The following is a 144179-nucleotide window of genomic DNA, read 5'->3' on the forward strand; positions in this document are numbered from 1 at the left end:
GTCCCTTTCCCTCCCTTGACCCTCCGCTTCCAGTGCTCTGCACCCCGACAGCCAGGCAAGTTCCCACCTGCAGTCACAGAAGCAAGTGGTGCCCCGAAACTGGCCAGCCTGTATGACCAGGCCTGCCCAGCCTGAGAGCCCGCTGCGTGCAGGGCCTCTAGCTGCCCACCACCACCACCCGTAAGGTCTCATCGGATGCTGCTTGCAGCCAAGGCTCCCTGTCCTCCCTGATCACCGTGGCCCACACAGAGCCTGGCTCTCCGAATTTACAAAACCAAGCAACGACTTGGTTTAGGAAATAAACCTAGCCAACCTGGTAATGGACCTTAAAAGTTCTCCCCTTTTAACCCCCCATTCTAATAAGAATTGGAGTGGAGATTAATTGGAGCGTTCTTTTGCACTGATGACACCTGTCAAACAACCAGACACATGGGTTTTGCTAAATTCTTTTATTTTTGTTTAAATTTTCACTTCAATTTTAATTCTTGAAGAACAGCCTTGACAACATATATCGCACTCATTATAAGAAGCAAAGGGTTATATCAAAAATTATTAGTATAGAATCACAGGAAATCTGGTTTGGAACCAGAAAAAAATACAAAACAGATATAGATACATAGACACAGGACAATTTTTTATAATTATTTGGAAAATGTTATTTTCCCCTAATTCTTGTTTCCTTTTTTATGTGCATACGATGTTTAAATTTTACAAAAAATGAAAATAAAGACTAGTATCTTACAAAATGAATAACAATGTTTGGGGTGTGTGTGTGTGTGTGTGTGTGTGTGTTTCTACATAGGATCCAGTCCACTTCCATGTGTTGTTTTCTGTACAGAATATATCCACATCCGTCCACAATAAATCCTGGAAGGTCCATTAGTCTCCTTCTGTTTTATTAAAATTCTCATGGTCCTCTCTTCCAAAGATTGTTTTCTTTTTCTCACCAGACACAAGGTCCTTTTTCTTTCCTTTCCAATGTGTTCACAGATCTGATCCTAAAAGAGTCTCTTTTCCTCCTGGATTGTAGCTGGGGTTGCATTTCTGTCGGGGGGGCTGCTCCTGCCTTCCCGGCCCTCCTCCCCCTGCCCAGCCTGCCCAGCACTCTGCATCCTGCACCAGCTGCCCGGTGTCCCCCAGGCTTTGGAGTCCACGGCCCCCCCGCGGCCGGTCCTCTGAGTCTCTAAGAAGGCGGGGGCAGGTGGGAAGTGCCCAAGGTCTAGGAACACTGGATGGACATGTAAGGCCAGTTGAAGCTGCTCCCAGACAGTAACATATCGCGGATGAGAGTTTCGATGGGGGTTTTACCTACCAAACGGACGAAGAACAGCTGCTCGATGACCGAGGAGGACACGGTGCGCAGCGAGGGCAGGCGCAGCAGCAGCTTGCCGAAGCGGCTGGGCTGGTTAGGGTACTGGCTCCGCACGTACTCCTCCAGCGCGCACTGGGACTTCTCCTGCAGGCTCTCGATGTGCGCGGCGTCCGACAGGCCGCAGGCGTCTGCCGGGCGGCCGCGGGGGGAGAGACAAGGGCAGTGGGCACATGGTTAGGTCAGGGGCAGCGGAGGCACCGACGGCAAGCCATTAAAATCATCTTTTTTGAGGAGAAAAAAAGAAATAGAAGGAAAAAATAAAAGAAACCCACCCCATCCATGCTTCCTCACTCCTTCTCGACCAGCCCCCAACACAGATAAAATCCATCAGCCCCCCGCCAAGCCTAGGGGAGCTGGAGAGAGAGGCACACACGTGCGGAGGCAGCAAGCTCTCTAGTCCCTTTGTTTTTCCTGTTTCACCTTTGGATTAAATAATGGACGATGCTGGAGCCATGTTTGCTGTGCGTAGCAACCTGTCCTCTGCCTGCAGGGGAGCATCCTTCCACTGGGCTCATTAAAGGGAGGGCGTTTGCCCCATTTCCCCCCGATTTGGGGGTGTTCAGGAGCCCTGAAGAAATATGCAGCCTGAGGGCAGTTCCTCAGGGCTTCTTGGAGACCCCCTCTCAACAAATGACCCCAACCAGAAACCTCAAGGAGAACCTAGCGTGTGTAGCGAACGGACACACAGGAGCGGGTGAGGAATCACGGGCTGGCAGTGCCTGGAATCAGAGCAAACCCATGCTTTAGCAATAGAGGATTTGAGATCCGCTATCCATGCAAGCGAGAGCTCTGCAGCAAATCCTCGGTGAGACTGTACACTTCTATCTGTGCCTTAGATCAAGTAATTGAAAATTGGTCACATCTCTGTAAGCTGTATAATAATCAGGAAGAATATGCTCAGTTACTCCAGGCTGTAGAAAGGAGACATCTTCAGTGATCAGACACAAAGCTGGGCTAGAGGCAGCTACTGCTGCTGCTGCTTCAAAACTGGAAGGTGGGGAGTTAAGGGGGGATTTGGGGAGCTAGGCTTCCTTTACAGGACCAAGGGGGAAAAGGCACCTACACACAATGACAGCATCTCAAAACCTGTGTGTTTATCTCCCATCCACCAAGGCTCCTCTTGGTCTCCTAAAAATATTTCAAGACAGCAGTTGATACTGTATCAGCTAGCTAGAAGCCAGCAAATGAAGGGGACGGTGGACTCAGTGGAATGAAGTGAAGGCTTCCTCCCCTAGTTCAAACACCTATGTTGTTTCTTATATTAATAATAAATATTTTAAAAACTGGAAGATCACAGAGGAGCCCTTAGCCAGTCAGGAGGTTGACTAGAGATCAAAGGCAGAGTTTGCTAATATATAGATCTGGAAAGAAATTCATGCATGGCAATGCCCCTAAAAGGACGTTATATATTTGTGAATGGGCAAGTGTGACCCTATGAAGACATAGCCGGTGATTCAAAGTGAAACCTGTGTCAGCTGAGTTTCTGAGCTTTATGTCTTTATATTTCAAGAACTGGGGTTTACAAAGCATTCTAACACCTTCATCTATAAGGCTATGGCCTTGAGCAAAAATACAAATAAAACTAGTGATAATTCAAGAACTTCTGAGGCAAGTGTCCTTTGACCTCAGACCCAGACTGAGTTCCTTTCAGATGTCTAATTACTCCAGCCAGCTGCTTGGGTGCATCTACACCAGCCTGACTTGGGAAATCAGTCAGGTTTTATGGCTAGCAGGGCGAGGGCAGGAGCACTTTGGGGCTTTGCTCCTTAGAGAGGGGACCCTGAGGTCTGCCCTTGGCCCCGCTTGCTAACCTGGCTCTGCTGAATGGCCACCATGCAGACTCATATTTACATATATCTTGCTTTACATGCATTATCTGCCCATTATGCCACGGGATCCCTTTCAGCCTCAGACAATGCAAAATGAAAAGGACCCACTGATACCCCAGCAGATTTTTTGAAGACCCATATGGTATCCCCTCAGGTCCGTAAAACATTTATCTGATATTTACAATGAGGGCCCCCAGACTGCAGGGTCACTACCCGTCTCCCAGCTAGGCCACTCCAAGGGAGAGAAGCCTAGGAGAGCCGTGCTTGGGCCCTGTGCTGGCTGCTTAGAAATCTTCCCTCCTTTGAAGGCAGAATGCCTGTAGCTGGCCGGACTGCCAGGTGCCAGCAGGCAAGCCCCATGGCCTCCCTCCAGCAGGAGCCCTAGTTCGGGCCTGGCTACCCAGTGTAGATAGTCATTCTCATGCCGGATATTCCTGCAACAGGATTCCCCCAACTGTGGACAGACCGTATGAACTCTTAGATGGATTGGGTGGTTGTGGTAGCAAGGCTAGGTGAGCAGGGGCTGTAATGTAGTCCATATTTATACTCCATGAGTTATATATACCCCAGATAAGAAAGCAGTCAGAATGTGCAAAATCCATGTCTCGCTTTTTATATGGTAGTGTCAATGTGGGAAACCTCAATATTTCTTCTACAGTATATGGAAAAGAAATTATGTAAATAAATAACCATTACTGTTCAGGCCCTCCCGGCTTAGCCTTTGTAGTGCAGAGAATGTATTTCATGTTGTGCATTCAGAAGAGTTTAGTGTTCAGGAAATATAGATGTAATCAGCTGCCATAACTAGAAATCAAAGTTATTATTGTACTGAAAATGGATTTATTGTATTTATGTTAACTAGATGGCTTCTTTCAGGGAAGGTCTCATTTATTTGAGGGAATATTTAGGTGTATGAATTAATGAATTAAAAAAAAAAGTAAATTCAGGTCATGACCTAGTCTTTGGATGCTGTCCAGAATATTAAGGATTAAGCATACCATCCGGAGGCCAAATGTGAAAACCACCACAGGGAACCCCCGTGCCAGCTTCAAATACTTAACCGGAGCAAACCTCATTGGACAATATGTCTAAAACTGTCTTTTCCATCATTCAAAGTTTGCTCAAAAGTTGGATGACTTTGAGAAGGCTTCCCATGAATTCCCTTCTGGCTGGCAATCAAAACAAGTTTAGTCAAAAGTGGAAATGTGTTGTAAGAAAGAGGGGGGTGAATTACTACTGACAGCTCTATTTCCATTTTCTGATATTCTGCTTGCAATTTTTCCAACAAAATAATGTTATTGTTCACTTCTCGGCCTCCCTTGCACCTTGAAGGCTTGGATGAAGAAACTTCTTTGGGGAAACTTTTTTTTTTTTTTAAAGAAACACTTTTCATAGGAATGTTTTAGGATGAAAAGTTGAAAGAAAAGCTAAATAATTCCACAGTCTTCTCTGCAGCCTGCACAGTCCTTGCCTCTCTCTGGGAAAGGGCAGGAGATCAGAAAAGTCAAGGGGGTTCAAAGAACCTTAGGGAAGACAAGGAAAAGGGAGGGGAGACCTTTCTTGAGAAGACCTCTGTCCAGCTCCAAGTCACATTTCTGCTTCAAGACACCTCTCACTGGATGAGATTTTAAAACCCCAGCTTCCCTGACACTGGCTTGCTTCCTGATTAATTTGGCTAAAGAGCTGTGTAGTGGAGAGCCAGCCAGGCCCCAGGCCTGCCAGAGCTAAAGCAGCCTGGTCATGGCTTCCCAGGCTCTTTGTCACTTTTGAAAAACACGTTTCTATCAAGAAGACTTATTAAGATAAAATGCATTCAAACACTGAGGAGGCTATTCAATAAATCTTCCATTTGTTTTAAGGTTCTCACTTTATCGTCTTGCAAAGAATAACTCCCTCTCCCACTAGCAGACCTGTATATGCACTGAAAGTAAAAGGGGGGCAGTCCAAGTCCACGGCTCTGGCCACCCTGCATACAAATGAGATGCTCTTGTCTAAATAAATTATCTGCTGTTCAGATCGATATTAATACTACATTTGCTACATTACAATATTGTGCAAATTTAAGAGTCATTTTAATACAATGTAAATACGATTCTTCACGCATGAAAGCCAAGAAATATTGATAGATTATACCACTGCTTAGTGTTCAACAAGGCCTTGGGAAAGGGGTTTTGCCATCTCTGCTCAAGAATGGTTTTAATTTGGCACTTGAGTGTCCTGGTTCTAGGCTAGATTTATTAGGATAGTTTATTTGTTCTCTGAATGAAGGAATTAAAAACAATAGTGACAATAATGGAGGTAAAACTGCAGCTAACCCTACTCACAGTGGGTAAGGCCGAGGCCCAGTCTGAGCAGCTCTGTTCCCCACCAGCGTCCCTTCTGGCTTTGTTTATATTTCCCCCATTACCTGCTGTCCCGGGTGTTTATATGTTTCCCTCTTGCAGGTTACAATAATAAAAAAGGCGGGCAGTGTTCTCAGAGGCTCAGACCAGAGCCTTCAAAGGCAACGTTAATGCACTTTCCTGGAAGTTAATTTGAACCATCTATCATAAGAGAAATTGTTAACATGCATGTTACCACCGCCTACATTTAATTTGATATTTTTAAGGCGCTCTGTTAAATTTCCGATGTTCGGGTGTTTTGCACGGCGGTGAGATTTATCTCCGGGGCGGAGCCCCGCCGTACTTTCGGATTCTACAGGATTGCTTTTGTTTTTATCTATCTTGTTTAGATCGAATCCGTTTTTTACGACCCTCAATAACCCCAGCAACTGCAAACATGAATGGTTTCCGATAAGGGAAAATCAGGCAGCAATAAAGCGGGATTATTTATGATTTTCTTGTGCGTGTGCCTCTCCTTCCACCTGCGTGTGTGTGCGTGTGCGTGTGCGCGCGCGCGCCTCTGTCGGAGGCCCACCCCGGGAGCGTGCCACGCCGAGGAGAAAGCCGCATTCCCACGTTCTTCCCCGTCTTTCTCCACCCCCAGAAACGATGAGCTCTGGCGCGTGCACACACACACGCACACGCACACACACGCACACCGCACACACGCGCAGCCAGACGGGTCCACAGCACCGCCTCCCCCCCCCAGACATGCACCCGCCGCCGCCAGGGCCCAGGCGGGGGTCCAGGCCGCTAGGCCCGCAGGCCGCCCGCTGCCCGCATCGCGCCGCCTCCTCTCCCGCACCGCCACGCTCCCAAGATGGCAGCGGCGCCGCCGGCCGAGTCCGGGCGCGGGGGCCGCAGGTCCCGGCCAGGCCGCAGGTCCGGCGAGGGCAGGGCCGGGCCGGGCGGGCGCGGGCGGCGCGGGGCGCGCGGAGGCTCGGGCGCGGCCTGCGCTCCCGGCGGCTGCAGCCTCACCTGACGTGAACAGCACGATGGCTTTGAGGCAGCTGTACTCGGCCGAGTCGACGTGCAGCGCCTTGAGCTTCTCCACCTGCTCCTGGAATATGCGGATGTGGTCCATGAAGGCCACGACGCGGTCGGCGGACATGGGCGAGGCGTGCAGGCCGGCGGCGGCCAGCAGCGGCGCCACGTGCAGCGGCATGGAGCACTGGGCCGCGTTGAGCACGAACAGCTCGCTCCAGGTGAGGCGCAGCAGGGACACCTGGTCGGTGATCTGCAGATCCGGGAAGAAGGGGATGTTGCGGGCCCACTCGACGGCGCTGAAGAGCAGGCGCGCGGCCAGCTCGCAGATGTTCTCGATGCCCATGATGTTGTTGGGCTGCATGCATTGGCTGCCGTAGCGCGACGTGGGGTAGGGCTCCGCGCGCAGCAGCAGAGAGATGTAGCCCGACAGGTAACAGTGGCCGTTGAGGGGGTCCCCGTTGGTGAGTGCGTACTGGCCTGGATTGGGTTGGGTTGGAGGCATTCTTCCTCGCTGAACCGCTGACAAAAAGAAAGAGAGAAAAGAGGCAATGTGCATCCAGGGGGCTTGCGAACATCGCCGCGCCGCAAAGCACCCGACACAATGCGGAGGCTCTTCCCGCAGCCACGCTCTCCCCGCGCATTTTCTCTCCAGCTCGCTCTCTCAGTCCGCACCAGGAGGAAATCTGGGGTGAGGCCCTCCTGCTCCGCGGGTCGAAATGCCCAGTCATCGCCAGCGCACCTGGCCACCCCAGCCCTGCCAGAACTAGGCCTGACTTCAGGGCCCCCAGGCCCGGCATGGCCCAGAAAGTACCACCCAACCCCTCCACCACCAAGGAGTAACACCCGCAGATCAATGAAATCCCACTCACCCCTCCAGAGTGAAACAAATCGGGATAGAAAATAAACAGGAGAAACCAGAGAAAGGTTGTGGTTCTAGGCAGATGCCTAGCTGCCTCTTCATTTGCAAGCAAGCAACATTTTGCTCAAAATGTTCCCATATTCTCTAAAAAATGCCATAGAATTATCCTTAAAATAGATACAAGTCACATATGCTACTAACCACTTACAACTTTTCAATAGAAAGCAAGTATCCTGTACCCTCCCTTCTTCCCTCCTCCCCCATCGCCCCACACAAAGTTCTCACTGTTAAAAGCAACAGAAAATTGAAAAATTTCAAGAAAAAGTTGAACTTACAGTAGCCAAACATTATTGAAAAAAGTGGGAAATATAATTAATGTCTGTCCTGCGCCGTGCCACTGCAACCTACAGCCAGCTTTTGCCCAGTGAATGCACGAGCTTGCAACTGCAAAACACTGGATTCATTAACCATCTGAATGCAAAACGTAAGCATGCTTTGAGTTCTTAAAGCTGACCAAAGTTTTTTTTTTTTTTTTTTTTTTTTTTTAAATGTGTATGTTTTACTTCAACAGTGCCAGCGTTTTAAATTGCCATGTAAACAAAGACAACTTTAGGAAAAGTTAGGGCTACTGAACTCTCCCCCCAACAAATTAATATAGATATGTCCATGTACACGTAGCTGTCTTATTTCAGGTTGTGCACTGTTTTCTTAAATTTGCTTTGACTCTATTTTTAATGCAAGCCCCAATGCAATTTCAACTCTTTAAACATAATGGCTAGAATACTTTTTTCTAATTATAGTTTTGAACTTGGCAGTTATTTTTCAATTAAATGAGAGCACAATTCAAAGTTTTGGTTTTTTTTTGTGTGTTTTTTTTTTTTTTTTCCAGATGCCTACAAAATCTCCCTGGAGCTAGAAATGAAGTCGTCATATTTGCCTGCTCTTTGAGATCTGACGGAATTCAATTTCTTTTCCTGTGGCATATAAAATATAATTTTAAAGTCAATTACAAGAAGGAGTAATCTGCATTCTGCAAAATTGACTGGTTCGATAATTTGACTATAAGACATCTTTAATGATTGTCAGGAGATAAACTTTAACTGTAAATGGCTAAATATATTTATAAGAAAAGTGCTGCCTCTCTTGCCACATGAACATGAAGCATATCTAAATACAACATCAAAAGTTGTGTTAAAAGAAACCAAAGCCATACAACACAGGGATTAAATGATGTGGAAGCTCATGCCAGCTGCAGTCTATGCATTATAGCCAAATCAGAAGGATCAGTAAATGCCGTTGTAAATTGTAATTTGTATGCAGTATTTAAGCAGAGGGTGGAGTTTGATGAAGAAATAAAATGAGTACCATGCTTTTTAAAAAAATGACACAACTATGAAAGCACGGTTCAGTCACAAACTTTCCTTTCAAAGTAGAGGGGTGAAAACAAGGCCACAGCTCTGGAGGAGGCGGCCCCAGCTCCGTGAAGAGGAGAGGGAACCAGTGAACAGGCCAGAAGCCCCCCCTTCTCCCCTAATTAGACCTACAAGTGCAATAAATCTCACTCCTCTTTTTCCACGCTAAGCTTCCAAAAGGATGCTGCAGCAAGGAATCTGCTCGGGGTACTCCAGTCCCCAGCCCGCCCCCCATTTTAAATAAAGGGAAGGAAGAGGCAGAGGGGAAAGTGGGGTGCAAAAACACAGAAACAGAACTGTCTGGTGGAAGTAAGCGGCCCTCCCCAGGTTCATGCCAGCACAGCCCCAAGCACCCTCACGCACACGCGGGAAAGACACACAGCGAGCACATCCAAGACAGAGGAAGGAAGGAGGAAGGAAGGAAGGAAGGGGGTTGTAAGCCACAGCTCACGATCCCGGGGACACAATCCCGAGCAGGCAGCGAGAGGGGTGGAGGAGCCGGGAGAGGAGCGCAGGCCGGGAGGGGGAGGCAGCGGCAGCGAGCTGGGGGGGGCCGGGGGAGGCAGGCAGCGGGCACGGGGGAAGCTGGGACGGGCCGGGACTGCGGGAGCCCCAGCCCCGCACAGCAGCCTCCCCCGCGACAGAGAAAGAAAGAGGCCGGGAGGGCGGGCGAAGCTCAGGGAGAGAAGCAGAGAAGAAATATTCACCTTCCCGCCTCATGCCCACTTTGAGGCACTTCTTGAGGCGGCAGTATTGGCACTGGTTGCGGTGGTGCTGGTCGATGGGACAGTTCCTGTTGGCACGGCATGTGTAAGTTAAGTTCCTGCGGACGCTCCTCTTGAAGAAACTTTTGCAGCCCTCGCAGGTGAATTGGCCGTAGTGCTTGCCGCTCGACTTGTCCCCGCACACCACGCACTCGATGTGCTGCTGGCTCTGGCCCGAGCCGGGCGGGCCCTGGCCCTTGTCCCCCGCCGTGCCGGGGGTGGCGGGCGCTCCGGGCTGGCCTGGGGTCTGCGGAGTGTGCGGCGCGCCCGAGCCCGCCTGCTGCTGCTGCTCCCCGGCGCCGCCGCCGCCGCGGGCCGCCTGCGCTGCGGGGTTGGGGCCGCTGGGGTTGCCCCCGGCCACGTCGTCCTGCGGATCTCGCCAGCTGCTAACTACCATTGCCATATCTTTGGGCCCGGGGAGCGCTGGGGGGAGCCGAGCTGCTCGCCGAGGGCCGCGGGGCGCGCGGGCGCGCTGGGAGGGGAAGGGGAAGGGGAAGGGGGGAGGGGGAGGGGGCGGGGGGCCCACCGGGCGCCCCGGGGTCGCGGGAGCCGAGCCCGAGCCGGGCACCGGCCGCTGCCTCCGCCGCCGCCGCCGCCGCCGCCGCCGCTACTGCCTCGGCCGCCCCGCTGCTGCCGCGCGCCCGCCCGCCCGCCCTGCTGGCGTTTTGTTGTGGTTCCTGCTGTTTTCTTTCTCTCTTTTTGCAGCCCCCCCAGGCTCTCAGGCTCCCCCCCCGCAACACCCCTGCTCCCCTCGCCCGCTCCCCCCCGCGCTCCGATCCTGGGGGGGCCGCGCTCTCCTTCCCCCCCTCCCCACCCCCCCAGAGAGCAAGCTCCCTTCTCTCGCTTTTTTCTTCTTCCCCAAGTTGCAAAATCAGAAATGGCACAGGCGGCAGCCGGGAGCGGCGCGGGGCGCAGCGCCGGGGGCGGCGGGCATGGGCCACGGCGCGCGCACACACTCGCCCTCCGCCTCGCCCGCACCCCCGCGCGCACACACACACACTCGCGCACACACACACACACTCGCGCACACACTCGCTCACCCGCGCCAGGCGCCCGCCCGCCCGCCGGCCGCTCCGGCTACGCGCCGAGCGCGGGCTGAGCCGACATAGAGGAAGGACCGCGAGGGCGGCCGCGGCGGGGGGAAGGCGGTCGGGCCGCCGGCGCCGCGCGAGCCGCCGCCTCAGCCGCAGCGGCGAGCGCCGCGGGAGCAGCCCGGGCCCGGGCCGGAGTCCGAGCCGGAGTCGCGGCCGCCGCGGGAGCGCGAGCCCTGGTCGGGGCCGCCCGCGCCGCCGCTGTCCCGGCGGGAGCCCGCGCTGGGCTCGGGGTGGAGGGGAGCGCGGCGAGCCGAGCGCGGCGCGGGGCGCGGCTGGCGGCGGCGATCAGGGCGCGCTGGTGTCGGGGGGCCAGGTCCAGGGCCGGACGCCGCCAGCCATTCAGGAAGGCAGGGCCGGAGAGCGGGGGGCGGCCGGCGAGGAGGAGCCCGCACTTTGCTCTTTTTGTTGTGCCGGTGGCGCCGGGCTCTCGCCGCCTTCTTCTTTCGGGAGGTGACGAGAGGGGAGAAAAAGACGAGATAATTCACGCCGGCGACGAATTCACAGCGAAACAGAAAAAACAAAAATCAGAAGAAAAAGAATTGCAAAAAAAAAAAAAAAAAAAAAAAAGCGAGCGAGAGAGACATCCAAAGTAGGTCGAATAAATAATCCTCTTCTTTCCTTTCTTGCTCCTTCGTCTGCTTCTTCTGCTATAGCACACAGAGCTCGTTAAGGAAACCCTGGAGGTCGCCCAAAAATGTTCTTTTTTTAGGATTTTAAATAAGTGCTCTTCAGCCGGGAACCAACACCCTCCCTCCAAAAAAAAATCATAGATGTATAAAATAACGATAAGAAGACTGCGGCCGGGCGCCTCCGCCTCCTGCCTTTTTTTAAGTTGAGCCCTCTCTCCTCTGCGGGATCGAGCGGAAAGGCCGGGAGGAGGGAGCGGAGCGGAGCGCGCGGGGAACAACTAATAGGGACTGTGAGAGAGAGAAAGGAGCGCGGGAGCGGGGACGGGAGAGCGGGAGGCTGCGAGGAGCAGAGGAGGAGGGGAGAGGGGGAGAGGGAGAGAGACCCCGAAATTGAATGCGTTTAAACGGGAGGACTCGCGGAGCGACGTTTCCGAAAGGGGGATCTGCGCGAATGTCTGTATATAGTGAACTTTGACACTACTATTGAAACTGACACGTTTCTATGGAGATCGCTGCCTTATATGGAGCTCGTGTCAAGGAGCCAGGAGAAGGGCTGCTGGCAACTGATAATCAAAGGCGACTGACTGGTCAGAGCCCCGAATGGGGGGGGGGGGAGAAAATGGGAGGCTAAGGTTAGCCATGCCTCCCGCACGCCATTGGTTGGAGAGCCCCTCCCCCTCCTCTTTTTCTTTCTCCCCCCCCCCCCCCTCTACCTACTGACGGGGATGGTGAGGGGAGGAGAGAAAGTGAGGGAGGGGGTGTGCTTCTGACAAGCGCAATTTACATTGAGATCGCCCTGCGCTGCTATTTACTCTGAGACCTGATTAGTATGGGTCGTCTGTGGTCACACTCACTCACACACACACTCACACACACACACACACACGCTCTCACACTGGAACACCAGAGGGGGGAAGGGATGGCGAGGGGGAGAATGCCTTGCCATGTGCAAATTAGAAGGAAATTATGTTGATTTCTTCTGAAAAGTTTTTAAAATTAGGTTGTATGAGCTTGAAGAGAGTGTCATCGAAAATGTTAGGAATTTTTAAAATGGGAATTTAACTCTCACCGTCTTAATGATTCGTGAAATACACTGGGTTTGGATTGTTTTCTTCTTTCACATAGAAGCAGATTTCAAGAGTGGATTGTGCTTATTTTATATCCTTTTAAGAAACGAGGTAGATAGGGACTCCCTGTTTAGGGCTCCTTAAGTATAACTTGGTTTTAAAGGTTTAATGACGACCAGACACTCGTGGAATTTGCAGCTATTTCCCGAAATCAACCTGAATTCAACGGTTTCTATTGATCCCAGAGTTGATTTTAAAAATAAACTTTACAATCAATTTGATTTTTCTTTCTTCTTTCTTTTCCCCCTCTTTGATATCCTCAGGCTGTCCCAAACTCCAAACGACGCTCCAATAATTTTATTAAGAAAACAGTAGTAAGTCCTCATATTGTTGGGAGAGGGGTGGGGAGGTTAGTGCGGCGGAGCCAGAGTCCCGGAAAGAGGAAAGGGGCGAGTGAACGAGAAGGGGAGAAGATGAGAGAAATGGGGGGAGAGTGGGAGTGGGGGAGGGGGAGAGAGAGAGAGAGAGAGAGAGAGAGAGAGAGAGAGAGAGAGAGAGAGAGAGGGAGGGAGGGAGGGAGGGAGGGAGAGAGAGAGAGATTCCCGAAGGCGATTGGTCGCGGGAGGAGGGGCGGGCGGGAGGAGCGGGTCGGGCCGCGGGGCCTGCGGAAATCGCTGGCTCCGGCTGCCACCTAGCGGACGGGAGCCGCGCCCCGGAGCTGCACAGCCAGGTCCTTCTTCCTCTCCGCAGGCAGCCTGTGCCTTTTCTCCAAATGAAGACAACACTTTGAAAATTCTTTCAATGGATTTTTTTTTTTTTTACTTGAAAGATCGTACTGGGGGAAAATGATACTTCTATTAGTTACATATTCTCCAATCGCACACTCGCACCCCCCCTCGGTTTGGGATCGCTCCCCTAGGCAGGCTCTGGCGGGCGCAGAGCGGCGCGGAGTGACAAAGCCGCCGCCGCTGCCGCCGCCGCCACCGCCGCCGGGGGTGGGACCGCGCTCGCCCGCCCGCCCCTCTACTCGGGAGAGCGTAAAAGTTTGTCTCGGCTCCAGCATCCCGAGCCTCAACAGGCCCTCAGATAAAGGTGGGAGTAAATGGCCACGCTGTATTGACAGAGGTAGGGTGTGCTTTTTAATACCCGTTCTCACTTTAAATTTCACCAGGGAGGGGTTTGGGAAGCGCTGCGCTTTGGGGGTGCGTTTTGCGCTTTCCAGGCTCTCCAGCCTGCAAGTGGGGAGTTGGCGACCGCTTGGTGAGGAACAACTATTTTAAAGAGCAGAATAAAGGCTTTTGCGTGCCTGCCCCACAGCCCCTCCAGCGCGAATGACGGAGAGACAGTCAATGCGCTCTGCGAGCCGCGGCCCATTGTACGCGGCTGGTGGAAAGGAGGCGACGGGGGCCAGCAGGGGCTCCTCGCCCTGTCCCTCTCCCTCTCCCCAAATAAACGCACTCACGTCTCCTGGTCAGTTAAAAGGTGAAACGAACACGACAAAAAAAAAAAAAAAAAAAAGAGAGAGAGAGAGAGAGAACAAGAACCAGCTTTCTCTATATACATTCTAAATTTTACTCCCCATACAGTGCAGAGACAGCAGGCGAGGGCACGAGAGGCAGCGGGCAGAGAGGGAGACAGAGGAGGAATGCGAACGAGGAGAGAGCCGGGCGCGTGGAAGCGGAGGCGAGAGCGAGCGCCAGGGACTCGAGGGTCCGCTGCACGCCGGGTCCTCAGGCCCAGCCGCCCTCGGACCTTGGACTGTGAGTCGTGGGCACCGGAAGCGAGACTCCGCCAAGTCCTGCCCATCAGGCAAGTAACGCAACGATTATTGTTTCTTTTGAACTCGGGGTCGCCGCGCCGGCAGGCCAGGAGGCAGCCCCGGCTCCAGTGGCCTCCGTAGGCCGGGGCCGGGGTCCGGGCGGCCGGGGCGGGACCGGGAGAACTTTCCGCCGGGCCGCTCGGGAGCTGCCCTCACGCGGCCTCCGTCCGGCTGCGCGGAGGCGGGGAGAGCGGGCGCGGCGCCGCCGCGGAGCTGAGGATCTTGCAGCCGAGCGTTAGTCCAAATTCAAAACAGGTCTCCCCCCTGCTCCACCCTCTACCCCCCACCCCCCAACCGAGGGGAAACAGCGACAGGGCCTCCAGAGCAGGGGCGAGGGACGGGGGACAGGGGACCGGCAGATTTTGCGCCCCGCCGCTGCGGAGCTCGAGCCGCGGTGGAGCCGGGGGCAGAGTCGCGCGGGCCCGGCCCTGTGGCCCGCACGCTGCCGGGCTGCGGTCGGGGCCTGGCGAGCTCGGCTCTGGCCGCCCACCTGCGGGCGCCGTTAGTAACGGGATCCCCTAACGTAACACGATCGATGGCTGCCTGTTTGATGTGGGCGATAGTGTCAGCGGATTAAAAGGGACACCAAGCCGCTCTCCCCAGCAGAGAGCCCGCGGCGGCGCGGCGGCGGTGAGAGCGCGCGATCCGCAGCCCCGCAGCCCCGCCAGCCTCCGCGCCCGGAGCTGGAGGGCGGAGGGCCGGGAGGGGGTCACCTCGCGGGGGTGGGGACCGAGGGGGCGTGTGTGAAAGGAAGAGCCTGAATTAAACCTACGACAGCGCTCTCTTCCGCGCAGGGCAGGGGCGCGCGTTTGCGTCAGAGGGCGCGCGGGGCGGGCGCGGGGCGGGCGCGCGGGGGGCGGGGGCAGCCGACTCCGAGCGTCTCCCCCCGGCTTGGTGGGCGCGGGAACGAGGCGGCGGAGCAGGGTTGGCCTCGGTGCGGCCGCGGAGGCTGGGGGCGAGGCTTGGCGCGAGAAGGAGCTGAAACTTGACGGGAGCGGCGGCGCGCACCCGCCCTCACTGCGGGCCCCTCCTGCCAGCCCCGCACTGAACTTCCAAATTTGGAAGAGGCCCTTGGGATCCCGCGTGACCCTAGGGATGCGGAGACGCGCTGCCCCCCTCCCGAAGGAAGGGAGGGAGGGGCACACAGCCCGGGCCCGGGGCCCGGAGGGTGGATGCTGGGGTGGCGGTGCTCGGAGCAGTGCAAACCCTCGGCTTTTCCGAGCAGGGGAACAAATGCACCAACTTTGTCGCGAAACGGGGCAGGAAGAAACCTAAGCTTTTGGAGGAGAGGCGCTGTCCCCTTCGGGGACTCGTTCGGCCCAAGCGGCACTCGGGGCTCAGTTTCTCTTCCCGACCCTGTGCTCCTTGACCCCGTCTTCTCACCCGCGGAGCGCCCCCACCGGTGCTCGCAACCCCACCAGCAAAATGGCTTCCGCCGAGGGTTTGGGGTCCTGGGGACTCCTGGGGGCTCTGGCTTAGTCTCTACGAGGCTTTCATTTGTTACTGGTTCAACCCGGAGCACTGGTCCTAGGGCCTGTGCTCCCTGCGCTCAATCGGGGGATGATGATACTCTTGTTCGGTAGGGCACCTAATAGAAAAGTGGTCATGTTTTGCGGAAGCATGTAGGTCCCCCAATTGTGCAGTTCCACACACGCGTCCAGGCACACAGCTGCCGCAGCAGAAAGCAGAAAACGCAGTTGCAATTTCCCTCCCATCTTTCACCCGTCCTCTCTTCAAATCTGTCTCCCTTTTTGCACAAGTGAGACTTTGAACTGAATCTCTCAGCCTGTGGACTTGGCTGTTGGACCCAGACCGCTGTGGCCCTTTCCTCAGCGCCCTGCTCGAGAACGCCAGCCCTGCGGCCGTGTCTGCTCGGCCCTCTCCAGGGCCTCTCCTGGTGAGGCCGGGTTAGGGACCGGAAAAGCCTCGCGAGGGCCTGGACTCCTGGGCCTCCTTTCTCACGTCTTCCTCTGCCTTATTCTTCCCTGCAGGCCAGTTCAGTGCACAGTCTCCAGTGTGGTCCACCAAAGAAATGAAGAGAAGGAATCCCTCTCTTCCGAGAGAGGAATCAGGCTTATAATGCCCCTTTTGGATTGCTAGAGTCGTGGCCTGCCCTTAATCACCTTATAAAAGACCTTCCACACAACCCTTGATCTCTCCTAGCCAGACAGCCAGTAAACAGTTGTGACCTGGTGGGAGGAGAGAAGCAGAGATCTGTGGCTGCACGTACAGGGTCGACTTGCATTCCAGGCCCCAGAGTCTGGATCTAAGCAGAGGACTAGTCTTCCAACTGAGGACTATCCCCCTCCCCAATATCTTTCTTTTGAAGAATGCTGAACCATTCTTTGCTAATCCTATGACCTCTTTGATATTGGTATTTTGCTTTCCCCAAACTCACTGGGTCATTCATTTTGGCTTTTTGGTAAATTACACTGAACAAAGGTGTCCTTGTAAAAACGTTTTCTAAATCTAGTTCAAGAGCCCTGAGACCCAACAAATGACCAGATATGTGTAGAAAATTCTCTCCCATACCTCTTCCCTACCCTCTAAATCATTAAAAATGGTATTATTCTGTTTAGTGAGACCACAGAACAGAAATAACCCTGTTTTATCAAGCCCATCTGGAGAGATGAACATGCCTGCAATCACTGGGAGAAAGGTCAGTTATTCTGATCTTACTGCAGACCTTTCCCAAAGAGCTTATTTTAAAGGTGCCGAATCAATTAGTCTCCCTTGGCATGAGATTAAGGCTGGGAAGGACGCAGTTGAAGATGTATTTAACATGGTCTTGCATAGATATTTTGAAGAAAAGGGAGGAGAGACCCACTGGAATGCCTGCCTAATGTTTTGAACTTATTAAAAACCAAACAAAAACAAACAAACAAAAGCCTGGCCTATGTCAGAAACTCCCCTCCCAAAAGATTGAACTCAGTCTGTGGCTTCCCAGCAGTAAAAAGTTCTGTTCTTTGACAACATGAAAACAAGGGTGGAAAGGCCAAGTTGGGAGTGGCTTTTGCCTCGCTGCTTGCGCTCAAGCAGTTCACATAGGTGAACCCGGGATCCAGCAGACTCCCATACTCACTGTCACTCTGGTAGCCTGGGTATTTCTTCTTTGACACCCAGAGATAGGTGCTTCACTTTAGAAGAGGTTTAGCTTTCTATCACGAACCGGCCATTTAAAGCGCATGTTTTGGAAGACAGAGATAAGGGAAGCACTTTGGTTTTCTGCTTGGGCCCCAAGTCACAAGGCCCAGGAGTAGCCATGGGAGGATGTCAGGAGAGCGAGTATTGACCTCTGGATGCAGAACGAGCCTTTTATAGGAAGAAGAGTGACAATCATTCCTAGCACATCAGTGAAAGGGGGAGGGCAGATACTTACTTTTTGTAAAAACCAAGTCATAGCTAGCTAAATGCATTTATGCAAAAAAGAAAGAAGCAACTGGAGACTTTTATGTTATAAAACGTATTTTAAATGCCCAACTTGAGTGAAGAAAGACTGCAAGCCTCTTCCCAAAGAAAAGGGGTTGGATTCGGATGAAAAGTTTTGGGTTTGAAATGAGTTTGAGGCTTGTTAAAGTACCCTGACAATACCATCAACTACACTATATAATCATTTTCCTTAATAATTACCTGTCAGAACACAGATTTCTTTTACTACAGGATTAGCCCATCAGAAGTAGATTTGAGTCGGACCTTCATCGATTAAGGACTGCTCAAATATGTCTGAGTTTTTAATGTCACTTTCTTCACTGCCTATAAAATAAACTAGTGGGAAAGTACTGGCTCACAGAGCCAGCAGATCTGTTGGTAACTACCGTCATGCTTCACTTGTATCTACCTATCAGAAAGTTGATCTAAATAATAAACCTAACGTTTCCTTCTAAACTGTCAGTGGAAAGATATGTTTATTACAGTGTCCTCCATCAGTCTCCACTGGCCAGGAGAGAGGGGATTTAGGTAAAGTTTAGATGTGCAAGGATGACTGTAGTACACCCCTGAAACAAACCCCACGGAGCAGTAAATAATTGGGCCCTCTGTTACGCTATGCATATTTCATTTACCCATTTCAGAAGTGGATAATAAACGTAGCCCATCTATGGGAGGAGTTAATGAGGTATTCCAAATGCATGATCTAACAAAACTCCAGGACAGTTCTATGTTTTATTGTTAACCGTTTGCATGAAATCTTCTGAAGCTGAAAAGAAAAAGGAAAGGGCTTTTGTGTCAGTTGATCCTTGGCTAGTCTAGGGCTCAGGTTGGTGTGAAAGGGACAAGGAGGTCACTTGAAATCTCCTTTTATCTACTCTTATTTTCTCTCTGGATCAGCAACTTTGAATAGACATCTTCTAATCGCTCTTAATGGAAAGAAACTATGGGAGCAACGAAACTGCCTTTAGAAGTGAATGCATGTGTGTGGACAGCTAGCTAAGTCTGCGTAGACGACATCTCCACGCACACGTGCTTAGAGCTTTTTGGGGGTGCATGATGTCTATGTAAATGTCTCCCACACATTCGGTGGGCTGTGGATCGGGAGGGTTCTGTCTGCCCTTATACACAGTATGCACACACGCACCCATATCAGGAGTCCCTACCAAGTCTAGGTGATGCTTTCAGCTGGCCCTTCCTTCAGCTTTTTCTTACCCTCGCTCTCGGGATGCTTCTAGAAAAGCAGCAAATAATTGAGAACACGATGGACAGCCTTTTAGTGAAGACATCTTATTTCAACTGGAAGCCACACTGACGGAAGGGTTTCTCTTCAAGGGTAGAGATTGTGTGACAGGTGGGAGGTGATGGGGTGAGACGAGACTATTACTTTCAAGTTCTCCCCAACATTTTTTCTTTTGGGTCTTTCTTGGAATCGATTTGGTTAAAACACAATATGTAAGTGGAAAACAAGAGTCTGACATTAGGCAACTTAAAAGTTTTTCTTACTACAGATTTATATCTCCAAATCTTTGAAGCTGAGCAATTGATTACAATTTGTTTTGAAATTAGAATTATTTTAGTAAAGTCTCATATGCTGACTAAAATACCACCTAAGTTGTCTTCTTTAGGTGTTATATTTACTTCAAAAAGGAGAAACAGCCCTCGGGTGGTTAAGTATGAATGGCTAGCCAGAAAAGGACATTTGATTTCTAGGACTGAAAGCACTGGGCTTTACCTCCTGAGAAGCGCCCCCCCCCCCAAGCCCTATGTTCTTCTAAGTAAAATTCGAATTGCTCCCAGAGCCTGGGACACTTAGCTATAAATTCCTGTCAGGGAATACTTGGTTACCAGGGCTACAGGTCCCCATCTCAACCTGCCAGCCTTCCCACCCCCTGCTGCAGATGCTGAGACCCGCGGCTGTCTGGGCTGGGACCTTGAGCCCCCCCCCCCCCCCCACCAGAGATCACAGTTCCAAAGTTCGAGGTTGGGTGGGAGAGGATTAATCCCTTTTAACTTCTCTCCTTCCCTCCCTCCATTCTGAAAACCTACGGATAGTTTCCCGGGGTTTCCTGGTGAATAGGAGGTAGGAGCCGCCCTGTCCAATAAAGATTAAATTAAGTAGAAGAATCCCAGCCGCTGGATATTTGGAAGCTCCGATGGGACATCAAACCAACGTTTAACACATTTTTTCCACTCACTGTGCACAAATCTTGGACCCGTTGGGCTTAACTTTAGAAAAGAAAGGAGAGAAAAAGATAGGAAAGAAGGAAGGGAAAAAGAAAAAATATAAACCAAAACAAAGAAAAAAGTCACAGAGAAACTCCAGTTTCAAGGGGAGCAAGTGGCCTTGTGCTCAGAGAGGCTGAAGGCAAAAGCTCGGCTTCCTGACCTTTCTAGCCTTTTCTCTCCCTGAACCACTCCAAGAATTGGAGGCCCCTCTTCCAGCTGAGGGCTTGGGATTTTGCTGTTTTGGCTGGTTTTGAACCTTCGTTTATCCTTTAGGGACAGTTTCATGGCCTAGGATCAGAAGGGGTGTGCAGGAGGAGAGGTGCACTCAGAGCCCAGTCACCTCCTCTCTGCTTTTTTTTTTTTTTTTTTTAAACTAAGGTTTTGGTTGCGGGAACTGACCAGTTTCCTTTAGCTACTGCCCAGCAGGAGAAACAATGGCTTTCTCTGTCAGCTGCATTCAGCCTGCTGGACACTGACCTTGAAGCTGAGGCGGGGCCAGACGCTTCCTCCCCTGGGGAACCAGCCCAACCCCAAAATATTGGCCTCTCAGCTCCCACCTGCTCCACTGGTCCCAGGGCACAGTCCGGAGGGGCAAAAGGCAAATCCCTTTGTGGCAATGGCTCCTCCGTGCAAATACAACACTGAATAAATTAACCTCAAACCAGCTAGTTGGGGTGTAGTAGTTTAGCAGGACTAATTGCAGACAATGGAGCTGAAATGACTTTTCCAATTAGCTGCTGGTTGGAGTTTAGTTGGAGGAACTGTCAGCTTCAACGATGGGTAATTGCTTTATTGCTCACAAAACTATCATCTATTTAGAACATATGTGCTAATTACTCTGGATGGGCGTCGAAAAAGAGACCATAAATCTAATAGCACTTAAAAAAGTCTTTGGTGCTTGTAAGCAACCCCAGCCCCTGCGCGGTCTTGGGCCCAGGTTGGCGTGATGGATGGCTGTCTTTCAGAGAGGCGACGGTTTGGACTGGAGGCGGGCTGGGATGCTCTGGTCAAATCGCCTGTGCAGGAGAGGGAGCGACCAGCGCAGGCTGTGCCCAGGCGATAAATCACTGTCGTCAAAACCAGTCCCCTCTTTAGCCCTGCACCTTTTTTTTTTTCTTTTCATTTTTGCAAAAGATTACTTCAGAAATCTTTTAATTGGATTATGCTGGGAAATTAATCTCCTTTAGCCTTGGCTAAATTTGCGGCCACTGTCGGGAGGAGAGCGGAAAAAGCTGTAAGCACGTGTGTGTAGAGATGTGACCCTGTGCAAACTTCGCTAGCTGTCCCCACGCATGTGTGCACTTCTGGGTCACTGCCGCGAGGGCCGCGTCCTCTGGTTCCTTTCCCCCTCGGCCCTCCAGGGTCTCGCAGCTGTGTGCGACAGCCGTGCCCCAAGTCCTGGGGACTGAGGGGGGGTGAGAAAGGAGGGAAGACACATCTGGGCGGAAGGCCGCGGCGGTCCCCGGTGATCCCCTTTGTCTTCAACGCCACGCTTCCGTCCCGGTTCCCTAGCTCCATACGCAGCCTCCCCACGGCACCGCGCCTTCCTCCACACGGGGTTCTGGGGGCCAGGTACCGGGGAAGCGGGGGCTGGACGGCGGGAAGAGGAAGGAGGGTGTGTCGCTGGAGGGCTGCCAGGTAAACTCCTGCTGTGCTCTCTGCCTCCCGCACCCCCAGCCCCCTTCTGTGCAAAAGCCCCGGGTCCGCTCTCGGTGTTTCCCCCACACGCTGTGGAGTCACCTCCCCTGGACAGGTGCAGCGCGTGAGGCCTGGGAGCCAGGGAGGCCCCCACCCCGGCGCGCCCGTTCCCGCAGCGCGGGCGCGGGCCTTCGCAGCCTGGCGCAGGGTCCTCGGCGCGGCCCCGCGCGGCTCGGGCCGCTGGGCAGAGGCTGCCCGCCGGGTCCCCCCGGCCGCGCACCTCGGCGGGGGATGGAACATCTGCCTGAAACGGGATATCTACTTTTGCAGCTCAATTTAGCTCCTAATAGCAGCCCTCCGAGGTGTGGTTAATTGATGGGGATAAAGGCGTAATGACTTGTCGGGGAGACGCCAGTGATCCTTTGATATACTTTTAAAAGAACGCCAACCACCCCAAACCCTGGCGAGTCGCTGCTGGGTGGGAGGGCGGGAGGAGGCCCCGGAGGCAGGAAAAGCCGCCCTCGTGCAGTTTCCTTCTAGGGGCGCCAGGGAGGGGTGAGCCCTGGCTCTCGGGGCCGCGGCCCCTGGGAACCGCCAGGGCGCGCAGCTCCGGCCGCCGGGGTGGTCGCGCGGTGACAGGGAGCCGGGCGCTGCGAGGACCCGGCGAGCTCGGCAGCGCAGGTGACCCGCCCGAGAGGCGGGGAGGAGCCCGGAGCCGGGCGAGCGCCGCCCTTCCCGGGGCTCGGTCATCCCAGCAGCCCTTCCCTCGCGCGGGGCCGGGTGCCCACGGGACTGGTGCCTCCGGCTGCCCTCCCCCCAGCCAGAGCTCCCCCTCGGCCGGGGTGAGCGGAACGGTCAAGTGGCCGAGCTCGGCGGCAACTCGCGGGGTTCCGCTGAAGGGACAGCCTCAGAGGAACCCCAGCGCTAGGACGGACGCAGGCGCTGGTGTGTGTGCGTGCGAGCGTGCGTGTGTGTGAGTGTGTGTGTGTGAGTGTGTGTGTGAGTGAGTGTGTGTGTGTGAGTGTGTGTGAGGGTGTGTGTGAGTGTGTGCGAGCGTGCGTGTGAGTGTGTGCGAGTGTGTGTGTGTGTGTGAGTGTGTGTGAGTGAATGTGTATGTGAGTGTGTGAGGGTGTGTGTGAGTGTGTGTGAGTGTGTGTGTGAGTGAATGTGTGTGTGAGGGTGTGTGTGTGTGTGTGTGTGTGAGGGTGTGTGTGTGTGTGTGCGAGTGTGTGTGTGTGTGTAAGTGTGTGTGTGAGTGTGTGAGGGTGTGTGTGTGAGGGTGTGTGTGTGAGGGTGTGTGTGTGGCCCCGAGCCGCAGAGCCTGAGCCCAGCAGCCCCTGAGCACGTGGCGGTGTTTTGCGGGTCAGCCCAGAGCCCGGGGCAGAGCGTCCTGAGATCTGCAGGGTCGCGCCGCGGGTCAGAGCGGCCTGCGCACCACGCGCGGACTCCCCTTCGGTCCGCCACTGCTGGGCGCCTTCCCCTTTTCTCGCCTGATTTCCCTTTGCTCAGTTCTAGTGTAGTCTCCAGAGGGCCAAAGTGGTGTATTACGCGGCTCAAGCCCCCAACTCAGGGTCACACAAGCACTAAAATGAAAAAAAAAATAAAAAAATCAGATCGCCCTTCCTATTTGCAAAGGGGGCCCCCTCCGGGTACAGGCGGTGGTGTCCCGGGCAGGTTATGCGAGCACCTCGTTTTCGCGTTGAGAGGGGGTCACCTTGATGCTTCCGCCCGGAGCTCCCTCTGGAAACCGGAGGAGGAATGACTCGTCACAGGCCGTATTTACTGTATTGAGAGATCGCAGGTGTTTGGGCGGCTGCCCTTCTCTGCCCTCCTCCCTGGGCCCACATAACAGGGACGAGAGTCCCAAGAAACTTAATCTCCCCAAACCCTCTTGTGGGGAAGGCGCGCGTTGTCACGGGGCGACGCTTTGGGGTCAAGGACTTGAAGAAATGCAATTAAGGGTCCCAGCCCGCAGCGCAGGGCCGCCTCGGGGGCCGTGTCCTTCCACCCTCCCGTCCGACCTCGTCTCGGGTGGTTCTCCCTCTGCGAGGCCGAGGGAGTCCGCACTCACTGCCGCTTAGCCGTGGAGCCCCCGTGACCCCCACGGCCCCAGCCAGGGGGCCCTGCAAGGCCGTGTCAGGGACGGGGTCAGGGACACGGTCCCGGGTCCAGGCCGAGCTCTGCCGAGCGGCTCCGGCTCAGGGGCTCCAGGCCGGGATGCCGTCCGTGACCTGGCGGCAGGTCCCCGAGGCTTTCTGGAGGCCTGCGGTCTTCCAGCCGCCGGGGCCCCGAGGTGCCGGTGGCAGCCCCTGGTCCCCTGAGCGCTGGGATCAGCGTGGTCCCGGGCGCCGCGGGGGGGGGGGGAGTGGCGGGGGAGGGAGTGGCGGGGGGGGCACCGTCCCTTCTGCAGCAGGGGCCCCACTCCCGGGCTTCTCTTCCTGTCCTCACCCCACAGGGGCGCTTTCTCTCCAAAGGACTCTGCGCCCTGCGAATCGGGCTGCCGGGTAAGGGCCCCGGGGCCCCGCCACTCCTTCCCTCGAGGCCCGGGAACCCGACCCCGGGCTGGGTGCGGGCGCGAGCAGCTGCGGGAGGCCAGGCCCACATCTGGGCGCGAGGCCTGGTTCTCCCGGTGGCCTGCGGGCCTCGACGCGCGGGTGGCGCCGGGCGCAGGGAGGGGCCGGGGCGCGGGTGGGCGCGCGGGGACCTGGTCGGACGGCGGGAGCTGTGCTCGGGAGCGGTGCTCGGTGCGCTGAAGGCCGCACCCCGCGAGCGACCGCAGCGGCCAAGGCCCAGGCCTGCGCCGGGGGAGGTTCAAGAAAGGAGCGGGGCGCGACCGGGGGGTGGCGCACGCTCCCCGAACCCCGCGCCCTCGGCCCGGGTCGGCGCTGGCAGTTGACTCCCCTGAGGTCGGCGCCGCAGACCTCTTCGGCAGGGGCCGGGGTGTGTGTGTGTGTGTGTGTGGGGGGGGGGCTCTGCCCGACGCTGTCAGGTTCAGGGACCCGCCGTCGAAGGAGCGACCTTGCTCGGCCGCCCCCTCCCCTCCCGGCGCCGCCCCCGGTCGGCCCAGCCTCGGGCGGCGGGGCGGCTGCGGGCCCAGAGGGGTCGTTGGCCTGGCCTGGGGCGCGGCTGGAAGCCTCAACCCGGGGTTTCTAGTGTAAGGAGGAGCTTGGGCTGGAGAAGCTGGAAAGTCAGTGGGAGGCGACTGTGGCCGGAGGCGGTTTTGAAAACATCCGTCTGCAAAGCGAGAACAGCCCTGGGAAACTGCTGTGTAGTTCATTTAAAAAAGAGTTTGGGAGAAGAGTTTTCCTAGAGATTGTTTTGTAATCTCTCACATGAGAAGGCTGGTATGTGTCTCACCAGCAGCGCGCTGAACCCTATCTGCCTTCAGACAGGGACTGAGCAGCGGAAACACCACCGCCCTCCGGCCAAACTCGTGAGGACTGATTGCGGGGGAACTGCTGCTCCAGATGTTGCACTAGAGGCGCTGCAAGTGTGAGCAGGTAACGTGGAGAAGAGTGACACTGTTAACAGAAAGCATCTAATTAACAATGACTTCATTTGATTGGAAGGATGAAAAAGCCTTTTTAAATCAATCCAGATTCACTGGCCTGAGCTCAGCCAGTTTATGAACATGGAGCCTGACTGGGGTCTGCTTTCTCTCAAAGATGTCATCCTAGGGGTAATGGCGTAGGTGAAGTCATTTGGTTACACTGTGGAAACTTTTATAGTGCCTTCCTTGGGAATTGAATTCAGTGCTTCTTCATTTTATTAGGAACAGACTGACTCCATCAACTGTGCTCTCCCTGTTTAGAGGCAGGACTGCTTGAAGCAATTAGGTTCACCAATTAGCATAGTTTTACTGACCCCAGCAGCAGCACCGCTTCTTAGATTATCCATTTCTTCAAAGTCAGGGAAAAGCTGGAGCACAACATGCTTACCAGGTGTCCAGGTTGGGGAAATAAGCCCACAAGCAGGGTAGCACAGCAGCGCAAAAAGCTTTCTAATAGTCCCCAAGTGTTTGTTTCAGCAAATTCAGGTGGATTTTTCTCCCCTTTTCCGATTCTGGATCCCATAATGACCTCCTTACTTTGATATGGCCTTTAAAGCCTCTCCCCTTTGGTTGTATTTTGGCAGAATGGCTTTTGAGGAGGTGAATTTCCCCCTTTCCTTTCTGCCTGCCGGCGTGCTAATGAGTGGAGAAAGTTTGGAAGGTGTACCTGCAAGACGTTGCTGCCGTCTGTCCACTGCCGCCTCAGTCATTCGGTGGCCAACATCTTAGAAAACGCGTAGGGCCCAGAGCAGGCTGGGAAAGCAGGGGCTTTGCTCTTGCCACTGTCCTGGGTAGTGAAGGGATTGCGTTTACCTCGCTATTTAGTCTCTCTCTCTCCCCTAAAATATACATTCCTCTGTAAGATTTCACTAGATTAAATTGCTGACAGTTCATCAGTAGCAGCAACAGTGTAATATCCCTAACCTTATTAAATCAATAAATACTAGATCCACGCATTGAATTAAAAATGCAGCAGCATGGCCAGGCATTGCAATCCTGTGGCCATGGACCTCAGAATCGAAGATGCCACTCAGAAATTGACTAGTTATTTATTTAACCTTCTTGTTGGGTTTTGGGTCTGTGATTAGATATTCAAGGTTAACATTCCAGGGACAAGTTTTGCTTGTTTATTTCTTTAAAATCCTTTCCTTTCACTAACTCCTCACACTTAACCATGAAAACGATGCGTACATTTAACAGTAGTAATATACTGTGACTTTATAGTTTTTGTCATTAGTTTTCGTCTAGGGAATATAGTTCCATTCAGAATATATTACTCTCATAAGACATACTCAGGTGCATAAATTTCTCCATAAGCACCAATAAGTTTAGATGCATATGTTTTTGTATATGTATAAATAAATATACTCAGTGTGAATGTATGGCTGCACATTGATTATAAGTTTATTTTTAAAAAAGAAACCCCATTTAAATTTATCTTTCAGCACTGTCAACTACAATTAGCCGAAGTGCTATTTATCATTTTAAAACAAGCTATTTATTTATAATCAGATTTGCTTATTGAAGTTTGTTCCTCAAGAGATGAAATTAAAATGCTCAAGTCTCTAAACTTAATACAGTACTTAGGAAGTTACACACATCTTAAGTGCTTACATTTTACATGTAAAAAAAAGAGACAAAACCTCAAATGTGGATTACCAGGAATTGGTCAGTTAAGTTGTAGATTAGTAGGCAAATTTACAGCTAGTCCCTACTGAAAACTGGGACTGTGCTTAACACCTGGAAGTTTAACAGAAAAAGTGATATTACTCTAGCCGGATATTTGTTCATACTGATTAATGATGCTAATTGTTTAAAAACATTCACCCCCTATTGATGCCAGCAAGCGTATAAGGTACTGAATTCTGAAGATACAGTCATTGGGCCTTGGGTTTGCCACACTGTGAAAGAAAAAAAATCTTTACTTGACGAAATAGGCAATCAACTGAAATCTATCCTTCTTAAATAAACGGATTCCTCGGTATTTTCCCAGCGTTGGTGTAAGTTGTTGTCTGTGATGTCCCCCAGGGCTCTTTCCCCTGCTCTCTGATTTGGTATATAAAAGCAGCTCTGAATGATGGATTACTGTGTCATTGCAGCCTGCGAAGGATTAATTTGTTTCATTGATTTCTCTTTAGGCAGATTGCCAGAATTTGCTGCTTCCCACCTTTCCTTAAGACTTCTAGAAGTAATAGACAGTAATAGCCTAAGACAAATCAGCTCCTTCTCGTAAAAGTACAATCATGAAACCAGGAGTCCTCCGAAAGCTATGTCAAACTTTTTATTGGCATACTGGGAGAGCAATTAATAGGCTACTTTATTTGTCTTAGAAATATTTTTAATTGAAAAATTTCCTTGACAGGGTGACTTAAAACACATTATATTAATAGCTCTTAAGTAAACATTTATAATGTTTACCCTATAAAAATTTTCTCTACTTTGTAAGGAACCTGTTTGACTCAGGATTAAAAATGTGTTGTCTGTGTAAATTGACAAATACTTTTCTTTCTATGCCAGGTTTTAGGATCGAATAACGTATCAATGTTACTTTAAGTCAATTTATCTAAAATATTTATAGGATTACTTGACCCAAAGAATTTTCACAAACTTTGGACAAGGGCAGAGAGTATTAGAGCATAGAAATGGAGTTGTGTAATTGTTTAAAGAAAAAAATAACTTTTTTCTAATTAAAAACTTATTATCTGCTCATAATGGAGAATTTTCAAAAGTTAAAAATGACATTTTGCATATTTTCTCTAAGCCTTTTTCCTCCAAGCAATTATATGTTTTTATATATTATATATTTATAAAAATATGTAGGTACCACTTTTTATTCTGCTTTTTTCCAGTTGGTGTAGTAAAATGAAAATTTTCCCATATAATGAAAATGATTATTAAAGTAATTTATATTGACTGGATAATGTTTTAACATATATACTTTAATTAATTATTATTCTACTATTGGAGAATTAGATTTTTAATTTTCCACTATAAACAAAGTTATGATGAATAACATTTTAAATAAATCTTTAATCATCCCTGTGGTTATTTCCTTACGATATATTATTAGAATAGAAATTACTTGGACTGAGGGTATAGACTGTTTTTTTAAGGTTCTTAATATTGATTGCCAAATTGTTTTCCAGGAAGATTTTTCTGCTTTATACCAGTACCGTTTAAAAAATTTCTCTGTGGAGGCAGCATCCTAGTCATGCTACGTGAGCAGATGAAACAGAACAGCAGTCTTTTCCTTGCGTTCTGAGAGCAGTGGTAGTATTTTGCATATACTTAGTCTCTCAGAAGTATTTTCCCAGTGCAGATGTAAAATAGGCTGGTTATACAAATCTATTTGTTTCCCTTCTGTAGTGCTGAAAATTATATTGATTTAATGATCTCAAGTTATACTTTTTATGCAATTAGTTGTGTAGTAAAAACTAATATTGTCATGTGCTAATGTCTTTTTCCCTCTATTGTGCTATGGTAGGAGTCCATGCAATATCAGCAAGTTTATGCTTTTCCTGTGCTTTGCTGAAAGGAAAAAGGAACATCTGTTTCCATTATATATCTGCATCATAATGATAACAATTAAATAGCTATTATGGTAGTATACAGTAAATACAGTTTGCTGAATGACCTATACTTGCTTGTTGGAAAACTTCAGAGATTTCAGAGGCACTTAGTTTTACAGGTAGTTTCATGTAGAGGTTTGCAAAAGCCTTTGCTTACTTCAGGTAAATCATTGCAGTTTCTTTTTGTCTCGGTAGAAAAAAACAAAGAACCTGATGATTGAATACTAGGTTCTCAGATGTTACTCTTGAATATATTTCTCTTAGGCATGTTTAGAGTACATATTATTAATATTTCTCTCAATATTCTTTTTTTTTTTAACATTTAAAAAAATTATTGATTTAAGAGAGAGGAAGGGGGGAGGGAGAGAAACCTTGACTTGTTCCACTTATTTATACACTGATTAGTTGATCCTTGTATGTGTCCTGACCAGGGATTGAACCCACAACCTTTGCGTATTGGGAGGATGCTCTAACCAACTGAACGATCTGGCCAGAGCCTCTCTTAATATTCTTAAATGAGTAAATCATGGTACTAATGATACAGTTTATTTTGTGTTTTGTGCTATTTGTGTACTGTTTGTATTTTACTAAGCTGAAGATTGGGTATATATATGTATATATATATATATATATATATATATACATATAACATATGTGTGTGTGTATATACATACAGCCTATTTCACTCTTTTTCCCCTTATGTTGCGGGGCACAGTAATATTTACCTTTCAGACTCAGCAGGAGAATGTTTGAAACTACACACTATTTCTATTGACCTTTAAAATTCCAGAGAAATGTTTTGGTTAAAGATGTTTTGGTGCTTACTTAAAAAAATGATTATAAAGTATTTAAAACAAAATATCATACGTATAACTCCCTGTACTCCAAACTCAATTTGACAAATAAAATGATACCAGCCCAGTTGAAACTTTTCCTGAAAAGATGATCATCATCCTAAATTTGATGATTATAATCCTTTTTGCCTTGTAAGTACTTTTTTTAGAAATTTGGCATGAGTGACTTGTCCTTTTAAATGACTGGGTATGTTTCTCTGCTTTATTGTCCTTACCTGTGAAGGTGGAGATAGGTCTGCGTGTTTTCTGATGGCCTCCTAGCCACAATTTAAAGAAGTTTTTTATTACCTCTTGTTTTCCGTATGAGACAATAAGACAAAACAAACATAAGGTGGAGGCCCAGAGAAGTTAAGTAACTTGCCCAAAACAGTAGAGTAGATCTCAGAGCTGGGAGTAAAACTCAGTTCTCCTGACTTCCATTCAAGCAGCCTTTTTCTTCAGTTCACATTGTCTTCTTTTGCTTCCTAGCTGACTGACCACTGCTCTAGACTGTGATGAAAGACTCTCCACACCCAGGCTTGTGTGATTTTGTGATTGTGCATGCAGGAAATGTTTGCCTCTTAGAATATCTTTTCTGTGGGTAAAAACATTGGACCCATCTCAGCCTGGAAGTTACTTATAGAAGAACACTGTGCGTCCTGCAGAGCCTGCGGGTCCCTTCTGTGTTTTCTGGACCTTCCTGGAAAGAACGATAGTTTGGGTGTAATGAGGCTTCTGATAGGCACCTTGCCTTACAGTTAATTTTCTGGTCTCTTCATTGTAACTGGACCAGGAAAAGAGAGTTGGGTACAAATGTCCCTTTATGTGTACATGCATCTAAATTTCAATATATTTTGGCAGTCAGGACTTTAACAAATTACTCTTTTTTTTCCTTTTTTTTTTTTTTAATATGGCTTATTCTATGGTCAAATCACAAACCACTTTCTATTTGAAAATGAGTTTGTTTTTTGTTTCTTCTTAGCAGCCAACTTACCAGAGCACTAAAGTGAAAGTAGCACAAATAGAATAATGTAGAAGCACATTTTAAAAATCTCTTTGGAGAAAAACCTGATTCTAAAACTGGCAACTTAGAGTTACATGCGTGTACGTTCTCTTTCAGGTTTTGCACTCTAACAAATTTAATTCATTCTTAAGTGAGATGAGTAAGCTTGACTCATGATATTCACATAGTACCATGCCTCTTCTATGAAAAAATAGCATTATAACTAGATGTGGAGTTATGTATCTTATTGTAAAACCACCTTTTCCGAAATCTGTTGCTTTAAGACCAAAAAGTTGGTTTAATAAATTATTTGCTTCCTTCTGTAAATACATACTTGGAACCTTGTAATAGTAGAATCATTTTTCTTTAGGGCAGATGAAGCTACTAATAGTGGCTTTGCCAGTGCTATAAATATTCTCAGGGTAGTGGTGTTTTAACAAGCAAACCAGATAACGTTTTTTTTTCTGAGTGTTTTAGGTCAGTTATCTTATGTGTTCAGCAGCTTTTAGTAAGAAAATTTCCCTAGCATATTAGGTTGAGGAAGAGAGATCCAATGTAATTAGATACCAGCATTCAGCCTAAATTTTATTTAGCCTAAGTTATTGGTTTATTTGCTCACACTAATATGATTTCTTTCATTTCTATAGAATTTTTATCTGGAGGAAAAGGTGTGTGTGTGTGTAAATATTTCAAAAGGTAATTCTTGTCTAGTTGATAGTTCTGGTGAACATCTGTAATATGTAAAGTAAGGAATTTTCTGCACTGGTTAAATTGCCCCATGTTGCTCTAGCAAGTTTATAAAATTCACAAGAAAAGGTGTGGGTAAAGGAAACTAGCCCCTGACTAACCTGTTTTCCCCCTGGTCACAATATGAATCTGTACCACGGTGGTGAGAATATGGAATCTTAACCACCAAGTCAGCAACACGAAGCCACGATCCCAGTGAGGCACAAGATGTGTAGGCCAGACGCAGTCCACACGTGTTCCCTCGCTCTCTTAGTTATAATAGCTCTCTGTAGCAAGGTTAGGCGGTGTTCACAGAAACAACAGTGTGGTAAAAAGTTATTTTTTTTTTACCATTTAGAATACTAGGATTAAAGGTCATTAAATATCTGCACTTTTTCTACTCCGTTCTTAATGACTTCACTTTAGACCAAATTGAGATTATTTCAAAGCTAACATTGGCTGTATATTTCCTATTGACACAACCATTACATAGTTTCCGGCTGTGACTTCAGAATTTGTCTATGGTAAGAGGCATAGAGTTTTCTTCTGTTAATGTTAGATTTGCATACTTTGAATTCCCAGCTCATTAGGATTATTTCCCGTAATTCTTAGGAGAATTATGTTACTGTTGTGCTTATTGTTGTTGGGGTATAGATGATTACCCCTATTTATTGAGCTCTTATCATGCTTAAGGTATGTGAGGTAGATAAAAGCATAGTCCCTGCCTTCAGGGGGATAATAATTGGTATGGAGTGTTGTTTTTTTTTGGCCAATAATTTAATAGATTATATTTTCTTAATGTAATGTATTTGTGTTATTTATTAATATTAGTATATTAGTACTTTGAGAAAAAAAGAAAATATATTTTGTTTTTGTTACTGTTCTTTACCTTTTGAAAAAAATTCCTAGAATTATAATTCAGGGTCAGTCAAAATGATATTATATTATTTTTAATAAGTACCTTGAATAAATAGAATATGGCTTTTGCTAGCTTTAGATCAGTTTTTTAAAAAATATAAGATGTAAGAATTTTCTTAATACAGTAAGTTATTTTAAATTCAGTATGCCAATCTAATTATTTCTCTGCAAAAAAATTAAAAATAATTGCATACAATGTTTTGTAAAAGCAGACTTTATGTTGCTTATTTAACAAGAAGTAGGTTCATTTTTTTTTTTTTTTTCTTTACAATTCAACCAACAAAGTCTATTTGAATTAAAGTTAGGAATTATATTAAGTATGAAGGCAAAACATATTTTCATAAATACTTAGAAAAACACCTATGATTGGTCTTGACCCCACATTACTTTGATACTAATATTATTGAATTTAATATAGTGTTGAACATGTTTTTACAGTTCACCAAAGAGTAAAAGATGCTCTGTCACAAGAAGTGGGTTGTTGATATATTTTCCAACAGATTTAACCAATGTAGATAGCTGTTTACATAAAAATGTTAACAAAAACACTGCCATTCTCTTTATAATATTTGCAGTCTTCTTGGACTTAATTAGTTTCTTCTATTTTATGTGTAGATGTAGATATAAATTTTAGTTTATATGTACTGTTGCAGTTAGCAGTGGAAATATAATTTGTACCTTTTGTAGAGTGTTTGTATCATATAACAAGGTCCTTTTGAATTTTGGTAACCAACTGGGTTTTGCATTATTTATACATTTCTCAAAATAAGTATATAAATTCCAAAATAAATCCCTTTTCAATTAGTTACACTTTTGAGAGGTATATTTTAAATTCATAAGATTTATATTTAAAAAGAGGCAAAACCCTCCCACAGCACATCAGTAATACCTGGTAGAAGGTTACAGTGGATTATGCCATACTATTAGAGTTAATCTGATGTCAGTCTATGTTGTAAAGGTAGTTTTTTGGACTGGCTAGAGCTTAAGGATCTGAGGAAATAAAGGAGTGGTATTATAAGAACTTTGAAAGTCACATTCTAACTGATGCCTATGACAGAGCCCAAAGTCACCAATATCCTATTTGTATTTCAGTTTCAATATTAATAAGTTTAAATGTGCTTTGAGTTTTGGCAAATGGTTTAAGAATTTTGAAAGCCCTGCATTTTATAGTAAGGAAATAGCCAAAGGCAATATTTTGTTCTCATGTAAGCTTGCCTAGTTATTGTGCTACTCCAGCAAAGTGTATAATTTTGTTAACTAGTGTCACCCCAATAAATTCAATAAAAAGGAAAAAATGAATTTTACCCCCCCTCCTCCTCCCTCCCTCCCTCCCTCCCTCCCTCCCTCCCTCCCTCCCTCCCTCCCTCCCTCCCTCCCTCCCTTCCTTCCTTCCTTCCTTCCTTCCTTCCTTCCTGTTAATCCTCACCCAAGAATAGAGGGAGGGAGGGGAGGAGAGAGAGAGGAGGGCGAAGAGAGAGAGACAGAGAGGGAGATTGTTGTAAGAGAGACACAGCGATTGGTTGCCTCCCCCACGCTTTGACCATGGTCCGGGGATTGAACCTGCAACCCAGGTATATGCCCTTGACCGGGAATCGAACCCGAGACCTTTTGGCCTGAAGACTGACACTCTAACCACTGGGCCACACCAGCCAGACTCTTTCTTTTTTGGGTGAACATTACTTTTTATGTAACTATTAAAACCCTATTACCATCATTGTATGTTAAGCACATCTCATATTATTTAATTTATTCATGTAAAATTTCCATTTTACTGATGAAGAATTTGAGGCTCAAACACTGTTAAGTTTTTTGCTTAAGTCACAGAACTGATGAGTAAGAGAGCAAGGATTTGAACCAAAGTGTGTCACTCCAGAGCCCATTCCTGACCTATGATGATTTCATTTCTCCTTATCAAGTAACATATTACACTACCTTATGATTTCATCATAGGTCAAATTGTGTTCTCACAGGTACATACAAATTCATAGAGCAATACTCTTACAAAACAAAGGAACATCTACATAATTTCATGTTATTCTCATGTTCCAGTATGTATAGGATGATAACATTCTCCAGGTTTTGATTATGTGGTGCTGTATGTGCAAAAGACACGATCTTTATGAGAGGGTTTTTTGGCACTAGGTTGGCTTAGTTATTAGATAACACTTTTGTTACCAGATTGAAAAATTAACAACAAGAAATTTTATTATTTCTGATTTGCAATCTTTCTTCCAAATGTTTTTATCTTTAGTGGCTTTCAGGGGAAAAAATCATGGTTTCCCTTAGTTGGTATATTATTTTGCTAGGGCTGCTGTAACAATAACACAAATGGGGTAGCTTGAGCAACAGAAATTTATTGTCTGGTAGTACAAAAATCAAGGTGTTGGCAAGGTTGATTCCTTTTGAGGGTTGTGAGGGTGAGGATTTATTTCATGCCTCTCTCCTAGCTTGTGGTGATTTGCTGGCGATCTTTGGTGGTCCTGGCTTGTAGATGTATCACCCTGACACCTGCCTTCATCTTCATGTGGTGCCCTCTCTGTGTGTATCTGTCGCTGTGTTCAAATTTCCCGTTTTTAAGGATACCGGTCATAATGGATTAGAGCTCATCCTAATGACCTCATCTTATCTTGACCATTTGCAAAGACCCTATTTCTAAATAAGGTCACATTCACAGTGTTAGGATTTCAACATCTTTTTTGGGGACACAATTCAACCCATCTATTACCTTAGGCACTTTTCCCCTAAGGTAATCCATTTGGAAACACTTTAGTAGTGGTTATTTACATAATTTTGCAGTTCATCAAATCATCAGTATAATTATATGCACATATATCTATAACTGACTCATGTCTGCCTATTTATTTTACAATAGGACTGGTTTTGTTCTAGTATTCTTATAAAAATTGTAGGAAGAACAAAAATGGAGAACTATTCAAGAAGGCCTTCAATAAAAGATGATTGGATATCATACTGTGTGAGGGAAATCATGAGCTATTGGCATTGCATATACAAAATTGGTATCGCTGGTGGTATGAAGAAGTTGGGATACAGGTAGGCATTCAGGGCAAGAGGATGTTGCAGAAGCAAAAAGGACATGAGTGTAGGTCCTGATGTAGCAATGAGTATTTTATGGATAAGATAATGGGTTGTGGTTCTACATGAAGGCTTCGGGGCCAGTTATGCTATCAAGGAATCCTGGCCCTGGCCCTTTAGGGTTAATGCCAGGTTTAGCTAAGTTTCAAGGAATTGCTCTAGGATATTTAAAAAAATATCATGTAAAAAAGTTGAAATATATCAGTAACAAGAAGAAAAACATGACCTGTTACCCCATTACCCAGAGCTAGTCATTATTAATATTTTGGCATCTTGATGTAATTCCTATGCAATTCTTGCCATGATTTTTTATTGAGATTGTTTTGCATAAACAGTTTTCTAAAACACTTTAGAGTCTATATGTTCTCTAAATATATATCTAAGTTTGAGATACATTGGGTAACAGACCTAATGGTCATTAGTGATGAATTGGGTCATCATAATTACATAAGCCATTAGGTCAAACCAGCTTTGCCTCATGCGATTTGGTCCTTGCTGTCAGTCTTGTCCTTCCTCCCATCTTCCCCACTGCTATGAAGATCTTTTCAATTATCAGGTCATTCTCCTGGCTTACCTCCTTTAGTTAGGAAAGGGGTCCAGCTTTTTAGTATAAAAAGACATTTCTGTGATATTTCTTATGCCTTTTTCTTCTCATCTGCTGGTTTCCCAAAAGTTTCTTGAAGTTCTCAGAATCTCGTGTACCCTTTTGCAGCTCTATAATTTCCCCCCCTCTTCTCTCCACTAAGAATGCCCTTTCTGTATTTGTCCAGCAGCCACTGGTTCTTTACTGCTCATCTCACATGACATTTCCTCTCTAGAGCTTTTATTCTAAGCCAGTTTCACTTCCTTTTAGTATTGGTAGCACTTTTTACAAAACTTCTTATAAACTGTTATAATGGCTAATTTCCATCTTTATCTTTCTTACTAGACTGAGTTATTTAAGGTCAGGAATCATGTGTTACTTGCACTAGTATTCATTGTACTTAACATGGTACCCAGTAGGTGTCCAAGCAAAACGTTTTCAGACGAATAATAGTCCTGTCTTTTCATCAGGAATGGTGGTTATAGCCAGAATAAGTGATAATTTGTGGGGGAGCGAAGTAACAGGTGAGGGAATAAGATGACTAGTTAAATTCAATTTATCAAACATTTATTAAGCATTTACAGTTTGTAAGGTGCTTAGCTGGGCATTGTGGAAATAGGAAACCAAAATGAAGAGGAACTTTAGGAGTTTGCAGTCTAGTGCAGGACTCCAGATTTTGTTAAGTTGGTATGGGGTGATGGTAAGGAGTGTAGTAAAGAGTTTTTAAAGAGAATGACTCATTAAAATGGAATTGTGACTGGAAACATTTGTATAGTGCCTTAAAATTAACAAAGGTGTTTTTTTGTTGTTGTTTACAGGTGGCAGTGGACCTACACCACAGGTTGTAGCTGATGTTCTCAACATTTCTATTGAAATTTCCTTATCACCACTTGCAAGAGGTGCCCCAGAACCTCATCCTTGTGGTAGCGAGCACGATGTGGTATGATGCTATGCTTTTCCTCCTCACCCTTCCTGTTCTGGCAGAGGATCTGGGTTAGAAGTTAGCTGTTTGTTAAACAAATATGTAGAACTGAAAGTGGAATGTTTCAATAATATTGATAGTGTGATTTCTTTGAGACTGTGTACTACCGGTTCACAGGTCCCCCATATAGTGAGTGCCTTGCTCAGCACGGGTACTTGGCATTGTGAGTTTGTCTGAGTTGTGTCTAGTTGTTAACTGCTTCTTATTGATTTTCAACACATGTTAATCAGATTTTATTTCTTTAAATAATAAAGAAGCTCAGAACATTAATTTTACTTATACTTAAAAACTATGTCTTTGAGTGATGTTTAATCCGCTCCTCAACTCTGACGGAGATTTAACTGGCAACTGCTAAAATTTCATATCAGGAATATTTAATTACAAAACCTTTGTATGTATTAACATGAATGAACACTGTAGCTAGTAATGAAACTATTTTTCTTCATAAAAAGTCGATATATTTTTCAGAATCTGGGAAATGTAAAAAGGAGTTTTTTTCTGTAGTCATATTACATTTAATGCTATTGAGAAGATTGCTAACATTAACAAAAATATTCTGTAATTTCCTCAGTTATTGCTACTTGTGATGAGGAATGCAAAGTTGGCATGCATTCATGTTTTGAGCATTTTCATTATACACTTCTGATTTTACATGTCAGAAGCAATCTCTGTTTTAGTTAAGACAGCTGAGAACATTTTTACTTAGGGATAGAGGTCAGTCTCTGATTGTCTGTACTTTTAGATCAGTATATATAGAATACAATGAATGTGTCTGAGTAAATGCATGTGCAGTTTTGTATGTAAGTGTTATATAGTATTTATATATTTCTATGACTTCATTTTTAGTTCATCAGAACATAGTGGTTTGGGACCAAGGCATAAGTTAAATTTCTATATTGATTATTTTATTTAGCTGTTTTCTGTGACTACTGGTAACACTCATCCTGCAGATATAAGCTGTTGTTCACCAGGGAACTTTGGCAAGAGAATTGGCTAGATCAGCAAGTCCACTTCCATGTGGAAAAACACTTGAAACTCATCTCTGCTGATGGTGAGTCAGTGTCATCTTCATACAGGAAAGGTCATGTTAGTATTATTTTATGTTCTTAGTGTTGTCAAATGACAGTTTAGTTTAAATTTTGCTTTATGAGACATGATTGGAATGTTGAACCGTAATGCTTCATTACTTGAATATAAAGGATCACACAGAAATCAACCTAACAGTGAAAAAGAATGGAAGTCATAATGTGGTGTTCATGAATATATCTAAAAGTAGTTTAACTCCTCTCACCTCCATTCTTATTTCCGTATAACACATGCTGGCTAACTTATAATTCATGACTTTTATTTGAATGAATATTGGCTAGAACAGAATTACCTGTTCTTTACTTATTTTAAAATATATTACTGATTTCAGGAAAGTTCAGGATAACTGCATTATCAATGTTAAGATTCTCTTCCATTTTGGCCTTTCAAGTGGTAGCCATCGTTAATGCTTGCTATCCCAGACATATAGTGGGTGACTACACAGGTTTAATACTGAGTTGGTAGTGTATCTGCTTAGTAATCTGTAGTTCAGGCCAATATCATTTAATGTATATTTAATAATTGTAGCTTCATTTTACTGTACTAATTACATTTGTGATTTGACCCAATCTTATCTGGCCACGACATATGCATATACATGAGTATATGTGTATACACATGGGCATCTAGATCAGTAACTCAATACAGTTGCTCAATACAGTTGCTAATACTGCTTTGATTCTTTTTTTTCTAGTTGTTTTCAATTGAATCATTTCCATTGTCAGGCTGTCAAAGTAAATGTTCTTTTATAGTCTGGCTTTCTAGTATTCTGACTTTTTTGTTGTTGTTATTGTTATTATGTTTTTGTTTTTCTTCTTTCAGGGTATAAACAAATCTCAAGGTCACAGACTGGTAGGACTGTTGCTCACTGAAGTCAGTTGGAAGGCCTGCCTGTAGGGAGAGGATCCTTACACTACAGGTATGTGACGTTACGTGATTATAACCAGCCTTACTATCTGTCCTGTGTTTTTGTAAGAGGCCATGAAATATAAAAAAGGGAATAACATGGCACTACAGTTTGAAAAAGGGTTTTATTGTATAATTCTCTTTTCCTCAAAAAAAGAAAAAAGGCTCTGAGTATTTCTGTATTAAGATTGGACTCTTTCTTCCCATGCTCTATAAGTAATTATTCAGTGTAACTTGATGCATTTTTCAAAATTTTGTTTCTTGAATACATTATTTTATCTGATTTGTCTCAGTATGATTATTATTAATTTCACACTTGGCCTACCTCAAACATTTTCAGTTGGACTAGACTTTGGAAATTTCTTCAATAATGCAAGTCTAACAGAATTATTTAGTGTATAAACTTTATTTTATCATAGTTGGAATAATTTCTAGTATAGTTATAATAATGAAATATTATTTATTGAATAATATTTGCTCAGTTCTATGCTTAGGTGCTTTATATATCCCATTGTATTTTCACAACAGTTATATGAATATTTATAAGGTTTATAGATAAGGAAACTGTGACTCAAAAAGTTCAATAATTTGCAAAAGGTTAGTGGCTCACCCAGGATTCCAAGTGTGGACTCTCTGACCTCAGAGCTTCTGCTCAAACTTCCTATTTAGAAGTTCTGTGTTAAGATGCATGAAGCTTTTATGTATGCAATTCAGGACTGAACTGCTTCACTTTTGAAAGTCAGGCTAGTTCACAGTGATTTTATATTGGTGACTGAGGCATACCAAAGTGTGTCTGGCCAAAACATTTGCTTTTGCGACTTTACGTGGGCCTAACTTTTTGACAGTCTGTCAGTAGATTATGTATACTTAATGTGTGTATATGCAAATGCATATATCCCATGTATGAATTCTTTAAGCAGAATCTTGATGATTCCCTTGGAAAACTTGGGATATCTTTAGTGTCTACACCACTTTTCAGGTGGTAGAATTGTTGTTTAATTCACAAGTTTGCTAGAGGCTGAGACACTTGTTCTGGGAAATCAGTTACATATGAATATAAACAGGTAGGCTAAAATGGTGATATTAGTTCTCTAACTTAAAATCCTTCAATGGTTTCTATTGTTTTTAAGATATAGATTGTGTTCTCTTTAGTGTACATACAAGGTCTTTTTTGAATGAGCCCTTTCATACTGCTTTAGGCTTACCTCCAGCAACCCTCCCTTACCACTCAACATCATATATACTCCTTACATGTTGACCTTAGTTAGACTGAATAGCTTGTAGCCAAATAACTACCATGATTAGTTATTTGGTACTTTTAATCTTCATTAATATTTTCCTCCTTAGCATTATTATCTTTTCCTCTTTGCTCCCTGGTAAAGAACAACTTTTCATTCAAGGCTGAGCTTTTTTATCTTTTTGAATCCTTTCCTGGCTACTGACCTCTGCCATTGAACCTTCCCTTCTTTAAACATTTCCCATACATTCTATTCTAGAACCTATATTTTATTACTTATTTATATGTCTCTTTCTAATTAGACTATAGATTTCTTAAGGGCACAATGGGGAACATAGTAGATTCTTGATAAGCATTTTTGAATGACTGAATGATTGAATGGACAAGCAAATGGTTGGTTAATCTTGATAGGAAAGATAAGAAAATTCTTTCTTTTTAGAAAAGATGGTTCTCATAGTTGGTATGATAATGGTGATAAAAAGTGAATTCTAAGGTGGAATATTGATACGCTTTTCAGGGGCCATTCAGTGTGGAAACAGTTTCCTGAGGTCTCACCAAAATCATACTAGCTTCCTGGAGTCAGTGTTTAGTGTATGTCTGAAATTTTGTTATCTTGAACAACCAAACATTTATTATTGGAAATTTACCCATTAAATTTAGATAGCTGACTTTTTCATAGATACTATACTTTAATAATGAGTATGATAGATCTGGACTCAAGGACTCTGACTTTACTTAAGGAGGCCCACATGTGCTCTGGTGTTATAATCAACCTAAAGTTGGAAAAGGACACTTCTCCTTGAAAATTATAAAAAGTAAGTAAAAATGAGCCAATTTGTTATCACATTTAAAGTTCCATTTTCTTTAAAACCGTGTAATTCTTATGTAATACACTCCTGATTAAAATGCATATCATGGCCAGTATTATCAGAATGACAAGTTTTACATAGCTTAGTAGTTTTACATTTTGAAAACCACTAATTTATCCTATCACCCCTTTAGTAATATGCCAAGCTTTAAGTTGGTTTACATTTTCTCTATTTGTAATTTAATAAGATTATATGAATTAGAGGGAAAATGGTCTTTGGCCACCAGCTTATATTATACTTTTAACTGAGGAAATGCAATGATAATATTAAAAGCAAGCTTAAGGCTTCTGATATTAACTAAATTCTGTTAAATGATTTTATTTGTTTTAGACTATGTAAAACAACTTAAGAAACTATCCTGAATTAGAATGAGCTATGCTGAAATAGCATATTCACTAAATAATTTAGATAAAATGAGGCAAGTATTGAGGAGGTTGGAAGAAATGCAATTTTCTTTGCTCCAGCTATAAACACTGAGACTTTTAATTTTGTAGGAAGACATTAAATACTCTGGTCATTCAACTTGTATATCCTTTAGTCTGTTTAATAGTAAAAAATTCTAAGTAAATATGTGATTTAATTTGTGCTTCTGAGAAACAGAGATTAAAATAGCAATAAAAGTCACATAATGAAATAAGTATACTAAAAAAAATCCAGGGATTTTACTGTGGCTGATTATCCATGCAATATCTGGCAGCCTTCATGATTACAAATCACTTGATTGACTAACTAGACATTCTTAAAGTGAATCATGAATCATGTTCATTTTTCCTGGTTGATACTTGGCACATGCTGTAACTCTTATACTTGGTGATATATCAAATTCTTGTAACAGTAATAAGAGATATAATCAACTCTTTATTTCAGGAAAACTAAATTGCCTCTTCAAAAAATGAAATGTGGTTGCTAACATTTTAACAATGCAAAGTAATTCCTGCCTTTGTATTCCAGAGTAGAATTCACGATGATGATATTATTTTTTGGATAAAAAAAATCTTTAGAATGGTTTACCATCAGGCATAAAACCCATACTTATATCAGTTTCTATAGCCAACTTGGGCAGTTGCCTGAACCTAGGTTGCAAAAACAGTTAAATTTCTTTCCTTAGTATTTAAAAAATGCATGACAGAGGAATTGTACAGATGTAACATTTTCTTTGAAAGGGAATGCAGTGTTCTCCAAATACCTAATTTGTAATGAGGCCATGATGCTGCAAACTTAAAATGTGGAGTATTTTAATGATTATTAGTAGAGAGGGTCTCTTTTTGAGTAGGGAAAAGAGTCCATAGTGACTGGAATCTTGAATCTTTCCATTGGTAAAATTGAATCCAGGGGGTCAATTCTGTCTTGAAATGCATTCTGTTCTCTTTTGACTTAATAAGAATTCTTCATGCATAACTACACTGGCAGTTGAGTGGCAGAAAATTCTTATAGCACAACTGTATTTTCTTTAATCCCATCCATCCAAGGAATTGAAAATAAAGTGGGTGCTCTTTAATGTGATATATTAAAAATTTGAGAATCTTGAACAAAATTCAGTTATTACCTTAGTAAAAGTGAAGTCCCTTCATTAAAAATTCTCAAGCATGGGAATGTAGGGCCTCAGTTGTTTAACAGAGTTATTATGAGATCTTCTTACTAATAATAGAATTGCATATGATAAAGTAATTCTGTGTTTCTAAAGCAAAATCATCAACGTTAACAGAAGCTTTGCATATATAAGAATCACAGAATTGTGCTGTTATACTTTACCCCTATGTAAAGCAGAGCAATTAGTGTGTCAGTATTAGTGTGGCAGTGCTTTACTTAGTTTCTTTAATGAATAAGATTTATTTGTATTATAACTAAAAATTGTTTTGTTGCTATTTCATTGTCTTTAAAAATGTTTTACAAAAACTTTTCTGAATAATACTCTTCTACTATATTAACTTATATGAAAATGTAGAATAGTAATGTGTAATTACCCCTAATTTTATAAACACAATTATAAGTTAATTTTTACTTAGTGTTTTGTTCTTTTAAAAATTGTCTAAAGTTCTTGAATTTATGCTTTAGCAACCTTGAAATTTAATTTTCAAACTCTAATACCATTAATTATGTGCCTAGTAGTTAAAATTTCTCTTAAACATCTTTTCTGGGATAAAAATTTTATTTCTGATTAGGCAATTATTAATGTGTATAACCCATTATTATATTCACCTAAAAATTATGACCAAAATATTAATCCTCCAAAGATGTTTTTAACAGTATAAATCATCCTGGTAGAATTGGAAATAAGGAAATTAGATATGGACAGACAGAAGATCAATTTATTAATTACAGAAAAAACTTTAAATCTTCTATAACTTTGGCAGGTTTTTTGAAGTGAACATAAACTGAACTGGGGCCATAAAATGCTCCATTTTCCAGCCTGGCTCAGTGCTTTTTAACTCTGGGTCATATCTGTACATTTGGAATCTAGAAGCATTATTGTACTTTAGGTATATTGAAGTAAGCAACATCCGGTAAAATAGGCTTTTGTTGCTCTGACCTGGCCATAAGACTTGGGAATAGATGAAAACGGGGTGGAAAAAAGGAGACAAAAAATATTTTTTATGGCCACAAAAATATACTGAATTATTCTGATCATTTGTTTATGTTGATTAAATAAAATAGGTGGCTAGGTTGTCTCCATTTTGTGATATACAACCTGAATGCTCCCCTTCCATGAATGCTCCCCTTGAACAATTTATCATTAAGACAGTCATTATGAGACAACATGAGTCCTTCAGAATGCAAAAGAGTTGGATTTTGTTGAGGTCTAATTTTTCCATTTTTTAAAATGAACCATGTTTTTGGTGTCATATCTAAGAAATTTTTGCCTAACCCAAGGTCTTGAAGATAATGACCTGTGTTGTTGTTATTTTTTAAAGTTTGTTTTATCTCTAACATTTATGTCTGTGAGTTATTTTGTGTTAGTTTTTGTGTTTAGTGCGAGATAAAGGTCTAACATCATCTTTTGGCATAGGGATATCTAGTTTTTCTAGCACCACTCATTAAAAAGGCTGTTCTTTCCCTCGATGAATTTCTTTTGCGTGTTTGTTGAAAATCATTTGACCATAAACATAAAGATCTATTTCTGTACTCTCAATTCTGTTCTAGTGATCTATATGTCTATACTTGTAGAGTAGCTTTATATTGTTTTGAAATTGGAAAATATAAGCTGTCCAGCTTTGATTCTTTTTCAGAATTGTTTTGGCATTCTAGATCTTTTGCAGTTCTATATAAATTTTAGGATTATCTTGTCAATTTCTGCCAAAAGGCTGTTGAAATTCTGGTAGAGATTGTATTGTATATGAATCACTCTGGGGAGAATTGCCATCAGGGGAGAATTACGATTAACAATACTGAACTTTCCACTCCGTGAACCTGGCATCTGACTTTTTGTAGGTAATCTTTCTCCCCGTACCACCTCCCTCCCTGGTTGCTTTTAATTTCTAATTATACTTTCAGTAAAGACTCCTGTTCAGGGGATTCAAGGTAAAATAGAAAGGTCCCACAGTTGTACCAAGAAACTGAGTTGGTAATCCCAATTTAAGAGAGCAGGCATATAGGAAGCTATCGATTGATGTCTTTAAGGGAAGAGGCATAGTCACAAGGCTTAAAACCACAGCACTCAGGATTAGGGTTATGACTTCTGCTGAGGGAGATTGAAAGACATGGCTTAATGTGCAGTTCCTAGGGAAGAAAAGGGTGATGCAATCTCATTCTTTTTGACTGGGGTACATAAGAGACAAGGGAAGCCACAGAAACTTGGGCTTGGTAGTCCGTTTATCGCAGTGGAAAAGTAAGGCTCAAGGAAACCGATTGGTTAGCCTTTGCCATCCTCAACCTCTGTGCTCCCCCAGCTCATTGTGGTGAGTGACTAAATGATGAGGTATGGAGTTTGCATTGAAGTGGTTTAGGTATTTCTTAGCTTAGTCAAAATGAACTCAGTTACAAGGATAGGAACAGAGCCTGAGATGGAGGGTGAGGGCATTGGTGAACACTTGTGGAGAGTTGGGGAATCCTGAGGCGGGACAAATAAAATGAGTGCTAGTGTTGGAAAGTGTTTTGAAGTATTTATTTCTAAATTGATAAAGTGAAAAACACATTTTCTTCTATTTAACCAGTCATATATTTGTCATCATAAGCACTTATGTACTTACATGCCCAATAGAATAGAGTGACTATTTTCTTTACTGGTGTTCCATGCTTTTTCCCCTCAGAATCTCTCAATTCCAATAGTATCACAACAATTTTATTGTATTGTACAGTGGGAAAAAATATCCACTTGTGAGTGTGTGTGTTTTAAATTTTCTTGAAAGGAAAAATTCTTTATTTCTGCATGTACATTTCTAGAATATGTTCTTGTTTTAGATTTTAGCACAGTTCTACTAAAACTGTAAAAGGTCACTTTTGAGTTAAGTGTCAGAAATCATGTTAAAACTATTTCTATCTCTTTACATTATAGAAGAAACACTAAAGGCTTCAAAGCAATTTTTAGGGCTAGAATGTCAGAAAAGTAAATGGATGCTGGCAATCAGATAGGATACCATGAGGACAGCCTCCCGAGCCTGGTTGGTAAAGCATTAGAGCTACAAAGAATAATGGGCTTTGCAAACAGTATCTGCAGAGTTGGCTACAGCCCTTGAAATACAAAGAAATAAAAATAAGTGGAATCCAGCAACAAACATCTTTATGGAGAATAGGCCTCAGCACTACTCTGAAAGATCTTACCTTTTTTTTCAAACAGATGATCCACATTCATCAGACATATTCTGCCTTGGTCAAAGAGGATATCCAGTATTGATGACTCCCATTTTCTTTTTCATGTCATATTTACCCGTAGTTACCAAAAGAAAAATTTTGCATATACATAAAATTAATGGCGGCTATAATACATTCTTTTTGAAATAATACTAGTGATGTTTTAAAAACATTAAGAATAAACTTATCACATAGAAACTTAGTAAATTAATGAGTGGCCCAGAGCACATTTATGATCATGAGGCATATTCTAGAAGCAAGTGATCTGCTTTTTTGACTGCACATGGTAGGCTTCCCAAAACACCTTATCATGGACTACTCTGTATATGTCTGAGGATCCTGTAACACTGGCCTGCCTGTAAATAGGTTGCTTTATTTTACCCCCTTCTCTGGCTCTTTTTATTCCTTGTTTCTTGCAGATTTATTCTGTTCTTTATGTCAGCATAAAGTTTCCTGTTACCATTGTTGTATGGCAATTGTTTAAATTTTCCTCTGTATCATAAAAGGAACTCTCTCTAAGGACTTCCATTTTTAATTTTCCTTAATATTTCTTATTCTTTTTAAAGAACAAATATTTTAAAATTTCTCTAATAAATTTATTTTCACATTGTTTATTTTACATTTTTTCTTCACTTAAAAAACCCTTTTTCTGTAATGACTGCAGCAATGCTACAGGTATGGCCAAAGAGAGAGTCTCTATCACAGATGAACAAAGGTAAGGCCTTATTCCTTCAATTTCTTTCTAATGGGTCTCTCAGTCATTGTAAGGATGGCCTCTTAAAACCCCTTGCTCCAGTAACACGTAGGCTAACTTTCCTTAATGTACTTCATACTCTACAGATGTTATTTCCAGTAATTTTGGAAAATATATTGCTTCCTAAAATTGCATACATCCAATTCTTATAGGTTCCTGTTTTAAAACTTGTGATTTCTGAAATAACTGTTGGCTTTTGGACAAATAGTGACAATAGAGAACCAAGAATTAGGAGATTTCCATTTGGGGAATGACTTACCATGTAATATGCCTAGCTTAACCTTGTTGATAATCCAGGCAGTGGTAAACCCCCATAAAAGTGTTCATGGGAGTTGGACTAATAGAGGTTCTGAGTCAAATTCTTGGTATAACTTTTACACCAGCCTGGTCCTAATTTAGTTATTTCCTGGGTGATCTTCTTTGCCTAGAATGATCATGGGAGTATCCTTCAAGTATAAGACCATCCTAGCTCTTTTTCTTTATTATTTGGATAAGAATGTATTTTTAAATATTAAATAAGGAAAATAATAAACTTGCTACTTGGAATTACATGATTTTAGAATATGGAAATCAGATTTATTTTCACTAAAATGTTTCACTATAATACTACTTTCTTTTACTGTTAAACTAAGAAAGCCTTTACTTTGTTATTTCTTATATGAATCTTATCGGAAATTCTTCATTTTACTTGTCATTGAGTGAATAATATTCCATCTTAGAAAAGATTTTGATATGAAGTAAGGAGACTCATTATAGTAGGAAAAATATAGGGTATGAATATAGGGTACAGCCACTATGGAAAAGAGTATGGAGGTTCCTCAAAAAATTAAGAATAGAGTTATCATATGACCCAGCAACCCATCTTCCAGGTATCTACCCAAAAAATTTGAAAACATTTAATTGCAAAGGTATATGTACCTCTATGTTCATTGCAGCATTATTCACGGTGGCCAAGACATGGAAACAACTTAAGTGTCCTTTAATAGATGATTGTATAAAGAAGATGTGGTACATATATACAATGGACACTACTCAGCCAGAAGAAAAGATGAAATACTGCCATTTGCGACAACATGGATAGATCTTGAGAATATCATGCAAAGTGAAATAAGTCAGAAAAAGTCAAGAACCATAGGATTTTACTCATATGTGGGATATCAAACTGAAACTCATAGACACAAACAACAGTACGGTGGTTACCAGAGGGAAAGAGGGGTGGGAGGGTAGTAAAGGGTAAAAGGGGATCAAATATATGGTGATAGAAGATTTGACGGGATGATGGGCACACAATGAAATATGCAGATGATGTATCATAGAAATGTACACTTGAATCCTATATAATTTTATTAAGCAATGTCACTCCAATAAATTTAATTAAAAACAAAAGAATCCATAAGGTATGATATTAATAGATCTGGATTGGCATCCTCACTCTATTAATTTAGTAGCCAAGTGACCTTGGAAAAAATCAGTTAACCTTGCTTACTTTTAGCTTCTTCATTTGTAAAATAGGAATGATGATATTATCTCACAGGATTATTGTGAGACTCGAATGAGACATTTGTGAAGGTGTTTTATAAAGTATAAAGTGGTATAAAACTATTATAATTCTAAATAGTGTTATTTTATTTGTATATTTAGTAAGTTTTTTTCTAAGAACCATCAGTGGTTTGAAAGGCAGTAAAGTCACATTGCTTAAGTTCAAATTCCAAATCTTCCTCTTGTGAGAGGTGTGACCTAACCTTTCAACCTCACTTTCCTGTTCTATAAAATGAGAATAATAAGAGCATCACTCTCATAGGTTTGCCGTGAAGATTAAATTAGATAATCTATGTAAAGTACTTCCAATAGTGTTTAGCATATTCAACAAATGCTACCCATCATCATCATCATCATCATCATCATCATCATCCTACGATTAAAAAAGGAAATTCTTTTCCGAAATTAAAAACCATATTTACCATGTATCAATTTTTCTTGAGTGGTAAATACCTATATAAATACAATGACAGTTTTCTACAATAAGAAAATTCATTGACATTGTTTTTATTTCAAATAGCTGATATTCCTGATAAGTTGTGTGCATATCATATTTGGGGCAAATTTAATTATATTTTGAGTACAGTAAGGAGGTTAAAAAAAATAACTCCTGAAAATAAATCCATTGAATAATAAAGGGCCCTTTGAAATGTGATTGCTCACTAATCTATTCATTCTTAAAATCAATTTTCACATTTTTAAAAAGAAATCTGGCTACAGTTATACTCACTCATAATTTGTGAGAATTAATTAATTATATAATCTGTTTTAAAGGAAACACCAAAATGATCAAAGCAGCAGCCTTGAAGGATCAGTTCAAATATGCTGGAGATAATGAATTTAATCAAGTAATTTCTTCGGGTAAATGCCTAATGTAAAGTCAAGTCTGACTAAATCAAAGAGTGGTGTTTGAAAACATATGAGCAACTAACTAAAATATTGTGTGCTTTTTGTTGTGAACTGATAAATTTAGCAAGATCTAGGGTGGTGTAATAGTTGAGATTAACTTGAAATATTCAAGTTAAAAATTTACATTTTTTTTCTCTTCTGTGCAAGGCCTTACTTATACCACTTATGACTCAGATATGATTACTTTCACATTTTGTGTGTTTATACTTTGGTGAAGTGTACAACATAGAGGTGACTTAAATGATTGATGATTGCTACACAGTCCAACTTTCAACCAGTCAAAATGTTGCAGTTTTGGCTTAATTTCAAGAAGAGTCTGAGGCTCATGGTTTCTGGGACAGCCCAGGTCAGGTGACCTGGATATGTCCTGCCAAGCTGTTCCTGTGGAATAAATAGGCTGTTTGTAAACAGGATGGCTAAGCATTCTCTCACAAGATTTCAAGTTCACAAAGTATGAGGCAACTGGGTAAAAGGTCAAAGGTGAAAGGTAATAAGCCATTTTGGGCCTGTTCTTTTGTGGAGCCTTTGGCTGCCTTTCAGACTGAGGTCTTGGAAATAGTTCAGACACAGGTCTTTTGCCAAGAGACTACTGAGAGTTGGCTCAGGCAGGATTCTATTACAAAGTCTTCTCCCTCTCTTTCTCTCACTCTCTCTGTCTTGTGTCCTGCTGTCTTAAATTTATAAAAATGCAAGGAATTTTATAAGAACTAAGTATAGAAATGAAGCAACCAAATAAATTCATGTTTTACATAGAATAAATTTAGAATGACTTTTCCATTTAAGGACAGAGGTGTACAATTGAGTTTATTATGACAAATATTTGCAAAATTGATTGCAAAGTACGTTTTAGAAAAAGACTAAGTATATCAAAATAACAAAGGAGATTAAAATTATTGACAGAAAAAATAAAGGCAGTGTAGACTTTTACAAGCAGCAGTATATATATGTTCAATTTAAATCACCAGAAGCATAGGCAGTCTTTAAACAACAGCCTAGTGAGATATTTTAACTAATGAGCTCTTCTACGAGTGTATGTTATCTATTGAGTGTTAAGATTTGCTGTGTATCATGAAGGAGAAAGATATAATTAGGCTTCCTCAAAATTTCTTGTCTCCTCTTAGATTTATTGCTGCTACTCTTGCTTAGAGTAGGAATTCATTCCAGGAATTAAAAAAACAAAAAGTGAATGTTAGATTTACCTTCTCTGGCATTAAAGCTTGGCTTGAAGAGTCTTTAGTTCCTTAGCTATCATATTTGTCTGCATTACTAGTTTGTTTTGTTTTGTTTGAACACTATGACAGAGAACTTCAATCGTGGTCAATTTTGGTATCTTTTAATCCTTGGCTTTGAAATATTTTGTTAATAAAGTTGTGGGACACTAAACCTTCTTTAGGTTAGAAAAGGTGGGGAAAGGAACAGTGAAAAGATGACAAAAGAATTAAATACACTTCTTTGGAACAGTAGCAATTATGAGAAATCACTCAGATAAATGGAAAAATAGAACAGTTCATAAGAAATTTAGTCTAAGTCCTAGTGGAAGCCAAAGCATGCAGTTTGGATCATAACCAGTGATACCTTGGCTTTCATTTCTTTTTTGTATTAATGAGGATAGGCGTGGAAAGAATGGGACTTTCCAGTGTGTTTCATCAAGTCTGATTTCTTTTTTTCTTGTAGAACAATGAAACAAACCCATTTGCCTTTCAAACAGAATTTTCTGAGAATATCTTAATTATCAGTGGTCTTGTGTTTATCTATTTTGTTCAGAAAACTGAAAGAAAAATATTTCCCTGAAGTTTAGGAAGTCATTTGCCGTTATTTTCCTTTCCCTGATTTTCTTGGTTTCAAGAACATTGCTGTATGTGTAAGTTATTATATATGTTGATAAAATTTCCTGACAAGTTCATTTTCTTTTATTTATTAACTTCCAACCAACCAAACTGCGTTGGAGAAATTAGAAAATGGCAACTTTTAAAAGAATATGTTTAAAAAGTTTGGGCAGATCTTTACTTCCTTTTTTTTTTTAATAGACCTCTTAATTTTATTTTACTTTAGACTTTTCATAATCTTTTTTTTTTGTTTCTTTATCTTTATTGTTAAAAATATTACAGATGTCCCCTTTTTACCCCCATTGATCTCCTCCACCTCGCATCCATCCCACCCCCAGGCCTTCCCCAGACCAGTGTCTGTGTCCATGGGTTATGTTTATAAACATATAAGCTTTTTGATTAATCTCTCCCCACCCACTCCACCCTCCCCATCTTCCCTCTGAAATCCCTCAGTCTGTTCCATGCTTCTATGTCTCTGGATCCATTTTGTTCATCAGTTTATTTTGTTTATTATATTCCACATATAAGTCTGAACATGTGGTACTTGTCTTTCTCTGACTAGTTTATTTCACTTAGCATAATGCTTTCTAGTTCCCTCCATATGTCCCAAAGGATAAAAGATCCTTCTTTTAACAGCTGCATAGTATTCCGTGTGTGTGAATGTCCCACAGCTTTCTAATCCACTCATCTGCTTTTTCCATGTAAAGGTTGTTAATCAAAAACTTTAAAAATATTTACTCCTTTTTAAGAATTAAACTTAAGAAAATTAACCCTGGACAAGTCATTGAGCCTCTTTGAACCTGTTTTCTTATATATAAAATGAAGACTAGAACTCAATTTTTAAGGTTTCTCCCAGACCCAAACTATATTGTGTCTGGCCAAATACTGTTTCTAGGACTGAAGAACTCTCTGATTTGCTATCAAATTTGGTATTTCTGTCTTTTTTTTTCCTTCTTCAGTGAATTAAAATGTTAGGGAGAAAGTAAATCAGGACCTTGAGGTATGAAAAGTGCCATGAATCTATATTCAAAGGGCAGTTAAGCATCATATCCCCTTGTTTGTCCATTTCCTTTTGTCACTCTTACTACTATTAAAAATATTACTTTTGTCCTGCTGTTACTGTCTTGAATGAGAGAAAAAGACTAGGCCAATGAAGCGAGCAAGTGGGAACTTCTAAGGCCTAAAGGAGAGGGCCAGCTGATCCCTGGTGGAAACAGAGAGTCACATTTTTGGTGCATATGTTTGTTTCTGGGTTTTCTATTCTGTTCCATTGATATATGTGTCTGTTTTTGTGCCAATACCATTACTGTTTTGATTACTATAGCTTTGTAATATAGTTTGAAATTAGGGAGCATGATGCCTCCAGGTTTGTTCTTCTTTCTCAAGATTGCATTGGCTATTCAGGGTCTCCTGTGGTTACATATAAATTTTAGGATTATTTTTCTATTTCTGTGAAAAGTGCCCCTGGAATGTTGATAGGGACCTCATTTAATCTTTCAATTGCTTTGGGTAGTATGGACATTTTACCAGTAGTAATTCTCATCCATGAACACAGAGTCTCATTCCATTTATTTGTGTCTTCTTCAATTACTTTCATCAGTGTCTTATAGTTTTCAGTGTATAGATCTTTCACCTCCTTGGTTAAATTTATTCCTAGGTATTATATTCTATTTGATGTGCTTTTTATTGGGATTGTTTTCTTATTTCACTTTCTGATAGTTTGTTGTTAGTGTATAGAAATGCTACTGAATTATGCATATTGATTTTGTGTCCTGCAAATTTGCTGAATTTGTTGATTAGTTGTAATATTATTTTGGTGGAGTCTTTAGGGTTTTCTATTTATGATATCATGTCTTTGGGAAACAGAGGCAGTTTTACTTCTTCCTTTCCAACTTGAATGCCTTTTATTTCTTGTTCTTGCCTAATTATTCTGTCTAGGATTTCCAGTACTATGTTGAATAAGAGTGGTAAGAGTGGTCATCCTTGTCTTATTCCTGATCTTAGAGAAAAGCTTTCCATTTTTTATCATTGACTATGGAGTTATGTGTGGCTTGCATATATGGCCTTTATTATGTTGAGGTATGTACCCTCAATATCCAGTTTGTGAGGATTTATATCATGAATGGATTTTGAATTTTTTCAGATGCTTTATCTATTGAGATGATCATATGATTTTTTTTATGATCATATGTTTTTATCCTTCATTTTGTTAATGTTGTGTGTCACATTGGTTGATTTGTGGATGTTGAACCATCTTTGTATCTCTGAAATAAATGCCGCTTGATAATGGTGTATGATCCTTTTAATGTGTTGTTACCAGTAACTTTGGCGAGCCCCATACTTTTAATATAGAACTGCTTCAGGAAATTAAAGAAAAAAAAATTTCCTACAGTAATAATAGCAGCTTTCTCAGTTGTCATTTGCAATATGTGAGAAATAACTACATACACACATATACATATATACACACATACATACACATTTTTCATTACTCTTATTCTATTTTAATTTTACTTAGCCAAAAATAACAATTGTTATTCATGATGTTCATTTGTTACTAATGTCTATATATTTTGAGACTGAGTTGCTTATATCTTCACTTTTGAATTAATAAGTAAATGAAGTATGCAATATTGCAAATTCATACTATTGAATTGTTCCTCTCAATGGGTATTTAGATGATACAAAATATAAAACATAAGTACAGTTGACCCTTGAACAATGCATGGTTTAGGGTCATAGACACGTGTACAGTAGAAAGTCAACATATAATTTTTGACTCTCTAAAAATGAAACTATAGTTGTCATTCAGTATCTGTGGGGGATGGGTTCTAGGACCCCCTGCAGATACCAAAACCCAAGGATGTTCAATTACTTTATATAAAATGGTATAGAACAGTGCATACAGTCAGCCCTCTGTGTCTGCAGACTTCCAACTGTGGATGGAAAATATAATTCTCCATCTATGGTTGGTTGAATCCATGGATGCAAAACCTGGGGATATGGAGGACCGATTGTATATTTATTTAAAAAAAAGTTGTGTAGAATTCCAGTCAAGATGGTAGCGTAGGTAAATGTGGTACTTGCATCCTCCCATAACCACATCAGAATTACAACTAAACTACAGGACAATCATCATTCAGAACTGCCTGAAATCTAGCTGAATGGAAGTCCTATGACTAAGGATATAAAGAATAAGCCACATTGTGATTGGTAGGAGGGGTGGAGACGCAAAGGAGAAAGTCAGAGAAATGTAGCAGCTCTACCTATTATATAGAAACAAACACAGGGAGGCTGCCAAAATTAGGGGGACAAAGAAACATGTCCTAAATGAAAGAACAGAACAAAACTAAACAAAACAGAGACAAGCAATCTACTAGATGCAGACTTCAAAACACGGGTTATAAGGATGCTCAGTGCACTTAAGGGAAAAGTAGATGAAGTCAGTGAGAAGTTCAACAGCATAAAAAAGAACATGAATACCATAAAAAAGAACAGTCAGAAATGAAGGATACACTAACTGAAATGAAGAATAATCTACAGGGAACCAACAGTAGAGTAGATGATGCTGAGAATGAAATCAGTGATTTGGAATATTAAGAAGCAAAAGATGCCCCATTGGAACAGAAAAAAAAAAAAAAATCAAGATAGTATAAGGACCCTCTGGGACAACTTCAAGCATGTTAACATTTTCACCATGGGGATTCCAGAAGGAAAAGAGAGAGAGAGCTAGAAATTTAAAACCTATTTGGAAAAATAATGACAGAAAACTTCCCTAACTTGGTGAAGAAAACAGACAAGTCCAGGAAGCACAGAGAGCCCTGAACAGGATGAACCCTAAGAGGCCCACACCAAGATACATCATAATTAAAATGCAAAAGGTTAAAGACAAAGAGAGAATCTTAAAAGCAGCAAGAGAAAAGCAGTTAGTTACCTACAAGGGAGCTCCCATAAGACTGTCAGCTGGTTTCTCAACAGAAACTTTGCAGGCCAGAAAGGACTGGCAAGAAATATTCAAAGTGATGAAAAGCAAGAACCTACAACCAAGATTACTCTACCCAACAAAACTATCATTTAGAATATGATGGCATACAAAGAACTTCCCTGACAAGAAAAAGCTAAAGGACTTCATCACCACCAAACCAGTATTACATGAAATGTTAAAGGGTCTTCTTTAAGAACAAGAAAAAAAAGATAAACAATATGAACACTAAAATGGCAATACATAGATGTCTATCAACAATTGAATCTAACAAACAAATGAACAAGCAGAACAGAAACAGACTAATAGATATAGAGAAATTTTTGTTGGTTGCCAAATTGGGGGGATGGGTGAAAAAGGTGAAAGGATTAAAAAGTACAAATTGGTAGTTACAGAACAGTCATGGGGATTTAAAGGACAGCATAGGGAATGTAGTCAATAATAGTCTAATAATATATGGTGTTAAATGGGTACTAGATTTATCAGGGTGATCACTTAGTGAGTTATATAATGTCTAATCACTGGGCATACACCTGAAACTAATATAATATTGCATGTTAACTGTAATTGAAAAATCAAAACTGATTTTAAAAATATTGAATTTTAGAAAACAACAACAAAAAAAGTTAAACATATACTTAAAAAATCGTAGCTAAGTGGACCTGTGCGGTTCAAAACCATGTTGTTTATGGGTCAACTGTATTATCATTTCATCTGTTTATTGATGAAGTACTGTGACATTTCCAAATGCTTCATTTTGCAATTTACATACTTATTTTGGTCAAAGGAATATAAAAATCACAGCTTTTTTTTGGAACTATGGATACATAGAAGCTTTATTTTGCCACTTGTGTTTTAGCTATGACTGTCATCTACATTTTGCTCACTTAAACAATTTCCTTTGTTTTTGATGGAAGATAAGAACTTATTTGGATTCATTGGAAGAGTCGTCATCACAGTATTGCAAATCCATTTACAAATATATTGTGCTATAATTTAAAATTTTTTTGAAGCTCATAGGATGAGAATCTGGCCCCAGATGAAATACTTTCTAATTTAGACCAAGGAATTCATCATTTGGTACAACTTGTATATTTCTTCTTGTTGAATGAAAAATGAGGATATTAATTCAATTAAAATTACCTTTGTTTGATCTTATTAGAGTTTTAATTTCTAATCTACTTGTCTAGGAACTTTCCTTTGGATAATTGAGTGTGGCGAATATGTTAAAATGAAATTGTGGACTAAACAACTTTTTTTGGGTGAATCTATCATTCTTTCTTCAGAAATAGGACAATATGGAAGCCTTCATTAACAAAAAAGTGAACACTAGCCAAAACAAATCTATTTCCAACCTTAAAAGATGCAAAAATAAACAGTTAAAATTGAAGTATTATAAACAACTTTTAGTTTTTGAGAGTGTGGCAACAATTATAATAATATGTACATATGGAGTCCTGTTTTCAAATAGGTAGACCACATTTTTCTTTTTGAATTATGTGATTTACATGGAGTTTATTAGATTATATATATGTGTGTGTGTGTGTATATATTACTATAAGTAATAGTGACTATGAATTTGCTCTTACAGCCTCTTTTTGTTTCTATAAATAGGATTTTAAAAACAAACCTTGGCTAGGAGAAATGTCAATTTGTACTTAGTCATCACAGATGAGTAATATTCTAGAAATTCTTTCTCTGAGACTTCTTAATGTTATTTTAGTATAATTTTTCAGCCACAGTATATTGTATTTTAAGTGTTATATTGAACAAAATATATAGTAGCAGTTGTTGTAGAGTCCTTTCCTTTAAAAGATCACACGTGGCCCAACTAGGCCTGGCTCAAAGTTGAGTATTGACCTAGGATCCAGGAGATTGCGGTTTGATTTCCGGTCAGGGCACATACCCGGGTTGCGGGCTCAATCCCCAGTCTGGGGCATGCAGGAGGCAGCCGATCAATGATGACTCTCATCACTGATGTTTCTATCTCTCTCTCTCCCTCTCCCTTTTTCTCTCTGAAATCAATAAAGGTATATTTTTTAAAAATCACACATGTAATGAAGTTGTATATTTTACTTATGTTAAACATTAAGAATTACTGGGCTACAGCAACAGACTGGAGGCTCTAAATAGCATTCTTTTAGAGGTTCTTTGAAATTTTAAAATACATTTATATATATTGTTATATTCTTTAATGGGGATGTGATATTGACTATCAAGTAAGTTATTACCAAAATATACAATATAGAAATAGAAATTAAGGGTCCTCTCAGCATCCTAGAGTATGGTCATTTTTTTGACTATATCTTCATTTCCACACATGTGTGAATATTAATGTGGATATATATCTTCATGTTTTCTATTTTGATGACTTATACAATGGATTCACATTATACATTTGCCTTACTTGAATATATACATACAGAGTTGCACAAGAGATAAATTAATACTTCCTTCAATGAATGTGTGCTGAGAGTGAATATGAGATGTTCAGTCTCAATTCCTTTATGTGTGCTGGGCTGGGTGTAGTTTTAAGTTTTAAAGATTATATATATATATCCCTATGAAATGCAATCCAACTAATTCATCTGATACTCAGCCAAAGAAAAAAGATAACTGTCTATGAGAGAAAGAAAGTATGTTGGTCTTCTAAAGGATTTTCACAATATGCAAATTTTTCTTACATGCTGACTTTAGATCCTAATCCCTGAGAAAGAGGTCACTTAACTCGTGATTATTTAATTTCATTAATTTTTAAAAAATAATTCACCAGACTATTTTAATCTATCTGAAATCTACTTTAATAAATTTCTTTACCAAGCGTATCATGATGATTTCTTGGATTCATGTCATAGGAAGCCCGAAGAAACATAATAACTGTGGCTTAAATTGTCAACTTTGGTATTGATCCCCTTTAAGCCCAATTTCTTTACTGTTACCATCCTACATTTGTGTGTGGATGTTCTGTTTTTGTTTTTATACAGTGTCCAAAGTACTTTCAACATGCATATCATTTAATCTTGCCTGTCATGTAATTGATACTAAATATTGAAGAATAAATGAAAAACTGCATCATATGCATATAATGGTTTCCATTTTAAAGATAAAGAAGCTGAAGTACAGATGAAAACAAATATATTGTCTTGGAATGAAAATATCTGCGTTCGTAATCCATTTCTGAAATTATGTGCTCTTTGGAAAATCTGTTTTTTTGAGTCTCTGTTTCCCATGTGTAAAAGGGGGATCTTGTCTTCCTCGAGGGTTATTGGGAGGGTTGAATGAAATCACCTATGTGAAAATGTTTTGAACTGTAAGGTTCCATACAAATATAAAGTCATGATTATAGTATTTTAATATACTACCAATTGTAAATCCATCAATTTAATAGCATATTGGAAAAGAAAAGTTCAGTGATCTTTCTACTGTTTCCACACAGCCTCAGATCTAGAGACACTAAGTCTATTTAGTAGTAGGTCTGTATCACATTACTAATATTTATCATAAGTGCAGTATTGTAAAACAACTCTTCTCATGAGCCCAACATTTAAAGCTTACTTTATGCCTCTAATATATTATAGAAGTCCTTTGAATGAATGTTTCTTTTCTTTTTCCCCCAAGTTGGAGCTTATTCAGGTTTGTAAACTGCAAAAGAGTTATATAGTAGATCACCTACACAGTTTCATTCTATTTGCTTTAACCAGGTCTTTCCCAGAATATGGGATAAAAGTTTTGATGACCACCTTATTTATTTTCTTTATCTCTTCTTAAAAGAGTATAAACTTGATTAGTTATGACATTTAAGTTTTATGACATAAGTGTATGAAAATAAATTACCTAATTATTATCACCCTGTAACATTCTAAATCTATAAGAAAAGTACCCACTTCATAGTTCTTAAACTTGTTTCCCTTTGTAATGAAATCTTTGAGGATTTTCTGTAATGTTTTTTGTTTGTTTTTTATAAATTCATGTTTTGTTTTTTAAATTATACCTTTATTGATTTCAGAGAGAGGAAGGGAGAGAGAGGGAGATAGAAACATCAGTGATGAGTCATTGATCAGCTGCCTCCTGCACGCCCTCGACTGGGGATCAAGCCCCGTAACCCGGGCATGTGCCCTGACTGGGAATTGAACCGCGATCTCCTGGATCCTAGGTCGATGCTCAACTTCTGAGCCAAGCCCCGCCAGGCTGTAATGGTTTTTTTGTTTGTTTGTTTTAGATACCTAATTCAATGTACTTTGAAACAATAGGATTACATTCTGAAACTTACAATAAACAAATAAGCTCACAAAAATTAAGCCATCTCAGGAGAAAATGTGAAATGGAAGTATATAAAGAAATGAATGACAAAAAGTTTTGAGGGTTGTAGAGGACTAACAAGAGATATCGCCAGTGTGTTTTTCACTTAGTGTTTGTTTTTTTTTTTTCTTTCAGTAAAAATCTCATCAGTTGGAGAGAGTTGTTCTTTACTTTCAACTAAGTTCTATTTTTTTTTTTCTTTCTTCTGGATTCAGATATCCCCAGGCTCCACTCTGCAATGCCAGCACAGACATACATTAGCAGCTGTACAACACTTAAGAGTTAGCAAGAAGGTATCAAGCAATTACTTCATTTTAGAACCCAAATTCTAGGAGATTTTTAAAGAGTTTTAGGTAGGAGGAAAATAACACAGAGTAATGATACTTCATGAAAAGAATATATAAAATAATGTGAATTAATTGAAATGATAGCATTCTAACAGAGATTCAGGAAAGTATTCCAATTATATTCTTCTATAAACACACTACATAATGGTTTGTATTAACTGCACAATTGGGTAAATCCTCTACCGAGTTTTATTTTCTAGAAAGTTTGGTAGATAAATGCCATTCTAGTGATACTTCTTAATAACTAGTGCATTGTGAAAGAAATGTAATAACTAAAATAGTGAGATCTCTTCCTTGATGATGTGGACTCAGATTATTCTGTTCTAGTTTCTAAACTTCACAAGGTATACAGCTAGTTTAATACTTAGTATTGCTGCTGTGCATTTCATCATTTCATACTATCTTTAACTTATATTACTTTTTGTGGTGCAATGAAAAAATGAAGAGTCAGAATATCTGAGTCAAAATCCTAGCTTTTCTACTTGTTAGTTTTGTGTCCTTGATAATTCACTTAACTTTTCTTTTCTTTTCTTTTTTGGTTAATCCTTACCTGAGTACTTTTTCTCCCACTGATTTTCAGAGAGAGTGGAAGAGAGGGAGAGGAGAGAGAGAGAGAAAGATAGAGAGAAACATCAATGTGAGTAAGACACATTGATTGGTTGCCTCTCGCATGTGCCCCAACCTGGGCCCGAGATCAAACCTACAACCCAGGTATGTGCACTGGACCGGGAATTGAACCTGTGATCCTTTGGTGTGCAGGCTGACACTCTAACCACTGAGCCACACCGGCCAGGGCTCACTTAACTTTTCTTAACTCCCAGGGTGGCTTTTTAGCTTAAATGAGAATTTATTTGAAAATATCTTTTAAATTGCAAAGTGCTGTTAGTTATAACATCTAAAATAATTTCTTTTGAATGAGAAGGGGTATAAAGAAAAAAGTATAACCCGGCAGGTTTGGCTCAGCAGTTGAGCATTGACCTAGGATTCAGGAGATCGCGGTTCGATTCCCAGTCAGGGCACATGCCCAGGTTGTCGGCTTGGTCCCCAGTGGGGGGCGTGCAGGAGGCAGCCGATCAATGACTCTCTCATCATTGATGTTTCTATCGCTCTCTCCCTCTCCCTTCCTTTCTCTGAAATCAATGAAGATACATTAAAAAAAAAAGTACAAAGGTAAGTTATTTATTATTATTTCTGTTTACTAATATTTACCTGAGAGATACCAACTACAATCTTTATTAGATAGGGTAAATATTCCAGAAGAGTTAACTGCTGTGTCTTTTCTCAGCAGAGGATTAGAGAGATGTTTAATATAGAACTTAGATTTCAGCTCATGTATATTCTTCTATTTGAAATTTCTCTCAGCTCTAGAATCTTGTCATCTTACTTTTTGACCTTGTTGTTTACCTGCATACCACATATGAAAGCACTCTGAGTGTGCGTGTTTGTGTGCAGTGTATTTACATGTAATGCATACAAAAGTTGCGATCTGTTCTGATTGACCTGGTATGGCTGTTATTAAATGGTGAGGCTTTGGAGAAAGTTATTTTGGATGTTGGTACAAATGGCGGGAAATGATGGTAATTATCTCTTACTTTTTAATTTATTTAAATTATTTGAGAAACTTTGACTTTTATCTGCTTTCATAAAATATGTATAGAACTTAACAAATGTATCCTGTAATTAACTTCTCATCCTTGATGTTGGGGAAGGTAGTATTCTTACTAAAAGTAAGTAATTTTTTTAACATAGGCAAAAATTCAAGCTTGGAGAGAGCAAGGACTGAGAATTAGGGAACAGAATGCCCCATCTCAAAGGGGTGAAAAGCATTTGATGGTTCATTAATCCTAATTACAACAGTTGACCCTCATGGAGACCACCATAAACCAGGGGTTGATAGATAAGATTACAGTGTATTTCAGTATATAATTTTCTTTCATGTTCTATTATATATTCAAAGCCAGGATAACACTGTTGGATGTTAAATACTGAACTACTTAAAGGAACACTTTTAAGTCCAAGGATTGATAGGGAAGAGAGAAAAAGGTATTCTCAGCTTATATTTCTAGTAACACCAAATACTAAATATTCTACACCAGACACTAAACATGCAATAAATTGTTAACTCTTGGATAAATCTAAATTGAAAGTAACCAAACAAGAGGCAGGGAAAATGAACATAAGCGGCATTATCCTCTTGATTAAAATATACAACCCAAAGGCACATATTTTTCTTCTCCTAGTTTTCAACCCACCAAGAGATTTTACCTCCAGTACCCATTTAAAAAGAGAAATTCACTCAAGGAGCTCTAAGAGTGATGAAATGAAAGGTGCTTGCACAAAGTCTGGCCAGTTTCCCTGTATATTGAGGAAGGCTGATAGTGTAGAAACTTCAAAATTATTTGTAAATTATATTTGTAAATTAGCTGCACTCAGTAATCAATAATAACTTAAATATTATTAAACTATCTCTTTTATTCCATTTAAGCAGAGAAATATTTTAGTTGGGGAAATTCTTGCTAACATATTGAATTAAATATTTAGAGAAGCAGATCTAACATTATACAACAGTATAACTAAGAATCAAAAATGCTAAATAATTAAGAAATTCTAAAGCTTAGATTTTTTAGGCTTTGATTATTAAAAATGCATAGAAAGGAAGTATCGTAAAACTGAAAATCTTTTAATTTTTTAAAATGTCTTATAAGTTCTGCAATTCAAGCAACAGTATGAATAGTTCATGTAACAAAGCAAAATTTACAAATTTAAAGTGAAAATCATGGGCTCCTTTATAAAGTTAAATTTCAAAAAAGAAAAAAAAAAAACAATGGAAAAAGTAATATAATTTCTTAATGCTTCCATTAATATTTTAGGAAAAGAATTTTATTTTGGCTAGATTTATAGTTTCCAAAATTGTATTTTCCTACTTTTAAAGGGAAGGAAATGCTGTGTATAAGTGACATGCGTAAAGAGATAATTTGGCATATAGATTTATTTCACCAATTCCAAGTATAAAAATAAAACCATGGGGTTTTTCTCTAATTGTGCAGTTTTTATGGTTAACATTACTTTTATAATCTATTTTATGTAATTTTTATTTAAGTTCACCTAACTGATGGAAAATTACTCCCCTCCATAATTTTATCCAAACTCCTGTCTCCAAAACTCTAAGTTAGGAACTATACCACCATATTGTGTCACAGGTTTTGGTCTCTTGTCTGTTTTTCTTAATGTTATATGTATCCAATGAGACTATACCTAGGATAATTGATCCCCTGGGTTTAGCTCTACTGGTATAATAAAGATTTAAATACTGTTTACTTTCAGAAAGTTATTTAAAAGTTTATGTTAGTAAATAGTTCAAAGAAACTAAAATGAAACACTTATTATCAGAAATACTAGAAAAATTAAATCAGAAAATATTACAAACATACTGAAAAAAAGAGACCAATTTCTTTTAACAAATGCTCGTGATTTGACATGTTTGCTTTATATGTTTTGGTTGTTTTAAAGAAATAAAAGGTCATAAAGCCTGTTGAATCCCTTCACATCTCATTCTGGCTCACTTCATCTCTGCAGAGGTAACCACTATCCTCAAGTTGGTGTGTTTTCTTCCTCCAAGTGTTTACATTTCTATGTATGTATATACCCATAAATTATAGTATATACCTGCTCTGCCAGTATGGTGGTCTCTAGCCAAACCTGGCTATTTACATTTAAATTAATTAAAATGAAATGGAATAAAATACACTTAGTTCCTTAGGAGGAGCACTAGCCACATTACAAGTGTTCAGTATCCGCATGTGGTTTAGGCTACTATACTGGGCAGTGCAGATACATATTTTCATCATTGCAAGAAATTCTGACATATGCCATTGTTGGTGTGTCCTTAAATTTCATACAAATGGTATCACACTATTCATATTCCGGAGCTTGTTATTTTATTCAATATTATATTTGAGATTTATCTGCAACAACACACCGATTTATGGACATTTAGGCTATTTTCAACTTTTAAATGTTAAAATAATGCTGTAACAAAGACTTTTATACTTGTTTGTTTTTGTTTCTTTTACATACATGTGTGAAAACTTCTTTAGGGTATGTATTTGTTGGTTGTAATCATTTTAACTTTACATGATGTGACCAAATAATACCCTAAAGCAGCTATACTGATTTAAGCTTCAACCATCAGTACGCAAGATTTCCTTTTCCTCATATACTTGCTGATACGTGATATTATTAGACTAGAGTGTCAAATGTTACTGTTTTAATTTTCATTTCCCTAACGTTTAGTGAGGATAAACAGCTTTTCAAATGTTTATTGGCCATTTGGATTTCCTTTTCTGTGAATTGTCTATTCACATTTCTTTTTTAAAAATTAGTTTTTCTTTTTGATTTAGGAGTTCTTTATAATAATTTATTTTTGGTTATGCATTATAAATTTGTCCTATTTTGTGACTTGTGTTTTTACTTTGTTTATGGTGTCTTGAGGCATAGAAGTTTTAAAATTTATCGTGTAAAAATTTTTAGCCTTTCCCTTGAATGCTTGTACTTTTTAGCAAGCTTTTCTTGTTTAAGCAAGCTTTTCTTCTTCTGATGCCATATGGTTCATTTCCTGCTTTTTCTTCTAAAAGTTTTATAACTTTGCTTTCTAGATTTAGGTTTTCTAAATCTACCTGGGATTTATTTTGTGAGGCAGTGGTCTAATTTTCCCTCGTAAGTAAAACTAATTTTCTAAGCACCAATTTCTGAGTAATCCCTCCTCTCCTCACTGACTGTATTGCCATCTTTTCACCTACCAAGTTGCCATGTATAGATGGGGCTGTTTCTGGGTTTTCGAATCTGTGTACTTGATTCGTTTATCTCTGTGCCAGTATCAAGCCATCTAAATTATTGAAGCTTTATCATGTGATGATGGCTGTTAGGGTAAGTCATCCCACCTTGTTCATCTTCTTCAAAACTGTCCTGTTTTCAGTCTTTTCTCTCACATGTGAATTATAGGGTTATAGCATTAAGTTCTGTTAAGAACCCTCATGGGATTTTTATTGGAATTGAATTTAGAGAGTAATTTAGTGAGAATAGACATTTTTATGAAACTTAGTCTTCCCATCCAACAATATGGTTTATGTTCCCATTTACTTGTGTTTCCATTTATGCCTGATAATTAAGTTTTACAATTTCCTTTATAGAAGTTTGCTCAGATTTTGTTAGATATACCTTTAGGTACATTATGAGTTTGTTTCGATTGTGAGTGAGGTCTTTTATTACATTTCTGCATGGTTGTTGCTTGAGTTTAGGAGTGCTATTTGTTTTTAGAATATTGATCTTGTATCCAATAACCTTGTTGAAATATCTTATTAGTTTTGACAATTTGTAGATTCTCTTGGATCTTCTATATAATTATCTGATCTGTAGACAATGACTATTTTTTTAATTCTTATACTTTTAATACTTTTTAAATTGGTTAAGATTTTCTGCAGAAGATTGAATAGAAGCAGTAAGTAATAAACATTTTCATCTTGATTCTGACTTTGAAGTAAATGCTTTCAAAGTCTTACCATTAAACATTAGGTTAAGATTTTTTTTGTATTCTTAGTTTGTTAAAAAGTTCTTAAAAGATATATATGAATATTGAATTTTTCCCCATATATTTTTAAAAGATGATATAATTTTTCTCCTGTAATATGTGGCAAAGTAGGTTAATAGGTTTTGAAATGTTTGTCTGTTCTTGAGTTCCTGGGATAGACCTTACTGCTCATGGTGTAGTTATATAGAATCATGTATGTATGTATATACAGACATGTAAATTATATAGATAGACATATAGTCTGCATGATTAAATTGTTTAAATTTGCTAATATTATGTGTAGAATTTCTATTATATATGTTAGAAAATGAGACTGTTCTATAGTTTTTTCTTATATAGTTTTTTTTTTGCCAGTTTGAGCATTAAGATTATATTGCCCTTATAAAATATGCTGAATAACTTTCTCAAGTTTTTAATTCTCTGAATAGCTTGTTTAAAGTAAGGATTATCTCTTTCTTTAAGATTTGGTAGTGCCTGTCTGTGAACAACCTTGGCCTGGTGCTTTCTCTTGGAAGGATATTTGACTGCTGATTTTTTTTGATGTTTATGAACATACTCAGTTTTTGGTACTCTTCTTGAGTCAAATTTAGGTTACTTACACAGAATGTCCCAAAAGTATTAGTGCAGTCTTAAATTTAAATGACTTCAAGAGTATAAATGACACAGACTTGTACAATAATTATTTGGAAGTTTATTTAAATTTCTTTTATGTTTAATGGGTTTTGAATTGCAAATTAAATTTTTTTTAGTGTTTGCCACCTTTAGTCACAGGAACTGAAACAAAATATTAAAATTAAACATTTATTAAATTTATTTATAGTCCCCCCCTTTTTTTTTCTTGTGCAATTTATTTGTTGAATAAATCAGCTTATTAATCTGAAAAGTTTCCCACTGTGTTGGGGTTTCTGAAGACCACTCCCAGTTTCAACGATTCCCTAGGAGGACTCCTAGGATTTATCATATAGCCGTACTGACGACTAAGATCTGTTACAGCGAAAGGACACAAGGCGATATCAGAAAAGGGACAAGGCGAAAGGGGACGGCGCCTGGAGGAAACGAGGCACAAACCTCTCTGCGTCTTCTAGTGGAGTCACACAGGATGTATTCAGCTTCCTCGGGAATGAGTTGTGACAACATGTGTGAAATGTTTAAAAGGGAAGCTCTCCGGAGAGTGGGCCCCGGGTTTTCACTGAAGGCCGGTTACACAGGCATCCTCTGCCCGGCATGCACCCAAATTCCAGGCTCGCAGAAGGGAGGCAGGTGCTCCGCATAAAGCACATTCTACAAACGGGGTGGGCGCACTGAGCACTTCTTTCAGTTCCCAGAATGGTGGGAACCCTTCTGAAATCCAAGTTCCCAGACACCAGCAGACGGCTTTCCTAAGGACAGCGGTTTCACGCTGCTGTGCGACGCTTCTGCACACGTGCATTCAGGGCTTTGCTGACTAATATTTTGCTGGTAAATATTTACTGTCTCTTCTGTCTCCTGTAACTCAGGAGTTAGATCTATAGGGTTACACAAACTTGATTTTTTTTTGGCAAGAATATTTTATAGATGGTGTATACTTTCTATTTAGCCTCTTATCAGTAGGTGTATGACATCTGGTTGCTCTTTTTTTATGTGAGTGTGATGTTAAGTTTGACTAGTAGTTTTGGGTATTATCAGCCTGATACAGGCATTATAAAGTTCCCCATCAGCTATTTACCTAATGATGTTAGGATTTGTTGATGATCATTGCCCAGATTCTTCATCATGCCATCAGATTTGTAAAATCTAACTTTCTTTTTCATTTATTAGCTGTAATATTTCTGTAAATAAGAACTTGCCCTCTTCAACTATTCATTTACTTCGAGGTACAGTTAATAAAGAAAAGATAGGGGAAAAAATGCATGATTCTTTCCTGTTCCTTCAGAATTTCTTTTACTTTCAGTAGTCAGGATAATATGTTGGTTCCCTAGCATACTCCAAAGACAGTTATGAGTTTTCATTTTTTATTGTTATGAATGTGGATTTTAAACATTTAATATGTTAATACATTGAAATAGAAAATTTTCCCTAAAATTTTTCCATCTTTTGCCATCTCAAGTTAGCTACCGAGCATTTTGACACAACACCATTTGCCTTTGATTCCTTGTTTTCTGGTACAGCAAGATATTTCAGGTTCATTTTATGTTTCCTGCCCCAGAGCTGGAACCAGCTGTTTTCTTACGTAGCCCTAGTTCTTTTTAGTGCAAAAAGGATATTTAGAGACCACAACCTGGATTATGAAGTGCTCAGTGCTTTGGGTTTGTCATTGTTTCTAGGTTTCTTCAGTGGAACTATGAACAGCTAGGAAATATGAACTTTTTTTTAAAAGAAGTACCTTGAGTTTTTCCTGATATTTTATTTCTTTTGGTTTTCTTTGGTTTGTTAATCTTCACTCAAGGATATTTTTTCCATTGATTTTTAGAGAGAGTGGGGGGAGGAAGAGAGAGAGAGAAAAAAACATTGATCTGAGAGAGACACACAGATTGGTTGCCTCCCACATGCTCTGATGGGGGCCAGGATCCAACCTGCAACCCAGGTACGGGCCCTTGACCAGGAATTGAACCTGAGAACCTTCGGTGTGAGGCCGATGCTCTATCCACTGAGCCACACCAGCCAGAGCTTTCCTGACACTTTCAATTCAAATTTGGGATTATGGGGTTTTTACTTCTTTTGGTTTTGTGATTGTGTTTTGTTTTGTTATGGTGAAAATGTTGGTTCCTAGTGACATTAATACAATTATTTGCTTTCTGTACATTAATATCAGTGTAATGAAACCAATGCCATTACTAATAATATGGTTACAGAGATCGTTTAAAATTTCTTTGCAGTTCTTTTTGCCTTGTATATCCCACTAAGTATTTACAATCAAATTACCGTATTTTGAAGTCACCTGAAATAATTACTCTCTATGTTTTTAAGCCATCAACTTGATACATAGATTTGTTTGTCTCATTTTACTTTCACTTTTTAGGAATTGCTTTTTAAATTCTTGATTCAATTTTGTTTTATAATTATGTTAGATATTTACAGTATTTCAAAGTCATATCTAGAAAATAAGATAAATTGAGAGAAGTTTAGCTTCTATTATTTTTCCCTTCTACCCTCCACTCTCCTTCCCACAGGCAGTAATTTAATTAGCTTTTGATTTATCTCTCCTTTGTTTATTTTCAAATGGAGTCAAATATGTGTGTTTATATATTTGTATTTTCTTTCTTAAACACATGCATACTATTCACAGTGCTCATCACCCAGCTTTTTTCATTTAATAAATAATATTTTCTGGAGATCATACCATACTAGTATATAAAAATTCCTTATTAGGATCTGTTTTTTTATCTGGTATGGGATTACCATACCATGCATATAATGTACATTTGGACCCCAAACCTATCTCTAGGTTTTACTCTTTCATGGGAAACTTTTTTCCTACCTAGAGCTTTTGGCAGAGAACCAGCTGCCTTGCTGCTCTCCTGAGCTATGAGCAGAGATTTTGTTTTTATTTTTAATATTTCTTTTTATGGAATAAGCAATCTTTTGATTTTTCTGAACTTTTTACTCCAGTATCTCAGTTATTTCATTCTAACTCTCCTACTTGTGTGGGCCCCAAACGATATATCCTGTCCCTACGTATGGACATTAACACCTCAGCTACTAGCTCTTAGGTCCTGTTTCTGCTCTTAGAGTTTCCTAAATTGTCATGCTCTCGGCAACTCTTGTAACTGGGCTTGAATTCTCTCTGTTTCTGGAGCCTGGGTATTTCTAAGCTGTGTATTAATTTTTTTGGTTGTATTTTATCCAGCCTTTTTTTGTGTTTAGAGCAGGAAAACTGTTCACTTTGTCATGTTGCCAGAAGTAGATCAACAGCATTTATTTCTGTCACCCACGTTTGTCATCCCTTTCCTATAATTAACTAGTTAAAGGAACACACACATACATTCACACATATGAAACAATTTTATAAGATATATCTTATCACTGAAATTATGACATTTTCTACCAAACCTTTTCCCTTTTCTTTCGCTTGGAAAGGTTATTGATCTTCTGTAATAGTTATTTTAAGGTGCTTTTCAGCACATTCTCTCCTTTTTTCTCCTCTCTGTCTTGCTTACTTCCCTCTTTTTTCATCTTTCTCTTAATCAAAGAAAAACGTATGTAGGGAACCCAGGCCAATTAGTCTTAGTGCTTCTTTCAAGAGGGCAGTATATAAAGTCACAAGGCTCTTAGACAGCAACATGATAGTAAATAGAAAGTCTCTTTATTAAAATAGAAAAAAATTACGTAAGTATAATTTGCGGACACTAGTGCAGATTCTTGATTTAGGGTATTTTTTTTTAAGTCTTTGAAGAACCTTTATCCAGTGACATTCACTCCTGTTTGATTTTATATCTGTGTTGCACTGTGCTGCCCTCCAACTTGTATCTTCCCTGTTATTTTCTTTTACACTCCTCTTTGTGCAGTGCAAGTGTTTCATTAAAACTATAGCTACTATTGGCATGCCACCTAAATGAACTTTTGTATTTCATGTATTTCAGGAATATCTTTTGCTATGCATTTTTGCAAGTTAAAATATGGAGGCAATATTAATATGTAGTAAATAGCTTGGAAATGTACAAGTCACAGTTAAATCTCCAGAGTCCTTAAAGAGATCTGTAGTTTCTGGAATAATTCTCCTTCTGGGATGATTCATTTACTTGTAACTTTGAGCAGCTGTAAGAATTTTGAAAAAGTATGAGAAAAATTGTTTCAATCATTTTTAGATTCTTAGGTGATAAAAATATAGTAATTTCATTACTACTTGTTTTTGTTAGCTTTTAACTCATATTATATATAATATTTTAACCAGAGAGAAAAACAATGCAAAAAAGTGTTAACTCTTTCTTTAGACTACTTTAAGTGGCTCCAAAGGAAAGTAATTTTAAGAATACCCCCAAAGATATTACCATTATGATTTCTTTTTTGCTATAAGATTTATTTATTTATTATTATTTATTTATTTATTTATTTATTTATTTATTTATTTTTGGTTAACCCTCACAGGATATTTTTTCATTGATTTTTAGACTGAGTGGAAGGGGGTGGGGAACATCAATATGAGAGAGACACATTGATTGGTTGCCTTTTGCAGGAGCCCTGACTGGGGCCTGGATCCAACCGCAATCCAGGTACGTGCCCTTGACCGGAATGGAACCCGAAACACTTTGGTGCACAGGCTGACTTACTAACCATGGAGCCACATTAGCCAAGGCTATAAGAGTTATTTTTAAAGAAACTTCATAGCTTACTTCTTCAGTTATTTTTAAAAAGAGCACTTAGAAAATTTAAGTGCAAAAATGGCATACATGCTATCAAAACCAGTGCATTGGTCAGCAAACTTAAAAGTGAAATGTTTTCTAATTGACCCTTGATTCAAATTATGAGAGATCATGCAGTGTCAATACTTACTGACATGTTTAGTGAAACCATGAGGAATGCAGTAAAGCTAATGAGAATCTTTTTTTTAAATCCTCACTTGAGGATATGTTTTACTGTGTTTTTTTTTTTAGACAGAGGGGAAGGGAAAGAGAGAGAAACACATTGATGTATGAGCGAAACATCAATCAGTTGCCTCCTGTACGCACCCTTACTGGGGATTGAACCCACAACCTAAGTGTGTGTCCTGACCGGGAATCAAAATGGCAACCTTTTGGTGCACAGGATGACGCTCCAACCAACTGAGCCACTTCAGCCAGCATTAATGAGAATCTTAATGTGAAGTTTTTCTGATATTTCAGGCTATGGCATTTGCCATCATTTTCTTCACACATTCATGATGTCACCTCTCTCAAAGTTACATTAACTTAGATTTATAAACATGCATTATATTAAATATACTTGAGTGTAGTATGTACAATTAAATATGAGTTTATAGGTGGAGACAATAAAGCACACATCAATAAGTAAAAGCAGTGTTGCCCTGGCTGGGTGGCTCAGTTGGTTGGAGTGTTGTCCTATACACCAAAAGGTTGTGGGTTCGATTCCCAGTTGGGGCGCATATGGGAGGCAACCAATCGGTGTTTCTCACATTGATGTTTCTCTCTTTCTCCCTTCCTCTCTCTGTCAAACCAATAAAAACATACCCTCAGATAAGGATTAGAAAAAAAAAAAGTAAAAACAGTGTTCAACAAGATAGCCCAAGGTCCTTTAGTTGTCCCTGTTCCGTAGTGTTGTGGAACTAAGAGAGAAAGCTCAATTTTTTATCTAATTGAATTTGTCAAAGTAGGATCTTTCACCCACATGTTTAAACTAGGAGCATGTCTTCTCTCAGACCCTGTAAACCAACTAGTTGAAAGATTGACAGGTGGGTGAAGAGAACACAACCTTATATTTGGTTTCAGGCAGCCAGAGTTTTAATCACAGCTCTGGTGATGAGGGAAGTGGGAAGGTTTGCCTTCCACACAGCAACTTAAACAAACACAGCCTAATATCTCCATTGCTGTCCAAGCCATTTCCTGCTTCATCATTCTTCATGCACATCCTACGCTCTGCATGAATAGAAACTCAACCAGAAAGCTTTGGAGGCTTTGGAGTTAGTTGGTATCTCTCACAGTTGGGAATGATTAAAGTTACTACTAATTGCTGAAGCATGTGAAAGATTTATATCTTTTTAAAAAAGCACTCTACTGAATGTATTACTAAAATTTAAGAAAGGGCTACATTTTAGAAGTCCACTTTTTGGGCAGAGTTTTCAGTCATTGGATTTTTTTCTCATGTGGTATGTAAGCTGCCTTATTGAAAATCTGTACTTTTTAGTGCAGATATGTGTTTTTATAGTAAAGAGGAAGCTAATTAAAAGAAACACTTAGAAAGTGACCTATGTACCTGCACATAATATATCTTTCTTTTGCTGGCAAGGAAGTGACTGTCTCTTTATCATGCACCCAGGGATCTTGAATCCTATAAAGGACCAGAATTAGGAAAAAAGTTACTGTGCTTTGAGATACCAAAGATGAATATTCAACTTACATGAACAACAAGAAAAAAATATCACAAAAGTCATAGTGTATAAGTTGATAATGCCTGGGAGCAATTGCTTTATATGGCAAAGCCAGAAAGACTTTAAAAAACACCTTATATTTCTCTATTTTTAACTTATGAACAAATAAATGTAGAAAACATATTTATCTGTTTAACAGCAAATAGTTTCCATAATGCATATATTAAAAGAAGATGCCTAACTATTTCAGAATACTCAAGGTAGGGAGACATGGTAGGGAGAGAAGGAAATAATAGCCAAAGCACATGAATAAAAGCAATTCTGACGAAGAGATGGGGTTTTTCTACAAAGGCCAAGCCATGCCATGTTCCCAATTCTGATTTCTTTTTTTCTTCTTAAGGTAACATTTTAAAAATTTTTGAATGAATTCATCGGGGTGCCATTGGTTAATAAAATTATATAGGTTTCAGGTGTACAATTCTATCATACATTACCTGTATATATATATTTTTTCTACTTTTAAAAATTTATCTTTATTGTTGAAAGTATTACAAATGTCCCATTTTTTCCCCCCTAATTGACCCCTTCCACCTCGTTCCCACCTCCTCCCCAGGCCTTCACCCCATTATTGACTGTGCCCCCGGGTTATGCTTATATGTGTATAACTTCTTTGGTTAATCTCTTCCACCCTCCATCCTCCTTCCCTCTTTCCTCTGAAATATGATCGTCTGTTGCATGTGTCAGTGTCTCTGGATCTATTTAGTTCATCAGATTCTTTTGTTCATTAGCTTCTTCTTAAAGAAGACCCTTCAACATTTCATGTAGTGCTGATCTGGTGGTGATGAACTCCTTTAGCTTTTTCTTATCTGTGAAGCTCTTTATCTGACCTTCAATTCTAAATGATAGCTTAACTGGGTAGAGCAATCTTGGTTGTAGTTCCATGTTTTTCATCACTTTGAGTATTTCTTGCCACTCCCTTCTGGCCTGCAAGGTTTCTGTTGAGAAATTAGCTGACAGTCCTATGGGTGCTCCCTTGTAGGTAACTAATTGCTTTTCTCTTGTTGCTTTTAAGATTCTCTCTTTGTCTTTAACCTTTGGCATTTTAATTATGGTGTGTCTTGCTGTGGGCCTCTTTGGGTTCCTCTTGTTTGGGATCCTCTGTGCTTCCTGGATTGTAAGTCTATTTCTTTCCCCAGGTAGGGGAAGTTTTTTGAAATTATTTTTTCAAATAGGTTTTCAATTTCTTGGTCTCTTTCTTCTTCTGGCAACCCAATAATATGAATGTTGGGCCTCTTGAAGTTGTCCCAGAGGCTCCTTATACTATCTTCCTATTTCTGGATTCTTTTTTTCTTTTTGCTCTTCTGGTTGGGTGTTTTTTGTTTCCTCATGTTCCAAATTGCTGATTTGATTCTCAGTGTCCTCTACTCTACTGTTGATTCCCTGTAAATTATTCTTCATTTCAGTTCTTGTAGCCTTCATTTCAAATTGTTACTTTATTATGTCATTGATTTTCTCAATTATTTTCGTCATACCCTTACTAATATCCTTGAGCATCTTTATAACCATTATTCTGAACTCTGTATCTGTTAGCTTGCTTGGATCTATTTCATTTAGTTCCTCTTCTAGAGATTTCTTCTGTTCATTCCTTTGTGACATGTTTCTTTGCCTCCACATTTTGTCTGCTTTCAGGTGTTTGTTTCTATGTATTAGGTAGAGCTGCTATGTCTCCTGGGATTTGTAGAGTGGCTTTGTGTAGTAGGTGTCCTGTAGGGTCCAGTGGCTCAGCCTCCCCAGTCACCTGAGCTGGGCCATCTAGGTGCTCCCCTGTGTGGGCTGTGTGCACTGTCCTGTTGTAGTTGAGCCTTGGTTGCTGTGGGCGTCCCTGGGAGGAACTGACCCCCAGGCCAATCAGCTGTGAGGACCAGCTGCAACTACAGCCAAAGAGCTGCTGTGCTGGAGACACCCCTATGGAGCAGGATTTACTTCAGTGGAGCTTTGGTGTTCACCAAGTGCGCCCCTTGAGTGTGTCACTCATGGATGTGGTAGGGTTGTAATCCAGCGTGGTCGAGTCTGACCACCGGGTGCACTGTCTCTGGGGCCTCCTGGGAGTCAGCCTGTGCCAGTGCCTTGCCCAGGGCCCCCCAGCATGAGCTACACAGCAAACCGTAGATGGCTGCTACTTGTGCTGGGCTTGGAGGTGTCCAGGAGAGGCCAAGCTATGAGCCAATGCAGGCTGCCGCTAGTGCCAGGCCTGGGGCCACTCATCAAGCGCTATGGGGCCTGCTGCTGCTTGTTTGGGAGATTTTAGGAAAGTCCTAAGCATGAGGCTCCAGAGGCCACTTGCACAGAAAAGCCCCTGGCAATGGCCTGGATGAGCTGCAGGTGGGGAGGGGCGGGGCCTCCGGGAATCACGGGGCGGGGCCAAAGGTGCGAGTCAGGTGCTGGCGACTCAAATATGGCGCCTGCCTGCCGGCTGTGTGCGGGGAGGACTCGCCAAAGGAGCCATGGCCTCCCCCAGCTCTTCTGCCCGGGAGGAAGCCGCCCTCCACCTCTCACCCGGATCTCAGGCAGGTTAGTTCCTCCCCGAGTGTCCCGGGTCCTTTCAGGCTGCTGCCCGGCGCTGGGCTCAGAGGGAGCGTCCGAGTGAGTCCGTGCCGGGCCCTTTAGAGGAGCTGCTGGGGCTCCCGCAGCCTCCGCGACCCTCAGGGCCAGTCCCCGCTGGTTTCACAGCTGAAAGTCGTGGGGACGTCTCTTCCTGGCCCTGGGGCCCTGGGCTGGGGACCTGCTGTGGGGCTGGGACCCCTCACCCCTCCAGGAAACCTGTGCCGCTGAGATTCCCTCCTGGGTTTAAAGCACTGCACCGGGGATGGGCCTGTGGCCACATCTCCGGGATTCAGCCCCGACCCGCCCGCGTCTCCGCCCCCCCCCCACTGGTCTGGATGCTCCTTCAGCTCCCTGGTTGTGGGGCTTCTGTTCAGCCAGATCTCAGGAGGCTCTGAGTGACGGTGGTTCTGTGTTTTAGTTGTGATTTTGATGTGGTGGGAGGCGGCGCGTGCAGCTGATCCCTACGTGCCATCTTGTTTCCTCCCTTATCTGTGTATTATATTGTGTGTTTACCACCCGAAGTCAAGTCTCCGTCCATCCAATTGTGATTTCTTAAATAGACTTCTTGCAGAAATATATCTTCCCTGGACTCTAGAATTTATAGGATGGGCTTAGTTACACAACACAACACAACAGTTTCTTTTTCTCACAGGCAAGCCTGCTTGATCAAAGTAAGACATAAACAGAGTGCTTTGCTATTTACATAAAGACAAAGATGAAATGTGGGGTTTGTGTTTATTTCATATTACTGTCTATGAATGAGTGAATAAAGGAATTTAGAGATTCTTTTTGTTTGTTTCACTATGATTTTTTATTAACTTTCTGGGATACCTTATAATATTTGAAAAATGGATATTTAGTCTTGGAGAAAGAATTCACTTTTTCTTCTAATCTTTCAGCATAGAGATATTGAGTTTATTCTTTCTGTTCAGATCATAGTCACAATGTTTATCAGTAACACCAGCTATCTTCTACAATAGTTTTTAGAACTATATACGCTATTTAGTTTATATCCAAAAAGCATTCTTTTCCTGGTTTTAAAGTTGTAAAATACATTCAGAAAATTTTCTTGGAGAGAACCTTTTCAAAATAATTTATAACGAGTTGAGTAAATAGTGTTTTTAGTTTCTCTTAAAGAAGTTTCTCTTAAATAAATTCTCTTAAATAAATAAAAAATTATTAAATTTATTTTCTCTTAAAAGTTAAATGTCCAATAATATCCATATTTGTATATACAAATATACCTTATTACAAAATTTCATATAGTATATATAATTACATATTAAAGATTAAAAACTTTGTGAATAAATTATTTTAAAATAGAATAAAAGGGTAACTATTATCTTAGGAGCCTTAACTTGCCTCCATTGCATTGTCTGAACAGACCTACGCTCTCCTGTCTCTTGGTGAAAAATCTGTAAACATTTACATTTCATTATAGAAACTGTGCACTTTTAAGGCTCACATCTTAGAATTTTGAAAAGGTTCTCACTCTATTTGCAATTTGTATACACACACACAACACATACATACTCCAATTTGTTTATCCATTTATCCACTGATGAGCATTTGGGCTGTTTCTATCTTTTGCTATTATGAATAATGCTACTATAAACATTCATGTACAAGTTTCTGTGTGCACATATGTTTTCATTTCTCTTAGGTATATACCTAGGAGCAGAATTTCTGAGTCATATTGTGATTCTGTGTTTAACTTTTTGAGGAATTGCCAAATTGTTTGTTTTCTACAGCAGCTGTACCATTTTACATGCCTACCAGTGATGTACAAGAGTTTCTATTTCTCTATATTCTTGCCAACATTTATTTTGTATTTTTTTGATTAACACTTTCCTAGTGGGTGTGAAGTGTTTTCTCATTGTGCACTTTCTTAAACACCAATGACGTTGAAATCATTTAATGTTCTTATTTGGCTATATATAGTCTTTGGAGGAATGTATAGTCAAGTGCTTTGCCAGTTTTTCATTTGGGTTGCTTATCTATTTGTTGAGATGTGACAGTTCTTTGTATATTCCGAATATTACTCTTCTTTCAGCTATAAGACTTGCAAACATTTTTTCCCATTCTGTAGCTTGTTCCTTCATAATCTTGACAATGTTCTTTAATGTATAAAAGATGTTAATTTTTATGAAGTCCATTTTGTCTCTTTTCACTTTTACTGGTCATGCTTTTGATGTCAAATCTAAGAATTCATTGCCAAATCTGAGGTTAAGAAGATTACCCCCTGTGTTGTCTTCTGATAGTTTTATAGTTTTATCTTCTATATTTAGGTCATTAATTTATTTTAAGCTAATGAAATAAAATACAGGTTCAATTTTATTATTTGTACATGGTTATCTGTTTGCTCCTACACCATTTGTTGAAGAAACTCTTTTTTCCTTGTTGAATGGTCTTGTCAAAAATTAAGGTCATAGATAATCTGATTAAGTTTTGGACTCTCAATTCTATTCTGTTGGTCTGTATATCTATCCTAATGCCAGTATCACATCGTTTTGGATACTATAACTTTGTAGTAAGTTTTAAAATTTTGAAATGTGAGTCTTCCAATTGTGTTTTACTCTTTAATTATTATTCTGGCTATTCAAGGTCCCTTGCAATTCCATGTAAATTTAAAGAACTATAATTCACTTTGTGGACTATTGTTATCTTAATAATAGTAAGTCTTCCAATTTATGAACATGGGATACATTTCCAGTTACTTAGGTCCTTTTAAATTTTCTTTTAGCCATGGTTTGTAGTTTTCAATGGATGTCTTTTACCTTCTTGGTTGAATTTATATTTGGTATTTTATTTTTAAAAAAGCTACATCCTAGAATATTTTTTCTATTGATTTTTTTAGAGAGAGTGGAAGGGAGGGAGGCAGAGGGATGGAGAGAGAGAGAAGGAGCGGGAGAGAGAGAGAGAGACATCAATGTGAGAGAGACACATTGATTGGTTGCCTCCCTCACTCGCCCTAAGCAGGGTGAGGAGAACCTGCAACCCAGGTACTCGCACTTGACCGGGAATCAAACCTGGGAACCTTTGGTCTGAGGGCCCATGCTCTAACCACTGAGCAAAACCAGCCAGGTATATGTGGAATTTTTATACACCATTAATGAACTCTCAGAAAGAAAAACTAAGAAAACAATCCATTTCCTATTGCAACAGCAACAAAAAAATGTTCCTAGGAATAAATTTAACCAAGGAGGTAAAAGACCTATACTTGGAAAACTAAAGGACATTGAAGAAAGAAATTGAAGAAGAGACAAACAAGTGGAAGCTTATACCATGGTCATGGATTGCAAAAACTAATATCATTAAAATGTCCATTCTGCCCTAAGCAATCTATAGATTTAATTCAATTCGTATTAAAAATACCAATGGCATATTTCACATATCTAGAACAAATATTCCAAATATTTATATGGAACCAAAAAGACACCAAATAGCCACAGCAATCTTGAGAAAGAAGAACAAAGTTGGAAGTATCACAATACCTGATATCACACTATACTACAAGGCCATTGTAAACACAATAGCCTGGTACTGGCTTAAGAGCAAGCATATAGATCAATGAAACAGAACAGAGGGCCCAGAAATCATCTCACATCTTTACGGTCAATTAATATTTGACAAAGGTGGCAAAAGCATACAATAGAATAGAAATAGTCTCTTCAACAAATGATGTTGGGAAAATTGGACAGATACATGCAAAAAAATGAAGCTAGACCGCTGACTTACACCATACACAAGAATAAACTCAAAATGTATAAAAGACTTAAATGTAAGTTGCAAACCATAAAAATCCTAGAAGAAAAGCATAGGCAGTAAAATCTCAGACATCTTTCAGAGCAGAATTTTTCCTGATATATCTATCTCCTAGGGCAAGAGAAACAGGAAAAAAATAAACATGGGACTACATCAAATTAAAAAGCTTCTGCAAAGCAAAAGAAACCCATCAACAAAATGAAAAGGGAGCCCACTGCATGGAAGAGCATATTTGCCAATGATAAATCTGATAAAGGGTTAATTTCCAAAATATATAAAGAACTTCTACAACTAACACCAGGAACACAAACAATCCAATTAAAAAATGGGCAAAGGACCTGAATAGACACTTCTCCAAAGGGGACATACAGATGGCCAATAGACATGAAAAAATGCTCAACATCACTAATCATCAGAAAGATGCAAATTAAAACCATGATGAGATATCTTCTCACACCTGCCAGATTGGCTACCATCAATAAATCATCAAACAACAAGTGCTGGCCAGGATGTGAAGAAAAGGGAACCCTAGTGCACAGTTGGTGGGAATGCAGAGTGGTGCAGCCTCTGTGGAAAACAGCATGCAGTTTCCTCAAAAAATTAAAAATGGAACTGCCTTTTGACCCAGCGATCCGCTTCTGGGAATATATCCCAAGAATCCCAAAACACCAATCAGAAAGAATGTATGCAACCCTATGTTCATAGCAGCATATTTACAATAGCCAACTCTGGAAACAGCCTAAGTGCCTATCAATGGATAAAAAGGATATAGTACATTTACACAATGGAATACTACTTGGCCATAGAAAGAAGGAACTCTTAAGTTTTATGACAGCATGGATGGATTTGGAGATTATTATTCTAATCAAAATAAGGCATTCATAGAAAGACAAATACCATGTGATCTCACTTATAAGTGGAATCTGATGAACAAAATAAACTGATGAACAAAATAGGACAGAGGCATAGATACATGGAACAGACTGATAGCTTTCAGAGGGGAGTGGGGTGGAGGGGACTGGAAGAGATTACCCAAAGAACATATATGCATAACCCATGGTCATACACAACAGTGTGATAATGGCCAGAGGGAAGGGGTGCAGGGGTTGGGAGGAAGTGGGCAAAGGGGGAGAAAATGGGGACATCTGTAATAGTGTCAACAATGAAAATGAAGTTATTAAAAAAAAAGTGTTCCCTCTGTGTTTTCTGGTGTTTTTTTTTTTTTAAGTGTTTGAAAAAGAATGGTGTAAATTCTTTAATTTTTGATAGAATTCATCACCAAAGCTGTATGGTCCTGATTTTTGTTGTTGTTGTTGGGTGATTTTTTAAAAAGGTAATACCCCCTTTGTCTGCTTTTATTTATTTTATCTTTGTTAATCCTCACCCAAGGATATTTTTTCCATTGCTTTTAAAAGAGAGTGGAAGGGATGGAGGGGGAGAGAGAGAGAAACACATGAATTGGTTGCCTCCCACATGTATCCCTACTGGGGCTAGGGATAGAACCTGCAATCCAGGTACATACCCTTGACTGGGAATCAAACCTGCAACTCTTGGGATTGTTGAGGTTTTGAACTATTATTGTAGACTATTTTCCCCTTCAATTTTGTCAATGTTTGTTTCATATATTTTAAGGCTCTGTCATTTGGTGTGTATATGTTTATAATTGTTACGTCTTCCTGGTGAATTGATCCTTTTGTCACTATAAAATGTCTTGTCTCTTGCAAAATTTTTTAATGTAAAATCCATTTTTTCTGATGTTAGTACTGTCATGTGGTCTCCACAGTTCCTGATGAGAGATAGGCTGTTAATTTTTTTGAGGATAACTTGTGTGTGATGAATTGCTGTCTTATGCTGCTTACAAGAATCTCTGTCTTTCAACAGTTTGGTAATAATGTGCTGTGGTGTGGGTTTCTTTGAGTTTGTTCTATTTGGAGATTGTTGAGATTTGTGGATGTGTATATTCATGTATTTTATCAAATTTGGGAAGTTTTTGAACAATATTTCTTCAAAAAATTTTTTTGCCTCTTTTTTGTTCTCTTCTCCTTTTGGGACTCCTGGAATATATATGTTGGTATGTTTGACAGTTTTCCATAGGCCTCTTAGGCCCTGTTCATTTTCCTTATTTGTTTTGTTTCTGCTCCTCAGACTGGGCAGTTATAACTGGCCTATTTTCAAATTTGATGATTCTTTTTTTCTCCCTGCTCATATCTGCTGCTGAATGCCTTCTGTGAATTTTAAATTTTTTTATTGTACTTTTGAGCTCTGTAATTTCTACTTCAATCTTTTAAATAATTTCTGTCTCTTTGTTGATAATTCTTAACTTGTTAATACATAGGTTACCTAATTTCCTTTAGTTTTTTGTCCATGGTATTCTTCAGCTCTTAGAGCATATTTAAGATAGTAAATTTAAAGTCTTTGTCTATTAAGTTCAATGTCTCAGCTTCTTCACAATGGTTCCTGTCAATTTCTTTTTTTCCTGCGAATGGGTCATACTTTCCTCTTTTTTTTGGCATGCTTTGTAATTTTCTTCTTGATATCTGGACATTTTGAATATTGTAATTCTGGAAATCAGAGTCTCTCCTCTACACCAATGATTTCTATTGTTACTTGATGAAGGCTGCAGTTCATTTGTTTAGTGACTTTTCCAAATTGTGTTTTTTTGAAAAGACTATATTCCTTGTCATGTGTGGTCACTGAAGTTTATGTGTGTTATTTCTGTGGTCAGCCAGTGACTTGACAGAGATTCCTTAAATGCCTGGACCCAATAAAGGTATTTTGACCCTAACTTCCTTCAACAATGCCTGTGAATCTTCTTTAACCCTGCAGGGTTGAATCAATGGCTAGCTTCTGTGCTGGCCCCTTAGCAAACTTCCAGGTAGATCAAAATACAGAACCCTGGTTTTTGGAGGAGCAGGTTCCCATTGTCCACACTGATGCCAGAAAACTGCATCAGGATCAGGACATTGTCCCCATGTTAATTTTCAGTAGAGCTTGGGGATTGTGGCTGCTATGCATAATGTTGAAATTCACCAAAATTTACCAGTCACTTTTTTTTTTTGTGTCAAGGACTCCCCTGTATGCTACAAATGTTCAACTAGACTCCAGAGTTCTGAAATAGTTGATTCTAACAGTTCTTACCAGCTCATGTTTTGGTGGACAGACTGCCTCTGTCTTCTTCTTTCCATGTTCATTATTAAAAGTGTTCCAGTTTGTACAAAAAGTTGTATATTTACCCATTTTTAATGGAATGACAGGGGCAAGAGAAGGAGATAAACACAAGTTCTTATTGAAAATATAAACCATGAGGATTATCAATAAATATGTATTGACTGCTAAAAGAGTATAAGCTTTCAGGTGAATGCTACAAGGTTTTCTTAGTTTCAGTTCAATATTGTTCCTACTTTTTAGGAAGTTTTTATACTAGTCCATCATTGGTACATTAAGTGCCTCTGTTGGAAGTGTTGACAGACCACATTGATTTTCATCCTGAGTCTAGATGTGAGGTATTGTCATTATAACATGTGACCTGAGAGGTGGAGTCTTTGGAACAGCCTTATCTCTCATTGCTGACAGGGGTGCCATATTGTCTGTCTTTCTACTTTCTTCCCCTTTTCAAATCTGTGAGTGGGTCATGAACAATTGCTTCATGGTGTGTGCAGTCTGCAGGCCTTATGTTGTGTAGGCCTGCTATAGACAATGCTCTTTAATTGGGCAGAAAACTTGCTGCATTGGCTTCTTTCCCATTTAAAAAAGTTGAGTACACGCTGTTACTACAGCATTTCCAGTCTATGCCAGCTCGAGGAGCAAGATCCCATGATTGAAAATCAAACTAGGGGCTCCACATGGTGATAAACATCACTGCATTTTGAGTATTGAGCCTGATTATATTTTTAATTGTAAGGAGGTGCTTTTTTGAACATGGTTTAATATGCTTTTACTCATTCTTGAAATTCACTGGATTTCAGCTGCTTTTAGAGTCCCATTTAAGATGATTTTCATTAAAGTTTTTGGTAACTGCTCAGAAAAGAACAACAGAGTACATTTGGGGAAAAAATGCTTTCAATGAGAGATCTTAGGTTGATTGGTTGACCTCACACATATGCAGAATGCTACAGGTGATAGCAAATTTAATCTCTTAAAAATGTAAGTGAATAAAAGTGGAAAAATGTAAGTAACCTGTTTACCTTTTTCTTTGATCTGTACTAAACAAGAATAAGCTAGTTTTGGTGAAATTAAGTAAAATAATTTCTTATTTCTGTAAGTAGCCACATTTTATGGTTGAATTTTAAATTCTGGAAAAAGAGGGCAGTTGTGATGGAACTCCTATCAAAATATAAGCTATATCATATGAAAAGATTACTTATAGTATGTTGATAGTATAAAAACTTTCTTTAAAAAATCATTTTATAATTAAAATGTCTAAATTATAACCATCTATGAAGAAACAAATAGTTTTAATCTTTTCCATGGTTCTCCATGTGATGTTAATGCCATGTACATTAGTATTGATGCTTGAGTTTAATATTACTTTCGCTAGCATTAAAATTGCTAACACCATAGCTTTGGTAATGCATATTTGAATATTTAATCATGTTGCTATAAACAGCTTCTCTAATGCTACATTTTCAATGAATATGATGGGCCTTCTGTTAGTGCTGGCATTTAAGCAATCTTGCTTTCTATTTTCCTGTTATATATACAAAGCAAAGTATTCCCACCTGAGATTTCCCCAAAGTTTCACTTGGGAAACAGAACATGATTTGAAAGATGTTTTCTGTTGCATGTTGCTCAAATCAAGCTTTGCTTTGAGTCAAGCCAAATGATGAAAACATAGTCCAGCCTCCTTTCCAGCAGAATGCAATTACCTCTAAGGCCTATAGTAAAAAGACCAACTAATTGAGAACACTTGTCTTTGTTTTCAGTTAGCAAAGATTTTTATTAAGAATGTCCAGTTTTGAAATTCAAAAGGTGTGTTTATTTTTAATGAACTTAAGAGTTAGAAGCTCTGAAAATTAAAGCATGTGCAGGGTACCCTCTTCCTCAAGGGGACATGTACTGCTATGCTCGTGTGAAGTAATAATGAGACACCATAAGCAAACAGTAGATGATTCACGTCAGATGGTTCTCCAATAGTGTTAGGGGGGAAAGCAGCTGATGTATGGGATATTGAAGGCAGATTAAGTTGTTAATGTATATTAGTATATTCTTAATTTCCTTTTAATTGAAAAAGACATATTGACTTTAATTAGAACCATTTCACAGGAACTGTCAATTAGCACATGTCAAACTAGTTAATTCAGAACAGAATTCTTTTAATTAGGGTCTGCTTTCCTTTAACTATGGGGCCAATGAAATCAGCCTTTCCTTATCTAGATTTTAAATGTCTCTAAGACATATAATACAAATGTAGACTCTTATCTATTATTAGAAGCCCATATGGATAACATTAAAATGATGATGCTGGCATTGTTCATGCAGCACAAATCAGAGTCCCTTTATGACTGTTAGAAAAAAAATGGCTTTGAACAAAGACTATTTTAAATACCAGATTTATCCTACTTTAAAGAGACTACAAAATTTATGACATGCATGTTCACATTTAAAGTATTATTTAATACGTCTGCTCAAATAAATGGGCCTATTCAAACGTTTTGTGTGTTCTATCAGCCGAAGACACATAAAACATTGTCAAGCCATACAGCAACGTTTTTTTCCTTAAATGAACTGTAATCAAAAAGGGAAAACAGACTGAATGATTTTTTTTTGCACAACATAAAAATAGCATTGTTAACTTTCATTGCATCCAAAGATTTAATACCATAGTTGGTAGAGTGACTAAACCACTAGTAGTGAACTAATGTGATCTTGGTAATCAGACAGTGTAAAATCTGAAACTTGGCTCTTGCTTAATGTAATGATATGGAATTACATCATTTTAGTTGCAGTTGGTATGAGGATGGGCACATACAGTGAGCTTGGTGGGGCAGGGCTATATGGTGTTCACCTACTAATAGGTATGCTGTAAATTAAAAGATTTTAAGTGAAACGTAAAGGGAGAATTAATGTGAAATCTAGCCTACTTTATTATGTGAGATTTAGCCACTATTTTACTAAGTTATAGCAAGCAAGGATTTTAGAAATTAATAAAAATAATATTTGATAAGCTGAACTCTGGATTCCAAGAGAATTATCTAGTAACATATTTTATGTACCCTCATACTTGTTGTAGATACATTTAACTTAATAATAATGGTAATGTTAAGTTCTAAAGTGTGCTGTACTACACTGTATCAGTGGCTGCATTTATGCCAGTGAAAGAAATGAGGAATTGTAGTGATCTTCTAATTTTGGTAAACATAGGAAAATACAAGGGCAACCAACAAACATGAAAAAATGCAACCAAAAACCCCTCTGTTTCTCTTCCAGAGTTGACCTTTCTCTTCTGAACTATTTCTAGGGATGCCTTAGCTCTCTACTCTGTGCTTGAGAGACACAGCCTACATTCAGCATGCCCATAGTTTATTTAGGTCTATAGCTTTTAACATTTTTGGTATCCTATAGTCTGTAATGAAAAATATTAATTCTCTTCCTAGAAAAATGCACATAGGCATACATGTACTAAAATGTTCAGGATGGGAAATCTTAACTTCTTAAAAAATAATTTGGCATAGACTGCTGAAAGATGTAACCTCAGTTTCATATAATTGACTACTTGCAGTGTTCTAGTCACTATGCTTGGTTCTGGGAATATAACAGTGAGTGAGATGAGCAACCTTAGCACCTGAGTCACTGTGACAAATTATTAATACGTTTTCAGAAATTACTATGTGATTTTTTAAAAAAAAAACTTTTTTACTCTCTAAACTGGTTAAAATTTGATCTATATTTAAAAATCTTGTACAAGTTATAAACGTGACAAGATTAACAATTTTATATATAATTGCCTGAAACATAATTATTGAAACTTTAGAGGAGATTAATTTTATAAGTATAACTTAACAGATTTTATTAATCCATTCCATTTTTATCTATAATTCTCTTTTGGTTAATAATCTCAGGTAATATTAATTAATATTATAATTTTGATCCATCTCTTAGTTCTGTTTATTTATTTAAATAATATTATTTATAATTACTTATAAAGAAGATAGGCCTGGCTTGGCCCAGAGGTTGAGCATCAGCCTAGGATCCAGGAGATCGCGGTTCGATTCTCGGTTGGGGCACATGTGCGGGTTGAGGGCTTTATCCCCAGTCGGGGGCATTCAGGAGGTAGCTGATCAATGACAACTCTCACATCATTGATATTTCTATCTCTCTCTCTCCCTCTCCCTTTCTCTCTCTGAAATCAATAAAGATATATTTAAAAAAAAGAGTAATGTAGAACATTGTTTAATACAGATATATTTAAGCACACTTACATACTGTAGTGTGTGTGTTTTAGTCCCAGTTTACCCCTTGATTGTCTGTAGCAGTTTAAATTCCCTTCTCTATTTTAATTGATTAAATGTTGACCCTCGGTACATATACTAGCAAAAAAATTTTTTCTTTGGAAATTTGTAGGACACATGGGCCTTAACTTGGTTTAATCATCTTAATGGTATAGATAGTGTAGGTTTTATATATTGACAAAAATAGGCAGAAATTATTCATGTCATATGTTTGTGAATGAAAACCATAGCCATTTAATTCTGATGACAGATTAAATTATTAGGAGTTATTATTTGAAATAGTTTTATCCAAATAGGAAAATTCTAGAAATCACTGCAATGTTTCATTTAAAAGGAAGTAACTTTCAGATTAAATTTTTCAATTGTTGGATTTTAAGAGTTAAAATGGACATTTGCAAAATTATGTTGTCCACTTCTAGATCCTTAATCAATATAGTATTGATTTTATTAGAGACTACATGTAGCACTCTGAGATGAGATTACTGTCTGCCCTGTGTATATATAACTACACCTCTTCCCCAATTTTTTCACCTAATGGTCAATGGTTGTCTAACAATATTATAATTTGGTAAATATAATTTTTTATTATCTTAAGTGAGATTGTGTTTAGCTTTTGGAAGTGACAGGGAGATATTTCTTTATTTGTTTCTATTTTTATTTTATTTTTGGCTGTCTCAGGTTAGTTTGGTTCAATACCACAAGTATTTATTCACATCTGTTATTTCCAGAAACAGTTAATATTAGACATTATCCTATTGAACATTAGTTAAAACATTTATTTGTCTTTCTTTTAACTGTGTGGAATCTGTTAAAAACTATTAACCATCAGCCCTGGCTGAATGGCTGAGTTGGCTGCAACATCCTCCTGTACGCCAAAAGGCTGCGGGTTCGATCCTGATTGGGGCATTGTGCTGGAGTCAACCAGTCAATGTTTCTCTCTCACATCGATGTTTCTCTCTCAATCTCTCTTCCTATTTTTCTAAAAATCAATGGAGACATATCCTCAGGTGAGGATTAAAAACAACAACAACAATACAAAACGACAACCCTGTTAACCATCAGTTAATTAGTGATTGCCTTTCTCAAAATTATTTATTTATGGTTGAAATATTTTCAAAACCATTATCTTATGCAATATGAACAATCCCATCACTAATTTACTTCACTGATATCATTAGGGGTTCTGCATGTGGAAAAGCTGGTTCCAGTATCACTATTTTCTAGTTTCATGAACTTAGATAAATTAACTAACTTCTCTGAGCTTTAGTACCCTCCTCTGAAAATGGGGGTAATAATACTTCCCTTACAGTGTTGTGTTAAATGAAATATGGAAAGGGCTTAGCATCATGTCTGTTACATGCTCACTAAATAGTGACCCCTATTCTTTTTTAAGACAGTTTTGTACTCACTGATCCTAATGAAAAATGTAGCTATTTGTTAAGTAATTCACCCTTAGATGGAAATACAAATTGTTAACATGAATGATCTACTAATTTGATAGTTAATAGATATTAATAGGGGAGCTGTGGGACTGTCTTTGGTGCTCCCAAACTGGTTATAATTTTCAACTTATAACCAGCAACCTTTTTTTTTTTTTAAATATATCTTTATTGATTTCAGCAAGAAGAAGGGAGAGGGAGAGAGAGAGATAGAAACATTAATGATGAGAGAGTCATTGATTGGTTGCCTCCTGGGAACCAACTAGATGTATTTTGGATATCAGTGAGAGGCTCCAAGGTTTGCAGGTGTTCCCCAAAACAGAGGTGTGGACTGGATAGAAATTGTAGTACTTTTGGTAATTTATACATTCAGCAAATACATTTTATTAATCATGTTTTTATTTTCTGTATATTGTGATGTTTTGACAACTTAAAAATACCTTTCTGACTGTGGAGAGACTGCCCCTCCCAGGCCTAGCTAATTCTTAGAGATGGCAAGGTGCCCAGCCACGAGCATGTCTAATACGTAGATTAACCAATCCACAGCATACCTGCTCCATCTGGCCATTCACATCAGGAAGCAATATTCCTTTGCTTTAATCATCCCAGGGCCAGGTACCAGGCAACTGGGGATCACTCATATAGGCCAAAGCCCACTGAAATTGTTCAGACTAGACAGTTCTAAAATTTTGCCTCTTCCCTGCCTTGTTTTTCTCAAGGACAGCCTGATAAAAACTACTAGACTAAGCTCTCCCCTAACTCCTGCTTCTGCTTCCTCACCAAACCCTGGTGCTCTTCCTATGGCCCTGACCAGGAATTGAACCGTGAACTCCTGGATCATAGGTTGATGCTTAACCACTGAGCCATGCCAGCTGGTCCCAGCAATCTTTTTTTTTTAACTGAGTATATGAAATATTTTATGCCTGTCACTCAATGCAGAATATTCAAATACAGGGTGGGGCAAAAGTAGGTTTACAGTTATGAGTACATGAAACACAGAGTGTATTCTTGTATGTAATTAATTAATTATTTTATTATTTTCCATGTGAACAACTGTAGACCTACTTTTGCCCCATCCTGTATTCCTGAATAGCAATATTAGCTTCTAAAATGAGAAAAAGATATATAAAAATAACACAATTATGTCAACCAAAAGAAATCACTATAAATATTTTGGCATATTTTATATATATATGTGTTGAGAATTTTACTCAGCCATTACATTTTATTTATAGTTGTGGTTTAAATGGCTTCATAGCTCAATTTTTAAACTAAGCTTTTTTTGAGGTTTGCATTTTTTCTGCCCCAATAAGTAACATTGGAATACATATCTTTATATATAAAAACTTTATTTGCATTTCAGATTATTTCCTTAGGATGATTCTTAGGAGAAGAATCATTCGTCAAAGAGAATGAACATTAACATTTGAATTGTATACCTAAAATTATTTTTCAGAAAATTTTCACTAGCCCAAAACGTGTATTTCTGACAAAAGATTGAATTTTTGAATATAGAGTTTGGCTAGTTCGGTAAGTCAGTTAATTAGTGTATAGTCTTTGGCTAATTGATTCTTTTTAATTTTTTAAATTATTATTTTTAAAATTTATTTTTGTTTTTATTGTTGACACTATTACAGGTGTCCCCCATTTCCCCCACCTTGCTCCTCTTTGTTGTTTTTTCTCTAGTTCTTTTAGGTGCAGGGTTAGGTTGTTTGTTTTAGATTTTTCTTGCTTCTTGAATTAGGCCTGTAGTGCTATGAACTTCCCTCTCATGACTGCTTTTGCTGTGTCCCATAGATTTGGGGTTTTTGTATGCTCATTTTCATTTGTTTCCAGGCAATTTTTTATTTCTTCCTTGATCTCACTTGTAATCCATTCATTGCTTAATAACATGCTATTTAGCCTCCATGTGTTGCAATGTTTGAGTTTTTAAGTTGTAGTTGATTTCTTTTTTAATTGTAGTTGATTTCTAGATTGCTGATGCCATTGTGATCCAAGAAGATGCTTGATATGATTTCAATCTCCTTGAAGTTGTTAAGACTTATTTTGTGTCCTAACCTGTGGTGTATCTTTGAGAATGTTCCATGTGCTCTTGAGAAGAATGTATATTCTGCTGCTTTGGGATGAAATGTTCTGCAAATATCAATAAGATCCATCTGATCTAGTGTGTTGTTTAAGGTCCCCGTTTCCTTGTTCATTCTTTGTCTGGAAGATCTATTCAGTGATGTCAGTGGGGTGGTAAAGTCCCCTATTATAACTCTATATTGCTGTTGATCTCTCCCTTAAAGCCCACCAAGAGTTTTTAAAATATATTTAGGTGCTCCTGTATTGGGTGCATATGTATTTACCAGGGCTATATCCTCTTGTTGGATCGATCCCTTTAGTATTATGTAGTGTCCTTCTTTGTCTCATGTTATGGCCTTTGTTTTGAAGTCTATTTTGTCAGATATAAGTATTGCTACCCCAACCCTTTTTTCATTTCCATTTGCAGGGAATATTTTTTTTCTGTCCCTTCACCTTCTTGGCTAATTGATTATTTTTTAACTGATTCAGTTTGGCACTAATTTAGGAAGTGCCAACAGTCTAATGACTCACCTGAAATTGCCTGAGATTTTTAAAAAGATAGCTTTTAATTGAAAAGTAATGTTCAAGGTAATATTTTGTGTAAGTGGTAACTGGTTTGCCAATCTGGTATAGTCTTATCTTGATTTTTGTTTGTGTGGTAAGGTCTCTTCTGGGCTAATTTCTATAGTGATTTTTTATAGGAACATGAGATTCTTCTAATGTACAATTAAAGTATTTGCATTATTTGCAATATACATTATAGAGAAACTTAGCGGTGAAAATCAGCTCATTTTATTTTGTAGTAAAATCAGAAATAGGAAAAATATGCTAACATGATAATATCTAATGAGGGAAATGTTCCATGCAGATGTGCTTTTCTATTAATCCCTAAAATGACTATATGCTTTTATTTATATGAGTAACATAAGATACAGCCATGTTATTAGGAATATATCCATTTACAAAAAAGATAAACACAATATGAGCTTAAAGTTTTAATAAATTCTGTTTTAAAAGTGATTTAAATCTTTATATAATGTAAGGTTTGAGATTTCAATAAAGATATAATATCTATGTATGCTACTTCTGAGAGTTACTTATATTTTTTGTTTGTTTGTTTAGCTGCATTTAGAACAGACTCGAACATAAGGAAATGAGAACTGGGTCCTGTATGATGAATCTTTTACGGGTACAGAGAAATATAATTTTCCTTAGTTATTTTTGAAGTCTCCATCTAGGCACACTGGTAATTTAATTTTTATTATAGTATGTAGATAACAAGGTCATATGTCCTCAAGCTATCACAGAGGGCATGTAAAAGGAAAAGAGAAAACATAATTTTTGTTTTTGCTGTTGTCGTTAGGAATTTTCATATTTTCTTTGCACATTGGGCACCTTTTCATGTTTATTGTACTATGCTGATAGCAATGTCAGATTTCATTAAGTTAACACCGAGTTAGTGAAAATGAAAAGCAGAATATTTTGCTGCTATTAGTATTATTCTAGATTTTTGTCCTTTAAATACTTACCTTTTATGGTTATAAGGTATTTTATAATGTGAATACTTTAGGAAGATGTATTTTGTTTTAAGCCAGATTAGGCTGCTAACTTAAATTTGGACCTATCCCTTCACTATTAGTAATTATGTTGTGGAAATAATACAGATGAGTACAAACAGTTGTTACATTCTGTACTTTCCCATTTTATATTGAATATATGTCAGCAGAGGTACAGCTTGGTGAGGGGTGGGGAAAAACACACACACACACACACACACACACACATGTAAACAATCTGTAAACAATCACTCTTTTGCATTGGTATTAGCATCTTTCAGTCTTGGAACTAAGAAAAACAAATGATAAAGTTATACTGCTAGTTATACATATTTTACACTAATCCTATCAGTCTTCATAGTACTCTAGACTTGAATGTATGATGGTAGAGACAGGGAGAGTGGGGGTGGGGAATTGGAAAGATGAAACAGGGAAAGACATAGAGAAGATTAGTACTCTTGGCTTTTCATATTTAATTTGTAGAGTGAACTTATTTTCTCTTAAGTCTTGAGCTTATGGTTATAATTGGAATTAATTTAAGCATACTTACCAAAATAATGGAATAAATCTTTTAAGACCAGGTATCTTGTTTGTTGTTAAATATATTGATTATCTTTAAGCAGGTCATCATCTAGTTTATAAATCTTAATGCCTTAGCACTTGTAAATATGCCTGATATTTAAAAAATTAAACTCATTTCTTTTTGTCTTGATTTTCCTTTGTCTCTAGGATTAATGGGAAAAACATGAACTTTACTATGAATTTCTCATAAAATTTTGATTTACAATTTACTTTCTCAAGATTCATTTTGAATTACAGAGATCATCTTCTACTGTAACCTCCTATAGAAGGATTTCAAAATGAGTAAGTTGACCTTCTGAATTTTGGGAGGTAGTTGATTGAAATTAATAGATATTATTATGTTGGCTGCGGCTAATGTATTAGGAATTACTCTTCAAAGAGCCCAATTAAACACCAAGTCCAGTGTAATTTGGTGAGGGGTGAGGAGAGGCATATATATATGCAAACAATCATTTATAAGCCTGATGGGACTGCTTGCCAGTTTTCATTTATTTTGACTTGAGTAAGCACCAGCATCAACTTAATTTAAAAAGGGTAATGCCAGGTTTAAGATTTTGGCAAATATATGTTAGTGGATGTGGCATGGTTTTTTTAATAGAATGTAAGATAGAAGTAAAAAATGTCTGTTGTACAACGTAGTAACTATAGTTAACAATACATTATTATGCACACAACATGTTAAGAGGGTAGATCTCATGCTAAGTGTTCTTACCGCAGAACAAAAACAAAAACAAAAGAACATAAGGAAATTTTTGGAGATAATAGATGTATACTGAAGTAGCTTGATTGTGGTGATAGTATCATGGGAATATGAATCTGTTCAAACTCATCAAAATATATACATTAAGTATGTGTTATTTTAAAATATGCAAATTAATACTTCAGTAAAACTAAAAAAAAAAGATAGATGTTGATTATATTTTAAAGATATATTCTGGAGAAGGTTGAGAAGAAAATTAAGCAGATGAAATCCCAGAGCATTCAGAATTCCTTTTTTTCTTTAAATTTTCAATTACAGTTGACATTCAATATTATTTTATACTAATTTCAGGTGTACAGCATTGTGGTTGAAAGGGTGAAGGGATTAGGAAGTATCACATGGTAGTTATAAAATAGTCTTGGGGATGTAAAGTATAGCATAGGGAATGCAGTCAATAATATGGCAATAACTGTATGGGGCAGGTCGGCATCAGACTCAGCATTCAGAACTCTTAGTGTCCCAGGTGAAAGGCAGTGGCTGCCTGAGTTTCTGCTTCATTCTGTGGCCTTCATGACCAGTACTTGATACTGAGATGATGATGTTGGTATTATACTTGGCATTTAAAGGAATGTCAAATATACTCTTCTTTTTGTTCTTTTAATGCTCACCTGAGGATTTTTAAAAATTGATTTTGGAGAGAGAGGAAGGGAGAAAGAGAGAGAAACATGGATGTGAGAGAGAAACATTGATCAGTTGCCTCCTGTACATGCCGAACGGGGGAATGAACCTCAGACCTAGGTATGTGCCCCGACAGGGAATTGAACCTGTAACCTTTTGGTGTACGGATGACACTCCAACCACCAGAGCCACCCAGCCAGGGCAGAATGTCCAATTTACTCCTAACAGTTTCTCATTAGAGAGCCTTTCTTCTACTGATCATGTGATCATGCTGATTCACAGGGGGAAACAACTCCTTGAGGGCAATATACAAGTGAAAAATAAATTTAGGGCAGAGGAAGCAAAACAGATGGAGGAAAAGAGGTGGCAAAAGTGGGTAGATACTGAGAGAGGAAACATGAAGGGAAAGAAGAGGAGGAGGGACAGGGGCTAGGATGACAAATAAGAGATTTTTCTCCATTCTACTGCTCGGGCCTCAACCACTGAGGCTTTCCTTTTGCCTCCATCCTGGCTGCCATCTTCCTACCGTTGTCCAGCTATTAAAAATCTCATTCTAATACTGATGTTAATCCAGTCCCTCCAGGCTCTTATCTTTTCCACCCACAGGTGTTCTAGGCTCACACGGCCACCATCACCACCACTGGTCTTTTTACTCTTCATTCCACTGTCAGTAGCATTTGCTGAAAGTTTTCCTGCAATATTCAAATCCTCCCACTTAGTGAATTCAAATAGATTCACTGTCAATGATAATTCGGTGTCACTTTATAATTTTTTTGTTTGTAAATCCTCGCTCGCTGACATGTTTGTTGATTTTAGAGAGAGAGGGAGGGGGAGAGAGAGAGAGAAACATCAGTGTGAGAGAGAAACATAGATCAGCTGCCTCCTGTATGTGTCCCCAACTGAGGATGAACCTGCAACCTAGGTTTGTGCCCTCATAGAGAATTGAACCCACAACCTTTTTGGCCTACAGGATGATGCTTCAACGAACTGAGCCACCTGGCTTGGGCTCAGTGTCGCTTTATACCAGGCAGTGTTCTAGGCTCTGGAGATATAATACAGCCAAGGAGATGAAGTCTTGATCCTCATGGAACTTACATTGCAACAGATGAATAAATGTATATTTGATTTGTTATGGGGGAAAAAGCAGATGACTGGGATAGAGAGCAGCAGAGTATGCTACTTTAGAAAGGGTAGTCAAGAAAGTTTTCTCTATAGAGGTGATATTTAAGTAGGAAGCTGAATGAAGTGTGGGAACAAATCATATGAGTTACAGGGCAGTGTGTACCTGGCAGCAGGATGAGTCAAGTACAAAGGCTTCTGCTTGGTGTGTTCAAGGATGAGCAAGAAGCACAGTGGCTGGAGGGGGAGAGTGGTAGGAAATAAGGGTAACGCTTAAGCAGATCATGAAAAGGCTGATAGACCACAGTGAAGTCCTTGGATTTTATTCCAAATGTGATGGCCAGTCATCACACTTAGAGGGTTGACAGCAGAGAGACAATATTTCAACAAATAATCAACATAAAGTTATTAGTGAGATATTCTACATTTTTTTCATACTGTATCTTTAAAATCTGATATGTATCTTTGGCATGTCTCAATTTGGACAAACTATATTACAAGTACTCGGTAGCCACGTGTGACTACTGTACCGTATTAGACAGCTTATGTCTTGACCTCAAGGACAAGAAGTTATGAATATATTTCTTTGTATGTTAGGGAAGATTAAATACTGTAGTATGCTTCTTAAATTTTAGATGCTTTAATATTACAGGATAACTAACATTATAATAAAAGAAACCTAATGGCCACTGAATTTACATGCTTTTAAAAATAAATAGGCGCCTTGGGAAGTGAGTTAGGCCTGGAGGGTGTATCACTGGTAAATCACTCATAGATTTCACTAATATGGATTAGGTAGCCGGGAGATTGAAAGTTATTGTTTAATATACACCCCTTACTAACTTGGAGAATAAGTTACATGTTGGTAGAATTTGTTCCACAGTCTTACATAATGAGGTGCCTCATCATTTTGTGGCTTATAAACATTTACTTATTTACCATGTTAAAAAATGTGTTGATTCTGCTGTGCTGAAGCATCTTGAAAACCTAAAAGATTTCTGTTATGTAATTTAATGAAAAACAGACATTGAAGGGAAAAGTCAGCCACCCTATATGCCCTCATTATAGCAGTTGGAAATAATATCCTTTTGAAAGTCTGAAGTATGTTAGTAGTTTTAGAAAAAGACTAGTTAAGTAGTTTGAAAAACTTAAGACCTTCTAAGAAACTGATGGTAGTAATCATTTATTGAGTTTTCTTTGGGCAAGCCCAATAATTCATGAGTCTTGCTGCGTATCTTAGCCAGGACACCTTTAATCCTCATCTATGAGGTACAGTCATGTTGAATTGTATTATTGATGCAGAGTGCTCAGGGAAAAGTGTTTCTCTGCTGAATGTGAGTGAAAGCACTTGGTTATTTGTAAAGCCCATGACTGTCTCTTCTGTGTTGATTGTTACCTGTGATACTTTGTTGAGGGTTTTCTGTTTGCTCTTTAAAGACTTGGGAAAAGCAAATGATGAGCGTTATATAGTTAAAAAGATTTTCTTTTAGCGAGTGTTCCATAGGAAAAGAAAAATAGTTCTACAGTACTCTTGTTTATTATTGCTTTTATATAGGAGAAAACAACTTAAAAAAGTTAGATTAATACATAGCAAAGTGATAGAGAAGTAGATGTATTATGTGAAATAAGGAGTGAACTGAATAAGGAATCAGCAGTCAGAAGCAGCAGGGGAGTAACGCCTACTTTGTTTCCATTATCCAGAAGCACTGTGTATACCAGCAAAAACACTTTAGAAAGTTCGTCAGTCCACTGTGGTAATAAACCAGTAAAGGTTAAGATCCTCTTTCTGACTTCCCAGTCATGGGTTAAATCTATTGTCTTTTTAAATCTTGCTTTGGAATGAAGCTTTGGGAATGAAGAGGTTACTATTAAAGCGGTTTTCAAACAGTGCTTTAAACATGATAAAAGTGGTCAGGGGCTGATGCCTCCCTGAGAAGGGGATGTTTGAGCTACGCCTTGGAGGAGATTAGGGAGTGAGCCCTGCAGACACATGGGGAGGAGGTTCCCAGACAAAGGGCGTGGTGGATGCACAGGAAGGCACCTGGCAGGTTGGAGGGGCATCATGTTGGCCAGTGTGGTCACAGAAACCAGGGGATTGTCATCATTTATTCTTAGTCTTCTCTATATTCTAGGGACTTTTATACAAACCTGACTCGAAATAAGGAAAACTGGAGGAAAAAATGTTTGTTTTTGTCAAAGTGGGTTTCAAACTTTTATTTATCTTTATATATCTTTTTTTCCCGCAAGAGCCATATGACTTGAAATCTATTTATTCAATTCCTCCTAACTTTCCGATGTCAATACCTTTTATTTCTTCTTCTTGTCTGATGGCTGTGGCTAGAACTTCCAGTACTATGTTGAATAAGAGTGGTGAAAGCAGACATCGCTTGTCTTGTTTCTGGCCTTAAGAGAAGTGCTTGTAATTTTTGCCCATTGAGTATGATGTTGGCTGTGGGGTTGTCATATGTGGCCTTTATGGTGTTGAGGGATGAACCCTCTATTCCTACTTTGCTGAGGGTTTTTTGTGTTTTTTTTAAATCATAAATGGGTGCTGGATTCCATCAAATGCTTTATCTGCATCTGTTGATATGATCATGTGACTTTGTCTTTCTGTTTGTTTATGTGACACATCACGTGTCAATTTGCTAATATTGTGCCAGCCTTGCATCCCCGGAATAAATCCCACTTGGTCGTGGCGTATGACCTTTTTAATGTATTGCTGGATCCAGTTTGCTAATATTTTGTTGAGGATTTTAGCACCTATGTTTGTCAGGGATATTGACCTGTCATTTTCTTTGTTGTGTGTTTATCTGGTTTTGGAATTAGGCTAACACTGGCCTCGTAAAATGAGCTTGGGAGTCTGCCCTCCCTTTGAATTTTTTGGAATAGTTTGAGAAAGATAGGTGCTAATTCTTTGAATGTTTGGTAAAATCTGCCTGTGAAGCCATCTGGTCCAGGACTTTTGTTTGCTAGGAGTTTCTTGATTTACCGCTTTGATTTCATTAGTTATGGGTTTCAAACTTTTAAAGCATTGCTTGGAAATCAACCAAAAATATAAATAAAATGATGTTTCAGCTCAAAAAATGTTAAGGACACGTCAAAAAAACCATAGGAGTCAAATTAAAGGAGTTCCCACTAGCCAAATCTGAGACGATTTAAGCTTAAAAATAATGATATTAATAACTTTTAATTAATTAAATTAAAAAATCCATGAGCCTACACTTATAACAAACAAATATACTGGGATAGACTACCAACTAATAAATGTAAGAGGAATGATAGTGTTAGAAAATAACTATTTTACAACCATTTTAACTATCAGACAAGAATCATCAGTGGAAGCTAAACCCAGTGGGTGAGAGTCTGTTGAGGATGAGGAAATTTATAGTCCTAAAAGTATCTCTCCATGAGTTATTCTTCAATTAGAAAGGAAAAGTAGAAGCCATACTGTGGACTAACCTGGTAGACACCACCTTAACTATTTAAGTAATTAAAGTTAATATTGCCTGTGATTGGACAAACCAACATCATGTGCTTCCTGATGCAATACACCAAGAAGACCACAGCATCATTTACATAATATACTTGCCAGAAACATATAACCTAAGGCTACTTATGAGGAAATAATAGACAGACCCAAGTTGAGGAATTTTTACAAAGGAAATTGCTGACTATTCATAAATATTAATGTGAAAGACAGAGAAAGGCTGATTCTGGACCAGAAAAACAAAGATTGCTATAAAGGGCATTTTGGGGGCAATTAGCAAAATTTAAATAAAATTCTAGATCAGGTAATAGCATTGTGCCAGTATTACATTTCCTGATTTTGATTACTATACTGTGGTAATGTAAGTGAATATCCTTGTTCTTGGAAAGTCCTCACTGAAGTGTTTAGAGGGAATGGGACATGTTGTTTGTAACTTTCAATTTAGAAAATAAGAGACATATATGAAGAGAGAAAGAGCAGGAGGAAAGAGGAGGGACAGGGTAGGAAAAGATGATAAAGCACTTGTGGCAAAATGTTAACAATCTTTATACTAAGCTTGCGACTTTTTTGTGTAAGTTTAAAATTATTTCAAAATAAAAAGTTATTAAAAAAGTGATGGCATGCTGGAGTGCCTTCTATTTGGTATCCCCCCTTCACTCATTTTCTTCTAAACGGGACCTCTGATGTGCCTCTGAATGCAGTTCAAAAATCACTGCACTGAAGTGATCATTCCTTCCAGCAAAGAAAGGGGAGAGAGCAAATAGTTTTACATGTAATAATTGTTTTATACAGGGAAGGGGATATCTTATATTTCACTAGCTGTAAGAAGAGACTAGCTATCCTTTTAAATATTACAGATATAGTTGGTAAATATAAATATACACTTAAAAGAACATGTGGATAAAATTAGGCACTAGGGCAAAGTCTGTATTTGGCCCCAGGGTTCATGGAATTTTAAGAGATACTGCCTCTTGGTAGTATGAAGAAACTTATTTAGGTAGCTGCAATAGAAATTACTTTTTATTTAGGTTTATTTGTGCAACTGGAATGAGGCATAGGAAAAAGAGTGAAGTGTGTAAATTGTAGTTTATGTTTTTGATCATGGTAAGGGTAGCTGCTATCCCTAGAATGACAAGGTCATAGTGAACTTTAAAAGAGGACAGATGATGAAAGAAATTATTCCAGAATGACAAGAGAGCTGTCAAAGGAGCAATGTTAAAAGCATATCCTTGTGGCCTCTTCAGTAGTTGTACTGAGTCAATGCCATCTACGTACTTCTTGAAAATGGCACCCATAATGTCAGAGAGGAGCCCAACCCAACCACAGTGTCATTCCCCTCTGTTTCCTAGAGTTAACAACATCCTCCCCATGCAGTACAGTACTTCAGAAAGAACACAATTTGAAGGTCTAGAAAATATTGTCGAATACCGAAATTATGAAATTATTATAAATATGGGAATAGCACATAGATTATTGTAGTTTGGCTGCAAGAGAATTCTAGTGTCCTTAAAGGAAAAGCAACCAACAAAGGGAAACAAAATAAGTATCTTCTTTTGATCTAACTTATGAGCTGAATACTAAAATCTTATATGATGAGATGTAGCAAAAGTAGGGAAATTAGTATATAAGACATGAAAGAACATTGTTTTCAGTACTGCCACAAGATATCAGAAATTATATGGGGTAGTTATGGTGTAAAGAGCAAGTGAAGAAGGAAAATAAACTTCATTAAAATAAAATAATGCATATTATCAGGATGAAGATGGGCAGTAGTGCTTTCAGTGTACCAATGATTGTATGTACAGAACACATGGTTTCTTGGCAGTTTGGAAAATAAATGACAAAATGACTTCTCATGGACAAAGATGATATAGGAATAAAATGCACAATTATTAAAAAAATGTCCCTTTATTAGAGATTAGAAAAATTATAAATTAAAACAGATGTTAAATGGAAAATGATCTGTAATTTTAACATTTGTAGGCATGGTGTGAAAGTAGGTAGAACTAAATCAAGGAGGAGAGCATGTTGACAAAAGGAACTGTAATTGCAGGCAATATATAGACAGAGTGCTTTGTAAAGCTCTGCCACAGAACAGTGATAAAGCATCAGTGGTAGTTGGAACAAAAGAATAGAAGAATGGATAATTTAATGACCACTCATAATAGTTATTACTCTGTAAAATATGATAAGAAGGGCAACCAAATCCGGTGCCAAATCCGGACACATGGTGGTTGGCTAAAGGAGTCAGGAAGAGGTGTTATTCTAGTTGGTGTAACTTGCTTAGCTGCTCAGGCACCCTCTTTTTTCCAGGTATTATTATCTCCTGCTATCTGCAGAACTCAGACATGGAGAGCTCAATGGTCTGCTGGTCTTTAGAACATACTGTATTTTAATGATCATAATAAATGCTTGGAAAATATGCTGCAAATATAGAGATATTGGTGTTTCAGTAGAATTAATGACCACATCTGTCTTTTGATTGGTGTTTTCCTTTAAATCATGAGGCCTAGTGATGAGTTCCCAGTCAGAGATTTTATTAAAAAGACTGACTGTATATAATATCTGACATTTTTTATTCTTATACTAGACTAGGTTTTAAACACTGGGACCACAGTTCTGCCCAATGAAAAACACGGTTGCTCTGGGAAGAAATAATAACAAATAAGATGTGGTGTTTTTATTTTATAAAATAGTGTGCACATGTATAGTGTGTGCAAGGATCCAGAATACAAAGCTGATTTAACGGCAATCAAATTTTAGTAGAATTTACTTGATTGTAACATCTTCCTCTTAGGCTGGAATGCAGTATCTTACGGAACATCAGACAAATCACTCGTTCTGGGAACAAAGACTTTTGAAAGCTGTCAGCTCACTGACAGTTATGATGAGCATTTATTTCAGGCTTATAAAACATATTAATCAAACTTGTTCAGAAGTGGTGGTCCAAAGAGGGTTATTTTATTTTTGAGAGATACTTTAAGTAACTGAGGAGTACTGGTAACATATTCTTCATGAATACAAAGCCACAACATTTGTTTTTTTTCCTTCAAAACAAGCAAATGCTTTTCTCAGGCTTAAGGAATAAAGCATAATGCAGGGACCTGTTTATTACAAGACTATTTGCAAAAGACCTATGCACCATTCATTGAACCTTGAAAAACACTTGAAAATATGGGTTGCATTTGCAAACTTCAGTGTATGACATAGAAATCTGGCAAGCTGCCTGGCTTCTACTTAAAGGATTGTCATTCTGGGAAAAATAAATTTCTCTAACTAGACAAAAGTCAATGTTTTCATGTTTTACTGCAATCAAACTGATAGAGCTGACAATTTAATGTCTCAACACTTAAAATATCTGCGGATAATCAGTTACCTCAATCAATCATAAACACAAATCCTTCTATTTTCGAAGCTTGTGTGTCTGTGACTAAGATATAAAACAGTTTGGTGAGTCCCTTCCCCCACAACACCTCATCATCTATCCCCCACCATCCTCCCAATATCCCTGATTCATTTTTAGCGATGCAGATATTTATACACATTATGCATCTGGAAATAACTTTTAACAACTCAAGTGTGATCAAATTTGGAAACTTTTCTTTCCCTGTCCTGTTTTATTTAATTTTTATGGGAAGTTTATAGACTGTATGCCTGTCAGGAAAAAGTGGAAGTGTTCTGGCATTCTAGCTGAAGACATCATTACGAGCGAAAAAATGCTCAAGGCTTTTTCAAAGTGGGTGCTGAAACATACATTTCCTTTCCCTGACTCCAGGGGATGCTGGTAGCTACCCAAAACAGACAGGTATTTTGGGGTCAAATGGTGTAGTCCCGGCCCCTTAGGATTTCCTGCAAGCACACCGACGGCTTACTTCTGGAAACTAATAATAATGATGATGACGATAAAGCTCGGGAGGCAGTGACACCAACATGAAAAGCTGCCTGAGGAACTGGATTCCAGGTCGCTCTGGATTTGGCAGAGCTGACAGGTTCAGCTCCCTAAGCTTTGGTATTGATAATGACGGGAAACTTCAGACAGTTTCAGAAATCTGTTTCTATTAAGATATGCCGCGGTGTTTCTGCAAGGTGCGAGCAAGTTTACTGGGGCACACCGTTCTTCTTTCAGCATGATGAGAATTGATGTGAATGGTTTTATACTCCTAACAGGTAATTACTGTGAACACTCAATAAGCCAAATTCCTTATTCGAAATACTCTTTGTATATATACATATATGTTTATGTATGGTGTATATGTGCGTGTATGCATTTAATAGACATACGCATTCACCAGCCCTGCCTCCTTTTTTGTTTCTTTGATTATCTGGGGCTTTGCAATCAAACTAAGCCTAGTTTTAGGACCCTTGGGGCAGCATCTTTTAGTTCCCCGTCAGGCTGCGTTGAAAAACAATCAGTCTTGCTCTCGCACTCACTTGGCGGAAGTGCCACTACACGAATTGTGCGGTGCTTTGCTCTTGCCATGAAGCCTGGGTGACAAAACTTTTTACAAGAAGCTGACTGTATTTGGGGTTATGAATATGCAATGACTCTCATTAGTATTGAAGTGCCAGAGCAGGGGCTGACATCCCCCACCACTCTGAGTTGCTGCAGAATCAGCTAATGAATTGTCTTGCTCTTTCACGCACACAGTCTGCTGTTGTGGCTCCCAAGTTCCAAGGGGAGTTGCCCAGTTCGAGAAGACCATTGACTGTAGAAAATAATTGTCAAGATCTACTTTTGGTTTTTTGTGAGTTAATGTTTAGACAGTGCTTAGACTGTTAAAACAGAAGAGCACTGAACTTTGCATAAAATAATATCCTGAATAGGAAAAGGTAGAGAGATGAGAATGCATATATGTACTTATAGTCACCTCTGTGTATAGATATGCTTCCGTCCTGCATCACTGTACAGTAGGTGTGTCTATCTGTAGGTGAAATCAAATCATAGAGACCTGACGTTCTGTTTGTTTGTCTGTTATCCTTCCAAATAGAACAAGCAGAGATGATAGAAAATTTCCAAAGTGAATGGGGTAGAAACAAAGCTATTTCATCAACTCTTTACCATTTTCTTTCTTTTTTCATTCCTGGATCTCTGCCAAGCATTTTGCAGCTCACACACATACCATCTTTCATGAATGTGTTACTGATAAGGATGTGTTTCTAGCCACTGATTAAGATATCTACGCTGGTTTTCAGTACGTAAGAAGATGCAAAAGTGCTCGGAAACCATTTAGAATGGTCCCTTTCAACAGGATAAGTTAAATGTGTTATTCCTCACCCCTCTTCCCTTGAAATTTCCTTTCAACTAGAAGAGAACTTCTGTGGCTTGCTGCAGATTGTAAAATATGGATTGACTTGAAATGGATCATATATGCGAAAAGGCAAGGGACATGCTGGAAGCTGTGCAAATAAGGCAACAAAGACTAAGTCCTTCTATTCGGGTGCTTGCTTGGTCATCACGTGTTTAATCTGCAGTGGAAAGGCATCCCTTACAAGGAAGCAGATATATGTTATTTTTGTAGAGCTTCAGAGGGGAGTGTTATTATAATTTTTATATCTGTTTGACCCATCACTAGAAACAAGAAAAAACTAAAGCCCAAGAACATACACAAATAAGAGTACCAAGTATGAGTACAGCTTAAAATAAATGCAGTCTGACAAAAGTGGCTCAAGCATCATACATCAAACACTTGTTACCTCTGCCGGCCTTGGTGACTGCACATGACTAAGAACAAATCAGTGATAAAAATCTCAAGAAAGATGAAACCAGTCTGGGCCTTTGCAAAGACCATCAGTCATTTTATAGAGCTGTAATATTATTTGTTCAAATAATCCTTGGTTTCCTATTTAATGGACACAATACACCCTCCACTCTGAGACCAAAGCCACCAAGGGAAATATTTTTATTTATTTATTTAAAATACTGGACACATTTAGAACCAATCAGAAATGATCACATGACAAATTACTAAATTATTTTATTTCATTCCTAAATTTGCATTCTTGTTGCACTTCACTGTCAGCATAGGGTTGAAGAAACTTACTGTTTTAAAGCTCCTATATAATCAGAAGTAAAGCGCCTATATAATCACAAGAAATTTCTGATTTTTGGTGCTGTTTTCCTAGGTATCCAAACATTTTTAAATTATAAGGCAAATGTCTGCCTTGGTATGTCAAAATAAAGTATTCAACTCATGAGGTCACACTCACATTTTAAAATATAGGGGAAAATAATCAGTTGAAATAATTACATCTAAGCATAAAGGACTATTCAAATTAATTGAAATATTAACCCAAATCTGTTACTATGGGTATGAGAATCACATTAAAAGTGAAAATATTTTAGTTTTAATTATAACTATGATGGTTTTGATTTGGCTCTGTAATTAGCATCTACACTCTAGACTTTGTGACTGCTGTGAAAACATTATTTATAGAAGGTTTATCCAAATATAATTTGGCACCTGTTGCCTTTATCAAATATTGGAGTCTAATGTAATAAAATGCAAAAAACTTGTGCTTCTGTGTGCTTTGCTGACAATCATTTATTGCACCTCGTTTTCTATATACAACCATGGTACAATTGTAACAGCAGACAAAACATGTGTATTGTTTCTATTCACATTATGTTAAGCTGTTCTGCTACATAGCTGCAGGGCAACATGAAATATACATATGGATTGCCCTGGCCAGGTGGCTCAGTTGGTAGGAGCATTGTCCCATATACCAAAAAGGTTGCGGGTTCAATTCCCAGTCAGAGCACATACCTATGTTGCAGGTTCAGTCCCTGGTCGGGGCTCATCCAGGAGGCAACCGATCAATGTTTCTCTCTCACATTGGTGTTTCTCTCTCTCTCTCTCTTCCTCCTTCCCTTTCTTCCTTCCTCTCTCATAATAGGGAGGAGAAAGAATGAGAGGAGTTCAGCCTTTCATGAGTTTACCCAAAATTTTGCCAACAGAAGTTATTTTGATTTGAACATACAAGTTCTGTGCCTTATGGTTTAGTGTAATACTATTTTGACTTATATGTGCCTGGAGAGGGGTACCATATTTTTTTAGTGTTTAGGATTTCTAGAAGCCTTGATCTGAACTTGAATGGACCAAGGAATTTACCATCAGCAAATGTTACTTGTACATTCCCTTGTCAGCCATAAATTAACACTTATTGACTACAATCTGGGTGCTGGGAGTGGAGAAAGGTGGATTAGGAAAATACAGAAAGCAGAATCCTGGGTACCAGGAAGTTTACAGTGTAGCTGGGATGCAAGATCACAAGGGACATGATGGAGATTCATTTGCAGGGCTCGATATCAACAAACATACATTGAGTTAGTGTGCACTAACGTGGACATGTTTCAGAGCTGCCATTGAGATGTGAGAGCAGCCTCAGGAAAGACAACTATAGAGATTCCTTATATGAGGCAAGTTCTTGCCTGGATTTGCAAGTTTAAAAGTGTTATTAAAATGTATTAAATTGGGCGTCACTTTGAAACAGGATTTCAGTGTGTCTAAAACTCACTTTATATTGATTTGAATGTAATATTTCCTATAAAAGTGACTTAATTTGCAGTGTAGAACTGTGTGTTTGTAACATGCTTTTCATATTTCTCACTTAAAAAATTGTATTTGTATCCTTAGTTGGGGGGGGACCTTGTTTACCAAACTACCCCTTTTAAATGTAAAAGTGAATAGAGTACAGGAATATGCATTAAAAAGATTAGAGTAACATAATTTTAAACTACCTTTTTTCTGAAGACCTTAAGGCTTTCCTTAGTAGCCTTGCCTAAGTACATGTGTAAATGTTGACTCCTTATTAATGCCCAGCACAGTTATGCAGAAATTTCTAAATCCTATATCCCCAGAGAGAGTCATTGTATACACTGAGGCAGGGGGAAACTTTTATTCCTTGATTGGGTCCCTGAAAACTGATATAACTGTTTAATTCTAGCCACAAGCTTGGCTCTCAGTAAAACTGAAAAGTTGTCTAATTTCTGTCCTTTAACTTTCATGCCCTTCTTCTTACCCTTCTCCTGCTCTCCTCAGGTATTAATGATAAAGGCTTGAGGTTACCCCCTCCCAAGTCATTTGCTTTTCTAATAGGAAACTCTGGGGTTTGACGTGTGTTTGGTATATGGCAGGCATGGTGCTAGACCTTTTCTTGCAACATATAGTTCTGTATTGATGTAAAGAGTGGTGCAGAGAAATGTATTAAGTGAATTTTCAGCATCATAAAAAGAGCTAGGTTTTGAGTCCCAGTGTTTCAGACTCTAAAACCTATGCCCTTTGAACCACAGCAGAACATTTTTAGACTTATAATAATCTATGCTGGGAGTTTAGGCTTTGTGCCAGTTCCACAGGAGGAAAGCTTTTGGCTGGAAGTATTGCTCTGGTACCATTTAAATGAGATGAGGTGGGTCTAATTAGTCCTACTTACTCATAAGGCCAGTTTTGTATTATTGCACCTCCAGTCTTTTAAATGTAGGCTTATTTGAGGGGGACCTTAAGCTTTGTTTTGAATTTATTCAGTTAAATTCAATCTGGTGAACATTTATTGAATGCCTGTTATTTGCCAGGCACTGTGTTAGATGCTGGTGGTGCAAAAACAGTCTATTTAGGGAGACCTTATAAATAACTATAATACAATTCACTGAGTGCTATAATAGAGGCATTTGCAGGGGACATGTGACAGAATAATTAACTCAAAAGAAGATGCTATATTTGAACAGAATTTTGATGAACAAGAAGTAAAAATTTGCTGGAAGGACAGAAGGAATTTGATAATTTATTTCAGGTGATGGGAACAACATGAACACGTGTGTGAATACACCTTGTATTTCTGGGATATGGTAAGAGTGGTAGATTGTAAGAGTGGTCACAAACTCTGCCCTTTCCTGCATCCAACTCCGGGCAATGTGATACTGAAGATCCTTCGATTAGGAAGGGGAGTCTGTTTCCCCACCTCTGTATTTAGGTTGACCATGTGACTTGCTTTGGCCAGTGGACACTAGCAAATGTGAAACTGGCAGAGACTTGGAAAGTGCTTATGCCCTAGGGCTTCTGTGCTTGGAACCCTGAGGCCCTATTGTAAATGGGCCTAGGCTATCCTGCTGTAGAATAGGTGGCCACTGCAGGAGAAGAGAGGCTCTGTTTGACAGTCTGCTAACCACTAGATATGTGAGTGAGGTCATCTTGGATCATCTAGCTACCAGCTGATCCACCATTTGACCACAGACACATGGAAGAGTCCAGGAAAAATCTGTTGTCAGCCCAGACAGAAAAACCCAGCTGATTTGCACAATTATGAACTAAATAAAATATTATTTTAGCCAGTAGGTTTGGGATGTTCTGTTATACAGCAAAGCTGATACGTAGACATCTAAGTAGAGGGCAGGGAACGTGGGAGGAAGATTTCCTGAACATGAAGAGGGTGCGTAACATTTGCAATATCATGTTTAAAAGTTTAGATCTATTTTGTAGGACCAAGTTTCCCAAACTTCAGTGATTAATGTACCACTTTTATGTTTAAAAAAAATACCCGCATACTATCTAAATTAATTTTGAAGTGTCTAGTTTTTATATTAAAACTTATTTTGAAGGCAAACTCAATATGAACTTAAAGTCCCAGTTTGATCTGTTAATTCTTCTTTTCTAAACCTATTAAAATATAGAAATATTTTATTTTATTTTAGAAATATTTTAAAAGTAGGTCTGTGTGTTATCAGAAGTCATTTTGCATATAATGAGTGTTGCATTCTTGGATTTCCTGCTTTAATCAGTAGGAAGTAGGAGCATGTGGAAAATAATTTGAAGTAGAGAGGCTGCTGGTAGGAGGGAGTGAGGAGCCACTGCCGAGGTCCAGGTGGGGTATGGCACATGGTAGACAGACTTCAGATGTGTTCCTGAGGGGGAAGAGAAAGGACCTGGTGATAGATTTGATGTATGTGTAGTGGGGAAGGGGAGTGTGAAGGACCGCTGAGTGGATACTGTAAAGAAAGGGGCAAGAACAAAAATAAAGGTTTAAGTCTGTGGTTGCACTTGTTGAGTTTGTTAGTAGGTTATTTGAAAACTGAGGCCCACTAGACATTTGCGTACATGGATCTGGGCTTAAAAATGTTATTTTTGAGATCATCTGCATATAAGTGACAGTTGAAGTTTCAGGAGCAGATAATGCCAAGAGGAAGTGTTCAGTACAGAGATGTTCAGTCTTATTTTTCTCACCACCAAACTCTTAAGTGATATGATTTAGTGCAACTAGAAATACTGAGTGGTTCATATAGGTAATGATTCTCAAATGGGGGTGGAAAGTATGTGTAGTTTAAAAAATGTCCCCCAAATGATTTTGATATAGTACCCTTCATCCTTCCATTGATTTAGTGAAATGAGGACAAGGCTGAGGGAGAGGAGTTGGTAGAAAGGAACAGAGAGACCTGAGAAGTAGGCCCCCCAAAGAGGGAGAGACTGTTTACAGAAATGAAGGAACTTTAAGATGAAGGGGCACACCGTGGTACTAAATTCTGCAGAGAAACCCAGTAGTATGAGGATTATTCTTTAATCAAAAGTGGCTCATCAAAGTATATTACATGGCATGTAATGCGAGCATAGTAAATATTTGGGTGAATGATTTATGTAGAACTGTTTTGTGTTTGAAACAAGCCTTAAATATTCAGGTCAGACAGGATTTGTAATTGTACTGCTTTGGGCTCCAACTAAAATCACTGTGGGTTTTAAAAATTTTGTTTCTCCGTCCGTGGTCAGTGTCTTAGAAGAGTGCCCTCTTGGGCAGCATACTCCTCGTCTCAGTGGGAAGCCGTGTTTGAGGCTGTTTTCAGGGACTAATGTCGATCAGCAACCCTGTGGCCAGTCCACACATGGGCCTCCTAACCTTTGCCACCTGTGTTTCCCAGAAGTGAGCGAGTTGCCTCATGATGGTTTGCGTTGATGGAATGAATACATTTGACCGGCAGAGCTGGGACGCCATCATCCTATCTGGTTCTCAGGTGATTTTTACACTCATGTTAGCGGCTCCTTTTATTATTGTTAATATTTTTCAAATGATGTAAATTTCTACCATGCTTTGCCTGTGGTTAAGGAATGGCCCTGGATCAGGACAGCAGAGTGTTCTCAGGCCATGATTTGGTGGCTGCGCATCCTGCTTACAGTATGCTCAGCAGCACACACTGGTCTGACATCTGGCATTCACGACTCCTGTGAGACTGGCTTCCCCCTAAATGTGCCCTGAAAGCATCCCTGCTGTGCCCCTTCTGTCCAAGTGTAAACACATCACAGGAAATGAACAAGTAAAGACCCACTTTTCCTGAAGGAATCAGGAAACCCCCTCACCCAGCTGGAGACCGGGCTTTGGTGTCCAGCTTCAGGAAATCTGACCAGCCATTCGGGTAGAGGCTGTTGTCTTGTGGCACCTTAGGCCCTCTCTTCCTCTAAACTCCCCGTGTGCTCTGTTCTGAGTTACCCAGCTGAGGAAAATTGCTTCGGGACCTTCGAAATGTGAAGTAAGGGTTGTCTTTCATTGTGGATTCATTAGTGCAGCTGGGGTTGGTTATTTACAGTTGTACATTTGGCTCTGTCTTTACGGAGGCAGGGGGCTTGTTTTAAAATGATTGAAGCAGTCTAAAGTTAAGCCTATAAATAAATATATCTATTTCCATTTGTTTTAATGTGAAGCTAAAATGTTAAAATGATTAAAGAAAATAGGTACATAACAAGGAAGTTAAGGCAGCAAAATAAAAGAGGAGAGCCTTTCCCCTTTCCCTTGCTCTCTTCCCAGTTCCGTCTTTTGCTCCAGCCTAATGAATGCATTTTAAGTAAAATCCACACGCTCTCTTTGCTCTGTCTTTCTACTACTACAAAAATCAGCTCAGCCCCTCTTTCAGATCCACTTCAAGGAATCACAGGCTTGACCCCCCCGCCATGGTTTGTCTGAACTGGCTGCCTCTGCAGCACACACTGGATCCAAGGGCTGGAGTGGGGACCTGGGCGGGGAGGGAGCGGGGAGGCCCCTCAGCCCAGTGAGTCAGGGGCCCGCGTGAAAGCACTAGGTGAGCCAGGAGCTAATGAGAAAAATAGGGGTCGTCGCTAATTCTGATGTGGGGAATCTGAAAGGCTCTTCTGCATGCCAGGGTATTTGAATATTTGGCAAACAGCTGGCTGGGCTCTGGGCGAGCGCCTCTTGATTCGCCGGCTCAGATGTTCAGAGATAAAATGAGGCAGCCGGCACGCCAGCACATAGCTCATAGCCTCGCAGTCAGTTTTGAATTTAGATTTGAATTGTGATATCAATGTCATGGTGGCACATGCTTTGAGAAAGTACTTACAGAGAATAATTGAAAGATTCAGTGTGAAGCTTCTGAAAGCCGTAATTTAAAGTTCCAGAAGCCTCCATATTACTCTCACCATTAAAATTTAAAGTGACAGAAGCCCAATTATGGTTGTTATTTTCTTAAATAAAATCATATTTCTACCCCAAGTGAAAGATTCATTGCTGTTCACTAATGTCTGTCAGGAGAACCCATCCCGACCGCGTCCAGTGTCAGCAGCGAAGATAGTTCGCTTTATCCAGGGGACAATGAGGCGACCCTGGGGAAGCAGAGCTGGAAAGCCTCCTGGAGGAGCTGGACTTGCAGGAGGCTGATTTGCATGATAATCACCATTATAGATCCTCTGTGGTGCCAGCCTCCACACTTAGCCAAATGCAGTATAACTTTTAATAGCAGCCGAGAAGGCCGAGTAGGGGCTGTAGAACGCATTTTGCAAAACCTAAAAGATGTCAAAAACGGCTAGTGAAGAGGGTTGTAAAGCTAAACCTCACCGAGGAATGGAGACTTGAAACATAACTTTAAAACCTGATTAAAAAAGAAAAACCTGGTAAAGGATATAACTTTGGGGACTGTTATAAGATACGAAGCTTTTCCCTCTTTTTTTTTTTTTTTTTTTTTTTAAACTCACAGGAATCTGTTTACCAGAAGAATTTGTTTACCAGAAGGACTTCTGTGGCCACTGAAAGCATGATGTGGAAATAGATCAGTGGAAATACAGAAACATTTCCAGTGCAGAAATTTCTTTATCAGTTAAAAGTATGGAGTCAGATTTTTAGACTATGAATCCCTCTACCAATTTCTCTGGTCCATTTGATTTCACACTATACTGCATTGTGTTTGGGGAATATTGTGTAATGGTAGCCAGAATTGTGATGAAAAATTGCACAGGGCCAGTCAAGCTTAAACCACTGTTATTTATGAAAACTTTATTCCTCAGGGTTCCCAGGGACAAAGGAGCATGTGAATCAACTAATATTATGATGCATGATGTTGAATGATATAGAGTATATATACATCAATACTAATCTAAGCAATGTCTTATAAATAATAAATCATGTAATTTCTCAAAAGTATCACAGTATGATAAAACATTTACAGGTTGGTTTTGGTTTTGCTGTTTTGTCATGACTTTAGCATAGCCAGCCCCGTGGCAGCTTGCGAGTTTAATTTTTTGTTGTCTGGCTTTAGCCCTAGAATCTCTCCACCTTTTTACAAAACTGATCCCATGACACGAACTCAACTTCCTTTCCTTCTTCCTTGTCTGGAATCACTGTGGCTTTCCCTCTTTCTTCCGTTTTATTCACATCTCCGGTAGAGGTGTCTACCTTCCCTCGTGTCCTTGATTCCATCACTGTGCCCAGACTCTCGCTGGAAAGTATTTCGTCTCTTCCGCTTGCCACATTTGGCATTTTTTGGCCCCATCCTTAAAAAAAAAATATTTCCCCAAATTCCCTACTCTGTTTCCTTTCCTTTAATTCTCCTTGACTTGTCTACTTCTTTCCTCTTCCTTCTCACCACTTACTCTTTCACCTGTTGCAACCTCAGCTCAGCCACCACTGGCACTACTGTCACAGATGAAGACTACGCTCCTACTTGACAGACCACATTTCTGCCCCACAGGGAGAGGAACTTACCTAACAGGTAAATGTGGAGTGAGCAAGGGGGCCAGCTCAGCTTACTGCCACCTTTCTACCCAGACAAGGGCCTGCCCACCAAGAGCCCACATTCTCCCTGGGCCTGGGAGCCCACCCAGCCCAGCATGGCACTGGCTTGTGGAGATGGCCTGAGTCTACAGTTTAGACAGCGAGGCTTGGTTTGGCTTTCACACTACGCTACCTCGTCTACCCTGGCCTCAATTAGTAATAAAGGTTATATTTTAGTCTCTTGTTTCTTTTATTTTTATATTATTTCTTAACTTGTTCAGAACGCAGGAGAGGAAGGGGGTCTCAACTTGGAGGACTTTCTTGGAAACCTAAATAAATACAATAGCGTATACAAAGCAAAAAGTTCAAGTCCTCTCTTCCTAATCTTGCTTCCCTGAGGCTTGGTTCCTCTCTTTCTTTCTCTCCCTCCCTGCCTTGTGAGGATACAGCAAAAATGTGGCTGTCTGTAAGCCAGGAACTAGACCCTCACCAACAATCAAATCTACTTGCACCTTTATCTTGGATTTTCCAGTCTGCAAACTGTGAGAAATAAATGTTTGCTGTCTTAAATCTGGTTCCACCACCTACCCCACAGGGCAAGTGTTGGGCTGCCCTCCACCTGGATTGTTTTGCTCATGTCCCAAGGCTCTTTTTTTTTTTTTTTTTTTTGCAGAGAGGCCAGTGGTAGCTCATTTACAAGCAGACCTAGAGACAAGAAAAAAAAATTATGCAATATGACAGAGCTGTGGAATCCTGACTGCTTTAGGCAGCCCCTCCAAAGTAGGTAGGATCTGTCTGGAATCTTTGCCACACTGTGATGGTCTGTGTGGGAAACGCTGTGTGTCATGGACTTGGCTCTGGGAGCAGACATGTGCCTGACTGTCACGCTTGTACATTTTCCTCACTCAGGGCACATGTGGAAGCATGCCTTCATTAGAAACAAGGGCAAAATGAGTAGCAGAGAGGACCATGTTAAACAGCCAGGAATTTTCACATAATGTGCACATTTTCACAGCACCGCAGAAAGGACCAGGCAGCCTGGCTGTGCTAGATCGTTTCACTGCTCACCAAAGAGATTCGAAATGGACTTTTAATTATTATTGCCGATTTGCTATGGCCATATTCCTTGATATGAACATCTGATTAGGATTAAATTTCTTTAATTGATGAATAGAGCACTTAAACTTGCAGGGTTGAATTTGTTGTCATATATTGGCATCTGGACTATATTGTTGTATTGGCATATGTTATGTATTATGACTTTTTGCTCGAGTACAAATTACAGGCACTTCTTATCTGTTTTAGTTTTGAGGTCACTGCTCTTCCTCCCTTCACCTTTGTGTGGCTTTTTAGATTTGTTAATGGAGCAGGGCTAAGTGACTATTAAACTCTTTTTTATATACAGTAAAACCCATTAACACGGACCTCACTAAATTTGGAATTTATGATAATGAGGGCAGGACCAGGCTAAAGTTTACTTTTGCATTGTCTCTGAAGGAAAGCTTTGCTGAGCTAATACATAGTATAAATACAATTACTGGGGGGTGGCACTATTACTTTAACAAGCAGTGTTTTCAAGCACTCCAGAGAAAGGCCTTGCAGGAGAGGTAGCGAGGTAGTGTGGCAGACTGGCATAGTGCAAACTGTGCCTCTTACCAGCTATGGGACCTTAGACAAATTACTTAGCTTCTCTGAGTATCTTTCCTCATCTGTAAAATGAAGATAGTTATCTAATTTATGGGGTTACTGTGAGGGTGAGATTTAATGTATAAAAAGTGCCTGGTGTGCAGTATGTACTTCATAAATGGCAGATAATTATTACCTACCTAAAGTAATTGGTGAGCTAATTTCAAATACTTCTCATTTTTTCACTAAAGCAGAGTTCCTCGGTGCTTTAGAGTTTTGCTACCCTGATCTGAGATATTGCTTTATTATTATTATTGATTGAGGGAAGACCCCAGCAGTTTGGTGTGGTGGTGGGGGTAACACTCATGGACTTTGGAGTCAGACAGTCTCAGGCTTGAAAGTAATTCTATCACTCGTTAGCTATGTGGCCTTAAGCAAGTTACTTAATGTTGCTCAGGTTTTGTTTTATAATTTGTGAAAATGGAATGATAATACCTCCTGGACATTCATGAGGATGCAGTGAGATAGTGCATATAAGGTGTTCAGCCCAGCGATTTTCATGTAGTATCTCTCAAACATCAGATGTTGCTGTTATCATGATCTTTTTGACACTAGTCCAATACCTAAGACTTTTCATTAATTCAGACTTGTCTTCTTCAGTTCACCTAACTAATGAATTTTCCTCTAGATGTAATCTCCATCCTGATGAGAATTTTAAGTATGTAAGTAAAAAATTATAGAGAAGCAAAATGGCTATATAAATAGGTAGAGTAAAAGAAGAAAAAATATTTTGAAAGTGGAGGCACAGGCATCAAATCAGACTTAAATTACTGAGTAGGTAATTTTGTGCATAATCTTTGTGCCCTCTGTGGAAGGTCTTTATATTATCCAGAAGGAAATCACACTTTATGCATATGTAGTAGAAAGTGTAGACTGGTGACTAGCTCGTATCATTCACTGGAGAGGGGAGCAGTGAGCCCATGTTCAACTTTATTTTCATCTTGTTGCTTTCCCCTTTGTTTCACAGGCTGTATGGATGAGAAATGTAAGCGCTATAATGTCCTGAATAGAGACTATAATCTATCTTCCCCTTAATGACAGGCTTACACAGTTTGTCAGAATCCATCACCTCAGTAGATCAGGCTGTATTACTTCGATGACTGGCAAATGGGTGCCACTTGTGGTGAAATGAAAGCCACCAGGTGTGTGTGTGTTTATTAAGTACTCTTCAATAGGAGAAATATGTTTTACTGAAAACTCTCATTCATTTATTTTTGTAGAAGCAAGAAGTGCTCATCTTTTTTTGGAAAGACATAAGAATTATTTTTCATGAGACCTGAACTATTACAATACAAATTCACAACCATAAACATGTTATAAAAATCAGGTGGTTTTCTTTCTTCTTTCTTTCATTTTTTTTTACATTGTATGCATGCACAATGGAACCTTGCAATAAAAACTGGAAGGGGAAGAACCAATTCTCAATACTATTGGGGCTATGTGCCTTTGACTTCCCAGGGCTGCCCAATTTAAGCAGATAATTTTTAAAAGTAAAGGCAATTCTTTAAATTGACAACCAATGGTTTAACATATATGTATTTTCATATAAATAAATTCACAAGTCAGTTAAAAACCTTTCGTTAGAACCATGTTTTCTAAGATTCGTGTCAGAAAATGTTACCACTCTAATGCATACCATATTGATTAACTGTATTACTTCAATGTTGTTTTTTTGTTTTTAATATATCTTTATTGATTTCAGAGAGAGAAAGGGAGAGGGAGAGAGAGATAGAAACATCAATGATGAGAGTCATTGATAGGCTGCCTACTGCATGGCCCCCCTGGGGCATGCAACCTGATGGGTAATCCAATGGCGATCTCCTGGATCATAGGTCATGCTCAACCACTTAGCCACATTGGCCAGGCTGTTTTGTTTTTGAAGTACCTAGTGGTTACTTGTTAAAGTATGGCAGGAATTTTCTAGATTTGCATATCAACAGGAACAGCAATATTAATTAATTTTTATAGAATGTTTACTATATGCAGATTCTGTATTAGAAGCTGGGAATATGGGAAGCAAATAAAAAAAAAAAGACAGTCTTATTTGCTAACAACAACCTGTGAAGTAGCTATAAACAAAGAAACAAGTTCGTAGAGTTTAAATAATTTGTCCAATGTTGCATAGCTAGTAAGAGAATTATAGTGCTATATTTGTTCCAGCAGCCTAACCTATATCCAGGTTAAGAGACTAAAATATAATGGTTTAAGCAAACTAGAAGGAGCTCCCTGACAAAGTGGAGCTGTCATATCAGCTACAACCTGCATATGGTTAGACTGTTGGATAAAGGAGAAAGAAACTTCCATCTTACTACTCTGCTATCCCTAGGTGTTGGCCTCGTTCATATGTCCGGAGACACATAAGCATTCTCTTTAAAGGCATTCCCTAGATGTTGGACTCCTAACTTCTACTCACATCCTGCAGGCCATGCTAGCCGCCAGGCCTGAAATTATACTCTTTGTGGCCATGTACTTCTCAAAATCCAAGGGTTCTATTAATAAAAGGGGAAATAGGGACAGTTGGCAATCTCCGCATCACATGCTAATTAAGAGCATTGTTTCAAAGTGAAGTTTTGGCCACAGACTCGGATAAGTGACAGATGATCTTATGACTTTGGGATATCCTGCATTCATTATTTCTTTCTTTCCAAGGTTACGTACATATGTATATAGTGTGTGTATTGATATATTTAAATATTCAAAATATGTGTGCTATCAAGATTATTACATGATTCTAAGTGGACTCTGGTCATCTGCAAGTGCTAAATTCAAAATTTCACGATGGAAGAAGCCCACTGGCTTTAATCTTTGGCAGGAAGGCTTGCAAATCCCCCAGGATTTGTCTTGCTTACATTTTCACTCTGAAAAAGATCTCAGACTCAAAGATCTATGCTGTAAGAGGTGTGTTCTTTGTAGAAATAAAATTACTCTAAGGTTTTAGTGAGGCATGTATTCAATACATCAGTCATAAACAACTCTGACCCAGAACTTCAAAGTTTCCTAGAATTCTTGGTCTATTCTAATAATGTTTAGACATTTACTATAGAAAAATCAATTCACAAGTATTTATTGAGAATATGCTTAGATAGCAGTTATATTGAGATGGACCCACAGATTCCTACTCAGGTGTCTCCTGGGGCTACAGGTACTTGGAGGGGATAAGCACAGGATAGACCTCAAGTGCATACACATATATTCTTATTTGTTTTCTGGGGGGTGCCCTCTGCCCTCCCCCACCCTGAACCTAATGCTGTGTTGATGAGCTCAGCTCTTCTTTGTAGAGCTACTTGGAAATGTTGTGTCTTGCACAGAGAGGCCTTCTTGATCCCTTTGTCCAGCTCTTTAGATCCTAATTTGCTCGATGAGGTAGGAGGAAAGCAAAAGAGAAAGATAAAGGTTTAAGTTAGAGCTAGTCTAAATCAGTCTATCCTAGGCCTTATCTGGGGCAGGGAGCTGGTATTGGGGAGGATCTCCCAAGTGGGAGGCAGTTCCAGACCTGCTTTGCCTCATTGGCTATAGCAGCCAACATTCTAACCTTTTCTCTCATTGCACCAAACACCTTATCCCTTTTAAAAGGTTTAGTTGAGTCCAGTAACTGCCACTTTGATGGGGTGAGGTTGGGGAGTAGAGTAGGGGTCGAGAGAAGAAGGAAGTGGAACTGCTCTCCCACTAAAGGTCGATGTCAAGTACTTTGGAGGCACCACAGCATGCACAGGACGTGGCTTTTCTCCAAGTGCTCAGAGAACTAGCAGTCTGTCTGCAGAGCTAATGCATGTGAAAACATTTAGTGAAAACCAAGTACTTAAACTGTGTGATATTGATTACTCCAGAGGAATCCAGATAAGGGATAAGTCAATGTGGATTTGTTTCCTGGAGAATGCTTCTTAGATCAGGTCACAGATGAGGTGATTAAGAAAGCAGAGCTAATTAAGAAGGTGTGGTGGGGAGGGATGAACAAAGATTTGAGAGGAGCTGAGAGGCCAGTAGACCTTTGTGCCTAAAGCGGAGACTTCATGTTGGATACTTGGAAATGAGGTGGTATACTTCAAAAATCAGGCCGGGATGGACTAGAGGTAGTCATGTAAGATTTTTTTGGTAAACTAAATTAATGTTAATCTCTTTAATTTTTTATGGAATGAAGTGGGGGTGAATTTATAAATGAATGAAGAAGCAATAGATACTATAAAAACATTATAGTGTTAGAATTTGTCTGGGTTGGAAAGAGGGGGTTCCTATACAGTATCTCAGCAACCTAGGTTGCCAGGGAGCAGGAGGAAGCCAAGACTAGGTATATCAGGGATTGGGAGCCTGGCTGCACTAGGGTTGGCCAGCAGTCCAGTCCTTAGTGACCAAGAGGATGTGATGACCTTGAGAGTGGTTTAGGGAAAGTGTTGGATCTGAGGAGATCCAATTCAGGAGGTTTGGGCAACTAGCATGTAGATAGCAGGTGAGATTCAGAGTTAGGAATGATGGTGTCATGGTGGTGGACAACCTGATTCCAGCTGGATCCCAGCCAGCAGCTGGAGTCCTGGAATAGAATCTGAGGTGGGGTTGGTATCAGGGCCCCAGCCAAGTAGATTTAGGTTCGGGGCAAGGCACACGGCATTGTAGGAAATGGGAAAGCTAGTCAGGGCAGAAGCCCCTTCTGAAGATTGGCCAGTATGTCTGGAATTAGTAGGGAAATAGAGGGAGAAAAAATAATGGAGTGTGGAGCAAATTCAATGTATTTGTAGCCAAAAAAGGAATTCCAGTCACATTCTCTGGTGGGCTGAGGTTGCTTCTCTTTTGCCTGCCTGATGAGGGAGGGCTGAAGGTCATAGCTACTCTGAGCCTCTTAAGTGGACACTCCAGGGGCCCCAGCTCAGAGGGGTTCTGCAATGAATGGCGGGAGTGGAGGCCCAGTGGGAGAAGTGTCACTTGGAAGGAGTTGAGACTATAGCCGAGGAAACCTAGGCATAGCTAGAAGGCTGTCATATTCCAGGGTGGAGGGGCTGGGTCTGACAAGGGGGGGAAGATTTAGTAGAAATTCAGAAGAAAAGGGACTGAAAAAAATAATGCAAATTAAAAAGTAATAGGCTTTAGGGACAAGTTTGATATAATGGATAGAGAAGGAAAAATCTAAGGTGATTCCAGGTGGATTTTAAATGCTCATGTAGTATGGCATTTTTGCTCATGAGCTAACGGGCATTTTAAACACATATACAGTTGCCTTTGGCCTATTTTAAAAAACCCAAAGAAATAAAGTAAATTAGTAAATTAGTGAGATGTGTTAAGACTAAGCTCATCTGTGTTGGCTTTACATCTTACTGCAGTGGGTCTGAAATGGAGTATTCAGAGAGACGGCAGCTCTTGAGCATATGAATGAATAGAAATGTTTCTTGCAAAGGTGTCTGTCATCCCTGGTCCATGATAGTGTTACTAATATACATGCGCATGGATATGACTGAAAAGCCAAGGTGGGACCTACCGGGGTCCTTCCATGCTGCTCTCACGGTGGCGGGGGCTTTGCCACTGGAGTTGATGCTGGTAGTGTTTGTACACAACTCTTTTACCCACCTGGTTAGCTCAGAGCCTTTGCTGAAGAAAGCATGCTCCTGCCCAGCCAGATTGCTTCACAACAGGCTTCTCCATCTGCAGCTGTTATTTCCCAGCCATCCATTTTGGAGCTACACGATGGGACACAGGCAGGGGATTTATTCACGAAGGCGTAGGACTTGGGACTTCAGGAAGGACTTTATTCCTGTTTATCAAGGCAAGGAAAGAAAATACAGAATCCTTACTTGGGTAGGGAAACCTTGTTTGCAAAATGCACAGATATGTAGTGTTTCTGATTTTGTGACACCTGGATCTGGACCTGGAGGTGGCATGGATTTCAAAGTCATTATGTAAGGTAAGGAAAGAAAACTTTGAACAGCACTATCACCATAAAAGATCCTGCATTTTTGTTGTGTTTTTGAACTGTTGAGCTAAATAATTTTAGTGATTAGCAAAAGACCTCTGACAAGTTGGTCTTAGAAAGGCTTGGATTAATAATTTGTTTCCATTTTGTTCACAGATGCACTGTCTGTAGGGCAGGGGTGGGATGAATACCTGCTTCTCTAAGTACCTGCTTCAAGTCATCTTTCACATTTTCTTCCTGGAAAAACAGCCATTGGAGAATCATCTTGCTCCCTTCAGCAAAAACGGAAACAAGTCAAGACACTAAGAATGCCACAGTTGCCAGCAATTAATGATGCCGGTGCTATGCAAGCAAGCTTTGGCAGAGGAGTTTTCAAGACAGTGTGTGCCTCACTAGCCAGAAGTCAGGAAGGACTGAGCCTATGCTTTTCGTCTCAGCTGCTCCTTAGATCAGTGCAACCCCTCCAAATTAATGTGAATTGAAATATGCTTTGCCTCTCCAACTTAATTGAGTACTTACTACATGTGAATCACTGTACAGAGCAGGGGAAGGAAAACGAGTGAGACAAATAAGGTGTGGTTCCTGCCTTCAATGGATTTACAATTAGTTTCAATGCACTTTTTTTTTTTCATCATCTCCTCCTAAGTGTGTCTCTAAGACAGGAAACGAATGGAAGAGTGTATTCTATACATATTTTAAGTTTGTTTAATAAAAAACAAAACAAAACTCCTAATGTGAACAATTCAGGACATCTTAATTCCATTTCTTGTTGGACTTCTGATAGGTAGGACCCTTTTTGTTGATTCCAAAAATATTTAGTACACTTGAGAGATATTAACACATTATAGTTGGAGTTAATTTGAATGAAATTATTTTTTCCCCTTAGGTGTAGGTTATCTATTGTAAACTATATTGTGTTTGTACATTTCTTGGGGACTGGGGAGGTGAATTACATCTGTTGTCTCAAAAGGCCCTATCTTTAGTGCCCCGGGGGCCTGCCATTCTGAGTGAATTGTTAGCATGGAGGAGGGGAAGGTTTGAATCAAACTTGGGGGTCCTTGCTCATGGACCCAAGAGAGGGCAGGGAAGGAGCCAAACAGACCTGGAAAATGGCTGTGTATGAAAATTTGGCTATTTCAGTATTCATGGTGTTGTCCTCTATGTTGAGTGACTATACAGTTTTTCCAAAAAATTATTTCTGATCTGGGAGTAAGTCATGATTTTTCCTGTGTGAAAACACTAATGTGACTGTAGACACTTGACGTTTTATGTAGTGTCTGTGACACATTTTGGTATGTATGAGCCAACAATTGACATGTCTTTGTCTCGAGTAATGTCCATCTAAATTGAAAATGTGCCAGCGTTTAACATTATCAACAGACTTCTTAATTAAGCTGCCGATACATACTGCCAATAGTACTGTGTGTTGTCTGAGAAATGAATTGTGTAAGTGCTGTTTCCCTCTTACTGAATAAATAATGTTGCTCCATATAAAATGGATTTAAAGTGGTCTTTGAATGGGGTATTATATTGTCCCCTAAAGAATTTGATGGGAATTCTCATATTATCCCTTTTTATTTAATTTCTAAAAACTTCTATTTTGCTTTTCAGTAAGGAATTGCTCTAATTAGATCAATAACTTCAGTTATACAATTCATCTTTAGTAGGAGCCCCCAAACTCCTGATGGTGATATTGTATATTTGTTTTATCACTTTCAGTTTGTGTGAAGTAGCTTTCAGGAAATCTGAGTCATGAACCTGTATTGTACTAAATTGTAGATATTTATTTCCTGTTCTGGGAGATTTTCTAGAGTACCATCTCTGTATTCCTGGTGCCTAGCACAGTGCCTGGTACACAGTAGGTGTGTGTTCAGTAAACACTTGGTGATCAAGGCATCATCTATGGCTCTTAAGGCTCTGCAAAGACAGAGGGGTCTTGGTAACAGAATAGGACCTCTATTGGTTTTAGTGTATAGTCGGTCTACTTAGAATGAATCCAAATCAATTGGATACTTTATATATAGTCTAGTCCTCTGCACTGGGCCTCTTAACTGCTGTTTTGGATTCACCAGTTCAGCCCTGTGATTTGTACCAACATCTACTCTGTTTACCCTGGCCCTTGTCCCACTCCACACAGGGGCAGGGCTTTTGGAGGGCTGTTCCATGTCTCCTCTGGCTTGTTCATCAAGGGAAGAGCCATCACTCTGTTCACAGGGTATTCACGATGTTCCAGGCACTGAGCTAAGTGCTTTACACATATCCTTTCTTTAATTATCTCACAACAACCATTGAAGTGTTATCCACTGCAGTGATATGTATCTTGCTTAAATCATGGGGATCTAAATCCAGATCTCTTAGGTCCCAAAGCCTGAACTATTAACCCCTACCCTCTGCTGCATCCCAGGAGAAATTTTCAGTGCCTGGTGGTGGTGTGGGGGCAGAACACATCTGGATGTAGTCCAGACTCACTGCATTTAGGATTTCCGAACAGCAAACTGGATAACAGATAAAACCCAGCAAATCACAATTGTTTTAAGGATGGGGAAAGGCAGAGCAATTGAGAGAAAGCAAAGTTGGGAACAAACCAGTTTGAGTCAAACCTTTAGCCTTTACCTTAATGTTCCTGTTTGATTTTTTTTCTTAACTTTCTTTTTTTAACATGGCCTGACACCATGTGATAAATCAAAGCCTGACGTAATTGACCCAGAATTGATCCCTGAATGTCTTTTGGGGGAACATGCTTTAACTCTGGTTGTTGATTCCAAGGAATAATTGCCACCCTAGAAAGGTAATTACATATGCCATTGTTTATACACATAATAGGCTCAGAATGCATGTTCTGCACAGAGAAGAGAGTCCTGCTTGCACATTAGGGGGTGTGCTCTGTATTGTGTCAGAATGCCACAAATAGCATTTGAACTGTTCCCTATCACTGCTGATGTCCTGACGTGTGTATGTGTGTGTGCGCAGGCGCACATGTGTGCGCGCGCGTGTGTGCGCGCATGTGAGTGCATGTGTGTGTAAGGGAGAGGCAGGCAGTGAGGAAGGGGATGGGCCATGGAAGGCTGTGTGTTGAGCTGAAATGGCAGTGATTTGCTTTTCCTTAATTTTTTAGCTTACCAAAACATCTTCTGGATCTGATTCATTTAGCTTGGTCTGGTAAAAAGACTGTTTTTGTCCTGCTTGGCATATGCTTATTAATGAGTTCTCATATTTCTTTCCATCAACGGCTGTTTACTTTGTGGAAATATAAAGTGAGAATCGTTCTCCGCAACATCCTCCTAAATGCCCTGGTTTTGACCACCCCTTTAAGTAAACCAAGCAGTCAGCTAAAATGGTAGCTAGTGCCTTTCCCCTTTCACTGTGCTTCCTGGTAAAACATAAATGGGATTTAGACCACAAATGACCAACTAAAGCACTTCATGCTTTTCCCTTTAGCCATAAGACAGTAGTTATCCTAAGTAAATACAATGAACAGGCTATTTTGTGGTGGTCTAACCCTAGCAACACATTTTTTAAAAATCAAAGCCTTATAAAAATAAAACGATGACTTTTTGGAGTGCTGCACAATGAAAGAAATACATATGTATTCCAATATGGAACTGAGCATTATATGAGGCTGAAGCAATTCATCCTGGCTATTCTCAGCCGCAGTGTCCAGCAAATCGCATGACCTGCTTGTTGGGCTTGACAACAGTGCTTTACCTAACAAAGGCCTCTGCAGCGCCGAGCAGCAGTGGAATGTCAGAATGAGCACATTTCACACACAGATGTGCAGCCATAATAGCCTGTAAGAAGATGCATGTGGCAGGGAGCAGAGGGTGGGGGCTGGGAGCTTGGATCCGTGTGGTTTGTGAGTGTGTAGGTTGAGGGCCAGCGGGAGGGGGAGGCCAACAGTTAGCAGTAGGGACATGGCCCCACTGACCACATTTAATCAGCCCTCTGTAAACAATTCAACATTTTCATTGTTCTCTAAAAACTAATAAAGAGAAACAAGCACTTTTCATTCATCTTGAAGTAATTTTCTGTCAGGTTGGAGCCCCTTGTGGCCTCCAGCTCCTGCAATGCTAGCTGTGTGATACAACAACTATTGCAATTTATTTTACAAACTCTGGTCATTCACATGTCAGTTAGTGTTCACCAAGCCGGCATCTGAAATTGTGCAGTTAACGAGTTTTACAACATTTCTATCAAGAGAAACTGTTTAGCATAACTGACTCTTAAGGAGTTATTATACCTCTAAAAATCCATTTTAAGGAGCATTATTTAAATAAAATAGAAAAACGGTTCACTGCCTTTTAAAGGGGCTACAAAAAAAGTCCATCAGCTCCAGCGCAGTAATCCTCAGCTTAAAGCACTCTTGAGAGTACTTCTGGGAATTGTCAGCATAATGAAATGTTTTGTGAAATGTCCAGATAGATTCCTCTACTCAACAATTTTACTGCACCATATTTATTTTCCTTCCAGTTTTTAAAGAAGTGAATTACTTTTTGAGAGGATGACTCTATGCTGTGTAGATTAACCAAGCACATTATCATCCAGGTTGTAGCAGAAGTGATGGTTCTGTTTGCGGTGTCATCTTTACACATCTGCAGAACAGGGGCAGAGAGGAGGAAGGCCGATTTCCCCCTTAGTGCTTCAGCGCCCAAAGGGTTAAGTCACCATGAGGCTTATGGAGTCTCACATTTTCCTTAGACTTTTAAACAACTCTGTTACACAATGGCACTTGTAAATACTTTCTTTAAACTTTACAAAATGCACTCTGTTTTCTCACCCTAAATAAATAAATGCAGGAAAGCCGATACACATGCACATTGGCACATGGATAATGGTGCGTATTGTTTGACTCAGGCCCATTTCAGTAAGAGATTCTATTGAACATTTTGCTTAAAGAAGAACAGGTTCCTCACATTAACTGAGATGGCCGATGACCCCCAACCAATTAATGCCTGGAATCCATAATGGAGCACTATGGAGCACGGGAGTGAGTTCATTTAGCAAATTATATTACCTAACAGAAGTAGAAGCCACCACTTGTAATGTAAATGGCCTAATGGTTCTTTCTACTATGAGCAAGTCCAAGAGAAAAATTAGGTTCTGCTGTAACAGGAGATATTCCGTATCCTTAGGAGGTGTGTCTATAGCACAGCGCATTTTCATTTTGCCACAAACGGCCCCCTAATTTCTCAGACTGCTATTTGTGCACATGACTGAATTTTCTGAGGGAGACAGGCAGGTGTTCCTGTGCCTGTTAGCTGTGTCTGCCCATAAGAAGCACAGTAACATCCATGAGCCAAATACAATTTGACATAATTCATGCCTTTATTACCTCCTACGGAATGATATTATTTCATGCTGGCACATTAATGTTTCCAGCATGATACTGTCATTCCTGGAAATTTTACCTTCTGAAGTTCAAATATTGAGGAATGACTTTTAAAACCCTCTAACTGCGTTAGATTTGGGGAAAAGGCAACTTATTCCAAGGTCAGCTTTTTCATTCTCTTTTGGTGTTTGGTGGCACTGCAGGTGATGTTCAGACAATGGCAAAGATCATACCTGAAAACTCTTACCCCTTCCTGACTGAAGAGCTATACTATTTCATCAACTTCTCAGGTCACACTTTGCTATTTGTTCCCCTAGTGATGTAAACCAAGATGTTGACCAAAAATGTTTAAATGATTGCAACTCGAATCCCTTTGATGTAGTACTTAGATCTGTCCTAATACTCCAGCATTCAAAATTAGTTAGGGCAGAAGGAGTGTATGCATTTCCTATTGTTGTCATAACAAATTACCACAAATTTAGCGGCTTAAAATAACACAGATTTATTATCTTACGGTTCTGTAGGTCAGAGGTCTCCCTGGGCTAATATCACTTGTTGACTGAGCTGCATTCCTTCTGGAGGCTCTAGGGGAGAATCCTTTCCCTTGTCTTCCCTAGCTTCTAGAAGCTGCCTGCTTTCCTTGGCTCATGGCCCTGCCTTCATCTTCAAGATTAGCAATGGTGAGTCAAATCCTTCTCACATGACATCTGTCTGACCCTCTTCCATCGTGACATCTCTCTCTCTCTCTGACTGCAGCCGGGAAAAGTTCTCTACCTTTGAGAACTCATGTGATTAGAATGGCTCCACCCAGATAATCCAGGAAATCTCCCCGTCTCAAGGTCCATACCCTTTATCACATCTGCGAAGTCTCTTTGCCACACAAAATATCACTTTCACAGATTTTGGAGAATAGAACTTAGACATCTCAGGGGCGGGTATTAGTCTGCCTACCCCACAGAGCCTCTCAGAGTTCTTTTTTACATCAATATTTGAAGGATTAATAGCACCCCCCAGCCTAGTAGTCTCCAAGCTTTTAAAATCATGCATGAAAATAGTTTTAAAGTTATGAGTATACACCCCAATATATGTACATTTTCTTCTAAACTATACTACTATTACATAATATTACTTATATTATTAGTAAAGCTTTAGTTCTTTTTAGTATATAAATAACTAAAAAACAGTTTTCAGGTGGTTTCTTTGCACCCCAGTGCATCATCTTGTGTGACCCCGAAACTCTGTGCACCTCATTTTGGGGCAGAAGGAAAAAGAATGAAGCCTGCACTAATCTGTGTAAATGTGGCACTTTATTCTTTCAGACATACAAGTCCTCGAGGTAACGAAAGGACTGTAGAGACTTTCAGCAGTCTCTGATAGTTTTTGGAAGTGAGGAAGAAAGCTATTTATTTGCATTGCTTACCCTAATATTATTTTTTAAATCCTCACCCAAAGATATTTTTCCATTGATTTTTAGAGGGAGGTGGGGGGGGAGAGAAACATCAATGTGAGAGAGACACATAGATTGGTTTCCTCCCGCATGCACCCCAACCAGGGCTGGGGATCAAGCCTGCAGCTGAGGTGCGTGCCCTTGATCGGGAATCAAACCCATGACCCTTTGGTGTGTGTGTGTGTGGGGGGGGGCTCAATGCTCTAACCACTGAACAGACCAGCCAGGGCTGCTTACACTAGTATTGACATTTGTAGTTATGGAGTGTAACAGTTTGGAATGTCACATGCCCCAAAACTTGAAATTTGAGAGTTGCAAGTTATAGAATTACAAGACAAATGCCATTTTATAAAAGATTAGAGATTGTTTACCAAAAGCTCTAGAATGAGGCCATGTCCCCTCAGAACAGCTACTTGTGTTAGTGCACTTGAAAATCCCAAGAACCAATTGCTCGACGACCGTTTTAAACATGAGTAGCAAGGTCTCTGTGAAACTGAGCCAAAAGAAAGGTGATTCACTTTAAATCATATTTTTTGACTTTAAAAACATCTATATTATATCAGCCGCTTGATTTCCATGGCATGTCGGCTTATTGCAGCTCAAGAAAACCAGAAATTGTAACACAAGCCAACTTCTTAAGTCCCCTTGTGTTAAAATTTGAGATGTTTTCAGAGCAGTCACCCTCAAAAATGGGATCTTGCTAAGGCATGCTGACACTCCTCTGAAATCAAAAAGAGCGTCTGCTGGCGAATGAAAGTAGGTTGCCACAAAAATGTACATCAATTAGGAAACAAGTCAATGAGTGTTTGCCAACTGCCATAGGTGTCCCGGAGGCAGTCTGGGCAGCATATTTTCATTTGATTTGCCCCAGGCCACTTCTCTTCCTGAAAGGTGGACAGGTAGTCTTCTTAAATCCTTCACTGATAGTTTCCATCAAGGATCTCAAAATGTAACAGATAACACGCCAATGATTACTGTACAAAGAAGTTAAACATCGCAGCTGAATCCCCCGCTGAAACCCAATCCAGGGATTAGCAACAATAGGGAATCTGTTTTATTTGCATTTAATTTGTGCCTTCACACTATTATCGCCCATGTTTTAGTTTCAGGAAACGTGGTCTCAGGCTATTATAACCACATTTCATGCTGCTGTTGCACTGTTATTGGATCTCTATGGTTGGAAATGACTTACTGAAAAAATAAAGCTGGCATCCTTTATTTTAATTATACCAGTGCAGTGTCTAAATAAAAAATGTACTTTATATTTAATGTGGAGCACAGATTAACAGTTTTATGGGACATAAAATCTATCTATATCATTTTCTATTTACACATCGGTTATATATCTTTCTCTCAGCCAAACAAATGCCTACGGTGTGAGCACGAGGAAGGAGAGCATCGACGTTAGATCACATGGGCAGTAAATAACAGCTTAATTGGTCTGGAATGCCGGAGTTTGATTTTTTTCTCTCCGCCTGGCTTTTATTTATTGATCTCTATAGCTTATTTATCTTTCCTGTGATTTGTACAAGTCTATCTCCTTTCCTCAATAAGCCAATCTATGGTGGTTTTATATTGCAAATCCCATCTGGGGAAATGGTCTAGCGAGAGAAGTGCAGTTGCTCCTGGAAAAGCCATAATTTAAGAGCTTTTGTGGAGGTAAGGGGACTTCTCAGTTTCTACACTCTGTCTTCTGGAAAAAAGAAGGAAAGAAGAAGTGCAGCTATTACGAAGTTGCCACCCAATGTGTGTTCCAACAATTCTTTACTCTCCACTTGTTTGGCAGCAGTAAGAAAACAAAGAAGGATTTAGTGTATACTGGGAAATGTCTTTTAAATGTTCCTGTACATGATTTAGCTCCTAGTGCGGGTGGCAGACAGGAATGGATTGTGCATGTCTAATACATCATATGTAAACCCTGGAGTTTCTTCTGTATGCATTTCTACAGCTCCATTCCTAATATCTTTTTAAAACAGCACTTTAGGATAAAGTACACTTCAAATGACACATTATGCTCCATAGTGCAGTTGAAAACTGGCAAACGTAGCCACTCTCAGGAAAGCTGGTCGGCAAAAAATACCCCCACACTTTTTCTCGTATGTAGCTATCCGCAACTGAAGTCAACCCTGGAAAATTAGTCACTTTTTTCCTTTTAAATCAATGACCCCCTTGTTTGTCAAATCAACACTTGCAGTTTTGCCATGGTTCTGTTTGGTTGTCTTGATCTCACAGAATCTGAGAGGAGTGTTCTGAAAGATTTCCCCCGTTGATAGCCAAGGGAAAAACGAGTTTACAGATGGCAGTGCTAAACTTATGCTATGCAAGTGAGGCTTTGCAAAGTGATTCTGTAAACATATTCCAAGGAAGAGACTCTGGTATCCCATCATCACCCTGATGTAACCTTAACTGCCTTAAAATGAGCTAATGAAAATTTGGGGCCGGTCTTTTAGAGAATGCATTCGCATTTGACATAATTAGTGGTAGGCAGAGCTCACTACAGATCCAGCGGGAATCTCAAGGCAACTGCTTGGTCGACTATTAGTGCTTAATTTCTGAATGTCAAACCCTGCACATCTTAATTTCTAGAGAATAAGCTCAATTGAACTCGCTCCCCAGTTATGCAAAAACTGCTCAGATAAAACCAAGTGGACACCAATGTAATGAATGTGGTTATTAAATTGTTTCAATCGAAAGAACCCTATTCTTACACCATCATAATGGGAACAATTTATCCCCACTGATCGGCCTGTCTCTCTCTTTCTCTCTCTCACTCTCTCTTTTTCTGAGCTCTCTTTGATCTTGAAGCATATTGCGGTGGTGTGTCCTATTGAAAAGCGAAACTGGGGCAATTTTAATGCTTTTGTACCTTACCAGTGCTCTATTTTTTCGCTGTTTAAAAATAGCTGTTAATTATAAGTGCAGTTTAAATGTCTCAAGTGACCCAGAAATGCAGGTTGGAATGAGACAGATTGTGTGTCTCATATAAAACAGATGTACTTCCACAGAGCATTCTGAATTCAGCTTTCCCTCTGTATTCTCCTCTTGGGCTATTTCAATCAGGTATTGAGCTGGTCTAGCACTGTGCTATAAAATCCCACACATTTGAACAGAGAAAAAGAAAAGTGGATCTTTTTTTTTTTCCTGGCACCACAAAGAAAAGCCTCTTTTGTATATCAGTCCCTACTATGTGGATGAATATGGTGCTGTTGGTGTTAGATAATGGGACAAGGGCCACTTTCCCCGGCCAGGAAGACCATCTGATTTTCTAGCGATCCACTCTGCCTGTCTCTTGGGCCAGGAGACTGTGCGTTGAAACTGCGGTCGTGATAAACATATCCCTTGAGGTCATTCTTAAGCTTGATTCAGTAATTCCCGAGGGCACATTAACCTCCTGCTGGATTTCAAAGAACTTTGATTCTTTACCTGTTTCAGAAACTTGTGTTTTCAGCTCCTTGCTAACATTTAGACCCTGGAGATGGTTACACTGCCGGTGCTGGTTTCAGGGACCCCGGCTTTAATAAGCCATGGGAATACTCAGTAAAATCACATTATTCTTTCAGTCTTCTACTCACTGAACAAATCTGGTCCTTCCCTGTTATATGTGCTTGTATGCAGCGAGTTTGAAGGTACTCCTATTTAGTGCAGTTCCAAAAAGTGATTCCAAATTTGAGTTTAAAACACGGTGCATTCCAATGATTTGATGGTCCCCCCCCCCAAGTTCTCTAAGATCTTTGGAATATAGCCCAAAGCCACCTGAATCTGAGCGTTTGGACAGTGAAGGCATTTAAAACTTATCTCCCTCCTCCACTTGGATTCAGATTCTGTGGTCCAGTCTCTCTCGCAACCAGTACAGAAATATGTCCGAAGGGGGGAGGGTCAGTTTATGTGCTTTGGCTTCTAGCTAGAAATGCCCAACAGAGGAGTTCTTCATCCCATAGCGATGCCATGGAACATAGACATGGTGTAGGCCTAGGGACCCAGTCTTTCAATTCTTTCTAGAAAACTTACAAACATGCTAGTCAAGTTCTCAATGCAGTCACTGATTTAAACATTTTTTATAGCTGGTTTTCCAAATCAGTAATTTTAACTTAATTATTAATTTGATTCTAATATAATCATTCTGATTCTAATTATTCTAATTTGTCCAATAAGATTTATTCCATTTAGTGTTTGTAATCTTGTAAGTGACTGTCTAAAGCACTTGGGTTATAGTCTTATGCCAAGTGAATGGTTTATTTTCAGGAAGAGGGAAGTGGTGGCCTTGGGTAAGTTTAGGAGAATCTCTATCATACAGAGTTGGTGCTGAAAATAAATTCAGAAAAAATTATTTAAATCCATGTCTTAGAAAAATATTCTATTCACTGAGATACATTTATATTGCTATTGGAAGAAGAATGATAACACATTTTATAGACTCAATACAAATAATATAATTTCTAAGTAGAGTAACTCTGAAAGTAGAACTGTTGGGAAAGGCAGTCCCCTGTGTGCATAAGAGTGGGCCTTGGGCCTAGAACTTTCCTTACCAAGAAAATGAGTGTCCTCATAGCCTGTGCCAGACTAATTACCTTGTGTGGGCACATCTTTCCCTGTTTCAGACTCAATATGTGCTCCTTTGTTTCGCTCAAGGCATATGGCACCTGGCCAACCTCACTGCTATAATCTGTACCCAGTGGGGAGCAGACAGGTTCTTCTGTGGCCCAAGAGGTGTGCATGCAGGTCAGTCCTGAGGTGGCCAGGGGTGACCACTGGCCACTTGCAACTGATGCCCACCATGGAAACTGATCTTACTCTGTCTCTTCTCTATGTGAACAAAATGTTATTCCATCCAGTGCCTGACTGCAATGTGTTTTCCCTGGCAACTGAGATACCAAGGTGCTGTGGGCAGAAGTGTTCTGACTGCTACTCCTGGTGATAGGCAACAGATGCCACTTCTCAATAACAGATGACTGTATAGCTAAGTGGGGTTGGAAATGTCTTTGATTCTTATTTTCTAACCAGGCTTTTGATAGACGTGGAAAAGACTGGTTTGAACCTGAGGACACTGAGAGTTACTGATGGACTGTGGACGTTGAGTGGGCGTTGGGACTGGGAATCCAGGTCTGGATAGATGGTAGGTGTAGGAATGGGTTGGACTCTGGGTGAAACCTGGTTGTGAGAAGTCAGCAGGCTGGAATGGGAATGTCCTAGTTCTGAAAGCCAGGTGTTAGAATTATCCGTGGAAGCAACAAAGGAATGGAGATCAGAGCAAGCAGTGAGCTGGAAGCCGGGTAGACACTAAAGAAAAAAGGAGCCCCCAATTCCAGATGTCCAAATGAGGAAGTAGTGCAAAACCAGGCAATTGCGAGCAACTAGGTGCCTGGGGAGCGCAAGAGGAATGACCAAACAAGCACGAGCAAGGTATGAGGCCTCGGAAACAGAAAGGACTATGATGGATGAGGCAGCTTTCCCACTTCAGGTGCCAGAGAAAGGGAGGGACCTCAGTCAGCTGTCCTGGGGGCGTGGACAGGGGAGGGAGTCAGCTGCTGGCTTTGCCAAGGTGAGCGCTGACTTCTGGCAGGCAGATGTTGGGACTGGTGTGTCTCAGGGGTCTGCGGGTCTACTAAGTAGCTTTATTCTCCAAGCCCTGGGCCCTCTGTCCCTGTTCTTGTCCCCCAACTCCCCTCGGAAATATCCCAGTAATCACCTGGCTCAGGCAGGCCATCTCATGCACAGGCAGAAGGCCCTCATCCAAGATACACACAAAGGCGTGGGTGACCATGGGTACTCTTAATTGTCTTCTTGTCGTATTTGTGTCCTCTCTGGTGATCCTTATTACCTTTGTAAAACTTAAATAAGTTAATTTCTTATGTGGCATAGTGACAAATCCTGAATTCTCTTTACCGCCCAGCTCTCACTGGGCAAATAACACTTCAGGACTGCAGTTGGCGAGCCCATAAAATGGGAGTAATAAGACCAAGTGCGTTTATCCCTCACCCTTCTGCACCAAGGAGGGAATTTGCCCGCCCTGGGAAAAAGAGCAAAGGGAAATGTCCTTTCCCCTTTCCCCTTTCCCCAGCGGGACTAGGAGTCACTTATTGACCGGATAGAGTGCTTGATGTCGTTCCCTTTTCCTTCTGCGGATTTTATGTTCCTGCTATGAACTAAGCTTCAGGAGCAGGCCTCGCCCTGGTGGAGGAAGCCTTCCCTTGCAGGGATGTATGTTAAAAGCCTCATGTGACAGCAAATCCGTCACATTTTCTCATTTTGTTTTTCAGGATTAAAACTGACATTTTAATTTACATGGGTGTAATTCGTAGGTCTTATTTCTTAATTGGGTCCCACTCAGAGCGCCAGTAGGCAGTAAACAATACCAAGGAACAGCACCGCCTATCTGGCTGTGAGGTTTGGGAGTCACACGTGAAATGCCTGGCATTGCGCCTGGCAAGTGGTGGCATTCACTACATGGAAGTTAACAGTGACGATCGCTGTCATGGTTGCTTTCTTGCTGCCGTTACCAACAGTGGTCATGCGCATCATTATTCCTCTGGGCCGGCACGTCTTTCCCTTTTTCCCGTTTTCATCTATTATTACGGATCAGCACACTCTTTGCAGGCCTAGCCTTCCCGTTGTCGCTCTCCCACAGCGGCTTCCTTCCCTTGTCATCAAAGCCATTGTCCATCAGAGGGTGCAGAGCGCTTTTCTGGTCTTCCCCGGGCTGTGATGGTTTTAGGACTGTTTAGGGATGTGGGAGAACAAAATATGAAGAAACTCCGCCTTTGAATTCAGGAACAGCAGAGGGGTTTATTAGGATCCCGCCCTCCACGGCCTGGGCCCTCCCAAGGAGCAGGGCTGCCCCCGGCCCTGTTTAGGGAGAACTGAGCACTGATGTCCCCGGGCCGCCTGACCTGTTTTGACCAAGGGCCCACCTGCGGCCAGGGGCTTCTTTGTCCTGGGGCCAAGCCTCCTCCTTGTTCCACAGGTCCATGCGCGGCGTCTGTTCACTGTCCCCCCCTCAGGACAGGGCTCTCCCCTCTGTCTGCTCCCCTGCCCCCAGGCCCCATCATGCTTGGTTAGAGGCTCGCAGCCCCCTGGCAGCACAGCAGCGCCTGGCCCCTCCTCCCTCCTGCTCCTACCCCTGGCCCACGGTCATTGCCTGGCTGGCTCCCTCCCCTCACCCGGAGCCAGCCATGGCTCCAGTCACCTGCCATTCCACCCCTCTCCCAGCTTAAGAGCCATGCCTAGATCCCGTGCTTTTCTTCTGACCTTACTCCCCCCGTTTCTCATTCCTGGGGGCACTGCGCCACCCCGGCTTCCTCAGTCAGCGCTTCCAGCACCTCGGCCCTCCGACCGCCCCAGCTTTGCACCTGCCGCCCCCTTAGCCTGGAACACTCTTCCTCCAGGCAGGCACAGGCTCACTTCATCGTGCCTGTCAAGTCTCCACCGAAAGCCTAGCTTCTCAGAGACGCTTTCCTTGACCGTCCCCAAACCTCGCTCGCTCTTCATGCCTTTTCTCTGCTTTATTATTATTTTCATTGCTCCTTTAACTATCAGATTTTAGATTATGTTTTCATTTGCTTACATGTTTATTAACTGTATCTACTCTCAACACCCCTCCCCAAATGTAAGCAAGTCCCATGAGAACAGGAGTTTTATCTGTTTTGTTCTCTGGATATAGAGCCTAGAATAGTGCCCAGCATGTAGTAGGTACTCAGTGAGTCACCCATCCCTTTGACAACACAATTTCATCATTCCTTTTTTTTAAATTATTAAAGCCTACACAAGTTATTACTCATGATGGGGTGGGGAGCAAGTTGAATCACACTTCCATCATTCTCAATAACTTTAGTTGACTATTAATAAAACTAAATGTGATAGGAATCAAAGAAAAAAATATTAATTTGGAAGTATAGATTTATAATCTTTTCTATAATTTTGAAACCACCAAAGCTTTGAAAACAAAAAATTCTCTTTTTTATTTTGCCCTGGCAAACTCATTTGGTCCCAAACCTGATCTGAGCTTGTATAGTCTAATATTTGTATAGTGAGATAATATTTATTTATCTCACTTACTGCAAATAGACATATATTTCACTGCCTAAATAATAATGTGCTTTTTTCAATGTGCTTCTCCAGACCCTGACTATAATATGCAGTATATGCATTGTATTAACCTTAAAATCTAAAACGTTCTGAGTTCTGAACACAGATCTGATATCTGAGTTCTGAGATCAAATGTAAGGCACCCAATATGTTTCTGATTCCATGAATATTAATAGGAAGTTGCATTTATGTTACTGGTTTATATTGAGATGTGAAAACTTCAGGGTATTCCTGTTCTGAGACATTTTTTCTTTTCAGGGCACAAAAGTATGGATAGGTTCTTAGCAGAATATTAAAGCAACTATTTATATAGCTATAAGATAATCAAATAAATTAACACATCAGACATAGGCTAGCAGGTTGAAGATAAATTTGGGTTGGCATTCAATGATTATCTATTAAACAATTACATTGGGTAGGTACTATGCCAGGAACTTTCACATATGCCCAATTCTAAATTCTATGGGAAAGATTCAATATGTATTTGCCCATTGTGTTTTAGTCAAGAGTTAATATATTGTCCCATCCCCTATATGGTATCTCTTAGCATGAAATAGAATGATTTTTCTTTTTTGCCATGCAATGGTTAATTTCCTATTGCAAAATATCAAGATGATTGAATTTGTCGGTTTTCTTCTCGACATGTTGGCAAAATGTAAACATGGCCTTAATCATAGTTTATCAGGGTTGATGAGAAAATGTTTCAGCATCATCATTTAAAATTATCTCACTGGTTGAAATGATTAGCTACAACCTTTGTGACGCTCTGCATGTTCCTAGTGCTTTTGGGTATGGTAAGCAGGAGTCGCAGAGCCCTGCTCTCAGGGGTTGTTTCCCCCTTGCTCTTGGGCAGAGTGTGCCTGCCTTTGGGTGCGGGTAAGAAGGGAAGAATTCATGCTAGGAGAATCAGGTTCCCCAGGACCAACAAGAGACCAGACCATGTGCATGGAGGAGCTAAAATGGAAAAAAAATCAGAGTTCCTGAAGCTGGTGGTGTTTTGATAATATTAGATAACTGTTCTAAATTAACTTTAGTTGGTACATTGGAAAATACAAAGATTTGATACACTAGTGGCAGGTATTGTATGGTTAATTTATATAATGTGACAAGAAAACTAGCATTTGGAAACAAATGGCAATTATCAAAGTAATTTTTGCATCTCCTTTCACTCAGTCTTAGGGAATTAGCTTTTGGGTATTGCCTAGGTAACAATATTTCAGTTTCACTCAAAATGATCACTATTATGATAGTAAAGATCAAATTTCATTAAATCTAGACACATAGTACTTTTCATTTTAAAAATTCAAAATCTATTCTCTTTCTTAAAGAATACCCAATATCATGTGTACTAAAAATTATGCTAATAATGAAAATTTTCCCATAACTTGATAGATACTAAAAAATTATACTAAGTATGTACTATGTGCCAGGTACTGTGTAAGAGGCTTTAAATATATTATTTTTAGTTCTCCCAACAGTTTTGAGAGAGAGGAATTATTAAGGTCATTTTACAGATGTGGAAATTGAGATTCAGAGAGGTTAAGGAACATGGTCATGGTCACTCAGATAGTGAGGAGCAGATTCAGGATTTGAATGTGGGTGCATCTGACTGTCAATGAGTTCAGAACCTGTTATAATACTGTGGGAGAGGAACAAATTTTTCTCTACCCTTTTAGGTTCTTTCAGCCACTCTAATAATTAAGTCAACATGAGACAGATTTACAAAAGAAAAAACCGAATTTAATTACATATGTATGTTTGGGAACCCCACATATATGAGAAGTTCAAAAACAGAAAGTTAAAATGAGATGTATATGGCATTCTGAGCTAAGGATGAGGGAAGGCACCTGGGCTTCAGAGGGGAAGAAGGTCATTCTCAGGGTGATAAGAAGAACAGATGTTCAGTAATTAGCAGTTTACCCTGCCTTATAGATAGGTTATAAAAAGTTATTTCTGGTAATAACTCTTGCTATGAGCAAGGCCCCCAATTTATATTCATTAAGGGAAAGGGAAAGGTTTCTCCTGAGGTCAAAGGGTCTCGATTGCTTTCAGCTCAAAATAATCCACATGCCAAAGTAACACATCTTGGGGGGCTTGTTCTGAACCCCTTCACTACCATGCTGCCTTCTCACTCCATATAAACAAATTATGTACCTCATAAGAGCCATAAATATGTGGAGTGTGTTCCAGGAAAAAAAATCTTAAATCCAGATGATGACGGAAAATGACAGCCTATAAAATGTTCTATCAATTTGTAGAACATGGGTAATGTTAGAAATGTCATAAGAGTTAGATACCTGGCAAAATTTGCAGATGTAGTTGCTAGGAATTATTTTTAAACTAAATGAGTTCACATATTTCTCTTAGTACTTTCATTAGGTTTCTTGTAAGACCAAGGGTATTCAGTGAGACTGAACCAGATTGGAACTTTGAGATTTGGTCAGTGAGAATATTTCTCTTATCTAGAAGCCAGCAGTATTTCAGGATGAGTACAAGAGCAATGATTTTTCAAGCAGAAGCGAGCAGGGGTGCACTGCACCCCTTTACTGCCACCTCCACTCTCCTAGTGGCAGTAGGGGACCCTGTGGTGTGAAGACAGAACACTTGGTTTCATTTCTTTGATTCAATGCAAATAACAATATTCATTTAGCTTTGAATTTTGTAGAACATTTAAAGAAGGCGTGAGATTTTGATATATATCAAAGGAGGACAGGAGTTTGAAAAATGAAAAATACTTTGCTAGAGAGAATGTCATTCCTTTTATTATTTATTATTATTATTATTTTTTGTTAATTCTCATACGAGGACTTTTTCCCCCATTGATTTTTAGAGAGTGGAAGGGAGAGAGGGAGGGGGAGAGAAAGAAAGAGAGGAGGGAAACACTGATGTGAGAGAGGCACATCAATTGGTTTCTTCCCACATGTGCCCCAACCAGGGCTGGGGATCGAACCTGCAACCAAGGTACATGCCCTTGATCAGGAATTGAACCCTCAACCTTTCGGTTTGCAGGTGGGCACTGTAACCATTGAGCAACACTGGCCAGGGCAGAATGTCATTCCTTTCAGATAGTTTGCCTTCTACTCAGGCACTAGAGCAGAGACAGATGTTAGACTTGTTTCTAGGGTGAGTCACTGAGAAAAACAGGACGTCTCACTTATTACAGGACCACTTTTATAAGATAAAATATAATTTAAAAATTAATATTAAATTAGTAATTTCCCCTGTAACCAAGAAATCAATTCTGAAACCTTTTGTATAAATGATGTACCTTCTAAGGTAAAATGTTACTCACACCCACTTCAGTCATTTGTCGTTTTGGAACTTCCTGTAAACATTTGAGTCATTTTCATGGTGTTTGGTCAGTTCAGTATTTTCTTTTTATAATAAACTACTGGTAACCGTCCAGTAGAGTCCAGGCCTTCAGCGTCTTCCAATGATTCGTGGTTTCTTCCAGCACAAGGCGGTTTATTAGAGTCAGGTGTAAAGCTCCTGCATTAGCTCTCAGCTCCTGTCTGCTATCTCGTGTCGTCTCCCTTTTCTCTTGTGGAACTGAGCTGCCTTCTATAAAGTGGAGGCACCTTGTAAATATCTCTGTTGCTGTCCTGTCACTTCTAACTCCAACCTGGTGCCTTCGCAATGGGATATACTTGGCTTTTTCCATAGGGACTATGCCTTTCCACGCTCCAATTCAGAAGTAAAATAAAATATGTGAGAACAATCTGATTAAGGATGGGGCAAAAGAAAGAACCAACATTTGCTGGGTATATCTGATGATGCTTGATGGCTGGCTCTTCCGTATGTTACTTTATTTCATATAGGTAGATGTTAGAAACATTAAATCCACTGCTTTTATATTATTGCAATGATAGCATCAATTTTGTTTCAGGCTCTTCTGCTTGTACCTTCTGATGAAAATTTTTGTGATTTTGGTTGGTGTGTAGTTGAGAGAGAGAGAGAGAGGATGTGTTTGTTGTTCTAGGCATGCTACATGTTGACAGATCAAGGTTGGTTAGTGCAATAGAGACTGAGAGTCAGAATGTCTCCAGAACTGCTTTGTTTCTGGGTGTTGATATGGTGAGGGCCATGTGGATGGCATATGGACACCCTGAGGCAGCCTAAATTAGGTTTCAGCTTGGTGGGCCGTGCCTGGTGACTGATGACACATTGAGCAGGCAAGGAGCAAGTGAGATGTTTAAACCACCTGGTTGTCCGGATGTTAATGCCTTTCCCAACATTGACTGCAGCCTTCCTTTAAGTTTATTTGCAGCAAACCACATTAACCCAACTTTGGGGCCCCAGGCTGGTGTGTTATTGTGTTCAAGTATCAGTAAACAATGCAGTGTGGTAGGGCGTGCTCACGCTGGAGGGAAGCAGCCTGGGAATGAAGCATGGTCCTACCACAGGCTGTCTTTGTGACCCTGGAGAAGTCATTGAACTTCTCATAGACTCAGTTCTTTTTGACTGTAAAATGAGTACAATAATAGCACATGCAAAACATGTAAGGTACAAGGCACAGTGATTGGTACACTGTTAGTGCTCACTTGTCATTGCTGTCATCATCATCATCATCATCATCATCGTAGTAACAGCAATTATTCTTAAAGCAAGAGACCTAATAAGAATAATCAACACTGTGACTTCAAGGAGGAAAGCTCTATTACCATTGTATCCTTTTAACTTTCCATATAATGCTAATTTATGCATTTAAGAATCTTAATTGTCAGGAAACTTTCCTCATTTTTAACCTAAATCCTGAATGCTATAGATAGGTTCTCATTCCTCTTGAACTACCCATGGAGATCGTTTTCCTTAGAGTCTTCATTTTCTATAAAATTTTCTCCATCCTTCCCAGAAGGCCCACATTTCATTAGATTTTTGGAGGACAAGGAGTGTAAGTTTAACCCTTGCAATACCCTCATTTTAGTCTATTTTGTCACCGCAAGTAAATTCTTTAGAAAAAAAATGAGTTCTTTTCCTTTACTATTCATGGCCATTTTAAAATGGAATGATCCATATGGATTTAAGCATATCACAAAAGCATTCTTTGGCAAGAAAAGTTTGTCTGAAAGACAAAGTTAAATCTGTTTAATAGGATATTTTGGAAAAGAGAAAAAGGAAAGTCATGTCGGTTCAAGATTTTGTTTTGGGCACATTTAGGGGACAAGGTTATTTTATAGGAACTAATTTTATTTCCCTTGTTCTTTCCTTAATAGGGTTGCATAACTCATGTTCATGTTAAGTGTTATTAAAATAAATGTAACTATTTTAAATTTGATAAGCACATAAATTCTTTTCTTTCAGTGGAAGCATATATGACATGAAAAATTTCACTGTCGGACAATTCATATCAGTAGAGACAGATCTTATAACATGTCTTCTTATTTCAGTCACAAATCAGAGGGCTTCGTGCTGTACTGCAGGGAAGATGTGTACTTGCATTATAAATTCTCTTTCACATTCTAGAAATTATAACCAGGCGCTTCAGGGAGTTTTGAAGGCTTTTTCAAATTATCAGATGCTATAGACTAGAACTTTGCAAGCTTTAGTGTGTGGAGGAGTCATGCAGTGGGTCCCGTTAGAAAGCAGGTTCTGAGTTGGTCGGTCTGCACGGAGCCTGCGGCTCTGCATTTCTAACAGGGCGCGGGTGATGCTAATGCAGCTGGTCCTGTACTACACTTTGCTTAGAGCAAGACCGGGCTTCCCATCCTCTGTGACTTCTACCCATCTCAGAAACTCTACAGAGTTTTCTGTATCCAAAAAGTGGAGAGTAACTGAAGTCATCAAAAGGGATAATAAAATAAATAATCAAATGAACGTGAGTCTCAGACAAAGCCCTTGGGTCACTATAATCTATGATCTCTTAGGATAGCAAGTGGGTTTGAGTCAGCAGTTCTGCATCATGGTTCCTTTCTCCTATGGCACATTATTTACTATTATTATTACTATTATTTTGCCTTTGCCATTTGTATGACTTGTTTCTTTTAGAAAGGATGGGAGACAGGGCAGTCTGCAAAAGCTGGTGATCCAAGGAGGCTCTGAGCTTAGAGAAAGAGAAAGATGTCTTCACAGGAAAGTAGGTATCAGCCTTGACATTTGGTGGGATAGCTGCAATGTTTACAAGCAGACATCACCTTTTACTATTTTTATATGTGCCAGAGTGCCTAAAGTAATGTCAGGTACCTAGGAGGTATTTAATACAGAATTTGATAGCTGAATTCCAAATTGGGGTAAGAAAGATCATTTGCACTAGAGAACAATTCTGAATTAGGGTCCAAGGCTGGTGAATTAAGAGGGATAGTGTTATGCCTGTCAGGAAAGAAGTAGGTTGGGATGGTGCATTACTTCTCACCCACCAGGGTTTGGGGGTTGCTGTAGCTCAGCAAGATAGTTAAATACTGGACCACACTGTCTTTGATGTAGAAGAGAGAAAATGAGCTCAGAGTTATTCAATATCAGAATTAGTCACCAAAGGCAGTAAACTTGGGAAATGTAAGAAAACCACTGCATAACTCTCTTTAAAAATAAAACAAAGCAAATAAACAACTTTTGCCTGGTTCAACTTTGTTTAAAGTTTAGAAAAAAGGTATAGCCCCTTTAAAAAGCTTAAGAGAAGTTTCTAGGGAAGTTAATTAGTGATCTTTACTACTATGGAAATAATAATAAGTTTTACAGCTTCAAAGGGTTCTGGAATGAATGATTAAAAACTCATTGTCCAGAGCTCTCTTACTGTTGAAAGAGAGGCTACCCTGGGTTTTCATTGTGCCCTGGGTGCTCACAGGGGGCTGGTGGAAAATTGTCTCACAGTGTCTTTTGACCAATTGAAAGGGAGTTGCTGGTGGTCAAGCATGTGAAAGAAATAAAGAAGGGCGCCTGCGCAAAAAAGAGGCGCAGAGGGATTCTGTCCAGGAAGCTAAGACAAGACTCGGGAACCTCAAGGCCTTTTTTCCTTCATATGAGTGAGTATTAGTCAAACACTGCTGTGACAGTTCCTCAGCCCAGTGTAAATGGTTGACCAAGTTGCCATGTGCCATGAATCTCTAGGCAAGTAGAGTTTGGTTGTTGTTGCTATTATTATTTTTGTTAATGTAGGAAAAAACCCTACGTGCTTTTCTTAAGGAAGCATAATATTAGATTAAGAACTGTTTGGGCCTTAGCCGGTTTGTCTCAGTGGTTAGAGCATCAACCTGAGGACTGAAAGGTCTTGGGTTTGATTCCAGTCAAGGGCACATACCTCAGTTGCAGGTTCGATCCCTGGCCCTGGTCCAGGTATGTGTGGGAGGCAACCAGTTGATGTGTCTCTCTCACATGGATGTTTCTCTCTCTCTCTTCCTTCCACACTCTCTGAAAAGCAATGGGGAAAAAATCCTCAGGTGAGGATTAAAAATAAAATAAAATAAAGTAAAAATAAATAAACAAACAAACAGTTTGGTAATATTCATTAGGGCTGGTAAAACAAAAAATGCCATAGACTGGGTAATTGAGGCCTGGAGCTTAAGGAGCAGACAGACCTTTGTTTAAGCTCATGAGCACCATACGGCAATATGTTTCTTTCTCTCTAGCTGTGGGATAGAATTTAGGAAACACATTAGCTTATGTGATTCCTTCCATGTTTTATCTTATGATCCCTTTTCCATTGAAGTTGGAATCTTGTGGCATCGGCTGCTTGAGAAGGGGTCACTGTAGCAGAACCCCTCATGGTAGTCATGGGAAATGAATCAAATTCTTGGCTTTTGAGTTTTGGAAAGATCCAGGAATACAGTAAGATGATTTGGAAGAATAATAAGGATACTTCATCGTCAGAGTCAGGATCCTTCTTCATCTTGTGATGTTTACTGGTGAGGGAGGGACCCTGTATAAAAGAGAAGAGAATTGGCTGAAGCTGGAGGGATGTTGGTGGGTCCTAGGGATGGGCTTCTTGGACTATATCCCAGTAAGGGTGAAAGTCATTGGTAGGATACCAGATTGGTTTGGAGAGCCAAAAAGAAGACTGTGCCCTTTTCCAGGAAGAGTTTGGAAAAGCAGCAATATTCTGCTTTTATTTGTTTATTTGTTTGTTTGTTTGTTTTTTATGACAGAGAGAAAGGAGAGGACATTTCTCCTCTGAACATGGGATTCTTACAGAGACAGTAGGCATCCCAGCCTGGCTTGGAGATCCACAGACTATTTTTCTAGTCACAGAAAGCTGCTAGACTTGCCCAAAGGACCAGGGCACCTGAAAAGAGTTATGCAGCCAAGATGAGGAAGGGCAGATGTGGTGATCTCTATGACAGCAAAGTCCAGGCAGGAGGACAGTAGCTCATTGTATGCTGGTGTGGAGAGAAGCTGATGAATGGAGATCAGAAATCTCCCTTATCTCACCACATCCTGGTATTACATAAAACTCCTGAATTCAGACGCAAGACTCAGACAGGTGTGCTTTAAGGGAATTCTATATCGACTGAAGTCAAATTTTGGTGAAATAAGGGTTTGAAATAGAAATTAAGGTCTATAAAAGGTGGAGCAGTTCCATCTCCTTTACACCTATGTTTTGCCTGATATTTGTTCCTTCTACATTCCAAAGACTTTACCATGCCCTTTGCTTAGCAGTTTTATAAAATCCATTAAGGCAGAAAGAAAGCACGCAATGACTAAATTTAAGCCAAATCAAATCAAAGGAGACACCAATTCTCTAAATACAGGCAGCCCCCACTTTGCATGGTCCAGATATGCATGAATTTCAGTTACCACAGTTAAGTTAGACAACGCCAGTTCCCCAACAGCATGGTTCAGATTTTAGTTACCATGATCTACTAGCCATGAATATGTGTCTAAAATACAGTCTTTGCTGCTAGCTTTTCAGTACACAAAGCATGATGTAAAAAACAGATGCCTGTCGTGGTCAGTGACCAATCACATCATTTTATCCAGTGCCTGATGGTGACTGGTCACCATGCACGTGCTATTCAGAAAGCAAAGTGTACGGCGGCATTGTCTCTTTACCTCCCAGCATTAAACCACATGACATTTTACAAAAATAGATCATTGAAACAGGGAATTGGCAACAAAGATGGAAGTGCAGCGAAGAAAGAAAAACTGGTAACTTTGGGAGTGAAACTGGAAGAAATTGTGAAGAAATGGTGAAGACATCCCAGAGGAAGTGACATTGACAAAAAACCCACAAAAAAGCCACCCAAACAAAACCCCCAAAACTCCACATTAAAGAACTCTTGGAGATATTACATGATGTTTAAGAGAAAAGCATTAAGGAATGTTAGAGGCTGACCCATAAGAGAATAAAATATTAGAAGCTGACCCAAACTTAGAAAAGATTTTCCATATTAGCAACATATAATTTGGACAATGCAGAGAGTCAGTAAACTTCAAGAAGTTAATAGGAACTAGTTAAGCTGAGGAACAGAGAGGAGAAAAGATGGGCGAGGTGAGAACAGAGCCTCAGTGATCTGTGGGAAAATATCAAGTAGTATAAGGCACGGCGAACTACGACTTTAGAGGGAGGAGACAGGGAGCAAGTCAGAAAAGTTATTTGAAAGACTGAAGTTCTATTCAACATTATATTGGAGGTCCCAGCTAGTATGATAAAGCTAAAAAGAGAGAAAATAAAGGCAATGAAAAAATTAAAAGGAATGAAAGGCATGAAAATTGAAAAGAAAAAAAGTCCAAATTGTTTTCATTTGCAGATGCTATAATAGTGTGTATAGAAAGCCTTTAGAAAATAACACAAAACTACTAGAATTAAGTGATTTTTGTAAAGTCACAGGACACAAGGTCAATAGGGAAAGTTATTTGTATTTCTATATTATAGCAACAAATAATTTGAAAATAAAATTTAAGAATATAACATCAAATTCATAAAATAAGTTGAAATAAATTTATCAAAAGATGTTTAAGACTTCTGTACTAAAAACTTCAGAACAATGCTGGCAAGTTAAATAAAACCTAAATAAAGGAGAATATAATTTGTTCATGGATAGAAGACTCAATATTGTTAGCATGTGACTTCTGTTCAAATTGATATACAGATAGAGTCAACACAATTCCAATAAAGTTGCAATAGCCTTCCCACTTTTGGGAGAAAAAAGATTATTCTATAATTTGTATGTTACTTAAAAGTGCCTAGAAGAACCAAAATAATTTTTAATAAAAGCAAAGTTAGAGGAATTAAATGACCTGATTTTGACTTAATATAAAACTACAGTAATGAAGGCATAAGGATATAAAAATATATTAATAGGATAGAGTCTAGAAATAGATACTCATATATACAGGGTAGGGCCAAAGTAGGTTTATAGTTGTTTGTATGGAAAGTGAAATAATAATTAATAATAATACAAAAATAAACTCTGTTTCATGTGCTTACAATTGTAAACCTACTTTTACCCCACCCTGCATATATATGATCAATTGATTTTTGATCATGGCTGCCACTGCAGTTCA

At 39.9% G+C, this 144179-nt stretch overlaps 1 protein-coding gene and 1 long non-coding RNA gene across 13 annotated transcripts; one reads left to right on the forward strand and one right to left on the reverse strand.

The window, feature by feature from the left end:
* Nucleotides 1–431: 431 nt before the first annotated feature.
* On the reverse strand, nt 432–10089 carry NR2F1 (nuclear receptor subfamily 2 group F member 1). 2 transcript variants are annotated; one of them, XM_081133128.1, is made up of 3 exons: nt 9548–10089; nt 6561–7088; nt 432–1500 (listed from the first exon to the last, which is right to left on the reverse strand). In XM_081133128.1, the coding sequence occupies exons 1-3, from the start codon at nt 10005–10007 to the stop codon at nt 1220–1222; spliced, it is 1269 nt and encodes a 422-aa protein (XP_080989254.1). In that variant the 5' UTR covers nt 10008–10089; the 3' UTR covers nt 432–1219. The 2 variants fall into 2 exon arrangements, with proteins under 2 accessions (XP_080989254.1, XP_080989255.1); XM_081133129.1 differs by lacking the exon at nt 9548–10089 and adding an exon at nt 7764–7979.
* Nucleotides 10090–10380: 291 nt separating this feature from the next.
* Nucleotides 10381–120389, forward strand: LOC308555171. Of its 11 annotated transcripts, none has more exons than XR_013998498.1 (9): nt 13134–13519; nt 13981–14207; nt 24899–25006; nt 36600–36721; nt 37677–37814; nt 38672–38768; nt 90335–90458; nt 91498–91632; nt 119047–120382. It is a non-coding gene; the product is annotated as an uncharacterized lncRNA (long non-coding RNA). The 11 variants fall into 11 exon arrangements; XR_013998499.1 differs by having other exon boundaries at nt 13981–14203; nt 24895–25006; XR_013998500.1 differs by lacking the exon at nt 90335–90458 and having other exon boundaries at nt 13981–14203; nt 24895–25006.
* Nucleotides 120390–144179: the final 23790 nt, after the last annotated feature.

This window comes from Miniopterus schreibersii (genome assembly GCF_964146895.1).
Source record: "Miniopterus schreibersii genome assembly, chromosome: 3".
Classification (NCBI taxonomy): domain Eukaryota; kingdom Metazoa; phylum Chordata; class Mammalia; order Chiroptera; family Miniopteridae; genus Miniopterus; species Miniopterus schreibersii.

Excerpts from the sequence above, each read along its gene's own strand:
- NR2F1 (XM_081133128.1), bottom strand. The coding sequence starts at position 10,007 with ATGGCAATGGTAGTTAGCAGCTGGCGAGATCCGCAGGACGACGTGGCC. Across the intron at positions 7,089-9,547 it reads AGTGGGCATGAGGCGGGAAG|CGGTTCAGCGAGGAAGAATG; the intron begins GTGAATATTTCT and ends TCTTTTTGTCAG. Across the intron at positions 1,501-6,560 it reads CATCGTGCTGTTCACGTCAG|ACGCCTGCGGCCTGTCGGAC; the intron begins GTGAGGCTGCAG and ends GCCGCCCGGCAG.